Below are 144179 nucleotides of genomic sequence, written 5' to 3'. Positions count from 1 at the left end.
CAAAAGAAATAACACCTGTAGAATCTGATTAGGTAAATATCAGAATTTTATATCCACTTTCTATGCTGGCATGGGTTAGATCATTATGGACTAAGTTAGTTTCATTGGTTGGTTTGGTTTCATCAGCTGGATGTTGGATGCTGTTCCAATTGCCAACCATTTTACAGAGAGTACTAGGTGCCACCTTTTCATGGTACCAACATTAGAGGGATTGAATAAGAGAACCCTATACATTCTCTGCCCATTTGCCAACCACTTTATAATGTTGTACTGGGCACATTTGTATGGTACCAGCATTGGAGAGATTTTCTCCCTCATCATTCACACTCAAGACAGTATAGTTTGATGGCTTTCTATTGCGACTCCAGTACAAAATTTCTTTTGTGATTGAGTGCCTTGTACGTGGAAAATGTAGAGGGTACTTAGAGAGCTATGACAGGTGGACCAAGAAGAAACAGAAAGGAAAATCAAACATATTCCATATTGGTCAATAGATATGATAAATAAGAATGAAGACTTGAAAGGTAGACCAGCAAGATGTGAACCAAGATTCAGAAAATATGTTCAAATCATGTTATACAAAAGCAAACAATTGTATACCACTAAATAGTCATCAAAATATGGGTGTAATTATTTGATTCATAACATTTATTTAGTTTTCCAGGTGTAACCATTCTGTCCATGGTAAACACCTTACCAAAGTGGAATCTGGTCAATTACAGTTTTGGTAGTGTTAAGTGCTAAACAAGTGTAAATTGGTCTTAGCAACCACTTCACCCTTTAACATTTAAACCAGCTATATTTGACCCAAATATCCTACTTGTTTTATCCTCAAACCAGCCAGATCTAGCCTCACACACCTACTCTACAATGACATCTTAAAAATAAACATTCACATCACTGAAATTTCAGAGCTACATGATGATGCATGTTTAATTTTTTTAAATGTGGGAGTAATCTATAAACTAAAGAGTTCATTACTAAACTACTCAGTAATGACAAATTTTTAGTTGTATATTTTAATGTCAACAATTATCTTTGTTAAATTGTTTTCTCAAAGTTTAATAAAAGTGCATTATTAATTAACTGATGCTTAAAGCTGTTTAGTGAAAAACACTAACATAATATTTATCAATATGGGACACAAATCCAAAAATATTTATCATGATAGCAAGAATTTGTTTCAGATAAAACTTGGATTTTATATTAGTATCAAATATGAACTGAGTTCATAGTTAACCTTTTAGCACTTAAACCGGCCCAAATATTCTACAAACTGTGTGAACCTGGCCTGTTACAACTATCCTATAATGTCGTTTTAAAAATATATAATCACATAATTGTAAAATCAAAGTTACAAGGTAATCCCTGATTAATTCAAAACAATGTGAATAAATAAGCATCACATTTGACAGAGTAATCTGTATGCTGAAGGGTTAATATTAATATAAAAAAAAGAGGAGTGAGGTGACAAGCTGGCTGAAACATTAGCATGTTGGGCAAAATGTTTAACGACATTTCATCTGTCTTTAGGTTCTGAGTTCAAATTTTGCCAAGATTGACTATACCTTTCATCCTTTCAGGATCGAAAAATTAAATACCATTTGAGTACTGGGGTCAATGTAATCAACTTACACCAGCCCCTGAAACTGCTAGCTTTGTTACAAAATTTGAAAGCAATATAAAAAAAGAGGAGTGACATTGGGAACCTACAATGGAATTTAAGATTAGACTTTTTTTATTTGCAGTTATAAATATTCATTTAGGGTTTATAACAATTTTAATTGATTCAGTAATTCATCAAGAGTTATTTGTACAAGAAACTATCACCATATTCTATACCAGAGAGATGATGACAAATATGGAGTCCTCCTTACTGTTGTATCTGGTCAATTTATAACATTAGCAGCAGTATCTATGCACAAATGTTACTGATGTTACTGCAGTACAGACAGCAATCATGCATAGATCATTTTACACTTGTTAGACTATATACAAAAGGACAATCACATAGCTATTTTAATACTAATGAAAGAGGGTGGGGTGGTTCTGCAGCACAGAAGAAATACGTGAGGGCTGTCACAAACCAAATGGATTAATAAAAGCAAGGATTGACAACAATCTAAGGCAGAGCAACTTCATACCTGGTGGTGGAGGAGGTGGACCTCGAGGCATATTGTTAAACGGTGGTGCCATTGGGGGTGGAATACGGGGAGGTACACCTTGTGGTGGTGGTGGAGGTACCAGTGGTGGTGGCTGGCCAAGATTAAAATAGTTGTTGGTCAGTTCTTCAGGTGGCAATGGTAATGCTGGAAAGATATAAAATGACATTTAGAACATTTAGAATATTGCACAGAGTCATGGTAACTACATCTAACCACAAACACACAAATATACATCATTCACAGTACAATACAAATACAGTTTAAATTCACTCAAGTAAGTTATAGATTTAAGATGGCACCAAATTTGTTAAGCTATATGACAGAATAATGTCAGTAAGAAACAATAGATATTAAATCTGTAATAACAACAATAAAGGTTAATTCCTTTAAATTAGCAGTAGTACTACTATTACTAGTTTTGTTTTATAACATGATTTAATCAGAGTGGGGAAGATTAGTGCCAAGACATTTTATCAGGGTTTCCAAGATTGGTAGGTGACAGAGAAAGTCATCCTCACACCAGAAATATAGCTCAAATGCTTGAAATAGAGAAGGTTCTGCTAAAGACATCAGAACAGCTATTGTAACAGAAGATATTTATATAACCATGATCATCATTATCAGCAAGTGATAAATCATTAAACAGTTCCCAGTTATTTTTAACATTGAAGTAATGTAATCAGGACTTAAAAAGGTTAATTATAATTGATCTCAGGAAAACTTAAAACAATTTACAGATTTTTCACACAATATATTCTGTAGTCCAAAAATGCTCAGCCACTATTCTAGTGATAATTATTTCGTACATTATCAGATTTTTTTAATAAAACATATATGGTTAAATGGTTGTCAAGTTAAGGTAGTTAACCATCTACTACATGGTTATAAGTCCAGATCTTATGGATCTTTTCGGTTTGAACGGCAGTTTTTAAAAATAATTTCCACGTAACTAAACACTTAAAATTTCGTATACTAGTAGAATATGTTTATAAAACATCTTTTTCTCTTGGCTTTATTGAGAAAATTCTATAGTTTGTAAGATATTTGTTGTTTTTTTTCTTCAATTTCTGCAATTTCAACCAATCAATGACTTCTATTGGGGTGAAAACATTCTGTGCCGTATGAATATGTCCCTCGTTTAAGAAACAGATTGGGTTTATTTACATTTCTGAAGAAAAAAAGATACCCTTCCCCCTAACCCTAACCCTAAAATGCAATAGATCGATACTAGGGTTATAATTATGGGTGACAATTTCATATGACACCGCTAGAAAAAACTGCCCTTCAAACCGAAAAGATCCGATCTTACTGCTAAAACTTACACCATAGCTTTCGAAATGACAACCTGTAATATGATAAGGGAGATAACTCTGCAAGTTAGCGTCAACTTCCCCAAAGGTAAAACTACTGAGACTGACATGAATATAGAATGAAAACGACATTATCTTAGATGTGAGATGACTGTCACAACTTCTACTTCTTCAATTTATAACACTATGAATTAAAGTAATCAAGTATTCTATACCACAACAAAAATGCAGCAAAATTATAAACTCACCCCAGGTAAACCGGGTACAGGTTCCAGAAGATTCTCATTTTCTATATCTTCCTTCTTCATTAAAGTCTGTTGAGCCTGAGATCTTCCCCATTTAATGTTCAAACGTCGGCCAAGGATGATGAGTTTATTGAATGAACGTTCTGCAGCCAATTCTGCAGCAGAACGGCTTGTAAACTGAACAAATGCACAGTGTTGCTTACTGACCACGTTGATAGAACGGATTTCTCCAAACTGATAGAAATGGTCCCTGGATAAGGAAAACATAAAACAATCAAGGATAGGCTGAAAAACCAACCAAAATAGAGATTTATAATATAGACGTGTACATATTTAGAATATATATATATTGATGTAGAGAATCGATTGGTTTTACACCTGTTATTCCATGCTGACATAGTTTAGATGTAAATTGTCTAGAGCCAAACACTCCTCCTGTCGCCATTCGACAAGGTGTCACATAGCAGGACTGAACCTGGAAATACATGGGTGCAAAGCAAAATCTGTAGGAACACAGCCATAGATGCACCAATATTTCATAACTGCACAGCTACTCCTGCATCTGTAATGCGTATGTATATACTCAGATATAGAAGCATATACATGTGTAGATGAGGGATTAATGTAGTTGGTGTTTAGTAGGAATATCTTTGGGTTGACGTCTGTAGGGAAACTGTTGGTCATTAGGAAGTGAAGGTTTAAGTGTATTTCGTGGGCATCAGACAGGTTACATGTGAGTAGGACTAGGTGGAAAAATCTCTGGGTCTGATACAATTGTATAACTTCATCATACACAGAACGTCTATTACAGTATGCCTGTCTGTCTGCAGATACTAGCACCAGTAACTCATGCACTTTATGAAAAACCTTACAAAAATTGTGTCAAACAATAGGAAAATGAAGATAAGATTTAACGGCTTGACTTGATTGCCTTGACTGGCTTCCATGCTGGTGGCACATAAAAAGCACCAACCGATTGCGGCCGTTGCCAGCCAGCTCTGGCCCCTGTGCCAGTGGTACGTAAAAAGCACCCACTACACTCTTGGAGTGGTTGGCGTAAGAAAGAGCATCCAGCTGTAGAAACACTGCCAGATCAGACTGGAGCCTGGTGCAGCCTCCTGGCTTCCCAGATCCCAGTCAAACCGCCCAACCCATGCTAACATGGAAAACGGACGTTAAACAACGATGACAATGACGATGATGATGAAAAGAGACTTACCTCAGTTCTTTTTCTGCAATACGGACACCAAGGTTTCCAACATATAATGTTGTGATAGTTTTATCTTCAGGTGGCTCCAGTTTGGGCATGGTTGCATACCTCTTGATCAGCTTATCAGCTACAGGATCATTAAGGCCATAGTATCTGTCTTTAATGTTTTGATCAGCCAGTGGATCATTGGGATCAGTGGGCTTTTCATGTCTACAAATGGATAGAAGAAAACAAATTATTCAACCAATTTCAATACATAATGTTGTGATCAGCTGAAGAACCATTGAACTTTTATTGATTGAGGACTTGTATACACAGGTGAGTGATGTAATGCACAGACAGGAGTATAAAATATAATGTATCCACAACTGTTGTGTAGTGTATAGCATACACCCAGGTGTGTTGCATGCAGGGTATAGTGTATACACAGGTGTATCCCTTGTATGGTGTATAAACAGGTGTGTTGTGTACAGGTATTACATGATGGTATAGTGTATATGCAAATGTGTTATGTACCTGATATAGTGGACATATAAATGTTGCATGTAGAATATAGCATATAGATGGGTGTGTTGTGTGCAGAGTATCATTTATATATAAGTGTATTGTGTGTTGAATATAGTATATACATAAATGAGCTGTGTGTATAATATATTGTATATAGAGGTGTGTTATGAGTAGAATATAAATACACATAGGTAGTGATGTGCAGGTGGTGTATACAAAGATGAGTTGCATGTAAGACAGTGTATAGCATATAGTCAACACAGATGTGTGTGAGTGTAGGATACAGTGTATATATAGATGCATTGTATGTAGACTATAGTATGTTGTGTGTAGAATATAGGGATGCATTATGTGATGCTGCATAATAGTGAATGCAGAGCGTTTTATGAAAACTAGGGAAAAATGTAGCAAGCTTCTTCCTCTGAATGTGTTATGTGAATGCATGTGAATAGCAGTGGACAAACTGAGAGAAAAACTGAATATGAGAAATCAGACGTAATATGTAAGGGAGAAGACTGCACTGGTGTGGACACATGCTGCTTACTGAGGATGGCAACTGTATGAAAAAGTGTCACTATCTCAAAGGGAACGAAACTTGTGACAGAGGAAAACCAAGAAGGATTTTGGATGAAGTGATGAAGGACAGTGACAACTGGCAACATGTTGAGCTGAAGAAGACCTGACCACTTATGCAAGCATGGTGAAAGGCGTTTGCCCATTTTGTACCAGCTAAGTTTCCACTTGCTATCCCTTTCACTTCTTGGATACTCTTTTATCTTTTGACCCCTCACCTGTTCACAACACTATGCTACCAGAGTAATGATGGAGAACTGCAGATTTGTTCGCATACAATCTCCATCACCATTATCTGTACCTCTGCCGCTCTGAGCAACAAGGGATTACATAATGCCCGTTACCATCCAGTACCTTCCCTAATTGACATTACTCTTTTATCATGACTATCCTGTCACTTGTACTCACCCTCATCAGCAAACATCAACCCTCTACTTTCCAGCCTCCCTCTCCCTTAATTCACAATTGACATCCATCATACCTTTAAATCTCAACCATTTTCATCACTATATCTCTCTCTCTGTCTTAGTCTCTCATTACTCTCTGCTATCATTCCATTTTCTTCAATACTACCACAGTTTTTCTCCTTTACACTCATGCACCTTTCTCCATTTCACTCTAGTTCATTTCGTTTTCTCTTCCTTACTATCATTGCAACCACTTTGTTTACCTCTTCATTTTCAGGCCCCTTTCTTCCATGTTACTCTAACTTATATTCAGCAATCATCTATTCTACCTATTCTATTGATCACATTGCCTAGAACAAATGATGATGACATTAAACAAAGCAAATCATTTTTTGTCTTGCATAGTACAAAGCAACCCCGCTAATTCTGGTACTACAACATAATGCACCCAATAAACTCTCTAAAGTAGCTGCAGAACAAATGGAGAAAACGTAGTGTCGAGAAGACCCTTTAGTGTTGTCCAATGACAATACAGAGATATTGCAAGTGAGAGGCATCAATTGACCAACTAGAAGAATAATAATAGAGATATAGTTACCTGTAAGGACACTCTTCTCCACGTTTACACTCTCCTTTAACCCAGAAAGAACATATGTGTGGCCTGTTGCGTTTATAATAAGGCGCTGTCCTTGCCAATTTCAGTAACATGTCACTTGGAGCTGTAGCTTTGGCTAAAGCACCTGCTGCTGTGGTGCCATCGCTGTTATTGATCTGCAAAATATTACATACAACACAAAATATCATCATCATCATTATCATCAACATTGGCAGTATATTACATGTTAGTGTGTGTAGGAAAAAAATTTGAGATGATTGAGAAGCAGAAATAGCCATGGTTCTTGGCATTAGCATAAACTGTGAAGAGTTTGAAGCAGATGTTTTACTTAGTATAATAATTAATATTTAACCCTGCTTAAAAGTGGATACTGTGTTAGAACACATAATATTGTGACAGTTACAATGAGAGAAACTCATACTGGCTTTTGGTGCATATAAGCACTCTTGTTTATACTGCTAGAGGGGGGATAAATTACCTTCCCTGTTAGTGATGTAAACAGGAACTGAATACCAATATGAGAATTTTTCTCATGGCAACTATTGCAGTATTATATGTGGAGATAAAACAGCTTTTGTAGCCCCATGTACAAGAGATTCCTTTTTCAGTAACACTTCTTGTTTCAATCACAGTGCAAGGTACACTGGGTAAGTATTTTCTCTCCTACAATAGCATCAGATCATTGCAAGTCTCATGAGTAAAATTGGGTGTGTGGAAGTGGATACACTGAAGAAACATGTCAGATTGATTTTACCTGTTCATGAGGTAAACTTAATCCTTCTCAAGGTTCGCTGCTGCTGCCATCAACATCACCAAACTGACTCTTTGAAACTTTAAGCAGAATCCACTGTTGTAGAGATTCAATGATAAACTTCATCCCTCTCTTGGTTCAACACCACAAGTTGATCCTAGACAACTTTAACAGAGCCTATTCTTTTGTAAACATCTTAACCAAGTTCCTAGTCTGAGAATAAGCCTAATGTCATTTCTTCCTCCTTTTACCTCACAAGGCTCAGAGGGCCACAGGTACAGGTCCCCTCTCCAAATTGAAACCTTTTTAATTTATAGACACCACTGCCTTTCTTCTGCTGACTAAACCACAAAAAAAAAACTTAAACTAACTTTATCATCAGTAATGATGATGATTTTTAGCATAGGAACAAGGGGATAAATTTCAAGAAAATGGATAGATAAGGTTTAAGTGTGTCCCACTAAGAGAGGATTAAACAAAAAGTCAATCCCCTGATAGAATTTGAACACAGAATATAGGAAACATAACTAAATACTACAAAGTATTGTAGTCTAGCACATCTTTTATGCCACCAACCTTACTACAATACCAATAATGAATGACTTACCTCTCTTTCAATATTCTGAGTATAGTATTCTTTATTGACATCTGACTTAGGAATGTTATCTTGTAGTTTAAGAGCAGCATCTCGGACTTGCACAGGGAGACCTACAAACACATAAAACATAGTATGTGTCACAATAGTGAATTTTGGTTTTATTGAATACAGATGTCATACCACATATACACACACATATATACCATATTAACATTTGCACACATTGACATATGCATCATCAAAATAAAGTACTTTGGTTTTATTTATTTACTATATATTTACTAACTCTACAGATGCCATACAACATATAAACATGTATCATATTATATATTCACATCCCAAAACTGCATTTTATGTTTGGTTATGAAATTAAAACTGATCTTACTACAAACATTGTGTTGTGTCCCTGAGAAGGCACTGAACCCTGCTTTTTCCAGGTTGTCTTCATCACATATACACACATGCCTTTGTCAAGTCTTCTATGGGGCGCAGCATCATCTGATCTGACCTCACCACTACTTCTAAAGTCTCCCTCAACTAACAGCGCATCATCCAGTCACATCACATCCATACCAATGCAGTTATCATTTCTGAATACATCAACTAATACAATTGACATTTTGCTTGACTTTCATGTAGGTTAACAGGACATGGAAAGAAACCCAGGAGACACAGCAAAATGACAAGTGTAGCCACAGAGCTGGCTTTGTTGCTGGTGAAGATAAGTTACAGTAAGTCTATGAAGGAAACATCTGTAGTGGCCAGCAACAGAGGGGTGAAGTCAATGTAGAATGATGTTGGAGTGGTGCAATAGTAGAAAGCCAAAAATTGGACCAAAATATAAATATATAAAATCTTTCCTAGTATTTATGACATGAACTATCCCAAGGACAATAAAGTTGGCTTTTTTACTCTACAATATTTGTATTCAAGGCAGTTTTTCTTCATATCTGCTGAATAACATTTGATGGAACTGTAAATGCTTTACTATAGAAAGCTTTCTTTACATTCATCCCAAATCTCAGTCACTCTCACACACGCAAAGAAAAAAATAATGTACAGGTGAAAACAAAACCAACCGTAATCCAAATCCAAGAGACATGTCTGGCAAATATTCTTCAACTTGGAACAAGTCTGACACACTTCAGTTTTCTTGAACCTCATTCGGGCACCAGGACACCATCGAAACACGGTAAAAGGTCGTGCACATATCTTGCATTCCTTGCCATATTTTTCTTTCATCTGAATAAGAGGAAAATAAGGAGAACAGACATTTAGAACAACAAACCTGATTCTTTGGGACAAACTATTCAAAGCTATATTATATGAACCAACAAAGGAGTTTCCAAAGCAGCCAAAATTTCCCAAGGTAGAACCTATTGGATAATACAGTCCTAGATACACCATATCTAAATTCAAAGAAGACTCCATACTTGGAACATCTTTGGTCCTAGATCTGTTGGATCAGAACTAATCTGAAGCTACAGTAGAGAAGTACACATTAGATAATATTGTCATAGACACACTGAACCTAAGACAGGAAGGTCAAATGGACACAGTCAAAACACCATTTGATCATAGGTCTATTGGTCCTGAACTTGAACAACATAATCTACAGTAAACAACAAGGGATCTTTTCGGTTTGAACGGCAGTTTTTAACATAATTTCTAGGTAACTAAAAAATTTTAAATTTCGTATACTGGTAGAATGTGTTTATAAAACATCTTTTTCTCTTGGCTTTATCGAGAAAATTCTATAGTTTGTAAGATATTTGTTGTTTTTTTCTTCAATTTCTGCAATTTCAACCAATCAGTGACGTCTATTGAGTTAAAAAGCATTCTGTGCCATATGAATATGTCCCTCGTTTAAGAAACAGATTGGGTTTATTTAAATTTTTGTGAAGAAAAAAAGATACCCTTCCTCCACCCCTAACCCTAACCCTAAAAGAGATTGAAATGCAATAGATCGATTCTAGGGTCATAATTATGGGTGACAATTTCATATGACAGCGCTAGAAAAAACTGCCGTTCAAACCGAAAAGATCCACAACAAGTGTGCTACAATGTCATATAACAGCATTATGCTATATCATACAAAAAACAATGCATACTGTATATCACACAACAAAGCACCACAGTCATCATCAACATCATCATTTAACATCCATGTTTCATGCAGGAGTGGGTGGGACAGTTTTACAGAATCTGACACTGGAGCACAGAATCATGCTCCAGTGTCTGCTTTGACATGGTTTCTATGGCTGGATACCCTCATTAGGAATATTCTGGGTGTGATTTTGCATGGCACCAGCACTAGAGAGATTGCCATGCAGCTTGCAAGACTAAGATCTCCTTCAACTGAGTGGGGCTACAGTACAGAGGGAGATGTTTTTATGCTCAGAGATGACCATAAAGGGAGAAAGAGCCATAACAGAACAGGTTTCTTGCTGCAGAGGAGCTACATGAATACTCACATTTCAGAAAAGAGGGTGAAAGTGACCAGGGTGGAACTGGAAAGTGATAAAATAGTGGTGATGAAGTTTCAGGATAGATCTTCCAAGGTACAAGGTGAATAGAAATAAATGAAGACAAACAGAGTGTGTGGTGGAAAGAGGCTGTAAGAGTGTATAGGGAAGTGAGAGATGGGGGAATGAGTTCATGGCAAATATAATGAATAACAGGGATTGAGGGGTGTTAAGTATGGAAGGTAGGGAGGAATAAGTGACAACTCTAGAAACTGAGTAGGGTTGAGTGTGGACATAGTGAGTGATGGATAAGGGTTAGGAGTGACCTACAATACATTTGAGTTGGAGAGAGGTGGATTGAGTAGGTAATGACTAACAAGAGTTCCATAGTACACATTTTATGATATTGGTGATGTCTATGTCATAGACTTACGTAAAACAGTCTTATAATTACGTGCAACGGAAATGTACTTGTACAGTTTTGTATGATGACTAACCAACAATGATGTATTGGTATAGTGTAACATGATGAAACAAGAAGTTCACTTGATCTGCTTAATACAGCAGCCAAATATTCCTATTATCTTTAAAAAGAAGATAACATTGACCAAGGTTACTCAATAACAAAACTAACAAAACAAGCTGAAAATTCAGCCTTTGCTTGACTGCTTGATCTCAGAAGTTGCAGCCAAATCTCCTTCAAGTCATACCTTAGTATCTTAAAGAAAGGATATATTGGACAATGCAATCCTTTAAACACAAAGGTGGGAGGATTGTTGTTGGAATGCTGTAGTATATCCACTACCCAACCAGGAAATACACAACAACAGCTGTAAACTGATTCAAACAGAGAAAACACACATAATAAATATACTGACAGATATCAGAAGAAATTTCACTGTTAATAGTCATAAATTAGCTTCCTTACCATTCTTATATAAGGATTGTCTCCAAGACATGTTTGACAGAGAACTGGAAATTCCTGGAAAAAAGAAAAAAGAATATCTTTAGATGAAAATGATCATCATATTCAAAATTTAGTGTCAATAAAAATTTTCATAAATCTACTTGAATTGATGAAAAAAAATTTTTTAAGTCAAATTATATTTGATTACCTGTTTCCAAGCAAGGTAATACCTTCCCATGGCCAGACATGTGTTCATAGAAGATGGGAAGCAAATGACAATGCTTGTACAAAACACATTTACAACTATTGCACAATGCCAAGAAAAGGAAACACAAAGACACACACACATACATATATATATATATATATATATATATATATATATATATATATACACACAGCAGACTTCTTTCATCATCATTACTTAACATTCACTTTCTATGCTGGCATGGGTAGGACGGTTTGACTGACGACTGGCAAGTCAGGAGGCTGCACCAGGCTCCAATCTGATTTGGCAAAGTTTCTACAACTGGATGCCCTTCCTAATGCCAACCACTCCGAGAGTGTAGTGGGTACTTTTTACATACCACCAGCACGGGCCCATATGTGTGTGTGTGTGTGTGTGTATATATATATATATATATATATATATGTATATACAGGCAAACATATACATGATGATGATGAACTCTCCTATTAGAGACAAGGTATGAGCATTCAGCTTTTGCTGAACAACCTGCACAAGCGATTTGTTTATAGTGATGAAATGTCTGTGCCATACATTAGCTCACTCTCTCTATCAAATCAATGTTGTCTGAACAGGTGCACAGTGTACCATGCATCAGGTGTTGATGTGACCGCAGAGCAATATGAGGTGAAGTGTTTTGTTCAAGAACACAAGGCACCACTCGGTCTAGGAATTAAAATCACAATTGCTATATCATTGTTGGTGTAGCACCCTAACCACTAAGCCATGCACCTTCATATGTATATGCTGTGAGCTATTCTATATTGATTTCTAACATAGTATCACAAATTTGGGGATGTTATAGTTGATTAATTCTTAATTAGTACGTTATTGTACTGATCCCTGAAGGACAAATAGCAAAAAGTTAACCTGGCAGGATTTAAACTCAGAACATAAGAGTTTTATTAATTTCTGTAGGATATTTTGATTAACAAGCTATTGTTTCTACTAATCCAATAATAATGGTTTTAAATTTTTGTACAAGGCCAGCAACTTTGAGATGAGGGGCAAGTTGATTAAATCGATCCCAGTATTTGACTGTTTCCTCAACCCCCAAAAGGATGAAAGGCAAAGTCAACCTCGGTAGAATTTGAATTCAAAATATAAAGATCTGGAAGAAATACTACTAAGTATCTTTTTTCCAGCATGCCACTGATTCTACCAGCTCAACAGTAATAGTGGTTTCAAATTTGGCACAAAGCCAACAATTTAAGGGGAGGTGTAAGTTGAGGATATCGACCCCAGTGCTTAACTGGTACTTATTTTATTAACCCCAAAAGGATTAAATGCAAAGTCAACCATGGCAGAATTTGAACTCAGAACATGAAGCTGAATGAAATGTCACTAAGCATTTTGCCCAGCATGCTAATAATACTGCTAGCTTGCCACCAATAACAGTTTCAAATTTTTACACAAATTCAGCAGGTTCAAAGAAGGACTAAGTTGATTAAATCAACCCCAGTGTTTAACTGGTACTTATTTTTTCAAGCCTTCAGCACACCAGTAATAATGCCAGAAAAAAAAAACCTTTAGGTTTAATTTTGCCGATTTGTTAAATATCCATTGTATAGAAATGAGGGAGCTGATGCTTAACTCCAGCTCAATCCCAATGGATTAGATTTATAATCTATAGCATTCCTGTGGTGAACAGCTCATCTCGTTTTCAAACCCTAAAGTATATTGGACTACATTTATCCACAGTCCTTTTTTTAAAAGAGATTTGAGAGAAATCTGGCTGTTACTACAATCCAGTCAGGTTGAGTGACTGAACAATAGTTTGGAAGTTCATTTATTTCATCATCATCATCATCGTTTAGCGTCCGCTTTCCATGCTGGCATGGGTTGGACGGTGCAACTGGGGTCTGGGAAGCCAGAAGGCTGCATTATTTATTTTTATTGTTTTTATCTATAGCACATAACTTATAAATTAGGTACTCTTTTGGTTTAAAATAACAAAGTGAAAGAAAGTCCTAGACTATTTGGCAATCTCCATAAAGTCTCCAACACAATGGTAAACCAGTGTGCATTTTTGCTGATCCCAACTATACATCAAATTCTACAGATGGCACATGAAACAAGAGTCAAAGAAAAATATCAAACACTATATTTCTAATTTATCTACAAGAATTTTGCTGGCATAGAGCCATGAAAACAACACACTCAGGAGTTTTTTGAAATGTATTAGACATTAATTCCCTGCAAATTAAATATGTTCGCTTAGCTGTGCAAGAAACTACGCTTGTCAAACGTCTCTCAGGATTGCAATCGAAATTCAGTTAGAGACATGTGGCCTAAAGTATTCGCTCAGCAACTTTGACAACTTCAAATCCCAATCCAAAACAATATTGGAAATAGAGGATCCCAAAACAATCACTAGTTGAAATGTATACTGTCCAAATAGATTACAGTATTGTCTAGATTTCCTTTCTACCGCATGCAAAAGTGCGGCTGTTGCACATTCAACCACGTGATACCAAGTAAGAGTCTCTATGATTGTTGCATCTCAGATCAAACACTTTCCTTGTTTCCAAAGCAATCATATCATTCCAGCTAATTTGTACTTATCACTGCGATCAAAGCCGACTGGCTCCAGAATTCTGGTAAACTCCCAAGTTTTAACACTGCGTTCTTTGTTATGCTGAAGACCTCAGCGTGTTTTGGTAAAGTGCCACAATTAATCTGTAAGATCAACAGGGATACACATCGTTACCCATAAAAGTACCAGACTTGCAACGTATAGTTACATCTGAGTGGCAAAGCAAATTTGCGGTAGATATATGCAATTCTTCAGGACTCGGCAGATTCCCAATCTCAGCAGATTAAGGGAAAACGGATCCATGTCACATTCGTGCAGATGTAGCTGTGAATATTCGACTCTTATCATACTGATCGGCATCGATCACAAATAAATCGGTCACATCTCTGTAATTAATATCATCCCACAATCTGTTTCTATCTCTACTTAGTAATTAGAGTTGTGAGCCGATCTGTGAGAAAATTTAAAGTTGCGTGGAGTACAGCCCTAACTTTTATACGTTTTTTGTCGACATACTTAACAAAAGAGAAGCAGATTTGTTTCAGATTAATTAAATATTTTCGCAGAAATGCATCATATTTATAAATTAAAAAAATTTACAAAATGTAAATAATCTCACCGAATCTTCCCAGTTTTGTCTGTTGTAAGTGTTGGCACTCTTGGAAGTCGCCATATTGCTGTTCACTCTACACAAACAAAGGTGATTACAAAATGCAATGCAATACGAAACGAAACATTACTATAATTAATAAATAATATAAATATCAAGTATTTATATAAAATTAACAATTTTTTTTCAAATTAAAATATTTTGTTTATAATTATAAAACATTTATTAATATGTAAAATTAAAATTAGATTCAATATCATAACTATGTTATATATTTCAGCGGAAACGTTGTGCTTTTAGAGACAACCTGACCTGTTTCTGTGGTTCTATATCCGGGTGAAGCACTCTAATTGTTGTAGGTCAGTTGATGTTTACTAAACAGAACATGTAGCAGTCTCTAGGACTTTTTCACTAAATATCTACAACTATCTGTGATACCCATGAAGGTAAATACATCTATTTTCTATTGCAGTTTCATCCAAGCCCATCACACTCTCAATACATTCGCAAATGTTTTTATATAGATTTGCTATATTTTTTATAAATGTAGACAAATAGGCGATCTTTCACAAATATGTATATTTATATATAGTTCCTTGTCTACATTGTCTCTGTGTTTGTATACACGTGCGGGTGTGTTCAAATATGCACGCACATACACACACACACACATATATATATACACAAACGCACACACAGAGTAGAGCGTGCGAGAAGGAAAATTATTTTTGTTCTCATAAACAATAGATATAGACTAATTCATTCATCTCTCATATGTACAAACTAGTCGTATATAAATCTGTAGATGCGATTCTTTATTTAAGATACATAATGGTGCAGTGTCATATATGTATGTATAGATAGACAGATAGATAGATAGATAGACAGATAGATAGATAGACAGATAGGTAGATAGATAGATAGATAGATAGATAGATAGATAGATAGATAGATAGATAGATAGACATACAGATAGATAGATAGATAGATAGATAGATAGATAGATAGATAGATAGATAGATAGATAGATAGATAGATAGACAGATAGGTAAATAGATAGATTCTATATAGGTAGATAGACTATATATAGATCGATAGATTATATATATATATATATAGAGAGAGAGAGAGATAGAACAATAGATGTATAGGAATATAGATAGATAGATAGACTGGCTGTATTTATGCATACATATACATACACACATGTTGAAAACCCATACTTTTCACCCTAAATAAGACAAACGTTTGCTAATGAACAAACCCCAGACTGCAGATTAAATCCGTAACAATAAGAAACTGATCAACACAAACGTATTTAGCATGTAGCAGTGATACAGGAATAAAGCACACCAGGTTTATTTCATGAATATTTTAACACCTTCATCTGACTGGTCTATCTATCTATCTATCTATCTATCTATCTATCTATCTATCTATCTATCTATCTATCTATCTATCTATCTATCTATCTATCTATCTATCTATCTATCTATCTATCGATCGATCGATCTATCTATCTATCTGCTTGTCTGTCTATCTATATATCTATCTATCCTATCTGTCTGTGTGTGCGTAGTATTCGGGCGTAGGTTTAAAAGTTTATATGAAGATAGATCGACATTTCCAAGCTTATTTACAATACTTTAGTGTCGATGGGTGAAATGTAGTCGTTCCAAACCTTAATAAACAAAATGAAATCTCACTCACTGAGCATACTTATAAAGACGTTCCAATTGTGACCGTCCTGTCTTTGTCTTCCTATTTTTTAAATTTATTTTTTCAAGACGTATAGTGTATCTAAGGCTATATCTATCTATAGTTGCATATTTCTTCCTGAAAACAAAGATCGCCCATTTATTCACCATATACATTCTGTTCTTAAGACTAGGGTATGGTCTGAAGGAGATTTGACTGTTATTTCCTGCATATTGAGTTACTACGCAGAGGCTCCCTCGTTGGTTCGGAATAGCTACGACGTAGTGACCAGTGGTCAAACTACCTCTACGATTTGCGTAATAATAATAATTGAATCGTTTCAAATTTTGGCACAATAATAAAATAATAATGCTCTCTCACTCCCAACTTTTTTTTTACTTCTGGGGAATAACTGTGCTCATTGCGTATATTTCGCAGTCCCCACTGCTAACACAAATCGAGTACTTTTCGTCTCTCTGATCCAAACGTGTGTACACACGCACACACAGTGTGTGTGTGAGTCACATTCATGCAATCGCATAATTAGGGAATCCATAATCCAAGGAGGAACTCAATACATTTGGATTGTAGAATATACTTAATTTATTAAGAGCAATATCTTAGGGACTTCAGATAGACATGCACAATCACGTGTTAAAGTTTATTTTTTTGTCAACAATCATTTATTTATCCTACGTACCCCATTATGTAACACGTAGTCGTGAACTCGCCTCTCACACACACACACGCGCGCACACAGACTCGTCTGCTGAGTCATTAGCTGTAAATAAACCAGTAAACATGGGAAAGCAAGGGAGCCTCTACGTGATAGCGCTGCCTGCTAGTTGTAGCAACTAAAGCGCCCCCAAATCACATGATACTATCTTCAAAACAATGCACACATTGGATGATATCGTCCTAGACATACCCTAAAGACGGATTGGTCACGGCTGGAATGTCTCTGATTATAGGTCTGCTGGATCGTGTCTGGACTAGGGCTAACTCACATAACCAGTTCTTTGTCTTGTGAATCACATATTATAATTTGCATATTTAATCTAATTTATTTCTTATGTTTTTCCCTTTCTATAATCATCGACAGCTTAACTCCAGACGGAACCAGCTATTTTACGCAATCATCGGAATTAAAATTTCTAGTTAATTAGTATTATTTGTCAGTATTATTATTATAACTACTTAACAAACATTAAATCCTAAATAGAATGACTGCTTATGTAAAAAAAAAAAAAAAATGCGAGAGGACTTGTGTACTTGGTGCAAAGTAGTCTGTAGATTTACCGTTGTAAATACTGTGGGACAAGGAAGTCTGTTATAATAGATGGGTCCTGGATTGAGGACCCGTCTTTGGTGATTTCTAATCAATATGATCGAACCTAGTTTGTTATTGATACTATTTTAGCACGAGTGAATGAGTAGGTCATTCTGTGATCGTTGGATCCATTAGAAACAATATCTTCCTTACTTTACGTCGCTACTAGACTCGCTAGAAATATGAACCAAATCTTCCTTAAGTCATCCTCCCCCCACACTCCTATAGTCTTGGAAACGAAGTATTTGTCTATGTTACCCCACATACATGGTCAGTACTGGACTGCTTTGGTTCATAGACTTGCTTGATCATGACTGACGTAGAGCTACACACTATTTTATTTACCTGTAAAAGATTGAAAAGACAAATCGGAAATGAAGGTGGGAATCAGATGTCGAGTCACAGGATCCACTGTTAAAGTAGAGACAATATTGGTTGATATTTCAGAGATTTTATCGGAGGAGGAAGGGTAGTGACTATTATATTTTAATACCTTCCCACGACGTTGTTTGACCCCAACTTATATTTTGATCCAGCTGTATCTTAGCAATGTATTATCTAATGCTGTGTTCCGTAACATTTTTTTCACTTACGGTACACTTATATTCTTTTCAAAATTCGGCGGCACACCTGAACTAAAAAGATAACTAAAGGTATAGGGAGAGAAAAAATCATATTCAGGTTACACTGTGACACACTTAACATCGTAACGTGACACACCTTTGTGCCGCGGTATACTGGTTGCGGAGCACTGATCAATTGTTATATTTATGATTGCCAGTCTTAGCAGACCGAGCTCCTAATTACTGGCTCCATATAGGTTTCTTTCAAATACACAGTGTAAATATTTATTAATATAGTAAAGAGAGCTATATTGTGCTTTGTGTTATACACAATTAGTTTTTAACCTTTAGGATTGTATCGTTAATGAAAACAATGATTTTTTAAATAAATTATTTAAAAAGAGGGAAAATGTAAAGGGAGACAACTTCGAAGTGTAATTTAAAATTAAATATAATGAAATGGGTTGGATGCGGGGAGTGGATGTAGTATTTAGTTATATGATGACAAATCGGGATACGTTCCGGCCTTATTAGACTTCATCAAGCAAATAGTTTAATCCTAGAATAACTAGAATAGTTTAATCCTAGAATAACAACTATTGTTGGTGTGTGTAAAAAGAATATCTGAAAATTGGCTTATCAACTTCAACGGAGCGTATGCATACACACACAAACACATTTATATTTAGAAGGTTGTTTGTTATGGCTGGTCAGAGAGTGACCATTGGTTTCGTACCTATAAAGCACTTAACTGTATAGGTGACTTATCAAACTAAAGTGGCTGGTGGCACATAGTTTATCATCATCGTTTAACGTCCGTTTTCCATGCTAGCATGGGTTGGACGGTTCGACCTGGGTCTGGGAAGCCAGGAGGCTGCCAATACATATATACATCTTTGTTTTCGGGAAGAAATATGCAACTATAGATAGATATAGCCTTAGATACACTATATGTCTTGAAAAAATAAATTTTAAAAATAGGAAGACAAAGACAGGACGGTCACAACTGGAACGTCTTTTTAAGTATGCGCAGTGAGATTTCATTTTGTTTGTTAAGGTTTGGAATGACTACATTCCTACCATCAACACTAAAATTAGAAGCAAGAGTAGTTTAGACATCACAACTAATTCTTTTCTAGAGCACCTCCATAACAGCGAATTATCCATGTCATTTGTGATCTTTGTGTATATTCAGGGTTGAATGTTTTTGTTAAGTTTTTCAGTAAATGTGACATCTCTATTCAGTGGACCAACCACTGAGGTGGAAGCTACTCTGTTTTGGTTGTAACCTTTTGTTGGATAGAAATATATAATCCTCATTTGGAGACAGTTGTATAATCAATGACCTTTAAATGCCAAACTATTATTGTCTAGGTTCCTGCATGGGTTTGAAAGAAGACAATCATAAGATCTGACAGAACTTTCTTGCATTCCAAAGTTTGGATCAAGATTTTTATGAATTCTTCCATGTATATAATTTTAGCATATTTTTCCAGCAAGATTCGAAAGATGGGAGACATGATGTGTAAATGCACTCCTAGTAGTTAAGAAGCAGCCTCTAACCTTTTACTTTTTTAATCCTTTTTTCAGCCTCTCCAATTGTGTTTCTTGGAAATTATAGTGAATGATAGGGATTTCCATTATCAACATCACTGTCTGGTCCCTTGCATTGAATGTTCTCACTACCCTGTCACTAAACTTTCAAGTTATTGACAGTTTGTGACTATGTTTAAAGAAACCTATATCTTCAGACATAGCTATTTCCCAAGTTATGAACATGCTCAAAGTTTCAAATTATTTCCTTACTTGGGACAAAGCAGAACATTCCATAGGGGATAACTTCCTATAACAGAGGCTATGAAATTGTATGGCACTGAACAACATGATTTTGGCATTCACTCAGTTGTATATGTCTTTGGGATATTTTTGAAGTGCATAGTTGTCATCATTTTATTAGCATTTATATTGATATCAGGCATCCTTTTGGTGTTCTCTGCGTAGCTGCTGAGTGTGGCCAATTGAATATTTTTGTCTGTATCAGGCAATATTATGAAGAACAAAAGAATACCTTAAACAAAAGGTAACCTTATGGTACTCCATTTATTACCACTGTCTTTTCAAATAGGTATCTGTTGATTTAAGCTTGCTTCCCAACCATGTGGTTCCAGGTTCAGTCCCACCGTGTGGCACCTTGGGCAAGTGTTTTCTACTATAGCTTCAAGCTGAGCAAACCCTTATGAGTGGATTTGGTCGATGAAACTGAAAGAAGCCCTTGACTTTGTGTCTGTGTTTGTCCCCCTATCATTGCTTAACAACTAGCATTGGTGTGTTTACATCCCCATAACTTAGTGGTTCAGCAAAAGAGACTGATGAAATAAGTACTATGCTTAAATAAGTCCTGAGGTCGATTTGTTCAATTAAAACCCTTCAAGATGGTGCTCCAGTATGGCTGCAGTCCAATGACTGAAACAAGTAAAAGAATAAATTCATTACAAGAGCCTCACAATTTCCTTATATTTTCTGCTTTGACCAAGGACTCTGCTGTTCAAGATGTTAAAATTCTTTCTTTCTGGTGTACAAACTAATTCCATTTTATGAATTTTATTCACCTGATATTTGCTGGCATACACCATCTCTGGTTTTCTGTTGAGTCTGGCTGTTGTTTGACTCTGTTGAGCGCTAAGTGAATAAGCCAATAAAAGAAGGTACTACAACTGTGACCATCTCATCTTTATTTCAAGAATTGATGTAGATTATATTATTCAGTTGGTCTTTTTTTTTTAAGGTAGTGGGACATGATTTGAAAGCAATTCGGCTGTTATTTCTAGCAAGTTGAGCCACCAGATTAAAGCTCCATTTTATGGCAGGAGCTGTTTGTGTATTCCAGTTTCACCAGATCTGTCCAAGCTAACCCAACAACAATTACATCATATATGGCCTTACAATAGTTAGCACTAGCCTAAACCTTGCTTATTAAATAATTTGTTAATAGTTGATATACTAGTAACCAGTCATTGGTGTTTTCTCCTCATGTTAGCTCTGATCAGTGGTGGCTCATAGATAAAATTTTGTGGGTGCTGCTTCAGAAAATTTTTAACTGTTGTCTTAATATTGTTTAAAAAGAAACAAACATATAAGAGGAATATTTATACATAAACTTGATCGGTTCATATTTTAGCCACTGCCTGGTAGTGTGAACACCACTGCTAATTCCTCCTTATTTTTCAAAAATCCCCCCTAAATCACAAAATAAGGGGGAAATCTGCCCTATTTTTCAAATCCTGGCAGCAACACTGAAGCTGAAAGCAAGATAATAATCTAATTCTACACCTTATCACATTCAAGTTTTTAAGCACAATAGATGCAGAGTCAAAAAGAAACACTAGCTTTCACCAGCTCTGCATGAACCACAGTGCTCTCTCTCCCTAACTTGAAGCTTCCTATCTCAGACATGTGAGCATGTGCACAACAGCCAAACACTGCGTTGCTAGAACTGTGAAGTGCACAGTTCTATTCAAGGATTTTTGTATTTTTTTCATAAACTAGGGAATGGCTACTGACATTAAGCTTAAGGGTTATATAATGTACAAGTATAAAGAAAGAATTAAAGAAAAAAGGACTCGTTATATTGAATGTTGTCAATAATATTGAGTGAAAATAAAGGTGCTGCAGTTCTGCATTACCTATACACGATCTGCCACTGGCTCTGATCAAACTTATCTTCCTTTGATCAAAGCTATTCCAGCCATGACCACCCAATCTTTTATCGTAAATAGAGTACACCAATTTTATTATCCAAAATGCCCTTATTAAAGATAACTGCTATTTCTAGAAGACTGAGATATTATATAAATGCTCCTTGTTAGTTTGGCATAACTAATAATGATGTTGATGTTAGTGATATTATGGTGTCATTATTATTAAAAGGTGAAAGCAGTGAACTGGTAGAGCCATTAGTGCCTAGCAGCATCTTATCTGTCTTTTCATACCGAGTTCAAATTCTGCTGAGGTCAGCTTTGCCTTTCATACTTTCATGATCAATAAGATAAAGTACCAATCAAATGCTATGACTGATCTATTCAACTAAACCCCTCCCCTCAAAAACTACTGCTCCTGCACCAAAATTTAAAACCATGCTTATTGAAAGGTGAGATAGCGAGGGTGCAGTCTGGCCATGTGAAGTTTTCAGTGTTTACAGACTGTCATCATTTACAGCATCCCTATATCTTCTACTATCTCTGTTCTGGACAGAACTGACCATTATTTACAGATTTGGTTGTCAGTATCAGATACAAACAAACACACACACACACACTCTCTCTCTCCCTCTCTCTCTCTCTCTCTCACAGTGACTAAATTCATCTGACATTAGTGTGGAACAGTGGTATAGGAGTACCTACATGGCCTGGTGGCTAATACTTTACCGTTTAAACCAGCCATATCCGGCCCAAATATTCTTCCTGTATTATGTTCGAACTAGCCTACAATGCCATTCCTAAAGTAAAGAGTGCCATCATTGAAATCTCAAAGCTACAAGACAATGCATGAGTAATTCGCAATAATGTAATTATGTAAGCATTACATTTGATAATCTGAATGTAAAGGGTATTGGGCTCATGATCATGTGGTCTTGGGTTTGATTCCTGGAGCAGCAGTGTGATGTGCCCTTGAACAAGGCTCTTATTTCATGTTGCTCTGATCTAATCAGCTGAAATTGAGTACCAACCAGGTGCTGGTGCAGGTTTCTCTCTCTTCAGCTATGATATCCTTGACATTCCACCAAGTGAATGTGAGTGCTGAGAGGATGCCTATATCTTCTCACAGTACACAGGCTGCTAAAACTAGTGAAAATATGGTACATGCTATCAACTCATACTCAGTGATGGCTATGATATGATTTGTACACCATTGTTGTTGTTTCCTTCTGTTAGTCAAATATTGATGGAATCTGTGATTGTTCTAGGAATTTTGTTTTTGTTTCTTTTTCTGTTTTCTGTGTAGTTTATGGATGCATTACATCTAACTTCAAATAATTTTGTCTTCTGTGTATGTTATATGTCTGTGTTGCTTTGTTTTGTTGATTGTTACAGCTGGTTATATTTGATGTTTTCTGGCTTTGCTCGTAGAAGAAATATTGTTATTGTATAAACTCAATCTGCTTTGCTCAAGTAGCCCCCTGGCATGCAAGTAGTTGGCTGAGTAAGTGTAGTCAATAAATCTATTCCAGTTACACATATCTCCACCTAACAGACAACCATAGTTCACATCCCAACATGCACTGAGCTGCAGTGCTACAGTATGGATTTGATATGAATACTGTTGTTTTGGTGACAGGTTTCTCAGTTAGTGAGATAAAGACTAGAGTAATGATGCTGTAGCTGTATCTAGGAAATTATAAGAGCCAGTAAAAGAGGCTCTATAGAGTTGCTTGATTTGCTAGAATTAGCAGACAAATCACTTTGAAACTACTCCCTACCTTACTAACCCTTTGCCTGTGTATCACAGCTGATAACACAGAACATACTTTCTCAGCATCCCTGCATCATATATGATTCACATTCCCATTTTTTTTTTCAATCATTTGGGACTTATGAAAGGAAAGCTTTATATTGCTCAGAATGTATGAAACAAGAGTTAGTTAAAAGTCTGAAAACAAGGATGGATGTTTAGGATAAGCTTACAAAAATGCTTTGGACAGGCAAAGAGTTAATAAAAAAAAAAACAAATACATTGAATAATTCAAAATTGAAATCAGAGTTTTGTGGTTCAGAACAAGGTACTTCACAGCTCTACTTACTTTTGTTTCTTGACTAGCAGAAAAGAGGCTCTAGTCTGCTTTACATTTTTATGGTTGATGGAAATGAAGACGTCGAAGTATCATGGCAAATGCCCCAACAACAAACTGTGCTATGTATGTCATTATGTAGATGTTAAAAAGGCAGCGAGCGGGTAAAATGCATAGCAGTATTTTGCCATCGCTACGTTCTGAATTCAAATTCTGCCTTTCATCTTTTCAGGGTCCATAAATTAAGTACCAGTTGTGTACTGGGGTTGATGTAATCAACTATCTCCCACCCCTGAATTTCAGGCCTTGTGCCTATAGTAGAAAGGATTATGTAGATGTTAAACTGTGAAAAATAAATTCCAAATGACATCATTTTAACTTCACTTTAATGTATCGTGATATCTGCCACTTAACAACTTGTAGGGCTCATTGAATATAGAGCATCATCACTATGTTAGTAAGGATTGTATAACACATCTGTCTTTGAACATATTTACAAAGTCAGAAAACAGCACAGCTCCCATGACTTTCGGAAACACTTTTTCACGCTGAGAGTTGCTAAAGCATGGAACAGGCTGCCGGTATCAGTTGTTGGTTGTCGGAGCACTGCATCCTTCAAAACTTCACTAACACTACACCTGATTTTCTCCCCTCCATACACACACAAGCATGTATCTGATTCATACATTGTTTGCTTTCCAGACATTTGTACATTACTGGATACACTCTATACGCACTTTCTGACAAGTTGAGGTGCACCTGAGCACTGTATACAATAATTTCATTATTATATATTATATAATCTTTCTGCTCTATTGTCTCAGATTCTCAGAACTAATCTTGCAACTTCTTCCCAAATTTAGAAAGGATACCCTCCACCTCCAAGTTAATCCATTTCCATCCAGCATGTTTTCAGTTTGTTTGTTTGTGTGAGTGTCTTTGATGTTTAATTAAAATTATCTCATTATCATTTTCCTTTCAGAATTCATCATTCAATTTTAAAACAGCAGGATGTCTAAACCAGTTATCAATAATTTGAGGTTTAATCAAGACCACGGTAACTATTGTTGTTTTTTGTTTTTCTTTTTAATTAGTTCTTTCTCTTCAGTTTTCTATTGAAGACAAAAAGAAAACTTGTCAGATCCCTTTGTAATCTGTTGATTAATTTTATATCCATAATTACTATATTTACTCGTGTATAAGCTGCTTTTTTTTTTATACTTGATTTTAACTGAAAAATCTGGGATGTAACTTATGGGGCAAAGCTAAAACTGTGAAAGAGGAAATTTTTGTACCGAGATTTCACACTAAATTATGGATGCAACTTATACACATAGTAAATTATTTTGAAGACTAATCTAACATTGATTTTAGAACACATCTGTTTTCGCTCGTGGCTGCTAATCTGAAGGATGTATGAAATAATAGATGTTCTAATCCATATGAGTTTGTATGTGTGTGTGTGTATACATGGTATATATATATATATATATATTGTCATCATCATCATCATTGTTTAACGTCCACTTTCAATGCTAGCATGGGTTCGATGATTTGACTGAGGACTGGCGAACCAGATGGCTGCACCAGGCTTCAGTTTGATATATATATATATATATATATATATATATATATACACACACGCACACACAAGTAAGCACATAAATACAAAACAAGGTGGGCAAAATAGTACTCAAATTACTGAAGGTAGAGTAATAGGCTTTTTTATTAAAGCTACTAAAACCTCACAAAACTGTGGCTTGGAGTCTCATGTTCCCATTCATCGGACAATTGTGATCATGTCTCAATCGCAGCTGTCTGACAAACGGATATACTTTCTTAAAAAAGTATATATATATATATGAGAGAGAGAGATTTAGTATTGATCGCATGAAAAATTCACCTGCTGTAAAGTGGTAGGCATTAGGATGCTGTAGAAACTATGCCAAAGTAGACAGTGGAGCACAATGCAGTCATTGGATCCATTGGATCCTATCAAACCATTCAACACATGCTAGCATGGAATGTGGACATTGAATCATGATTATATATGTACATGTTTGTATGTATTTGTATTTATATATATGTACGTGTATATATATATATGTGTGTGTGTGTATCATCATCAGTGTTTAATGTCCCTTTTCTATGCTGGCATGGGTTGGATGGTTTGACTGGGGACTAGCAAGCCAGGAGGCAGCAGCAGGCTCCAATCTGATCTGGCAGTGTTTCTACAGCTGGATGCCCTTCCTAATGCCAACCACTCAGAGAGTGCAGTGGCTGCTTTTTACGTGCTACCGGCACAGGAACCAGTCGGGCAAGTGGGGTGGAGGCTGGCATCAGCCACATTCGGATGGTGCTTTTTACATCCCACTGACATGGGGATCCAATTAGGCTGCACTGGCAACAACCAATGCATGAATGGTGCTTATTGCATACTACCAGTACGAGAGCCAGTCAGGTAGCGCTGCCATCAGCCACAACTAAAGTTTCCTTGTGTATATTATCACCATCATCTTTAATTAACATCTGTTTTCCATGCTGGCAGCGGTTGGGTGGTTTCACAGAAGATGGAAAGCCCGAGAACTACTCCAGACTCTATTATCTGCTTTGGTATGATTTCTGTTGCTGGATGACTTTTCTAACACCAACCACTTTACAGAGTGTACTGTACCATTAGGGTTGGCAAGTAACTTGCCAGACGAAGACATGGGTTGGACAGTCCTACAGGAACTGATAAGGTGGAAGACTGCTGTATGTATATGTACATATACACACATAGTTCATGCTAGCAGACAAGCTCATATTACAATATTTGTTGTAAGACATGTAAGTCCCACACTGGTCTAAAAATAGCTATGAATCAGACCAGACAAACATCATGCTACTTGAGGTGAGGCATATTTCTTTGTAATGCAGAATTCAAGCAGCTCTCAGAACTCAAAGGCCACTTACATGCTTGTATACAGAAAGAGCAAATCTCACAGGAAGTGGTCGAACTTTGAATAAAAGATTATTATTATATATGTATATGTATGTATATACGTGTGTGTGTGTGTTTATATATATGTGCATGGACAGTGGACATTAAATGATGATGATGTGTGTGTATAAATATATATATATATATTTACGAGCAAAACGCCCCCCACCCGTCCAATGGACAGTGCTGAGTTGTCAAACATTTAAACCAAAGACAACTTGTCCGACCATCCCAAAGGCCTCTCCTTTGAGAAACACTGATTTAACCTGAATTTGAGACACCAGCAAAAGAAGAAATAAAGATAGACTTTTTTCTATTCCAATGAAAAACGATTTTATTCACACAAATATGCAACCGAAGAGTTTAATGTACCAGTAATGATAAGGTTGTTGACTGGGAGAACACAAACATGGTTTAACCCTTTAGTGTTCAGATTACTCTGTTAAATGTAATAATTTTTCACTCAAATTGTTTTGAATTAATCATACATTATCTTATAGCTTTGAGGTTTCAATGATGTGATTGTTTGTTTTTAGAATGTCAATGTAGGTTAGGTGTGAGAGGCTAGATATCGCCCGTTTGAATGTAAAACATGTAGAATATCTGGGCCAGATATGGCCGGTTTAAACACTAAAGGGTTAAACAGTAAGCTTGGCAAGAAAGAAACGTGCCTTTAAGCAGTACAAAAGCAACACAAAATGGAAGGTGCAGTTACGTACAGGTTGACGTAAGAAAAGCAGGACAAAAACGGCTTTATCGATCGCATTCTCACCTGGAATCGATTTTTGTAATTTTTTCAAAACTTATACATGCCCTAATACCGTTGGTATCTACTTATCAATTTTGAGCACAATCGGATGGAAGATGCCCAAGATCCTAGAAGACACACAGACAGACGGAATGGATTTTATATAACAGATATATAATCATTATCCTTTAAAATCTGCCTTCCATGCTGGCATGGGTTGGACAGTTTGACAGGAGCTGGCCAGGTAGCACACGGTTGCGTGTGCAGTGAGAGATAACAATGACCTTCGTGAGGCAGTGTGCTGAGTGACATTGCTGTGTTTACTTCGCAAATTGTGAAATTTGTGTTTTTGTTGTTACATGTATGCTGTAGTCTGTGATTTTGTCATGGACAGGAATTTTTTGATACCACCTCATATATATAATTCTACCTAAGAATGATCTTAATCTTTTTATATCTCTTAACCCATTGCCTGCCATGAGCCACATTTGGAGATCTGCTATAAACAGTCTCACTGCCAGTTGTTTGTTGTATTTAAAGTAAATTGTTTATATACATTGCATTTGCAGAAGTGTGTTTAACAATATTTAGTAGTTAAAGTTCGTCATTATTAGCTCTGGCTAATTCTAGAGGACATTTTATGTCACAAATCAAAATTTTTGAACTACAAAAATATCGACTGTTTTGAAAACTTTTTTTTTTTGCATTTCCCATCTATATCATCCATTGATATTTCATATACATTTGTATTTGATTCTCTAGTTTCAAAAAAACTAACATGTTTATTATTGCAATTGAATAGATAAGGATAATTATGCTTTTTTTTCAGTGATCCCTATTTAGGACTTTTCAAAAAATTTATCGTAATTTCCAAAATAATTCACATATGAATAAAATTTACATACTATATATTATTTCAACTTCTAAGACACCTGGTAAAGCCAAAAAATATGAATAAAAGAAATTTGGCAGTTAATGGGTTAAACGCGTTTCTATTTTCTGCTGTAGACTTTATCTCCAAGTTCAGAAAAATACATGTTAACATTATAGTTAAGTATACTTTGGGTATACTAACTATAAACTATCCCAAAATAGCTGACCTGATATTTCAAAATATAATGTCATCATTAATTTAAGTAAAATTGACTAAAGTTGTTTTGAAATAATTAAAATATTCAAGTGGATTAAAACTACAAGAGTAGTTCTAATCCATTTGTAACCTTTCGCCATGAGTCAGAGGTTATAAGTTCAATCGTGATACAGGCTCAGGTAGAGCACTTAATTCTAGTTGACTCATTTGCTCTAATCACACTGTATCACAGCTTCCTATCATATGCTAATGAAAGTTTTCAGTTCTGTACCAATGTCATAGTTCATTATTTACATTTGACGGATATTTGTCCTCATCTTGTTTGTTGTTAACACAACGTTTCGGCTGATATACCCTCCAGCCTTCTTCAGGTGTCTTGGGGAAATTTCGAACCTGGGTTCTCATTCCTAAGGTATTCTTCGATGTTATTATTATTATTATTGTTCAGGTCACTGCTTGGAATCGAACTCAGAATCTTGAGGTTAGTAGCCCACGCTCTTAACCACTACGCCATATGCCCGTGGGCATATCCGTCAAATGTAAATAATGTACATAATTCCTCATCTCTTAACTATAGAACTGTAATGTCCTAGTTGTTTAACCCTTTAGCATTTAAATTACTTTGTTAAATGTAATATTTATTTAGTCACATTGTTTTGAATTAATCATGCATTAACACATAGCTTTGCAATTTCAATCATGTCGTCATCATCATCATTGTCTGTCTGTTTTCCATGCTGGCATGGGTTGGACTGTTTAACAGGAGCTGGCAAGGCCAGGCACCACACCAAGTTCCATAGTATGTTTTGGCTTGGTTTCTACAGAATAACATTGTAAGATAGATATGAGAGGCCATATCTGGCCAGTCTGAATATAAAAACAAGCAAAATATTTGGGCCAGGCATGGCCAGTTTAAATGCTAAAAGGTTACATCAAGTCACCCTTTCCACCACATCTCAGTGGTTCAGTCTAATAATAAAACATCACTACTTATGCTATTCAGCTGGACTTGGCAGTAACAAATACTTTAGTGAATGTTGATTGTTGAGTAGATGCCAGTGTAATTAATGAAGTAGCCCAAGATGTTTTACTTAATTAAAATTATACCTTCAATGACGAGTGTAAATCATCATCATCATTATCATTTTATTCAACTTTCCAGGTTAGAATAGATTGGACGGATCATTACAGTTGAGTTACCTCTCATTGGGAACCGCAGCTCCTACTGCTACTCAAGCATGTCATTTGGCTTGGTTTTTGTGGTTGGATGCCCTTCGTATTGCCAACCACTTTACAGGGTACATTTTTGCAAGACGATAATACTAGAAAGAATAAATAGTCCTCCGTGAGATAGAACCAGAGGGATCACACAATCCTATACTTTCTCTTGTTCATTAGCCAACGAACTGTAGGTGGGGTACTTTGTACGCAGTAATTATCTAAATGATTAACTCTTGGCAAAAAAGCAGAAGGGCAACCCTGAAATTTTAATTAAAGTTAATTAAATATGGAATGTAGTATATCTGTCCTTAGTAGTCAAATTACAATCCCATGCATGTTTCAGGTTTATTAAAACTCATCAGATTAGCACAGTTTAATCATAACTGAGAAATCTTGGGCTGAACTGTAAAAATTGGGTGATTTGATAACTTACATGAATGACTATAGGTAAGGTTTTAATTAATTAAAATTTCTTAGCCTGTTACATAAAGTTTTCAAACTGCTCGCATCTCTAGGTATTTTCTTTTTGTCATTTTTGTAGAACCCTTACAATGACATGATTGTTAGTCTAACCCAGTTTATTTACTTCCATATATTTTACCATTGTTTCAGGATGTTTCAGCTGTGCTTCAGATACTGGCTTACGTCTCTTCAACATAGAACCACTCACAGAAAAGTTAAATGTCGGTAAGTAGCATGGTTCCTTCATTCTATTGACTTCAATTAACTATCATACTCCCCACCTCTCTAAGTTTTAGTCTCTCTTTTTCTATTTGCATTCAGATTACTCTGTAGAATGTAATGGTTATTCATTCACACTGTTTTGAATTAATTAGCGATTATCTTCTAGCTTCAAGATTTCAATGATATGATTGTTGAGTAGGTGTTAGAGGCCAAAATCAGGTAGACAATTTGGGCCAGGTGTGGCCAGTTTCATTTCTAATGGGTTAAACACCAACTGGCTTTATCAACTATAGATACATGTGTACATACAAATACAAGACATACACATGCATGTAGATACATATATACATGTGAACATAGATTCATGTGTACTCACAAACATAGATACATATGTACACATAAGCTTAGAAACACATGCACACATGAACAAGGATACATGTGGATTTACAGACATGGATATGTATGCACATACAAAGTACAGGTATGGCTGTGTAGTAAAAAGCTTGCTTCCCAACCACATGGTTCTGGTTTCAGTCCCACTGTATAGCACCTTGGGCAAGTATCTTCTACTGTAGCCCCATGTCAACCAAAGCCTTGTGAGTGGATTTGGTAACCAAAACTAATAATTATTGTTTCTAACAGGGGTATTATAATAATAGCATGAGCATCAAGGTCTCAGATTTGGAGAAAGGGGCTTTGTTGATTCTATTGTTCCCAGTCTGGTAATTTATTTTACTGACCCCAGACGGATGAAAGTAAAGCTGATTGTTGCATGATTTGAACTCATAATGTAGAGACATTAAATACTGCTAAAACATTTTTCCAGTTCACCACTTTTGCTGATGATGATGGTTTCAAATTTTGGCACAAGGCCAAAAATGTTAGGGAGACTGGATATGTTGATGACATAAACTCCAGTGCTTGCCTGATTCTTATTTTATTGATCCCCAAAAGGATAAATGGCAAAATTGACCTTGATAGTATTTGAACATAAGAACAATTGGAGTAAGATATTTTGTCTAGCACCCTGATGGTTTTACTGAGCACCATTCTTAGTAACAGTAATATTTACCAGGCAGTGGCTTTCATGGTTTTTGATCTTAACTGATTGGAAGTGTTATCATGTACATGTTCAGTCTTGGTATAAAAGATAGACTGCAGCAAATATTCTGCTCAATACCACAGATTTACTTGTCAGTTGCTTGACCTTAACCAGTTGAGCATGTCCCTTAGTGGCTGGTGATATGTGCATCTTTGATCATAAGCAGTAGTTGGGGAGCATCATAGCCATGTGTTGAGAGGAATTCTTTGGGGTTAGAATAATTGACCTCTGGAAAAAAGTGTGATTTGTTCATCATGCGGAATGGACCTCAAGACAATTCTAACTGGGCCCCACCTGCAAGGTCACGCACTGTTTGTCTTGATATGAGATCACCATGTTGCGCACACATGGTTGTGATGCATGTGCCTGGTGTACCCTTATCAGGCAAGTACTCGTGATGCGTATTTGTACCCCAGTGTCACTTTGATGGCATTCACTGCTCTCTCTCTCAGTAATAATGATGATGATGGTCCAATATTTCTAATACTTTGTCAAATTTCTTTTGTATTTCAGGAAAAGAAAATATTGGTAGCATTTCCCATGCTGAAATGTTGTTCCGTACCAACCTTATTGGAATTGTGGGAGGTGGAAGTTGTCCAAAGTTTGCTGACAATACTGGTAATAAATGCTTTCTTAGAAGTTCTGTTTGTATAACTGTATAATATAATAATAATAATAATAATAATTGTGTACAGTGCTCAGGTGCACTACAACTCATCTAAAGTGTATATATAATCAGGTGTAGTTTCGACGGATTTCGGGAAGCATGAGGGCCTTAAAGGATGCAGTGTCATGGCAGTCAACAACTGATGCAGGCAGTTTATTCCACGCTTCAGCAACCCTGAGCGTGAAAAAATGTTTCCGAAAGTCATGGGAGCTGTGCTGTTTTCTGACTTTGTAGGCATGTCCACGTGTGTTAGACACATGGAGATCAAAAAGGTGTTCAGTGTTGTTGTGTATTTGTATTCTTTTATTCTTTTACTTGTTTCAGTCATATGACTGTGGTCATGCTGGAGCACTGCCTTAAGGTAGACTAATCGACCCCAGGACTTATTCTTTGTAAGCCTAGTACTTATTCTATCGATCTCTTTTGTCGAATTGTTAGGTTATGTAAACACACCAACATCGGTTGTCAAGCGATGGTGGGGAACTAACGCAGACACACAAACATATACATTATATATATATAACAAGCTTCTTTCAGTTTCCATCTACGACATCCACTCACAAGGCTTTGGTTAGCCCAAGGCTATAGCAGAAGACACTTGCCCAAGTTGTCACACAGTAGGACTGAACCTGGAACCATGTGGTTGGGAAGCAAGTTTCTTACCACACAGCTGAGAAAAATATTTCATTTCATTTTGCTCTGCAATTTGATGTGTGACATGTCATGCACCTGTACAGGCAATGTAGATTTGATGGAGGGAGTGAGCTTTTGTGCAACACAAACATTTGAACACTGAATAAATCATCTGTGTAAGTTGTTCAACAAGAATTTGTAGAACACCCTTGTCTGTCATTTATGACAGAAGAGTCCACCATGTGTGTGTGTGTGTGTGGTAAATTTGTTGCTGTATTGTTTGTTGTTGTTGTAACCTCAGTGTGCCCTACATGAACTGACTTACAACACACATAGGCTGCATTCTCACTCTAGATATCTGATGTCTTTATCTTGTTTACACCTCTGCAAAACCTGTTGATCTGCAAGGTCAATGTTTAATTAAAAAAATTTTTTTTGTGATAAGGTGTCACTTTCATCAATTGTATAAATTTACTGACCTATTCAACCCACATTAGTTTATACAAAGACCAAAACAAATATGAAATTATTACGAAAATATAATCAAACTCAAGCCTTGCTCACAATATGTCGTAGAGAGATACTATTGGCAGGGTTCGATCTCAGTTCCTTTGTTACACAAGATGTATGTTTGCTGTAAGTATTTTTTGTAAGTTTATCCTTTGTCTTCTGTTTCACTTTTCTTCAGTGTTGATCCGGGATGAGAGTCAAAAGTCGGAAAGGAAGTTTGCCCTTGAATATATTTTCTCACAGCCTGTCATGAATATACGCATGAAGAGAAACAAGTGAGGCCTTTTACTTTCTTCTCATTCTTCTAAAATTTGATGATGTTGAGGTTTTTATCTCTCTCTCCTAAACTTTTTCCTTTTTGCATGACTTAGTCAGTAGGGATCAGGACAACACTCATAACCCCTTTTTAGGCTCTTCAAGACAAGTGAAAGAAAAGTTATTTTCAAATTGGGGACCTGGCCTGAATAATTGCAACGTGGTGGATTTCATTAAATACACTGAACAGTTAAGTCGTTGTATTAAACTAGGAGATAGACTTAGTCTGCCACTCATCATCATCATCATTGTTTAATGTCCATTTTCCATTTGGGCCCGGGTTGAACAGTTTGATAGGAGCTGGCCAGTTGGAGAGCTGCTGAGGCTCCAATTGTCTGTTTTGACATGGCTTCTACAGTTGAATGCCATCCCTAATGCTACCCACTTTACAGAGCGTGCTACCAGCACATGTGCTTTTAAGTGTCACTAGCATGAGTGCATTTTACATTGCACCAGCACCTGCAAGGTAAAGACCTTTCAGCTAGGAGAGGGAATAGGACATGGCCCCAATGGACTTTGATATAGTTTCCATTTAACAAACTTCACTCTCTGGGCTTTAGTCAACTTAAGTCTGTGGCAGAATCCACTTGTCCAAGGGGTAGAATTAAAACTGGTGTTATGTAGTTGGAAGGTTCATGGGTCAGTGGTTAGAGCATTGGGCTCACAATCATGAGTTAGTGAGTTTGATTCCCAGGCTAGGCTGGTCATAAGTGGGACACTTTTGGTCACTGGTCAACTGGATTACGCTGACCTTGGGCTAAGCAACAACAATCACAATATGTTATAATTTCTCTCCTAACATGACATGCCATTTCCAGTTTGTAATTGTTTGACTGAACACAATGATTCTGTATTTGTATGAAGATGAAATAAGGAATTTGTGACATTCATACCTTGCCTAAATGCATTAACATTGTAAATAAAATGAAGTGAAGCCAAACTTTATAATGATTGTCAAAACAAACTCAAGTATCTGTGTGAGTGTGATCATTATTTAATGCCTATTGTCCATGCTGGTATGTGTTGGACAGTTTGACCAGAGCTGCACCAAACTCCAGTCTGATTTGGCATAGTTTCTATAGCTGGATGCACTTCCTAATGCCAACCACTTTACAGAGTATGCTGGGTGCTTTTACATGATGCTTCACAGGCACTTTTACAGAATTATGGTGGTGGTGGTGGGGGGGGGGTCGTTTACTTGACCATTGGAAATTAACACTTGTTGTGTTCAAAGAAAGGGAAGATCAAGAGTTGTGACATTCATGCCTTTCTCAGATACAATAGCAGTGAAATGAAATTCCTCCAGCAACGGATTAAAACAGAGTTGTGGAGTCTTGTTAGTGAGAGCATATAGTCAGTCCACTGCTCAAACACCCCTCTCTAGTTACCTATTTCACCCATAGTCAAATCCTACCAGAACTGACTTTGTTGTTGCTATGTGGTTGACCCTAAAAGACTTTCAGTGCTGCAGTTCAAGTTGAATTGCCAGAATTTCTTTGGTTCCTCTTGAGATTTGAAGCTTCTGCGAAGAACTTGGCCATGATGACTTAGCCTTAGTAAAGCAATTTACATTCCATTACATTGAAAATGCTGTTCCCTAACTGATTATGTCTTTCATCCCATTGGAGAGGCAATACATACCATTGCCATACTGGAGTCCATTCATTTATAACCACTTCTGTACATCATCACCATCAGTATTACTTTTTCTATCTTTTCCAGACTGTTCTGTGTGCTGCGAAATGAAATCCATGTGTTTTCTTTCCCCAATAACTCCACACATTTGTACTCATTCCGAACACGAGATAACTTTAAAGGTAACATATTCTTATATCACCTCTTACATGTTGCCCATTGATAGATCACACTTCTGTATTGATGTGATAGATCAATGGTTAAGTACCTCAGTTACTATGCAACCAGCATTTTGTTAAACTGTTAGGCACATTACACAACTCAAATCAATTTTGGTATTCTACTTGACAACTGACTAATTTATATTTAGAAATGTAAATCAACTTTGATACATCCATTACAACTGTTCTTTAAAACATATGGATTTGTAGAGTTATTCAACCCCTATTTGTGTGAAGACAGAGCTTTTATCAAGCTGTAAAACAGAGTATTGGATACTACTGCACCATCACTATTTCTGTGTAACTTAATAGCTTACTCATGCAGGGACTTGTGTAGAGTTATATCAAACCATCACTGGTTAGGTATCACATAATAAACTATTTAACAGTCTGCTATGTATTGTTGTAGTCAGGGTTACTACAATTTCTCTCATAGGTCTTCCTTCTAAAAACTATAAATCTCCACTTATTCTCCCCTATATACAAATGTTTAAGGTCTAATTATCCAGATGTCTAATTAAGAACCATTATTTGCTTTTAGCAGACAAGTTATCGCAGGCAACATTGCACTTTCTCGTTAAAGGGTTCAAATGTTACTGTTGTTGAATTTTTCTTTCATTCTTCCAAAATTGATTGAGAAAATATCAGTTATACACTGGAGTTTCAATCCCTTCCATTTCAAATACATGGAGACAAATACCTTCATTTCACTGGAATTTTCAACATGTGAATACTAAAAGTGATGTCTATGATCTATATATTCAGGAAGAAGATATCTTCCTGATTTAAATTGTTAGTCCTAAATACATCATGAAAGATTATGAAATCCTTCTGTTTGCTTTATTACACTCTTAAAAATCATTACCAGTAACATTATATTATTGATGCAATATACTCCGTACTTCTTTACTGTCATAATAAAAGATCTTATATCTAGGAAAAGAAAAATTTTGGAATGGATTGAAATAAATTTTGATTTTAATAAGTAAACCTTTGGATGTTTATAATAAATTAATCTTTCCTCTTTTTCTTTGTGCAGGCTTATGTGAAATAAGTACACTTCGAGAAGTGGTTGTGTTTCCTGGTCACAAGTGTGGAAGTGTCGAAGTAGTGGTCAGTATTTTACTTGTGTTATTCAGTTCTAGCTTATAATACGAGGGGCGTTGAATAAGTAATGCCTCTGACCCACTTGCAGTTGTTTGATCTAGCTGAAAGTTTGCATGTGCAATTATTTATATTTCTATAGATTAAGTGGAAAATTACAGCTCTGAACTAATTGTGGTTTCTGATTTACAGGTGTTTGAACTGAGTCAAGTGTGAAATGGAGCCTGTTGAGTGTCGAGCAGTGATCCGGTTTTTGTATTTGAAAGGACGCACACCACGGGAGACTTTTGATGAAATGAAAGTAACTTATGGTGATGATGCCCCATCATATGACCTTGTAAAACACTGGCATCGTGAATTCAAACATGGTCGGAACTCTGTGGAAACAGCTCCCAGATCTGGTCGTCCCCCTTCTGCCATTGATGAGGCATCTGTCCGTCAAGTTGAGGCTGCCATTTTGGAAGATCGACGCATAACTATTCGCCAAATAGCCCATGAGGTCAAGAATTAGTACCGGGTCTGTGGAAACTATCATTCATGACCATTTGCATATGCAAAAGGTGTCTGCCAGATGGATTCCAGGTTGCTCACACCTTTCCAGAAGCAAGAACGCGTCGAGTGCTCGAGGATGAATTTGGAGAGTGTGCCAAGAAGAGATGAGTCAAAATTTTTCAAAAGACTGATTACACAGGATGTAACCTGGGTCCATCACTATGATCCAGAGACCAAAGCCCAGTCAATGCAGTGGAAGCACCGTGACTCACCTCCTCCAAAGAAGGCAAGGGTGCAACCCTCCGCTGGCAAGGTCATGCTCACAGTCTTCTGGGATCAGGACGGAGTAGTGATGACAGATTTCCTGGCAAAGGGTACCACAATTACAGGAGCCTATTATGCTTCACTTTTGAGGAAATTAAGAGAAGCTATCAAAATCAAGAGGCGGGGCAAGATCAGCAAAGGCATCCTCCTCTTGCAGGACAACGTTCCGGTCCACAACTCGCGTGTCGCCAGATCAGAAGCACAGGCATGCGGCTATGAACTCCTCCCCCATCCCCCCTACTCTCCTGACCTTGCACCCTCTGATTTTCACCTCTTCCCAGCCATGAAGTTGTTTTTGAAAGGAAAGCGTTTCCCAGATGATGCAGCCTTGATTTCTGAAGTCACGTCGTGGTTGGAGGACCAAGCTGGGGTCTTCTACAAAAAAGGTCTCCAGAGCTGCATCAAACGATGGGAGAAATGCATAACTCTGAGTGGTTCCTATGTAGAAAAAGACTAATAACTGTGCCAAGTTTCGTTGCTCTACTGCTATGGGAAGTGGGTCAGGGGCATTACTTATTGAACGCCCCTCGTATTACTAGTTTGGAGAACTGATAAAGTCTTCGTTATAACGATGTCATGAGTTTGATGAGTCTGCAGTTCAATATGTCACCACTTCTCTTGACCTCGTCATTTTAACAGTAAAGCTCAACATCTCAAGAGTTAAACTCAACACTTTTTTCTCCATAGTACTTTTTCACCTAGAGCCCAATGACTATTTACATTACATATTGATACCAGTGTGGTTGTGATTCCAATGTACATTAATTTATGCCATTATGTAAACCTTCTCTAACCGCATTTAGAATCTTTCATACAAATCACTATTACACGTTTAGTAAAGGTGGCAAGCTAGCAGAATCATTAGCGCATCAAGCAACATGCTTAGTGGTATTTCATCTGTTTTTACGTTCTGCATTCAAATTCCGCTGAGGTCAACTTTGCCTTTCATTCTTTTGGAGTCGATAAAATAAGTACCAGTTGACTACTGGGGACAATGTAATCAACTTACCCACATCCCCTGAACTTGCTGGGCTTGTGTTTAAATTTGAAACCAATATTACACATCTAGTAAACTATGCTCAGTTTATTTCTTTCCCAGTCTCCACAGCTCTTACAATACTCATCACATGTGTCTTATTACCATGTAGCATCCGCTTCTCTTACACGCATCATATAGTCTGCAAAGAAATCCATTGCTGTCAACTGAACAGCTCCCATCACTTTCTTCTCTCTCTTACTTTCACTGCAATTATCTCTCAGCACTAATTATGCCACCTTTCTACCAGAACTTTTCTACTTCTTACAAGTTATCTAAGCAGTTCATTGAATTAAATGTGGTGCTGAATGCTAACAAAATTCTCTCTGTGTCTTGGCAGATATAAACTGCTTATATTTTATGTATTCACCTCTTTTGTTTTATGCTTGTACTTCAAAATACCACCGTCAGTGGCAGTTGTTCCAACAGCTGCTTATCCTCCCTCACAGTAAATACTTTGTTGTGAACTAGCCCTGGCACGTACTTAAAAGCTGTTGTAACATTTGAGCATATAACCACATAGCCAATTGTCCAACATCTTAACGTCAAGGCTATTGTGATGCTATGAAAATACATAAATTTCCAAAACAAAGTGTCATATTGTTGGTAAAATATGAAAGTGTTTGTAAACTTTCAGAACACCAAGACAATTTTGTAGAGGACTTGGTATTTTTTGTAAAGAGAAAGAAGGGGATGTGGTTATCACTTAATGTTTGAGATTTCCAGTCATTCATTAATTTTTCTTTTTTTTTTTTGTTTCTGTCTTTCTTTAGGACTTGGAGAAAGTTCAGCCAGGGCAGTCAGTATGTCCGGTGATGATCAGTGCTCACCAGAATGAGCTGGCTTCTTTGGCTTTGAACCAGAGTGGCTCTATTTTGGCCACAGCCTCACGCAAGGTAAATATGATTTGGTTATGATTTTTTTTTCTTTTGGATACACCAAAATACCAATATTTGTTCTTGACAATATTTTTGATTTCTGTAAATTAATAAGTGACACAGAATTTCAAGCCTTTCAAAGACCAGGTTCTTGAATCAGTAAAGATGTAAAGAAGTGCGACCAGAAAGTTTTACCATCAGGAATAGTTTTAATCTTGCTGGATACCTTGTAGCATTAAAACTTAAAATGAATGAACAAAGTGCCAGGGTTTAATTAAACAAATTTTAACTGACCAAGAAGCTATTAGTCTGCTTTGAGTGATTCAGTACTTGTTATATAATGGTCATGTAGCACTGACTCCAGCTCTATCAGGAGATATGTGACACACGGTTGTTGACTAATCATGTAGAAATTCACCACCGGTTTGTCACTTCAAGTATCTTGATGTATTGTTCACCAAGCAGAATGTACATCAGGTTCTTAGTTCCATCCCTTTCTGCTGCAGTTTGGGCAGGTGTCTTCTCCCATAATTTTGAGTCAACCCAACACTTGTGAACTCTCTCTCTTTGCTATGCCTACAGGAGTCAGCAATCATAGACTTCTATGTTGTAGTCTCAAGCTACATGGCCTTTCTTAACAAAAATACAACACTGGTGTTTCCCATTTCCATCTGCTAGATTATTTACAGCTTGGTCTGCTAATCTCCTATGCTTCCAAGCTTTACAAGGCCTATTAAATCCTTAGATAGAGAGGCTGGCTCTAATGACACACTGGTGGGCCTGTGTAATACATGTCTGGAGTGGGGGGGGGGCAACCCTTCTTTGAGTGCTGTATATCTTAGCCATAGGACCATCTTCTGTTATTTAATCCATAACATATGCTTTAATGAGGAAATAATCCTGTTGATCAAACAACTATAACATTTTTAAATCAACAAGAGAGTTCATATTTATTTGTTCTTACACCTTGATATCATGCAGTGATTGGATGGTTGTCCCAATCAATGTATGTTGAATTTCTTTTTGATACCCGTCCTGTTTCAGCATATTTCAACACTCCGGTACATTTAGGTGGCCTAATTTTATATTTCAGTGGTGATGGTCACCACTCTGAGGACTGATATCTATTGTTGTTGTTTAGCCAAAGAGAATAAGCTGTATCTTTGGACAAAGTGCATGAAATTATTGCTGCTTCAGCCTCAGGCCAGCCCTGATCCAGGAGATTTATGATCACAAATGTTCCAGCTATGATCCTTATCTTTTTCAACCATAGTGTATCTAAGACTACATTATCTACTGTGTCCTTTCATTTTTAAAACTGATGGGAAGAATTTGAGATGAGATTTAGCTATTATTTCCAGTAGTTTGTGTAACCACAAAACCATTCTGTCATTGTATAGAATTGATGCTTTTAACTAAAAGGATGGAATTGGAGTGGCATCAGTTTTGTAGAATTTATGTAATCAAAGAAACATTAATTTGTGTATTTTTTTCAGGGTACACTGATACGGGTGTTCAATGTTTATAACAAACAGCTGCTGGTTGAGCTTCGCAGAGGTTCTGATACTGCAACTTTATACTGGTATGTACCTCACACAACTTATGTACTCTGTCCTTCCCTGAAATGCACCAAACTACTTAGTGTACTTGACACTGGATAGTTATACTGTTATATAGTCTACATATGTAATTGTGTGTATGATGGACTCTCCTATAAAAAGATGATGTATTAGCATTCAGCTACTACCGAATACCTGCACAAATGATTTGTTTATAGGAATCAAATGTTTCTGTCACACATTGGCTCACACTCTCCATCAAATTGACATTGTCCGAACATGTGCACTGTGTACCGCATGTCAGGTGTCGAAGTGATTGTTCAAGAACACAACACACCACCCAGTCTAGGAATTGAAACCATGATCTCGCGATCATGAGTGCAACACTCTAACCAATAGGCCATACATCCTCTCACACACACACACACACACACACACACACATATATATCATCACATATCTATATATTTGTATCATAATCATCAACATCATTATTATCACCATTTCACATCCATGTTCCATTCTATCATAGATTGGGTGATTTGACTAGTAACTGCATCACGCTCCACTGTTTTCTTTGTTATGATCCCTTTGATTGGATACCTATTTCTTTATTACCCACAAGGGGCTAAACATAGAGGGGACAAACAAGGACAGACATAGGTATTAAGTCGATTACATCGACCCCAGTGTGGAACTGGTACTTAATTTATCGACCCCGAAAGGATGAAAGGCAAAGTCAACCTCGGCGGAATTTGAACTCGCAACGTAACGACAGACGAAATACTGCTAAGCATTTCATCCGGCGTGCTAACGTTTCTGCCAGCTCGCCGCCTTCAATTGGATACCAACCACTTTACAGGACTAGTGAGGTTGCTGTCCAGCTTATAAGAATAGATCCCCTGCCCAATTTGTACTAGTATGAAAAGCAAACAAAATGATGATGGTGATGGTAACACACACACATACACAAGCATATTTTGGTTACAGTCAGGATGCTACTGCACCTATTCTGACCCTATTCCCATAATTCCTTTATACATATCTGTATATATCTTTCCATGCATGCATGCATCTACCCATACATACATATCTGCATATCCATCTACCCACCCCTGAGGACAAAGAAATAAGAACCCATAGTGTGGTGGAAGTCAAAGCTACTCATAATAAAAAGGAATACTGGTGGAATGTCCCAGTGAAAACCTCAATAAAATATAAACATAATAGACCTGACATAATGATTTGGGATAGAGAAGAGAAAATGTGTACAGTTGTGGAAATCAGCTGCCCAGCAGGTGTTAACATAAAGCTGAAGATCAGTGAAAAAGAGAATACCTACACTGAACTATTGAAAAATCTGCAATTACTCAGTCCAGATTACAAGTTCAGGTTTATACCTGTAACTATTGTGGCATTGGGATATGTAACACATTGCTTAAATGCCAATCTTGAGAAATAAGGCTTCTCAAAACCAGAAAGGAGACAGCTGATTCGAAGACTACAGATCCAGACCATCATTGCAACTGTAAAAATCTGTAAAACCTCCCAGAAGTTTATCATTTAAGTATATCTGAGCATGTCTAGATATGCAACTATACGCATGAGAATACATACATAAAACGAACATACAAATCTGCATGTATACATACATATAAAAATACCCTGTTGATGTTGTTGAAATCCCAATGACGGAATCTTGGATCTAGGTTAGAAACTAACTCTCTCTATTGGCAAGAAATATTGAAATATAACTGAATAATGACATGCATACATACACACATGTATATACACGCATATAAATACATATACATATTTCCCTCATAACCATGAACCATGCTTGTATTTATCATATTCTTATTTGTAATTCTCTATTTTCTATTTCTTACCAGTATATCTTTTAGTCATGATTCTGCCTTCTTGTGTGCCTCCAGTGACAAAGGGACAGTCCATATATTTGCTATCGAGGACACAACACTTAATAAAAGATCTACGTGAGTTCAGTTTCTAATAGTGTGTTATAATTGCTTGGTCTGGAGTATCATTATTACTTTGTCTGTTAAATCACTACATGTATGCTAGAGTAAGGGTTTGATGGGTCTTTAAATTTTAATATGGAGCATGTGTAGTTACCATCCAGACAGCTATAGCAATGCTCCACAAACTTTTTTCACTTTTTTCCCTTATATTCTTTTAGAAATTTGGTAGCACACCTGAACTAAGAATATAACTAAAGGTATAGGGGAAAAGGTTATATTTAGGTTACACTGCAACACACCTAGCATTGTCTTGTGCTCAACTGTGTGCCATGGCATACCTGTTGCAGAGCACTGAGCTATGGTATCTATTCTTGGATGACTTAGTGTTGTATAATGGCTGTGATAGGGTTTGAATCTAATTTGTTACAAAGTAAAATGGATTCTCATTAGTTTCAACAGGGTGTATTCCAGTAGTTTGATCACCTGCACTCCTTATTCATTGAATTAGCGTATAAGTGGCTGAGTATTCTACATGTGCATGTACCCTTAATGTAATGCTCAGACAGGATTATCAAGATGCAGTGTGTAGTAAAGCTGGGCCTTTACTACACACTGTGTAGTAGAACTTAGGCAAATAGGTTATTTTTTATTAAGCATAACTAGTGCTGGAACTTTTTGATACCACCTCATAGCAAACCAGAGGGTTGTGCTAAGCTCCACTGCCTGTTTTTGCATGGCTTCTATGGCTTGGTGGCCTTCCTAACATTAACTGATACATGTTAATTTAAAAATAAGGATAAAAATAACTTTTTATACATTATAATTTATAAATTAATTTTGTCTTGTTATTCACTTGATATGTTGATTCAGCAAGACTAAGGATATATGTATGTAAGAAAAGTGAGTACCACCAGTCTAAGACAAGTAAGTGGAACAAGTAGAACAAATTACAATTCAGTTAGTGTTAATGAGAATATAATACCTCCTTAGAAATAATTAGCTAATGTGCAAAATACAGCATTAGCTCAATTATAATATTTCTTTAATCATTTGGATAACTTGTTCATGTTAGATACTAAAAATTTTTTGCTCTCATACTTCTGTTGAAATACATTGGCTTTGTTTCAAATAATTTTGAAAATAATGAAGAATTTATCAAAAGAACTTTCATTAAGCTGACATCCAGGAACATAAATTAGCATGGCATTTTGATGGAAACTATTAGTTTAAATCACTTTAAAATGAAATGTTTGTATTGTAGAGCCAGAGGTAGTCTTACACAGATTAGTATGAAAAGGGTTAATGTGCACTACATTAAATATCTCGACCCTAATTTAACTATTATTTTTCATGCAGAAGGCATGTCTGGGTAAATAACTTCTGTGACTTTTTTAAAATATGGTAGGCTTTCATGCCTAATTGTATTCCACATCATTTTAGTGGACAACCAATGTTGGTGTGCTTACATCCCCATAACGTAGCAGTTTAGCAAAAGAGACTGATAGAATAAGTACAAGGCTTACAAAGGATAAGTCCTGGAGTCGATTCGTTCATCTAAAGGTGGTGCTCCGGCATGGCCGCAGTCAAATGACTGAAACAAGTAAAAGAATATTTCACTAAAGTTGTCTTTTCCTCACCACATAATTCTTTCTAGTTTGATAATTAATGCTCATTAAATTAAAATGTTAACACTCATTTAACTATTGCTATTCATACAGATAGCATCTCTGAGTAATTAAGCATTATTTTTGTTTTTTGTTTTCACGTAGCTGCAGTTTTGCATTTTATATTATCAAAGTTTAAAGCAAAAGACTATTTTCAGCATTCCATAATGACTGGAAGCTAAGTTTCAATTGTAGAAGTTCAGTTAGTAACCAGTAAAAGGACGACTTGCTTGAACACACACACACAAAAGGAAAGTATTTCATTTATTGATAATGATTGTGCTGTTTGTTTTTATTCCAGTTTCAAAAAAATGGGCTTTCTTGGTCAGTATGGTGAGTCGCAATGGGGCCTTGCCAACTTCACTGTTCCAGCAGAATGTGCTTGCATTTGTGCTTTTGGCTCAGGAAATTCTGTTGTTGGTAAGAATTGTATTTTATAGTTAACTGGACATAGAAGATTTTTTTTGTTTTTTTCTTCCTTTTTGTATTTTGTTTTGCCTCTCATTTTATCTATGGGTTTAGTTTTGTCTGCAAATTGTTGAAAATAGCACTGACACATTGCTTTGGTTATTCATTCTTGCATAGTTCAGTAGTTAAACCATAGTCTTATGATCATGAGCCCAACATCCTAACCACTAAGCCATGCATCTCACACACACACACACACACACACACACACACACACACATATATATCTTGCTGTTGAAAATGTCCACTCTACAGAGTGGTTGGTGTTATGAAGAGCATCCTGCCGAAACAGACAGTAGCCTGGGGTAGTCTTCTACTTGGCTGGCTCCTGTCAACCATGCATAAATATTTATATTCTTTTTATATCAGCTACTTCTCACTTGCTACCTGTTTAGTATAAGATTCTGAATTTCTGTTGTTTTCTGTTATTTCATCTTTTGTCCTTTTCCATTCCAGCCGTGTGTGTCGATGGGACATTTCACAAATACAGTTTCACAACCAGTGGTAGTTGTAACCGGGAAGCCTATAACATCTTTCTGGACATTGGTGACGATATGTACTAATGCTGCAACTCTATAGACATTGAGGATTATGAGCAGCAAGATTGGAACTTTATGGATATTAGGAACTTTCTGAACATCAGGAATTCCGTATATTAAGACTTGAGACTTCTGACAAGTGCAGAAATTCTGCTTTCTTTGTAGCAATGTTTATCTAATCTTGCTATTGAAAATGTTTATTTTTTTGTTTGTTTTTTTAGACAACTCTCTCCCTCCTTCCCTCCTCCTCCTCCTCTCTCTCTGCTATATATATATATATATATATGTATGTATGTATGTATAACTTCTACAGAGAGCTACATTTTTCTCCCATCTGTTTTTTAAATAACTCCCATCCAAGCCTTGTTGAATAATAAAACCTCCCTTTCCTTCTGTGTATGCATGAATGTACACACATATAATTACATGTGCTGTGCACACAAACATATGCATGAGACATGTACACATCTGCATAATACATGTGCATCGACACGCATTTCACTTAGCTGTACATATGTTTAGGTGTATATCTATTTAGATGTGTATGCCTGTGTGAGTGATAGATAAATATATACATATATTTATTTATTTATGTGAGTTTTATATATATATATATGTTTGTGTGTGTGTATCTACATATGTGTGTGTAGAAAATTAATGTAGACAGCAGTTTGCAATGTTTCACTAAAAAAGAAAACTATAATTAATTATCATTAAATGTGACTAGGGTGTTAGAAACACCTATATTGCTAGAAACAGTATTTTCGGACAATTACAATCCCTGTTATTATATATGTATAAAATTGTGTGCTTTGACTGCAGCATTAGAGCATTTTAGCTCTTATTTCTAGCAATGTAGGTGTTTCCAACACCTTAGTCACATTTTGTGACAATTATATAAATATATATATACACACTTGTATGTATACATTTCTATATGTGTATCACCTAATGATTGCTATGGTGTGAAAGGTATGCAGTGAGAAAGGTATTTTGATTTTAATAAAGTGTGTGTTTGTTTGTGTGTGTGTTTAAATGTATATTAACTGTAAACAAACCCATTCTATGGCTGAAGAAGGCATCTTCCAAAAGACAATGTTTGATATCTTCTTAAAAAAGAAATACTCATTCTTCTTCATCTGTCCATATGTAAAGAAACCAATCACAGATGTTTGTATTAAATGTTGGAGATGAATCAGCTACAAGCTACAGACACATAGATTGTAAGTTTATATCCTACTGCCATATTCTTTGTTTCGGTTGACTGTTTCAGGCAGAGTTACTGTTTTAGAATAGTGTCCTATACAATGGAAACACTTTTCACACGTCCACTTCAGCTGTACACCTTAGCCATAGCTCGGCACTAACTCTGCCAGCTTCTGTGGATTGGCAAAAGATCCAAATCTTTTGTATTATGTTATCTTGGTTTTGTTGTTAAATTTTAAATTTTTATATAAGTGTTCGGTAGACAGTTCATTGTCTTCTTCCTTCCTAACCTGACTATATCACCATTATTTTTATTTCTCTGAGTGTATAATTTCATGTGTGTATAAATATATATATTGATAGATATATTTACATACACATAATACACACCATGTGCATATGCATGTGTGTATTTATGTGTCTCTCCCCATAATTTGTTTGTGTGCTTAAATATATATGTATTTTCATTGATGAATACTTGTGTGTGTGTGAGTGAGCACAGTTGGTAGAGTTGCAATATTAAGTAAATATATATTTTGATATCTGTTGTGAATGGTATATTTTTGCAGTAGAAACCTTCTAAAGACTCTTCATGATATAGATAACTGGCACCAACCTATGTCCTATTAAAGTTGCAACCATTTCTATTGCTCATTCATATTTGGATCTCTGACATGATACTCACATGTTTTGACCATTATCTGTGACATTCTTATGTCTTTAAATTTTGCCAAATGCTCTGATATCTGCAAGATGTTACTCTTGAACATCATTAGAGAAACATATTTAATCTGGTGTATGATAATGAATTGTTTGTAGTATACATTTGGATGTGTCTACTTGATAACAGTTTATTATCAAGTATTCGAGATAGCCAGCAGATTGCAGATCTGTAGAGCATTGGCATTATGCCATGTTGAATATTTGAATATTTGCATGCTAAAAAATAGAAAGGTGTATGATAGAAATTTAGATGTGAAATACTATGAACTATTAGTGATAATTGTATCACATGTAAGAGATGTTTGAGATATGACTGATGTACCTTGGTACCATAACAATCTGTTAGGGGTAGAAATATTTAGAGACTTCGTACTAAGAACTTTTTATGTTGCAGTGTGCATGCTTTCAAATGGCCAGTTTAATTTTTAAAGATCAAACACAAAAATAGAGGATCCAGTATATTATTGCATAACATGTATGGAAATAAGAAAACTCCATACTGCAGACTTATCCAACTCTGCTAATATGGAAAACTGGATATTAATTAGCAATCATGATAAATGCTTAGATGAAACAGGGTGGATGAAGGATCCATTACTGTAGGCTCTGAAATCACTAGACTTCTTGTTATTTTTTGCCATTTTTCGTCTCCGTCCCCCAATAATGGCTACAGAGTGTCACTTGTTGCAAGCATTTCCTATTTGAGTTTCCAGTGATTTGTAAAGACATTTCAATAGTTTATCTTGTAGTTGTTGCTGTTGTTATTATTGTTGCTGTTGTCCATAATTGTTTTGTCTTCACATCTCTGCCATTCCTGTTGTTAATTATGTTTTATATTCATCCTTGCTGTTACTGATATATTGTTAATCCATTTCTAACTAGAGGACTTTCCTTAAACATAACTCCATGTAGCTTGTACACACTCAGTTTGTTATGTATGTATATGTATCTTTTCAGGTACACACATTTGCATGTATGAATATGCGTCCTCACACAAACACACACGCATACAAGGACACAAGTGCATGCATGTGCATGCACACACATATGCATGCACCCACACACACACATACACAAATACAAGTATAGTGATTTGTTTCCTTCCTGCTTCATATCTGTTTTTCAGAATTGTTATGGTTTGAGCAAGTCTGCAAGTTTTGACTTCTAGTAGAGAAATTTGGGGAAAATGACTCTGAGCATATTTATCATAATAGCATCTACATAAAAAGTGGTGTCTCATTAAGCTGAGAGCCATTACTGCATTTTCCAAGCTCAGACGTTCATATACATGTTACAAATTGTGTATCTGTCCACAACCAAGATCACTGCTCTCCATATCATCATCATACATATCTCATATGTATATATGTATATCTTATATCAGTTGACAATTTTTAGTTTGTGTAGACCTCAGGTACAAACTGCTACACATACACACATTTATAGATACTCTCAATGTATTCTTACAAAATTATTTGGTACATGAGGAGGGTTGCCATACCAACTAAATCTCTTTGAATTCACATCTTTTAAAAAGAACATAATGGATAAGGTGCATGACTTAGTGGTTAAGGTATTCAGCTAATGGTCATAAGGTCATGAGTTTGATTCTTGGCCTTGCATTGTGTCCTTGAACAAGACACTTTATTTAATGTTCCAGTCCAGTCAGCTGGTAAAAACAAGTAGTACTTGTATTTCAAAGGGCCAGCCTCATCACATTCTGTGTAATGCTGAATCTCCCTGAAAAGGGCATACATATCTGTGGAGTGCTCAGTCACTTATACATTGATTTCATGAGCAGGCTGTTCCTTTGATCAGATCAACTGGAACTCTTATCATCATAATTGACACAGTGCCAGTTTGTAATGGATAATGAAGTTTACGATAGCTTATATATTTAAAAAAAAAAAAAAAAGATGGTTATCACTAGAATATTTTTCAACATGGTCTGCTAGATCAAAGCTAACCTGAGGTTAACTAAAATCACATCTCTGCCAGTTAATTATATTCTCTTATATGTTATCAAAAATTACCTGCCTTGATCCTGTAGTTTGTAAATTTGATGTGGTGTTCATTATGGTCTAATGGTGATTGCAATCCTTAACAGCATCAAAAATTAGTTTACAGTTGATTTCTTCATCTACACTCACACACACTCACACACATACATTTTGCTCTACTTATGTACACACACCATTTCAATGTGTATTTTATGTGAAAGAGACAACATAACTCAAAAATGGTTGGTTATTAATTATCTGCTATTAAACTGCTATACTGTAATTAAAATCAAATTTTAATTAAAACATTTTGAATTATATTTACTATTTATAATTTCCAGTTTCTTTTTTAAATTATATTTTCTATTTATGTATGGTTAAGAAATTTGCTCCCCAACCATATGGTTTCAGGTTGAGTCCAACTGTGTGATACCATGGGCACATATTTTCTGCTTTAGCCCCAGGCTGAACCAGACCTTGTAAGTGAATTTCATAGATTTTCAAAAATGAAAATCACTTTCATTTTTTCTAGAAATATAAAAAAAAAATTACAAACATTTAGTCAATGAAAGTTAATGATTGCCAGTCATATCAGATTGGAAGTCATGACTTTTTGTTTCCATGGGAATAACACCCAAGAGACCTTTATGTGGTCTCGCGTGAAATAGCAGCTAAATCTTCCTTAAACTACACCATAACATCTACAAAGACAAAAAGGACAATACATTTTGCTACAACACTGTTTATTTCCTTGCTTGATGCAGGCCAAGAGCTTTCCACTTGTTGAGTGTTATCAATATCAAGTGGAAAGCTCTTGGGCTTGCCTCAAACAAGGAAAGAAACTGCTGTAACACAATGTGCTATTTTTTTTATTTAGATGTTATGGTGTAGTTTAAGGAAGATTTGGCTGCTAATTCTATCACTTCAAGAAATCACATAATGGTTTCATATATTCTATTCCCATGGGGACAGTCATGACTTCCAGTATGTCTGGCAATCTAGGCTTTGATTGGCTAAGATTACATAATTTTAAATGCTTGTCATTTTATTATTAATTTCTAGGAAAAAAAAAATGAATGTTATTTTCATCATCAGCTTGAAAAACTACATATTTTAAAAGCTTCAAGTGGTTGGAAGAAATTTAAAAAGAACTGTCTTATAACACTGTGTGACAGTGTGCTAAATTGGCTGGCTGAAATCAAGAAAGGAATGTCTACCATCAGTGAAGCCATTAGTGGTACTTCAGTATTGGTTTCAAATTTTGGCACAAGACCAGTATGTTCAAGGGAGAAAGCAAGTCTATTACATTGACCCCAGAGCTCAACTGATACTTATTTTATCAACCCTGAAAGGATAAAAGGCAAAGTCGACCTTAGCAGAATTTGAACTCAGAATGTAAAGAGAGGTGAAATGCTGCTAAGCATTTTGCCCAGCATGCACAGTTTACTAGCTTGCCACCTTATTGGGAGTTCAATATTGAAATTGTATATTATGACCCACTGCCTTTCAAAAGTGACAGAGTAATCATCCTTGAATTGTTTAGAAAGGAAACTAATGACTCATTTGACCATCAAAGGAGGCTGATAACCAATTCAAACAGAAAGCCGTATATCTGTCTTGTGAAACAAAGTATGATGAACCAACTTAGCTGAGCAGCCAATAACAAATAAACCACCTCCAAAACCTGGAATGAATATAACCAAAAGTGATCGTGTTATCAACAAACCAGTGAGATACAGAATGAATGTCATAAGAACATAAAGATACATTATGTGATTATTCATGTGTTAAATAAATCCTGTCTTGAATCTAAAAATATGAGATATAATGTATTGCTTTACTTCCCTTCAATCGTTTTATTCAACCAGTCATATTTTAATAGAATATTCAAAAGCCAGTATTCCAGCGATAGCTGCCTGATTATTAAATCACATGTAAAATCTTTTATCTAGTTACCTATGTTATTGTTGTTTGTTGTTTGTTCCTTCTTGAGCCATGCCTGGCTCATAAGGTCTGGTTTCTCGGCATATAGGTTCCTCACCTGGACAGGACGCTGGTCCATCGCAGGTGAGCTGCAAGATGCAGGAGGAAAGAATGAGAGAAAGTTGTGGCGAAAGAGTCAGCAGAAGTTTCGCCATTACCTTCTGCCGGAGCCGCGGGGGGCTTAGATGTTTTGCTCATAAGCACACACATCGTTCGGCTTGAGATTCGAACCTGCGATCCCTTGACCACGAATCTACTGCTCTTACCACTAGGCCATGTGCCTCCATACCTATGTTATAAAACAATGTAGCACCTCTCCCCCCCCCCCCCCAAAAGAAAACACTCTAGACTGTATCACTGCTACTGATAGCATGGTTGAGGAACTGGAGCATCCTAGCACTCACCCAAGCATCATCTGATACTTCAGCAGTCTAACACCCACAAACACAACAGGTTAGGAAGTGTTTTAATAGTAAATTTTTACTTTTACACTCATCTCATGAGATAGATGTAATCTCTATCAGTGGATTTCTCCCCCACCAATTCTTTACCTTTTTCCGATGAATTTTTACTATTACACTCATCTCACGAGACAGATATAATATTGCAAGCATTCAAAACCTTATCAGTTCTGCAATGGACGGAGATCACAACTTAATGTACATTTCAGTCAATAATTGTTCTGGCACATTTATGTGGGTGTTAAGAGTAATGGAAAATTCCATACAGTTTCATGTCAAATGATGATTATAACTTAACACGCTCAGGAAATACAAGCCAAAGAAGGGGGAGAGGACTTATAGATGATGGCGGAGGACAATAGAGGTTTTCTTGGTCAATAGGCAGTCATGTCACTCTGATTTCATGTTAAAAGAACCCTTCTTGCTGTGCAAATATTTTTTTCCTGTCAGTAAGCACAAACACAAAATGAGTGACAATCATAGATGCTAAATACAGGTGAACCATAGTAAAAGGTTTTGCTCTGGCAACAGGAAGGGCATCCAGCTATATAAAATATGTCTGATCCATGCAACATGGAAAAGTAGATGTTTCATACATATATCAACTACATAATTGTGTATGTGTATACATATCCACACATATATCATCATTATCATCATTTAACATTTGTTGTCAATGCTGGCATGGGTTGCATGACATCAGTATCTGCTATAACTGCGATTTTGCCCGGCTTGATGGGTCTTCTTTTCAAGCACAACATAGTGCCAAAGGTTTTGGTGGTTCCTCCATAAGTCCCAACACTTGAAAGGGACTTGGCCCCTTTGCCTCCATGAAGCCCAATGCTCGAAATGAACTCAGCCACCTTGCCTCTGTGAGGCTGAACTTGGGAGGAACTCAGCCACTTTGCCTCTGTGAGGCCCAACATTCAAAAGATGTTCTTTACATGTCACCAGTACGGGTGCAGTTGGCTTTACAGGTCCTCTCAAGCACAGTACATTGCCAAAGGTCTCGGTCACTAGACATTGCCTCTGTGAGGCTCAAAGTTCGAAGATCATGCTTCACCACCTCGTCCCTTATCTTCTTGGGTATACCTCTATCACAGGTTCCCTCCTCAGATCTACACTTCTTTACACAGCTGTCTTCATCTATGTGCATCCCATGACCATACCAGTGCAGTCATCTCTATTGCACACCAGATCTGATTCCTCTTATGCCTAATTTTTGTCTCAAGATGCTTACACACTGTCGAACATGCACACTGACATTGCACATCCAGCGAAGTATACTGGCTTCATTTCTTTCAAGCCTCGCATGTCCTCAGCTGTCATAACCCATGTTTCACTGCCATGCAGCACAGCTGTTCGCACACAGGCATCAGATAATCTGCCTTTCACTCTGAGAGAGAGGCTCTTTGTTGCCAGCAGGGGTAGGAACTCTCTGAACTTTGCCCAGCCTAATCTTATTCTCACAGCTATGCTCTCAAAGCATCCACCTCCACTACTAACTTGGTCACCTAGATAAAGGAAGCTATCTATTACCTCTACCTGCTCGGGAATTGAAAAAGTCTTTAACGTTTCGAGCCTATGCTCTTCCACAGAAAGAAGCAAGGAGAGATAAAATGTTTGTTTTGGCTAGTAATCTATCATGCTGAATGATATATATATATTTACATATATATATATATATATATATATAGAGAGAGAGAGAGAGAGAGATGTATGTATGTGTGTGTGTGTGTGTGTGTGTGTCTCCTCATCATCACTTGGCAGCCAATGCTGGTATGTTTATGAACCCGTAGCTTAGTGGTTTGACAAAAGAGATCAATAGAATAAGTACAAAGGTCAATTTCTTTGACTAACACCCTTTAAGGCAAGTGACTGAAACAAGTAAAAGAATGTGTGTATATATATATATATATATATACGCACATACATACACACAGACATACACACATACACAAACATACACACACACATACATACACACACACACACACACACGCACGTACACATACATACATACACACACATACATACACACACATATACACACGCCCACACACCTACATACACACACGCACGCATACACACGCATACACACGCATACACACGCATACACACGCATACACACGCATACACACGCATACACACGCATACACACGCATACACACATACATTACACACGTACACACACACCTACATACACATGCATACACACACACACACATACATACACACACGCACGCATACACACGCATACACACGCATACACACGCATACACACATACATTACACACGTACACACACACCTACATACACACACGCACGCATACACACGCATACACACGCATACACACGCATACACACGCATACACACGCATACACACGCATACACACGCATACACACGCATACACACATACATTACACACGTACACACACACCTACATACACATGCATACACACACACACACATACGCACATACATATATACCCACACACATGCACACACACACACACATACGCACATGCATGCATGCACACGCGCACACCTACACGCATACACACACACACACGCACGTACACATACATACATACACACACGCATACATACACCCATACACATACATGCATCCTACACACACATACATACACACTCACACATACATACACACACACACACTCACTCACACACCTGTATGTACGCGCACACACATGCACATACACACACTTCCCCACACCCACACGTACATACACACTCACACACATACACACACACACACGGACATACATCTATGCACACACATACATACACACATACTCACATACATTCATCGGACACACTGCCACCCGGACATACACACAGACACACTCACACATCCACACACATACATACTTACGCACATACTCGCAGGCGCGCGCACGCACGCGCTTGCGCCGGTTCGCGCACGCATACGCACCGCAGGCACCTCGCTCTTGGACCCGACAAGACCTCCCGCCCGTTCCTGGGACCGTCGCGTGTCGTTGGGTTTTCCCACGCCCGTCTCCGCGGGACCACTCTTCCATCTTCCCCTCAGCTGGAGTCCTTTTTCCTTAACCCCCCCCTTTTTCGTTACACACACGCGCACACATATACACACATTGCTTAAATATATACATTACTCTTACACACATTCAATCTACTCGCCATTAATACCACCACGACACTGGACACACACACACACTACTACTCAACACACGCTGGCACGCTACATACGCCCCCACCCCTTACCCTCCCTCCCTTCCTCCTTCCTTCTTTTTCTTACTACTGACCTTGTCTGCTAAGCTGACCACTAGTCTCGCCCTACCTCACACGCCTACACACAGACGCACACACTAACACACACATATATATTTTTGTGTTTTTCATCTCGCCTCACACACACACACATACACACACGCACACGCACACACTCACACATACACACACATCTGTTGCGTTACCAACCTTATCTCCACTCTTTTGCCTTTAAAACCCACTTTGCTCTGTTTTCGTAAACATCCGCCTTTCACCATGTGCAACTCGTAAACACCAGTCGTCTTTTTTCTCTTTCCCTGTTGCCCGCTCTGGGATCTTTCTTTCCTCTCTCTTCCTTCTTTATGTTTCCGACGAAGAGCTCCGCTCGAAACGTCATACCTCCCTGCTTCCATTTCCTGAGCGCCTATTAATAATAATACTGTAATTGTTCCATTGTTGTTGTTTTTTTGTTTCCCGTTTGGATTAAAATTATATATATATATATATATTATCAGTAAATACAAATCCAGAAAAAAAGCACACTCTAAGTTATAGAGCAGCAGAGTATATAAAGATAGATATGGCCAGTCTATGGGGTAACCCTGGGTTTCACATCCATAAAGCACTTAGTTTTACAGCATTTCTTCAAACCCTAGGCCCACGGTCTCTCTAAAGGTCTGAAGAGATGCTGTAAAGCTAAGTGCTTTATGAACGTGAAACCCAGGGTTACCCCATAAACCGACCATATCCGTCTTTATCTATCTATCTATCTTATAAACCGAAAGAACCATGACCAATAGTTGGAGAGTTGCTTCTGTTACTGCTGCTAACCCAAATGCCAAGCAGTTTAAAATAATGAAATCTATGTAAATATACATTTCTTTGATTGCTTACTTCTGAAGATAAGCCTTTGCACCCGAAATATAAAGGGTTCTCGTTTGTTTTGTGAAACTTTCTGCATTGTTAGAAGCATTCTTTATTTCCCTTTTCTTTCACTTTCTACTTCTGTATTACAATGTTTCAAACAAACTAGAATGCTCACCCCTGCATGATCGCAGCTTTAGGGCTAAAACATATAAGAGAATATATACACACACGCACATTATGTGGGCGCTATTTTCAACTGAGACATTACAACAGTAACTGATTCTTCGGGTACTTCAATTCTGAGTATATACATGTATTTGCTGACATTTAGCAATGGTTTCTCTCTTTGTTTAGAGATGCCATTTTTAGCATTGATAAAACAGTCAGCATCTTTGACGTCACGGATATACTAGTAGTAAAATAAAACATTTTTTTTCACTTCGTTGCTGCCTTGTCTCATTGAAATATCAAATTATAGATACTGTGGTAATAGCGTGCATGTTTAGAGGTGTTTCAAAAACTTAGAGGAAAACACCAGTTTCTCCTGATATGATGTTATAATTGGGACAATGAGGACAACTTTATTTTGATTATTTACTGATGTATTTTTATTTTATTTTCTCTTCATTTTCTCACTGTATACTTGGGAAAATTTCAACTTTTTATTATTTTGCGACATAAAATTAAAGAGGTCTGAATTAGGATTTACTGATGTATGCAAATGACGACTCAATCCGGTCAATAGAACAGGTAAGAAGGGCTAAAATAATGGTGTGTTGGTTGATTAGAAATGGTTATGTAAACTAAAATAATTCACCCGACCTAACTTTCTTTGATATACACTATTGCATCTAAAAATTAATGAGCTGGGATCCTTTTGGTTTGAACGGCAGTTTTTTAAAATAATTTCCACGTAACTAAACACTTCTAAACTTCGTATACTGGTAGAATGTGTTTATAAAACATCTTTGTCTCTTGGCTTTATTGAGAAAATTCTATGGTTTGTAAGATATTTGTTGCTTTTTTTCCTTCAATTTCTGCAATTTCAACCAATCAGTGACGTCTATTGAGTTAAAAAGCATTCTGTGCCATATGAATATGTCCCTCGTTTAAGAAACAGATTGGGTTTATTTAAATTTTTGTGAAGAAAAAAAGATACCCTTCCTCCACCCCTAACCCTAACCCTAAAAGAGATTGAAATGCAATAGATCGATTCTAGGGTTATAATTATAGGTGACAATTTCATATGACACCGCTAGAAAAAAACTGCCGTTCAAACCGAAAAGATCCGTGAGCTGTCTTGCCGTTTCGTAAAATACAATAGAAGACAGACTTGCAATCAACAGTTACTGTAATAGGATTGTATATTTTTGTGAACACTTTCGCCCGGTTACGATGAGTTTGTTATTACTTCTGTCCGGTTTCGTTGATTAGCGGAAGTATAGTGTAGTCGTCACGTGACATACTGGTTTCTATCATTGTATTTGCAATGTCTACATCGAGTTAAGTGAAAGGTAATAACAACAATAATCATTCATCTCTTCTACTTCATTGTTGTTTATAATTTTATCTTTTCTTCGCCATCAGTATTTTAATGTTGTACAGCGACGAAACTGTTATATAATCACCTTTTTATAGTTCAACAATCGCATTCTTCTGCCTCCCCACCATCACATATGGTTGTATTTGTTGTTTAAATCCCCGCCAAGGTCGACTTTATTATCTTTTATTTTCCTGGAAGCGATAAAACGAAATACCAGCGAAGTACCGATAGGAGGCCAATTTAATTCACTTTCACACCTCCCCCCCCTTGATCGGTAACCTTGTACCTATGTTCCAGTATGTTAAGTTTATTATTATTATTATTGACCTTAAATAATAGTAGGGAAAAAAATAGAATGGTGTTGTTAACAGAACTGATAACTTTGAGATTAGGTAGACAACATTTGGTTTGGTCAGCCTAAACGGAGTAATTGTAGCAGGATGTGTTTTACTCTTTTGTCAATTTGGTTTCTCATAACAGGAATTTTTTTTTAATGTCTACTGACACCTCATCAACTTCTTCCGTTTCGACTTGGAGTGGAAGTCGAAGGAGGCAGGTATTGCCTTCCAGTAAATTTGCTAAAAAAAGTGTGTGGTATGTACAGTTAGAAGAAATGGACTAATTCTCAGAATATGAGGGTTATCTGGGACCTGTAACTGTTCCGGGTTGGCCTCAGTTTCATTTTTATCTCTTTTTAAGCAGTTGTTGTTTATCATGTCGTTTCATTTTACTCGATCCGATTTAAACCTCCACCGTTTTTATTTAATCTACTACTATGATGATGTGATTGCTATCGAAGAACATTTTAGATAGATTTTGTCAACTGCTCAAAATGCCAATATTGGACATATAGACATATTAGTAAGAATCAGTTAGATTTGGGTATGGAATCAGATTTGGTTTGGAAATTAAATACGTAAAGTGGAGCAGGATTCACATGAATTATTGAAGAACGTTTAATAAATCTTATATAACGCATGTCACTATACACTGCGTTTATTTTTTGTGTTATGTATACACACATATATATATATCGCCAGTGGATCACATTTACTTCATGTAAATATATATGACCAGACATTAACTTTATTATATGTATGTGTGCGTGTGTTAGAACTCAGTATAGACATGTTTCAGCCGTAAGTTAACGAAGTACATAAATGTTTATTTCCTTCGCCATTCCAATTTCTTATATATACACACACACACAGAGACACGTAGTCGTGTCCTTGTTTACCTGATCGTGCTACTGTTTACCAACAAACACCATAGACACAGATATGGTTGTGTGTACATATGTACACACATACATAATAGCACAGAAAATGGATTCATTGGGTAATTTGCATAAAATTTGCAAATACCATCATTTTTGAAGATCGAACTGTAAAACCTTGTGAATCCCAATGTGAGTGTCTGACACTAATAATTGGAATATTTTTAATAGTGTCTGTCAGACTGTCAACACGACGACATTGTGTTATTTAAGTCGTAAACATCTGAGATAGATTGTCCTGCCTTATAACTTTCAGAACACATCATTAGATGTTACGGTAATGAGCGAAATCTTCCCCGCAGAATATCTGTACACTGGTTCACCCTCATCTACTACTACTACTACATTATCATCATTGATGAGTATGGTTTCTTGTGTGAAAAGTGGCTTAGCTCTGTCACTCAGTAGTGTTTTCCCACATTTGAGTACTATACAAAAGCAATGGTGTTGCCCTTGATATGAACAAAGCCCTTAACTGTGTCTGGTGTGAGACCTCTTAGCTAAGTTTCACACACCTATTGTCTCTGTCTTCTCCCACATCTTGTCAAACCACTTCAGTGCAGCATATATTAATCTCTCTCTCACCCCCTCCCCTTTACTCAGTTAACTCTGGTGTACCTAAAGGTTCAGTTTTGTCACCACACTGCTCCCTAAATAAATTGACTATTTATTCAGTTTTAACAAACCACTCTTACGTAGATGATACTGCCCATCACTTATCATCCTCCATATTCAATTTACATGTTCTACACCTGGTCTGCCCCTTCCATGTACAGTTACCCTGCCCCATTCTATCAAAGCATGGGAATGTGACAATCTGGTTTCTTTTAATAGCTCGAAGACACATTACACATCAAAGAAACAGACTTGCACACCAGTTTTACACATGAACTGCACATAGCTAAAATGCTTATAATTTGTGAAAGTCACATCACATTTATTTTGCATTGTCAGAACTATTTCTCCAAAGTTAGGCTTTGTTTTATGGATCAAAATATACATCAGCTCTTTACAGTTGCTAAACGTTAACTAAGATCCACCATGAACATTTAGTTGTTCACATGTGGGATGTTGTTTGCAACACACAAGTGTCCTAGACCAAGTTGAAATAAAACAGCATTTCAACTGATTGACAAAGATTCATTCACCAATACACTATAAACAACTGGCTGATTGGCGTAAAGTAACTCAGAGATACACTCTGGTACACTTTTTCCACCATGACTATAATGGCCTCTGCACCAAGAAGCTGGCTGGGCTCGTACCGGTTCCATTCAAACATTCCCATCCTACTCATCTTGTCTCCTCTCATCATCTTTGTTCTATCCAGCCTCACCATCCCTATCCGTCTACATAAATATTATAATCTATGCATACATACATATATATGAAAAGTGTGTATTTTTGTTGTTTCTTTGCATGTGTTTTATGTTTCTGCGTATGTACAAAAATTCAGACAGCTCACTTCAGAAAAACAACTTAAGAGACTTCTTTAGGACTTCAGATGGAGTTTGTCATGGCTGTATCCCCTCCTAAATGTTTTTCTACATCTTCCTGGTAAACATCATACATGGAGTGCAATGTGACTTTGAAACCTCCATTTCTACTTAAGAATGGCCTCATTGTAACTTGCATTTTGTTGTTGATATTGTCTTAATGAGGTGCAATGTAGCAGAACTCCAGGTACCTGCCATAAGGCTGTAATTCATGGAATGGAGATCACTTGAGAAAAGGGCAAGATTCTGATCAATAGCTACCTCTAGAACACATCATCCAACATCATATTGAATAAACAAAACCTTGAAGAAATGGACAGCTTTAACTTTTTAGCATTTAAACCGACTGAATCTGACCCAAGGAGGAATTACAACTGTGTTTCATGGTCTGCTACCACAGCAGCTCCTTTATAGGATCCAGTTAGCTCAAGACATCATCAGGAGGAACCACGGCCGGTTTCGGCCCCTACTCCTCTACCGTTTTGACGTGGCGGGGCCCATCCTTTTGGAGGTGTCTTCAGTTCTGGTGTTGAGTGCATGTCTTCCTTCTTCTGTTCCCTGGCCTCTTTGATGTATCATCAGCCGGTGACTGACTGACTTGTCAAATTTTTCCCTTTAAAGTATTCTACCTGTTTTATGTTCAAAGTAGCCAAATCTGGTCCCTCAGATCTACCCTACAATGTCATTCTAAAAATAAACTACCATATCATCAGAATCTTGAAGCTACAAGATAATTCATGATTAATCTGAAACAGTGTGAATAAATAAGCATTACATGTAACTGAATAATCTGAACGCTAAAGAGTTAAATATCTTGCATTCACTTAGAGCAAAGACAACAGCATGATAAAGTGGACAAACACAAAACTTGGTTTAGTTTCATGTACCATGATGATACTGAATGTCATGTGGAAAATCAAGCTTGTCAGTTTTTCTATGAAACTCAGCGTCCAAGTCCCTGGTCACTCCTTGCTTTCTATAAGAATGCAAAAGCTAGACTCTTACAACTGACAAGGAATGAAGAATCCAGGCATTTAAGCACAAATACTTTGAAATGCTACTATGTATATTGTATACAGAGCACAAATAGCTTTGTTAGGCAGCAGTCTTGGAATATGTTGGCAGGCAGGAACCACTCTCTGCTGTAGAAATTTTACCACTACGGACATGTATCCCGTCTCAATTTCTGCCCCAAACCATTCTTCATGGCACAATTGAAGGAAGGCAATGAAGCAGAAGAAATCCTAGTTTGACAATATCAATGACTGAACACATTTTAATATCATGATCCTTCTGGCTGTCAGGGACCCTTCTGACAGCTAGAGCATCTAGAGTGGCACCTCAATAACTGGTTTTGCCAATCATGGGTAGATGATAATGTCTGTGTCTGGAAGTGTCGATCTGGTTGAATTCATGTGTGTGTGTGTACATGTATGACTTTGTATAATTATATAATCATCACTTATTGTGTGTATATGTTGTTTTTGATATTGTATATTGAGAGAAAAATATATAGTGATGGAACTGATGACACAATCACATAACCTTCAGCAGACTTTTGCTGTAGGTTTACAGGTGATATGATATATGTATTTCACTTTTCATTGCTAGAAGTTTATATTAGTGAAAAGCACCCACTACACTCTTGGAGTGTTTGGCATTAGGAAGGGCATCCAGCTGTACAAACCATACCAAATCAGACTGGAACCTTGTGCAGCTTACCAGGTTTCAGTCAAACTGTCCAACTCATGCCAGCATGGAAAATGGACGTTAGATGATGATGAATATATCCATGTGTTCCAGCTTTTAATTTCCATTCCTAGATATTCACAGATATGGTACAATTTACTTGTATCCCACCTTCTGCTGCTAATGAGGGCTTCTACATGATCTCTTGATCTGTTAAAGATACCAACCAAATTCCAGATTACATCCTATCATCTTACGGAGCATTGTGATATAGGTTTCAGTGAACTGTGCCTGGGGAGTGGATGGTCATGGCTGGAATACCTTTTGATCATAAGTGTGTTCTTTCAAAGCTGACTTAGTGCTAAACAACATGTTTACATGCATACAATATATCACGGAACTGTCTTTGATGTTGTCAGTGGTAAAATGAAACTGATACTTGCTTAGCTGTAAGTAGTTACAAGAACAGGTATATCTATAGTGTATATCTATGTGTTTGTGTGTGTGACATGCAGTTAGACCTTGTTGGAGTCAAACTAGAGTTTTAGCTATATGAATAAGGCATTGTAAATATGAGTGTCAACTTCCTCTCCAAATTAACTATAAATACATCTGGTTCACCTAAAACATTATTGGTTGTGAAGTGAGTGTTATGGAGTCAGAGTTGGAAGCAGTCATTAGGTTATTGGAGCTGAACTCAGTAGAAATGTACAAAGTATGACTAAAAATAAACAGTCGTATAAGGCATTAAAATTTCCAATTTTATAGTTATTAATTTAACTGATCTCACAGATACTAATTTGAGGATAATAAATCAAATTTAAGAGTTTCAGTGAAGGTTGATCTGGTGGAAGCAATTTTGTTTTTAAGAAAAAGATAGTAAATTTTATTTTATTCATTGCAATCTTTTATATAACATTGACTTAAATTTTATATTGAAATTGAAAGGATGATTTATATATCTAATTGAGTTTATTTCATTTAAAATGGTTGTTTGTTAAGATGCAATGCTCAGTCTTTTAGTTTTAACTTTGAAGTACTTAAGAGTTTTGAAATAGTAAACAATAATGTTGCTAATCTTCTTTATAGTATTTTTGTACTTTATTTTTATATTCTTTTACTTTTTCTTTTGGGTGTATACATATATGTGTATATATATATGTGTGTATATATATATATATATACTATATATATATATATATTATATATATATACATATATATATATATACGATATATATATATATATATATATATATACGCATATATATATATATATATATATATATATATACGCATATATTATATATACATATATATATATACGCATATATATATATTACATATATATATATATATATATAATACATATATATATATATACATAATATATATATATATATATATATATATATATATATATAATATATATATATATATAATATATATATATATTATATATATATATATATATATATATGTGGAGGCGCAATGGCCTAGTGGTTAGGGCAGCGAACTTGCGGTCGGAGGATCACGGTTTCGATTCCCAGACCGGGCGTGGTGTGTGTTTATTGAGCGAAAACACCTAAAAGTACAGCATGGCCGCAGTCAAATGACTGAACAAGTAAAAGAGAATATATATAATGTTGATTCGTTAGCTACTGCACGCATTTTTTTTCTCTCCTTCTTTCTGTGTTTTTCTCTCTCTGTGTATCTTTCTGTTGAAGAGCGTAGGCTCGAAACGTTAAAGACTTGTTTTATTTATATTTCCTGAGCGCCATACTAATACAATTGTTCGTTTGTCTTCCACCTGCCTTCGTCTTTTGTTTATTTTCATAAAGCTTCCCGTTATATATATATATATATATATACATATATGTATACACCCAAAAGAAAAAGTAAAAGAATATAAAAATAAAGTACAAAATACTATATATTATATATATATATATATAATATATATATATATATATATATATATACATATGTGTATATATATATATATATAGGGAGAGTTCATGAAAAAAACAAAAGACGAAGACAGGTGGTGTAGAAAACAAACAGGTGTATTAGTATAACGATCAGGAATTGAAAAAAATCTTTTACATTTCGAGCCTACGCTCTTCTACAGAAAGGGACACAGAAAAAAACAAGGATACAGACAAGGTCTGATCAATAAGTATCCGCACTGTTGCCATAGTAATGAAGCTAAAGTATACAGTTTGAAGCCACTTGGCACAGATTGACCTTGAACTCTGCTTTACATGCTCACTAAGTTTTAACGTTCTAGCTCACTTCCACTGTTTACAGCAGTGCTTGGAAGGAAGGTGTGTAGTGTGTGATCATTGCATTGACCATAACAGAGAAAGTTGTCATGGCGATAACTGCTCAGAAGCCCACATAAAGTTGCAGAAAGTGTATGGAGAGGAGTGTATGAGTTGTTCAGACGGTTCCAAGATGGTCAAAAATGTGTCAGTATTAATGAACATTCTGGGAGGCCTGCAACCAGCAGAACTGAGAAAAACTTCGCAGATGTGTGTGCAGCTGTGAGGGGAAATCATTGAATCACCATCCATGAATTATAAGAGGATGTGCAGATTAGTTACAGTTCAGTTCATTATCCCTGAAGATTTGTGTATGAGACATGTGCCTGCCAAGTTTGTGCCAAAACTGCTTTCAGCTGACCAAAATGACACTCAGGTTTCAGTTGCACAAGATCTCGATTGTGTCGTGAATGATGAAAACTTTTTGCAAACTTTGCTTAGGCCTCTGAGCAGGTATTGCCAAGCTTTTGGCAAAATTTGATGCAGATTCTCTGCTCAACATTTCTCTGTCATGGTCAATGCAACAATCACATGCTACACACCTTCCTTCCAAGCACTGCTGTAAACAGCGGAAGTGAGCTAGAATGTTAAAACTTAGTGCACATGCATAGCAGAGATGCAGGTCAATCTGTGCCAAGTGGCTTCACTTTGCGTGCTTTAGCTTCATTACTATAGCAGCAATCTGGATACTTATTGATCAGACCATGTATATATATATATATATATATATATATATATACACCGTAAATCTTCAAGTATAATCTACATTTTTTCCCAAAATTTAAAGGTCAAAATCCATAGTGCGTACTATATACGAGGTTAAAAATGAAAAATATTTTCTAAGCAATGTCCGAGTCTCTATTTGCTATAACCCTTTATTTTTCTTTACTAGGGGGTGGTCATCAGGCTTATGTTTTAAAAAATTTTTTGATAAATAATATTAAAAAGCCATAGTAGCATATCTTTTTACCTTTAAGCCTAAACTTTAAAACATTAGGCTAGTGAATCACATTGACCATGTATGTTGTGTGCCTTTAATCAATATCATCATCATCATGTTCGCTTTCCATGCTAGCATGGGTTGGACATGTGACTGAGGGCTGGCAAACCAGATGGCTGCACCAGGCTTCAATCTTGATCTGACGTAATTTCTACAGCTGGATCCCCTTCCTAATGCCAACCACTCCGAGAGTGTAGTGGGTGCTTTTACATGCCACCGGCATGGGGCCAGTCAGGCGACACTGGCAACGACCTCGGTCGAATCTTTTACATATGCCACTGGCGTGGGTGCCAGTAAAGCAATGAGTTTTGGCACAAGGCCAGCAATTTTAGGGGGAGGGGTGAATCAATTACATCAACACCAGTACACAACTGGTACTTATTTTATTGAGCCTGAAAGGATGAAAGCCAAAATTAACTGTAGTGGAATTTGAACACAGAACAGAATGTGAAGATAGACAAAATTGTGCTTACGATTTTGCTTGTTTGCCACCTTTATGGAATATATTATTAGTCTAATTATGAAAGAAAGGGGAGTTAGTGGTACCAGAAATTGTGGAGTTGAAGTTGATAATATCATACCAGGATTTGAGGGGCTGGAGTTGGAGATTTTGTTTATTGACTCTACAACCCTACCTAAAGATCAGTTTCCTTGTCAGTATAATAGACATGTTTAATATAGTTAAGTTAATTTTTTGGCTCAAAATGCAAAAAGCAAGGCCATATAGGGGAACATGGAGTTATGTACAGGGAGGGTGTTCATGCTAAGAGTTCAGGCCGTTTCTGGTCAAGAGAGACTTTGAACCGAGCGGTTGTCGGCATCTTCACTATCTTGTCTGGCAGCTTATTCCACGGATCCGCAACCTGGACGGAGAAAGCCCCTCTCCTTCGATTGAGATGAAATCGTCGCAGATAGAGCTTTTCGGAGTGACCCCGCAGCTGATGCTCTGGAGCAGGAGTGAAGAACAGCTCTTTCGAGAGGTTACACTTTCCGCTTATGCTGTTGTGAGAAACTGATAGACATAGTCAGTTAATATGTTGTTATCTGAAAGTTGTTTTGATATTTTGTAGTTTTGTGTTGGTAATGATGATGATATCTGACATTTGCTTCTTTTCAGACACTAAATAGTCAAAATGCCAATGATTGAAGGCTTCGGAGATGAGGTGACATACGCCATGATGATAATGTTTGCTGTCATCCTCATAACGGCGTGTTGGTTGTCAACTCAGTTACGCTTTATCCCTTTTGTTAATGTGTTTGTCCTTGAGTCGATGCAAGACTTAATTTTCACCAACGTCCAACCCAGCCATGCTGCAGTACATGTCACTGCGGAACCACCGCTTCAACCAAGCGAACCGCTCGAAGAAGTTTCTCCAACACCTGTCTTGGTGCGGAGTGCTGAAACTACCAGTGCAGAGACGGCAAAGGACGACACGACAGAGAACTCTTCAGAAAGTAATTTATTGGAAGATGCTGACAAAGATTCAGAAAATCTTGCTTCGAATGAAGATGAGGAAGATCAAAGTGAATCTGCATCAGCTCAAGTAAATGAGAGTTCGGTGAGCAGTGAGCAGAATTCTTCTGAGACTGTGGCAGAAGAAGAAAAAGAAGAAAGGAAAGAGAAACAAGTAAAAATAAAGCTGATGTATTTGAACAATACTCAGCGCATTGTTGATGCATATTTATCTGATACAATTGGAGCATTTCGACAGTAAGTAACTGATTTTTCTCTATACACATTCGAAACTGGGACATGTGGTTTGTAATAAGTCAAGGTCATAATGTAATTAGATGATCAGCACCACATGAGATTTTATAACGAATCTCTCTTGTATTTTATAAAATTTCTCTTCAATTGCTTACCAGGTTTATCACAAATATCTTAAAATTTTTTTTAAAAATTAACTTTTCTGTTCAATTAAGATTGTAATTTTTCAGATTATTAACCTCATCTCTACAGTGAATTTTTATGTTTATGATGCCATGTAAAAGCATCCATGTCAGTACCATATAAAGACTCTGGTGATGGTGCCATGTTAAAAAAAAACATGCTGAGGCCATGTAAGAGCACCCATGCAGGTGCCATGTTCAAAGCGCTGAGCACACTCTAAAATGATTGGCATTAGGAAAGGCATCCAGCTATAGAAACCATGCCAAAATAGTCAAATGGAACCAGGGCAGCTCTCCAGCTGGCCAACTCCTGTTGAACCACCCAACCTATGCCAGCATGGAGAATGGATGTTAAATGATGATGATGATATAGTTTAAATTTTAATGAAAAATGTATCAAAATGTTTTAAGACAAACAATGAACTATAATTTGTTTTATTATAACCTCAGGCCAACCAAGGCCTTGTGAGAGGATTTGGTAGCTGGAAACTGAAAGAAGCCCATCGTATATATATATATTTGTGTGTGTATGTGTGTGCATAGGCACACACACACACTGGCCCTCACACATGCGCACAAACAAAAACGAAAAGGAATGCAGTGTGAGCAACGGACAGAGTCAAGACTATTGAAAAGGTTGCGAGATGCAACGAAAATTTTAGGAAAATACAAATAAGAAATAAGTGGAAATCTTACTGGTGAGTGTGTTACATTATAAGGCACAGAAAGAAAATGACTCTCCCCAGACAACAGTATGAACTATAAACTTTGAATCTCAGCACTGAAACAATGTAAATTATGCAAAACTTTTACTTGTAGCTAATCAGTTGATATTGTAGAAAATCCATAGTATTTTATGTATATAAATTTATATGGGTTTATTTAAATAACTACTGTATTCTTTTTTAATATGTGTGTTACTTTTTTAATATGTGTGTTTCCTTAATTGGATTCATTTAAATAACTGTTTTACATATTTCCAAAATTTCCATTTATTGTGATTGTATAGCAAATGGAAATTTTGAAAAGATGTACAGCAGTTATGAGTCCATGAATCCTTTTAAATATTATATACATACACGCATATACATGAATATGTATAGTTTTAATATCCACTTTTTCATGTTTGACTGGAAGACTTGAAATGAATGACAACACGTGTATGATTGGTAACATGTGCTTGCTGCTATCGTGATATTAAGGCAAAAAGACAACACACATACACACGACAGGTTTCTTTCAGTTTCTGTTTACCAAATGTGTGTGTTATGTATATACATATACATATATCATCATCATCATTTGGCGTCCGCTTTCCATGCTAGCATGGGTTGAATGGTTCAACTGGGGTCTGTGAAGCCGGGAGGCTGCATCAGGCCCAGTCTGATCTGGCAGTGTTTCTACGGCTGGATGCCCTTCCTATATAAGTGAAGGCGCAATGGCCCAGTGGTTAGAGCGGCGGACTTGCGGTCGTAGGATCATATGGTAGAGCAACACCTTAAAGGTTTTTTTAGCCAAAGAAATTGACCCTTGGACTTATTCTTTGTAAGTCTAGTACTTATTCTATCGGTCTCTTTTGCTGAACTGCTAAGTTATGGGGATGTAAAGATACCGACATCGGTTGTCAAGCGATGGTGGTGGGGACAAACATGGACATACACATGCACAAATATATTCATATATACGATGGGCTTCTTTCAGTTTCCAGTTACCAAATCCTCTCGCAAGGCTTTGGTTGGCCCAAGGTTATAATAGAAGACACTTGCTCAAGTTACCATACTGTGGGACTGAACCCGGAACCATGTGGTTGGGACGCAAGCTTCTTACCACACAGCCACACTTGCACCTATCTTTAACATGTAATATCAGTTTCAAATTTTGACACAAGGTCAGCAGTTTTTAGGAGAGGGGCCAAATCAATTAAACTAACCCCAGTGCTCAGCTGGTGCTTATTTTATTGACCCCGAAAGGATGAAAGATAAAGTCAACCTTAATGGAATTTGAACTCATAATGTAGACAGACAAAATGCTGCTAAGCATTTTGGCTAGCGTGCTAATGATTCTGCCAGCTCACCACCTTGTTACATGTAATTAATGTTATATTTTTAAACAAACATTTTGCCTTTGATCTGAAGGTTGTCTTTTTTTTTTTGTCTTACAGGTCACATTTTAGAAAAGAACTTTCAGATAACAAAATGGTACGCTTCATCTTCAACGGGAAAGCTCTTGGTAATGATACTTCCACGCTGAGTTCATGTAACGTGAAGGGAAATTCCATTATCCATTGTTTGATTACACCTTCCCTTGCTCGTCGAAATGAGGAATCGACATCAAATCAAGCCGGTGCTGCGTTTGTACCTCCCCCAATAAATGAGGGGAGACAAGAGACATTTATAGAGAGGGTCGTTTATCCATTCCTTATTATTCTCTTTGCTATTATTTGGTATCAACAATTTGCATTTGAAGACTCATTCATTTATAGTAGCATCATGCCTCTTCTTGGTGTTGTTCTCTTCCTGCTCGCCATGTCTTTGGCATTTTTTCGTGCCATTCGCTTCCGGGCAATTCAACAGATATAAAGAATAAAAAAAAAAATTATATACACACATTTAAGTGAGTGTGTATCACACACACATACATACATATATGTAAATGTACTTGCATACACACACATACATACACACATAAATGTAATGGTTTAGAATTTAAAAGTATTTGTATGTGTATATACCAATTATATACTAAAAATGTACATAGAGATGAAGAAAAGGAAACAATAGAATATATATATTTGTGTGTAAGTATGTTTATGTGTGTCTGCATATTCATATGAGTTTATATATGTATGTGTGTCTACGTTTACATGCATATGTATTGATATGCGTGTATGTGTATGTATTTCTACATATGTAGGTATATGTATTCTGCATATGTATCTCTGTTATGTTATCAGAGACATACTTCTTTTGAGCACTAAGTACTCCTCGTCACTCACATATATATACAAACAGCTATTAGAGACTTAGAGATATTTAGAAGAATGTCTGCTCTTCTTTCACCTTGTTAAATTGTGTCACTAATTAGATCTGTCGAAATGTAATTAGTCATCACATTGTTGACTTTGTACTGATTTTCTTGTGTTCTTGCAGAATCAGCAACATTTGTGTGTGTGTGTGTGTGAGTGTATATGTATGAACCTGTCACATCCATGGATCCGTTTCGCGACCGTTGCCAGCACCGCCCCGTTTCGTGTCCGTTGCCAGCCTCGCCTGGCCCTCGTGCCGGTGGCACATAAAAAGCACCATCCGTTCGTGGCCGTTTGCCAGCTCTGTCTGGCACCAGTGCGGGTGGCACGTAAAAAGCACCCACTACACTCACGGAGTGGTTGGCGTTAGGAAGGGCATCCAGCCGTAGAAACACTGCCAGATTTGACTGGGCCTGATGAAGCCTTCTGGCTTCACAGACCCCAGTAGAACCGTCCAACCCATGCTAGCATGGAAAACGGACGCTAAATGATGATGATGATATATATACACACACACATACATATACATAGAGAGAGAGAGAGACACTAACATTTTACTCTGTGTACTAAATGCATGTTTGGCTGTCTCACATTGTAATATACCATCATTGCTTTGCTTTATTGTCTGGATTTCTATGCAAGCATGGGTGAACTGGAAATCATTGTGATAGATTCTCTATGGCCAGATGTCTGTCCTGTCACCAGCCCTCACCCGGTTATATTACCCATGACCAGAATTATTTTCATGGATGGTTAGAAATGAACAGCACTACTTGTGTAGTGGTGACACTTGTTTACAGCTATGAAGCACTGTCAAGACAAGGACACACACACACACACACACAACACACACACACACACACACACACATGTACTACTGGTTTCTTTCTGTTTCTGTCTACTATATCTATTCACAAGGCTTTCATTGGCTTAAGGCTGTATTTGAAGACTCTTTTCCAAGGTGCTATGTGGTGGAACTGAACTCAAAGCCATATAGATGGAAAGCAAACTTCTTGATCACATGCCATGCCTAAGCCAAGTGAGTTGAAAAAAATTTCACTTAACTTTGATTATCTTTGCAATTAGGAGACAAAAACTCTATCTGAAGGTGTTTAAAATTTAAAAGCAAAGAAGTCACCAGTAATTTTAGCTACATGAAGTGTTTATTTTTTTTTTGTCTTTTAGTTACAAATTATTGTAAGTGCTGGTGCACCCAGTACAGTAAATTCTATAAAGTGGTTGGTGTTAGTGAGGGCATCCAGCCTTAGAAACCATGCCATAGCAGACACTGGAACTTGATGCAGTCCTGTTGAATTGTCCAGCCCATACCTCAGTAGAAGAAGGAGGTTAAGTGGTGAAAGTGGTGAAGACAAAGGAAGAGCTATGTCAGAGGGATTGAGTGACAGGACCCATTGGTAGGGTTGGTCGGTCTCCCTACCATGCCAGCAAGGGTTGGATAGCTCATCATGATCCAAGACAGTTGTTATTGGAGTTTCTCAGGTCTTCTTATTGAGAGAGGTGGTGGAGAGCTTAATATATATTGTGAAAGTGCATGGTTCAGTGGTTAAAGCATTGGGCTCACAATCATGAGGTAATGAGTTTGATTCAGGAACCAGGCTCTGTATTGTGTTCTCGAGCAAGACATTTTATTTCAAGTTGTTCTAGTTCACTCAGCTGTAGAAGTGAGTTGCAGCATCACTGGTGCCAAACTGTATCAGCCTTTGCCTTTCCTTTGGATAACATCAGTGACATGGAAAGGGAGGTTGATATGCATGGGTAACTGCTGGTCTTCCATAAACAACCTAACCCAGACTTGTGTCTCTGAGGGGAACTTTCTAGGTACATCCTATGGTCATTTGGGGTCTTTACAGTTTTTTGTTTTTTTTACAGGTGGTAAGAGAGCATTTTAGGGAAGGGGTAATAGGAGTAAAAGTGAAAAGTAGTTTCGGGGCTTAGTGAGAGAGAATGTCTTTTAGGCTATACTTCATTTTATTATTCATAACTTATATGCAGAGGTGGTATGTATTCAGTTTTGATTATTTACTTATTCACATTTTGAAGTCTATTGATATTATTGTTGATGCAATTGTGATTAACAAGCAGTTTATTAAATATTATGTTTAAATATATTTTAAAAGTTAATATTTAAATTGTAAACAAAACAAAAAAAAAACTGTACAAATACATCTACATCAACAATAACCCTGCCTGCCACCTTTCTTCCCAGTGTTCATTTAAAATTTTTCGTTGCCCTTCTTCCCTAGGGGCAGTACAGCCCATTTTGAAAAAAGCCGTTAGACCTTCTCAAAGAAGCATATTCAGCTCAGTTAGTAAGACTAAGAGATAATCTCCAATCTGTGAAGTGATACAATGATAGTACCATGTCAAAGCAGATATTCAGTGCAGCCCTCTGGTTTGCAAGTTTCTGTTGAATTATCTAACCCATGCCAGCATGGAAAAATGGCTGTTAAATGGTAATGATGATGATATATAAAACAAAAGCGGTGATGCTGGTTATGATTATCAACAATAGGGAAGGCAGGGAAATACCCCAGGAGACTGTGTTACTTATGTGAGACTCTACCATATGAATATTTAGTATGTACATTGCCATATATGTGTGTGTGTGTATAAATATGTATATATCTATGAACTAGCAGCTTTATCAAGCATTGTCTTCATCTATAGACAGGATCTGACATAATGACCCTCTCCTTGAAAAGATGCAATCCTATGCAAAACTTTAGCTACCCAAATGCAAAACTGCCGTCTACAACTTAAAATGCATATACATATATTTGCTTTTATGTAAGTATGTATATGAATATCTGTGAAAGTATATATTTATGTGTTAAGATACAATCATCTATGATAATATATGTGTGTGTGCATACACATATAGATACGCACACACATTAATAATGTGTTGTGCATGTTGCTATATATATGTATATGCTCAGGTCTGTTATTCCCCAAAACAATAACTCCTCTATTTCCTTCATTTTAATAATTCTATCCACTGTTATTTCCCCCTGTAACATGGGCACTGATTTCCTTGTCACTATGTCCTATGTTTTAATTAACATGTTCTCTTACTTAAAATGTTAATTAACCACACATTACTCATCTATTCTCCGCTTTCTCCTACAGTTAAACAGCCACATGGATGTATTTTTTCTTTGATTTCATTATTTCTTATTGTTATTGTCATTTCCTCGCCATTCTGAACTATTTCTTTAACTATTTATTGATTGTATTTATTGATTTGATTTTAATGAGTTGAAAGAAAAAAAAAACATTGTAATTTATCTGTTAACCTAAGAAGACAATTATGATAATAAAATATTCTATTGTCTTTTTTTCTTCTTTTTTCTTTTCTATCCTGTGTAGATGTGTTTGAAGTAATATTTTATTGTTCACCTTCTCATCTTTGTTCATCACCTAACACTGCTGGTTTCTCAGTCTTTCTGCACCTTCCTCATGCTTGCTACCCCCAGAATGTTACTGAGACATTCATGTTACCATAGTTATTGTGTTTCAGCATATTGTGTGCATCGGAGGCACAATGGCCCAGTGGTTAGGGCAGCAGACTCGCGGTAAGAGGATTGCAGTTTCGATTCCCAGACCGGGCGTTGTGTGTTAATTGAGTGAAAACACCTAAAGTTCCACAAGGCTCTGACAGGGGGTGGTGGCGACCCTTGTTGTACTCTTTTGCCCCAACTTTCTCTCACTCTTTCTTCCTGTTTCTTGGGTAAAGCTGCAATGGACTGGCGCCTGTCCAGCTGGGGGGAACACATACGCCATAGAAACCGGGAAACTGTGCCCATGAGCCTGGCTAGGCTTGAAAAGGGTACATAAATAAAAAAAATATTGTGTGCATCATGGCAATATTTCTTGCTATGAATCTTTGCCCCCCCTCCTCTCAACATCATCATCAATAATAATATTTTCTACTATAGGCACAAGGCCCAAAATTTTGGGGGAGGAGGAAAGTCGATCACATTGATCCCAGTACTTGACTGGTACTTAATTTATTGACCCCAAAAGGATGAAAGGCAAAGTTGACCTCAGTGGAATTTGAACATGGAACATAAAGACAGGTGAAATACCACTAATCATTTTGCCCGGTGTGCTAACAATTCTGCCATCTCACTGCCTATCAATAATAATAATAATAATAAATAAAGTGATGTAGACTGCAGTGTTTATGAGAGGGAATTTAATTAGAACTAGATGTTGTTAAATCCTGAGTTGCCAGCTCTCCTTAAGCACACTTATGATCAAAACTGTTCTACCTCATCATATTTGTGGTAATAGAGTACTCTAGACTATATTATAATGTACTTTTAAAACTATAGGGTGTAGTTTGTGAGGGATTTGCCTACTACTATGTTGAGGAAAAAGTTCATGTGCAGCGAGTCACCATTGAACATGGCATGAATTGAATGGACACACACACCATAAAAATTTATAAAAAAAGCATTATTTTAACAAGGTGCTTGAACTTTTTCCTCTTCCAATTATTTCCAACAGATTCAACTAACAAGCATAAACAGTCTTGTTGAAGTGTTGTGGGTCACTAAATCTGCTGAAGAAAATTTGAGAAACATGTAAAAGGTTATAATTGAAATTGAATTTATTATGGAACTTAGAAGTCTCTGGTAGTCAGTGTCACTCGCCTTGTTAGGAATTTCAGCCATGTCTCCATATAACACACTATTCCAAAAAGGAAAGACATTTGATAATTTTGGGAAAAAAATGATGGGAAGGACACTGCAAAAATACTTTTGGATGAGGACTGACCTGGTGCTGCTACAGCAACAATAAATGTAGAAGTGACTGTTTAATATAGATTAAGTTGGTAGACTAGTTATAATAGTGGTAGAAGAGGAGTGTTAAATGTAGGATAGGGTGTAGGCAGCTATAGTGGTAGAAGGGACAGTGTTTAATACACAGGGTGTCCCTAAAGTCTGGACACAGGCAGAATGTATATTTTCAAGAAAGACATGTAAAACTTTCAGCCACATTTTATTCAGAATATTAACAAATAATGTCTTCAATATGATTTCCACTGTTCATTTTCTTAGGGGACTTTGGCTAGCATTGGGTTGAACCTAGCACTTATTAGCCTCCACACAGCAAGCAATAAAACCAGAAGCAGATTATAATTGACATATCCTTGTATGTGTGTGTGACAGTGTATGTATGTATGCTTCTGTGTAAGTATGAGTGGATAGAAAAAGAAATAGAAAGAAGTTCAAATTTGTGTTTTCAATGCATGACTGAGCAATGACCCTGGAGTTAAAGGCACTCACACACACATACATGAAAAGGTTTCTCTCATGGTTTTTAAGTGCATAGTGCCAAACAAATAGTAGGCAAATCCCTCACAAACAAATTGGCCAATATCAGTGAACAAAATATCATGAATTTTCTAAAAATTTTTCATAAAGTGTTCCCCACCAACACATTACCTCGAAGGCCTGCATGAAAAATAAAACTGGAAAAATCCCTGTCAAAATGGAGAAAATTAAAGTTATGTGGGCTTCCTGATCCAAAACTCTACCTCAATAATTTCTTCTTAACTGCATGATGCATAAATATGTTGATTTTCATTTCTCACCTACAAATTCAGACATCAAAAGCATATAGATCAGAAATAATGCAGACACAAAAGGGTTAAAATATTTAGTTTTAAGAAATATTAATGGCAGTGCCCCAGCATGGCCACAGCTCATAAGCTGAAACTAGAATCAATCAATCAATTGTCAAACCACTTCTTGAAGAAAAAAAAATCTAAGGAGATAATGTTCCAGATTTCTTTTTCATCTCCTACATGAAAAATGATAATATGAGGTTGTGAGGGTGAATAATACTATTTATCTGGTTTTAAGTTATATCAACCATTCAACCAACATGCTTAAACTAACTAAAATATTTTAAAAATATATAATCCAAGTATATTTATCCTAGTAATCCTAATAATGTATTAGTATTTATGTGTAGAAAATAATATATGTTCCTTTTTTCCAATGTGAGGTATTTTTAATTAAGTTTTGAATTTTAATATCAGGAATATTACCCCTAACAGCATGGAAAAAGAAAAAGCATAAATCTGGATCAGTGAAATGCAAAGAGCGACAAGAAGCAGAAAGGCAGGAATCAGCCAAGTGGTACAAGTCTGTTACAGATTTTATAACACCTCAACCACCATCCACACAAATGTTCAGCTCTGCAACAAATAATTAAGATGCAAGAAACAATACTCATGGTGATGATGCAGCGACATGTGAGTTGCAAGAACTGGGAAGAATTACTTTGAATGTAGAGAGAAATACGAGTGCATCCTTTGCAAGTCAACCCAGTCCCAGTACTATTTCTAGCTTCATTGATCCAGTATCTGTACTGCTTGTAGTTGCAACATCTGAGTACTTAGCTTCAACAAGTGAGTGACAGGGAATCAGATATTAATTCAGGCATAAATGACTTGGTTTCTGAAGCACATCCTGTAACTGAACCTACACAAGAAAATGAAAGGTCAACTACTGGAATTTTCCAATATCCATCACAAACAAATCTGAGTTTTTTTGCCGAACATCCATTTCAGCCACTTGGTGATCTGCCATTTGATGCTTGTCTGTATGAGAGGAAAATTATGAATGGCTCAGTCCCAAGAAAATGGCTAACATATAACAAAGAAAATACGTACTTATACTGTTCGTATTACATAGCCTTTGAGTCTCCCAACATTTGTAATCTATCACTCTTTGTATGTGGTTTTAGTGACTACAGGTGTGTTAGCCAGAGCTTGACTTTACACAAATCACAACATCCATCAGAAATGCTCAGCAATATATCAGTGTGGTTAATGATGGCATTATAGAAAATCTTTTGGCAGCATCACTAATTAAAAGGAAAGAAGTATTGAATTGAAGCAGAAGAGTATTGTCATGAGAATTATAGACATCAAAAAGATGTTAAGCAAGTATTTCTTTTTTGAGGTCACAGAAATGAATTGGCTTACATTCTGGATAATGAGGTTCTGAATCCTGGCAATTTTTTTAGCTACAGTGAAGTTGATGGCAAAATATAACACCATTATGGCAGCTCATGTTTCTACAGTGCAAAACAAGTCTGGACAAAGACTCAAACAATTGGAACAAGGAAAGGCTTGAAGTAAAGGCCATGGTGGACTTGTTACATAAAACAACTATTAATATGTTAATCCAAATTATGAAGAATACAAGAAAGTATTAGTCATGAAGTTTCCCAAGCAATGTATTACTCTATTCAGGTTGATTTAACTAAAGATAATTCATCCATTGATCAGTTTAGCATTATTATTCAGTATGTGCTTAAAAGTGTTATCTGTGAGCGACTACTTTAAGTTGTGCCAAGTAATGATGGTACAGGACAGGGACTTTTTGACCTATTGACTGAAATATGGCATCTTAGAATTGATCCCCCAAAATGTTTATCTGATACCACAGATGGTGCTGCTAGCTACCATGGGTAGCATAATAGTTTAAAAAGTAAAATTGCTGCTGTGGCAAATCAACATGTTCATATATTGTGCTATGCCCATATCGAATTTGATGATAACTGAAACAACAAAATGTTGTGTACCTGCAGTTTGCTTTTTCAATTTGCTTTGGTTTGGTTGACAGCAGGGACAATGTAATTGAGTTAAAATATATTTGCATATATGTGTAACAGTCACCCCATCTTATAATAATTCTGCTTGTCATTATGTTAACTAGCCCATTGGTACTGCTTTCACATGATTAGAGGAAAAGAGGGAGAAAGAGAGAAGCAGGGAATGTAATTGTAATGCTATCAAGTGATTAGTTGAAGGGAAAGAGAGGAGAGAAAAAGAGGATAAGGCAAAGAGTGAGACAAAAAGAGGGAGAAAAAGAGCATCCATGATGTGTGGTAGGGTGAATGTAGTATTTATTATGTGGTTAAAAAGTTAGTTGAAGGTAGTGATATAGAGAGAGTTAGAAATATAATTTTTGCAGAGGGGTGATGTTCTGATGGTATGATTAAAGAAAAGCATAGAGAGAATGAGGAGGGAGAAGGAGAGAGATATGATGGAGGTGGTGATTATGGTTGGGTAGTGAAAAGTGTATTTTTTAAAAATTGGACTATGTTTTTTATATCACTTATCATTTAATGCATGTGCATAAGTGCAATTCCATGAAATATTCATGCTTGTTTACATGGAAGATATATGCAATTTAACTAAAGGTCGTATCATATGTACAGGATATTTTGTTTTTGTTTATGGAAAAAATAAGAGTGAATATTTATTTTATGAGTGCTGTGTATTAAGTCTATAAAATTGTGCATAAACTAATCATCGTATTCCAGTTTCTTTCACTTTTTTCAATGAGTAGCAGATGAGTGACTATCTTTCCATACAGACACACAATGCAGGCTATACCTTCAGGTTTTTTGGATAAGATTTTCAGAAATAACCCAACAGGTTTACCATTAATTCTGTGAAATATTCACAGTTTCCACTAGTTCTATATTATCAGTCTAGAATGTATGTGGAATATATGTATCAGTCTAGAATGTATGTAGAACAGTTGCCTGTGGGAGACTTAATGGTTTTGTGAACCTTTGCTAAGTTAATGTATTGCCAGCATTTACCAGGTTTATGGTCCAAGAATAATTTCTTTCTTTATGACCACAAATCCTGGGGACTTTGCAAAAACAGTTATAGCTGCCTACATTACTCTTTTGATTATCGTATTTATTTATGTGGACATAGCATAGCTGGATGGTCAAGAAATTAATTTCCCAATCACATGGCTTCAGGTTTGATCCCATTATGTGCCATCTTGGGCAAGTGTCTTTTAGTACAGTTTCAGGTGATCAAAGTCTTATATATGAAAATGGGTTGAAAGACACTGTCTGAAAACTTTTGAGATGGATTGTACCAGTAATTCAAACGGTCCAATCTTGTCACACTATGTCTGAATTAAACAGAAAAGGAGGTGAGAACTTTATAGTCAATTACTAACAACCACTTGGAACTAAATTATTTGTAAATAATCTGGTGAAAATTTGAAAATCTTCAACAGGCTGGAAGAAATTTGACAGTCCTAGTCAAGTATAATGAAAGTTCAGATGGAATATACGATTTTTTGGTGCCAAAAAGTGGTAAATAATAATAATAATAATTGTGTACAGTGCTCAGGTGTAGCTTTATACTCGAGTAAAGTTATAAAAAAAAAAACAAAGGAAGTTCTGGAATGTGTGCCATCGTTGAACTGGTTTAGGGTCAGGAAACGATTAGAACTATAAAAAAAAATCTATAATCTAGTTTCAGAATGTCCTAAACATAGAGACAATATATTTGGTCAATGAATTAATGTAATACGTCCGATTAATGTAGACTTCCACGCTGAAAACTAGTCAAAAGCAATTCTACATTTTCCAGTGATCTATGCTGTCACTTTTATGGATAATATCGATGGAAATAAATATATTAAACAAAACCATATGAAAAGGGTCACGTTTAACCCTTTCCATGGCGTTGAATATAACAATATATGTTTAGAGTTATCTCCCTTGAAGTGGAGTTATATCTCTTGTATCGCTTCCGGTTGATTAACGCGGGAATCGTAAAAGTTATTTTTCTTCCGAAACCCGTTCATTCTGTGATTCTTGGTAAGTCAGATATTTTTGGGGCTACATCATGTTGTGCAGCGTCGTGATGTTTAATGGTAGCAACAGTAATAATAGTAGACTGCTCATGTCTAATATAAAGTATCATTGTTTAATCCAACTCGCTTATGATAGACGCTCTAGCCGTGACTATGCCGTCGTAAATTGAGATAGTATAATTAGGTTTACGTTATCTCGTGTGTCCCTGTTCTGTCAATACTTTAGGTTGTATGACATTCCTACAGATGTGAGCGAAGGTAAAAAAATACGCACACCCAGTGTTTAGTGTAAGGTTTACAGTTACGCCGATAACGTGCACTGTGCGTATTTACATCCGCCCAGATGTGAACCACACCAACTTTGTTTCCAGATAACTATCAGAAAAATGGATATTTTTTAATGAAATTTTCTACAAATATGCTTCAGATTATGTAGATACTCATTATATCGGAATTTATTGTGAAAAAAAAGTTTCCGAGGGTCAGGTGAGGTGTTTAGGGAAATTTACTCGAGACGGCTTTGTTTACATATAACTTTCAGAAAATTACCTAATTTTCTATAAATACCTTTCAGAGTGTATAGATTACAATTATATAGGAATTTAATATGAAAAAACAAAACAAAACATTTGGCGGGCTCGTATACATTCATACTGATTCACGTCACATATTTCTAGAAAATGAAACTTGAAATTTCGAAGAAAATTGTGATGCGCGTCAGTATGTATGCGTGTGTGTTCACTGTTTTACTTTTCACATGAAATTCCGATATAATCGTAATTTACACACCCTGAAAAGTATTTCTAGAAAATTTCATAAAGAATTACCCATTTTTCTGAAAGTTAGGAAATAAAGCTGTCTCATGTGAATTTTTAGAAACTCCTCACCTCACCCTTGGAAACATTTTTCACAATAAATTCCAATATAATGAGACTCTACACCATCTGAAGCATATTTAAGCATATTTGTAGAAAATTTTATTTTAAAATATCCATTTTTCTGGAAGTTATGAGGAAACGAAGTCTGTGGGGTACACATCTGTAGGAATGCCGGCTGTATTTTGAGGGTAGTTTGGCAGCTGTACCTAACAGCTCAGGTGGCAATATTGAGAATGCAGTTCTCTTGCAGACGCCCCAACCAAATCAATGTTATTAATGTCGGTACTGAAAGTTTTAGTATTGATATCTCTCTCACCCTCTCTCACGCAATGTTTTCATTAGAAATAACGACTGTCTCCATACTTATGGATGTATAAATAAATGTTGTCTGCCACTGATATGACATTTACATACAACTCGACCCAGGGACTTATTCTTTTGTAAGCCCAGTACTTATTCTATCGGTCTCTTTTGCCGAACCGCTAAGTAACGGGAACATAAACACACCAGCATCAGCTGTCAAGCAATGCTAGGGGGGACAAACACAGACACACAAACACATACACACACATACATATATATATACATATATACGACAGGCTTCTTTCAGTTTCCGTCTCCCAAATCCACTCACAAGGCTTTGGTCGGCCCGAGGCTATAGTAGAAGACACTTGCCCAAGGTGCCATGCAGTGGGACTGAACCCGGAACCATGTGGTTGGTAAACAAGCTACTTACCACACAGCCACTCCTGCGCCTATAATACGATTATGCAAAAAAAAAAAAAAAAAAAATTTCTTAAAGCCCCTCCCCCTTAATTCCCAAACTTTCCACTTTCTCTGTTTTTTTTTTTTAACTCTTGGTTTTAATATACAGACAGCCTGATTCTGCCAGTCGTTTCTCTTTATAATTTCCTAATAATTTTTTTAAATACTTCGAAATCAAAATTGAAGAAGTTTTATACAATCGTATATGTGCGCATAAGAGAGAATCATTTACTAACAGAAAATTGTTATTTAAATGAATTATCTGTAATATACCCTTAACTTATTGTGGATAAATTCCCACTATGTGTTTTACAAATGTATTGTTATTCTCCCAGGCATTGTCACATTTCATGCCATAATGATCCATGTAGATGGCCTCATCAACATGTGACCAGTGCATATCTCCACTAGAACCATGTATGTACTTCAGTTTCTGTTTAATTTGTGCTCAGTATGATTCCATGTTGTTTGTACACAAACAAGACACAGGATCTACAAAATGAGACAAGTGCTTCACTGTTCCATGTGTATATCCTAGTCTGGATAAATTTTTAAAGCTGGACCACATATCCGTAAAAATAGTGGGACCTGCTTCAATATTTCCAATAATGACCACTTCTAGCGTCTCTGCTTTTTAGTCAGGAACAAGTTGCAGATAACCCTTTTTTCCTGTGTTATCATGTATTCCAAGAATCCAAAGCTTCTTCACTACTCTTCCATTTTTCCTGGTAAAATGAAAGCTTTTGTCTACTTGGACTATATGATTCAGGCCCCCTAATTTCTTGTCTTTCAATAATTTTTGGGTACATATCCCTGCAGTATTTGTACTACTGGACAGCTGTCTGTCTGCTAATATTGTTCATGGACATGCAGCTTGTCATTGGCATTTCACACATGAAGTCCAGGATTATGCAAAAAAGTGAGAAGACCGTCAGTTGACTTTTTCCATAGATGAAAGCCTTTTTAAGAGGAAAAGTGAAGTTGGAAGAGTGGTGAAGAAGTTTAGGATATGTGAAATATATGATAACATGGTAAAGAAGGGTTACCTGCAACTTGTTCCTGATTGAAAAGCAGAGACACTAGGAGCGGTCATTATTGAGAATGTTGAAGGAGGTTCCACTATTTTTACAGATATGTGACCCAGCTTTAAAAGTTTATCCAGTCCGGGATATACCCATGGAACAGTGAACCACTTGTCTCATTTAGTATATCCCATGTTAAGTATATGTACAAACAACGTGGAATCATACTAGGCACGAATTAAATGGAAACTGAAGTATATATATGGATCCAGTGGAGATATATGTGCTTGTCGATGTACAAGGATTATTATGGTATGAATTGTGACAATTCCTGGGAAAATTACAATACATTTATAAAGCACATAGTGGAAATTTATCTGCAATAATTAAAAGGTATGTTTACAGATAATTTATTTTAATAACATAATTTTTTATCAGTAAATAATTTTCTCTTACTTGCGCATGCATGATTGTTTAAGACTTTTCAATTTTGATTTTGATGTATTTAAAAAATTATTTGGAAATTATAAAGAGAAATGAATGGCAGAATCAGATTGGCACCTGTAATATTTCACCATGGCCAGATGCATTTCCATGAAAAGTAAAAATGAATGACTGCTTGTGACACTCATTACAATCATGTAATGTCAATATAAGGAGGCACAAGAACTCACACACACAAAATCATCATCATCATCATTATTGTTTAGTAGTCTGCTTTCCATGCTAGCATGGGTTAGATGGTTTGACTGAAACTGGCAAGCTGGAGAGCTACACCAGGTTCCAATCTGATGTGGCATGGTTTCTATGGCTGGCTGTCTTCCATGCTGGCATGAGTTGGACAGTTCGACAGGTGATTTTCTATGGTTGGATGCCCTTCTTAATGCCAACCACTCCGAGAGTGTGGTGGGTGCTTTTTACATGCCACTAGCACACACACACATATTACTCACACGACCGCAAACAAAAAACATCTCATCTCAAATCTGGTCTTTCTGTCGCTTAATTCTCTAACCCATCTTTCCCAACTTCCACTCACAGAAACTTATGCACACGACTGCAAACCTTTCCATCTCAAATCTTGTCTTTCTTTCTGCCGCCTAAATCTCGTCTTCTCCCAGTGCCCGGTGTCGTTTTTGCCCCTCTGTTATCACCATGTCTCTCTCCCTCCCTCTCTCTCTCTCTCTCTCTCTCTTTCTCTGCGGTGTCGTTTTCTCCCTCTGTTATCGCTGTCTCTCTCTCTCTATATATTTCACTTTCACTCGCTGCCACAGGCTTCTACCCACACCTCCTCCCCCCTCCCCTATAAAACCCTACGCACGAGGCTTGACCGCCCTTATTATTGCTTTCCTCTTGGCTATAACACACGAACTACGAACCGCAGGATGATGAATAATATCAGCTAAGTCATATTTAAGTTCACGACCTGTCCCTCTTTCATTGTTTTTGCAAGTATTATTATCACCATCAAGCCTTATTATTGTGTCCCCCATATATTATCGTTATCCTTCGTCTCAAATGCTAGCTGAAGCATATAAACTTTCGCTCACAAAAACTTACTCACACGACCGCAAAAAAACATCTCGTCTCAAATCTGGTCTTTCTGTCGCTTAATTCTCTAACCCATCTTTCCCAACTTCCACTCACAGAAACTTATGCACACGACCGCAAACCTTTCCATCTCAAATCTTGTCTTTCTTTCTGCCGCCTAAATCTCGTCTTCTCCCAGTGCGCAGTGCGCCCGCCCTCCCGCCCCCACCACCAGTACCGGAAGTCCTTATCTCACCTTGCCTTCCTTTGCTTTTCTTCCATGAACACCTAAAGGCCTTAAACCAATACCACCCCTTCTATATGGTGGGGTGACCATACGGCGCAAAAACATGTTAGTGCAGTGTAACAGGTTGAACTTAAGTTCATTGCTTTGCTTATGAATTCTGCCAAATGCGAGTTTTCTTCTTCTTTTCAGGTACATGACGGCACTGCTCCCCGTCCCTGGCCTCTCGGGTCAATACCTTCCACCCCCTCAGGGTGGGACCCTCACGCTGGCACACTGAAAGGTAGGTCTGGCGAGATAGTCGAGATGCTGAACGGAGACGTGTTGACGTATGTTGTATGCAAGAAATAAGGTGGAGAGGAGGATCTGCTGGTTCCTCACAGGCAAGGAACACAGGTACAAGATTTTCTGGGCAGGGAACACTGACGGGGTGGTGGCGTGGGTTATACTTATCGCTGAGAAATGGATAGATAGAGTAATTGAGGTAATCAGAGTAAGTGACAGAATACTTAAGATTAGAATAGTGCTTCATAATAGATTAGCAACCATTATATCGGCCTATGCCCTCAGCAGCCAGGGCTACCCGATGGACAGAAAGACAGTTTCTATGACACCCTACTGCAGACCACCTCATTGACGAACGACAGGGACCTTCTCTTTGTGGCTGGTGATTTCAATGGGCATGTTGGACGACATGCTGGGGGCTTCCATGGCGTGCATGGAGGCTACGGTTATGGTTCCCGCAACGAGGGGGGAACCAGGCTGCTGGAGTTCTGCGATGCGAATAGTCTTATGATCTGCAACACTAACTTCAGGAAACCAACAAGCCACCTGGTCACCTACCGATCGGGCTGGCATACTAGCCAAATCGACTACATCCTCGCCAGAAAAAGGGAAAGATGGCTGCTTATAAATGCCAAAACCTTCCCAGGCGAAGAATGCACCCCAAACATAGACTGGTAGTTAGTGACTTTAGGATCAGGACTAAGAGGGCGACTAGAAGACGACCAACATGGAGAAGAAGGGTCTGGAAGCTTAAAGACCCTGCGAATGGACAGAGATTTAGAGATATGTTACTTGAAGCCTTTGACGAAGTGGAAGGGGGGTTATAGCTACACATGGGGTAGAAGACAACTGGACGTTTCTGAGGGACAACCTGCTGAAAGCCGCTGACCAGATCTGTGGCGGGTGCAAAGTCCCCTTAAGACCCAAAATAACATGGTGGTGGAACAATATTGTTGATAGGGCTATTAGACAAAGAAACAGGCTTGGAAGGCCTGGAAGAACGGTGGTAGCAGGGAAGTGTATCAGACTGCCAGAAGGGAAGCCAGGAGACAGGTCTATCTAGCCAGAGGGGAAGCAGATAAAAGAAAATTTGCCAATGTCCTGCGCCGTGAGGATGAAAGACTTGAGGTATTTCGTGTTGCAAGACAGTGTGTGAGAGAGAATCGAGATGTGGTAGGAGAGAAATGTGTTCGCATGGAGGATGGTTCACTTGCGCTAAATGAGGATGCAAAGAGAGAAGCTTGGAGACGCAAGTATGAAAGGTTGCTGAATGAGGAAAATGAATGGGATAAAGAGAGTCTGCCGAATGTTGACCCAACAGAGGGACCAGCTATCCGAGTTGATAGTTCCGTGGTAGCTAAGGCAATTAGAAGCATGAAGACAGGGAAAGCCCCAGGCCCATCAGGAATTACTGCAGAGATGCTCAAAATATCTGGTAGTGTCGGTATAGCATAGTCACCCGTATAGTTAACCAGGTGATACACGAAGGAGTCATACCCAATGACTGGTGTAGCAGCATAATAGTCAACTGCTACAAAGGTAAAGGCGATGCCCTAGATACAAATAACTACAGGGCATCAAGCTGTTGGATCAGGTAATGAAGGTTACGGAGAGGGTTATAGCCCAGTTAATTAGAGAGAGAGTTAGCTTAGATGATATGCAGTTTGGGTTCGTGCCAGGAAAAGTACTACTGATGCTATATCCTGGTAAGACAGCTGCAGGAGAAATACCTAGCCAAAGGTAAGCCCTTGTACCTGGCTTTTGTTGACTTAGAGAAAGCCTTTGACAGGGTCCCCCGATCCCTTATCTGGTGGTGGTCAATGAGGAAACTAGGGATAGATGAATGGTTAGTGAGAGCTGTGCGAGCCATGTACAGAGACGCAGCTAGTAAGGTGAGGGTTGGCAACGAGTACAGTGAAGAATTCCGGGTAGAGGTTGGGGTCCACCAAGGTTCAGTCCTCAGCCCCCTCCTATTTATCATAGTCCTCCAGGCAATAACGGAAGAATTTAAGACAGGATGCCCCTGGGAGCTCCTATATGCTGATGACCTTGCTCTAATTGCTGAGTCACTATCAGAACTGGAGGAGAAGTTTCAGGTGTGGAAACAAGGATTAGAATCGAAGGGCCTTAGAATCAACCTAGCCAAAACCAAAGTCCTAATAAGTAGGAAGGTGGACCAACCACAAACGACTTCAGGTAGATGGCCCTGCTCGATCTGTAAAAAAGGTGTGTAGGTAGAAACTCTATAAGGTGCACCAAGTGTAAGCTATGGACACATACGAGGTGCAGCAATGTCAAAGAAGGCTAACTAAGAAAATAGTTTTTGTCTGTGGCAGATGCTCAAGAGAAATAAACACTGGAAATGTGCAGAGAGAGACCAACTTCTACCACGTTCCAGGGAGACAAACTAGAAGTAGTTGATAGCTTCCGCTACCTAGGAGACCAAGTCAGTAGGGGGTGGGTGTGCTGAAAGTGTAACTGCTAGAGTAAGAATAGCCTGGGCAAAGTTTAGAGAGCTCTTACCCCTGCTGGTGACAAAAGGCCTCCGCTAAGAGTAAAAGGCAGACTATATGATGCGTGTGTACGTACAGCCATGCTACATGGTAGTGAAACATGGGCCGTGACAGCTGAGGATATGCGTAAGCTTGCAAGAAATGAAGCCAGTATGCTCCGATGGATGTGTAATGTCAGTGTTCATAATCGTCAGAGTGTAAGTACTTTGAGAGAAAAGTTGAACCTAAGAAGTGTCAGTTGTGGTGTGCAAGAGAGACGGCTGCGCTGGTATGGTCATGTGACGAGAATGGCTGAAGATAGTTGTGTGCAAAAGTGCTACACCCTAGCAGTTGAGGAAACTGTGGAAGAGGTAGACCCAGGAAAACCTGGGACGAGTGGTGGTGAAGCACGACCTTCGAACTTTAGGTCTCACCAAGGAAATGACTGAAGACCGAGTCCTATGGAAGTGTGCTGTGCATGAGAGGACCCGGCAGGACTAGTCAGGCCATATCCGTGGCCCCTACCTGGGACGTAGTCGATCCACCTGTGCATACCTCCCTTCTTGTGACACTTGTGAAGACCTGCTGAGGCAAGTGAAAATCAATCAAAATAGATGAACATCAATGGAATTTGTATCTTTGTGGTACCAGTGCCTGTGGCACACAAGAAAACCATCCGAACGTGGCCGTAGCCAGTACCGCATCGACTCGCCTCCGTGCTATGGGAACATGGTGGCACATAAAAACACTATCCGAAGACCCGGCAAGACTAGTCAGGTCATAACCCGTGGGCCCTACCTGGGACATAGTCAGTCCACCTGTACATACCTTCCTTCTTGCGACACTTGTGAAGACCTGTTGAGGCAAGTGAAAATCAAAACAAATCAAAATAGATGAACATCAATGGAATTTGTATCTTTGTGGTGCCAGTGCCGGTGGCACGTGGCACACAAGGGGGCTGTCCGAACGTGGCCGTAGCCGGTGCCGCATCGACTGGCCTCCGTGCTGTGGGCACGTAGCAAGCACCATCCGATCGTGGCCGTTTGCCAGCCTCATCTGGCACCTGTGTCGGTGGCACATAAAAACACCATCCGAGCGTGGCCGTCTGCCAGCCTCGTCTGGCACCTGTGTCGGTGGCACATAAAAAACACCATCCGAGCGTGGCCGTTTGCCAGCCTCGTCTGGCACCTGTGTCGGTGGCACATAAAATCACCCACTACACTCTCGGAGTGGTTGGCGTTAGGAAGGGCATCCAGCTGTAGAAACACTGCCAGATCTGACTGGACTGGTGCAGCTTTCGGGCTCCCCAGACCCCAGTTGAACCGTCCAACCCATGCTAGCATGGAAAACGGACGTTAAATGATGATGATGATGATGATGATGATGATATATATATATATATATACATACACACATATATATATATGTGTGGCCGCTGCCAGCCTCCCCTGGCACCTGTGCCTGTGGCACGTAAAAAGCACCCACTACACTCACGGAGTGGTTAGTGTTAGGAAGGGCATCCAGCTGTAGAAACACTGCCAGATCAGACTGGGCCTGGCACAGCCTCCTGGCTTCCCAGACCCCTGTCGAACCATCCAACCCGTGCTAGCATGGAAAATGGACGTTAAATGATGATGATGATATATTGATATATATATATATATATATATATAGGTGCAGGTGGGGCTTTAATTTTGTGCAGTTATGAGGCTAACTCAGTTTTATGTTTGTTGATTGATTTTTGATGAGAATAATAAGTATCTAATGTTATTGCTGTTGGTTTCAGATTGCGAGTGACAGCTAGAGAATATTATGGCTCCATTTGTGGATCCTATTGAAATGGCAGACCAAGTGCAAACAGCATTACGAGAAAGGCTTGGACAGTGTTGGGTCCCAGAGGCACCAATTGGTTTCAAAGAAGAAAAACAGTAAATATTTCTGATTGCAATTTCATTTGTTTAACTCCTTTGAGATCATATGTTGAATGAAATATTCTTTCTGTGTTTTAATCAATTTTGATTAATTAATGATTACTATTTCATTTATTTAACTGTTTTGTGACTGTATATCTGATAAAATATAGAGACTATGTCTGTATATACCGTAAATCCTCGAGTATAGTCTGCCCTTGAGTATAATATGCAGGGGATTTTTAGCAGGCTGTATCTCTGAAAAACCTAAACTTTGTGTATAATATGCACCCCTTCTCTAATTTAAGTCAAGGAGATCTATATAACGTCCTTGGTTTGTAAAAATGTATACTTTATTATTATTGTATATATAACATAATGCAAACGTGTAGTCTTTTTTGTGCATTTTGTTTGCAGAAAATAAAGAAATAATAGTAATAACAGTAATAACGTTTAATAAATGTTGCTTACTGCAAGTTATGGATTATTCTTTTATGACTTCATTGCTTTCTGGCTTAGCTTAAGGTATTTTCGTGCCCGACATCACAAAATGCGTCTGAATAAACATTGCCAGACAGCAAATAGAGACTTGAACATTGCTTAGAAAATAATTTTCATTTTTAATCTCATATATAGTATGCACTAGGGATTTTTACCTTTAAATTTTGGGAAAAAAATGCTCGAGGATTTACGGTAGTTGAGTTCTTGACTATTTTCTCAAACATGCATTAGTTTATAAAATCTTGTAATGATTTATATTCTCTCCAGCATCCGTTTTTTTTCTTTCTCTATACTGTTGCTTCTGTTAGCAGACATAGTAGACACAAGCAAGGAAATTGGTCATAGTCACACTTAATGTTTGTCTGTACTTATCATTATTCTAGGTACGACTTTAAACTGTATTTGGGAGTGTCAGGTTTTTGAAGAATGTGGAACCACCTTTTAGCCCCCATTGTTCTCATGTTTACCCTGACCTGGAATAGTAGCAACTGACAGGGTTCCAGCTATGGGTTAAATAGCATGTAATCATCTGAGCTAGGGTTTGTTAAAATCATGGGATGCAACATGGTGGGTGTGCACTATTTCAATATATGAACTTATGGAGTCAATGACGAATGTCACTAGATACTGAGTGAATGATCAGACAGCGGTCAGTTGAGTCGGTGAACTACTACTATCTTCTACAGTTCGGGGCATGCACAGATGAGATATTTCAGCTAGCGTAAACCCAATGTGACGTTTATGCCTTTTGCCTACACGTGGCTGTTGCCAGCGCCACCCCAACGGGCCTCCGTGCTGGTGGCACGTAAAAAGCACCATCCGATTGTGGCTGTTGCCAGCCTCGCCTGGCCCCCGTGCCGGTGGCACGTAAAAAGCACCATCTGACCGTGGCTGTTTGCCAGCCCCGTCTGGCACCTGTGCCGGTGGCATGTAAAAAGCACTCACTACACTCACGGTGTGGTTGGCGTTAGGAAAGGCATCCAGCCGTAGAAACATTGCCAGATCAGACTGGGCCTGGTGCAGCCTTCTGGTTTCCCAGACCCCAGTTGAACCATCCAACCCATGCTAGCATGGAAAGCGGACGCTAAATGATGATGATGATGATTGCTTGATCGAGATGTCTGGTGTGGAAGAGTTACATTCATTCAGGTATGTTGTCCAACCAGGTGAGCGTTTTAGTTCCCAGCACAGTGTTTAAGGCTAATTATAATATTGATATTGTAGCTATTGCTGTGTATGTTTCTATGTAGTTGGATTGAGTAGACATAAAAAATAATTTTTGAATAGTAAAGGGGTCTTTTATGTGGTTTTGGTCAGAAAGGGAGGGATAGTATTGTAACTTTATCAAGTATCCCATTTTTTTTTCAGACATAGTGTGTCTAGAACCATATTCTTAATCTGGCTGCCATTCTTTCTATCTTTCCCTTTGAAGGTAGTGTGTAGTCTCAGCATAGGCTGTTCCACTTTAAAGAAGTGATTGTAGTATTTTCTTTTCTGGCAAACTGTATCCCACACTTAAGTTTGTATCCAGTATATTCATCTATTTTTGGAACTGTAGAATTTTTTAGCTACTATTTCTAGTAAGTTTGAGTGGCTGTGTAGATGCACATCTTCATAAATGTTGTATAATCTGTTGTTTGAATCTATAGCGTGGGATGTTGGTCAGTTGTGATATTTAACCAAGTATTTTACAACTAACATCTTGTTTGAGACTAATAACTGATGTTTAATATTTATGCATTCAGACAGATTACCGACTTAGTGAAACGGACTATCAACTTTGGTGAAAGTAACTCAGTTCTTTTAATTGGAGCCCGTGGTATTGGTAAAACGATGGTAAGTCATGCCATTGTATTATCACTTTTAGTTCTTTATTGTTTTCTTCATCATTATCACCACTATTGCCATCATCATTGTCATCATCATAATTGTTATCACCCTCATCACTGCCTCCAATACCATCATTGTTATCACTATCATCATTGTATTTATCACTCTATTGTCATCATCAATACCATTATCGTTGTCATCACTCTTGTTATTATCACCATCATCATTGTCATCATCACCCTCATTGTTATCTTGTTTCAGTTTCAGAGTTATAGCTCTTGATGTTCTTAATTGAAATCCAACTTTGATCAACTTTACTTTTCATCCTTCTGGGATCTATAAAATGTATGCCGTTTGAATAATGGGGTTGTTTTAATAAGCATTGGTGTGGAGGCTGGTTCCACGTAAAAAGCACCCAGTACATTCTGGAGTGGTTGGCATTAGGAAAGGGATAGATACCAAACCAAAACAGACTATGGAATCTGGTGTGGTCCCTGGCCTTACCAATTCCTGTCAAGCTGTCCAACCTATACCAGCATGGAAAACGTGTGTTAAATGTTGGTGATGTTGATGATGACTTTTCCGTGCTTCCATGGGTCAGGTGGAGTTTATTGAAGCAGATTTACTTTCACTAGATGCTCTTTCTCTTCACTAACCCTCACCTGTTTTCAAGTAAGGTAAAATTTTCCCATGGCTAGAATTGTTATCTCAAAATACCGATAATGAATGACACTGCTTGTATAACAGTGACAATCATTTACAACTATTACACAATGTCAAGACAATGAGACACACACACACACACGTACATGCACATATGATAAGCTTTTCACTTTTCGTCTACCAAATCCACTTACAAGGCTGTGGTTGGTCCAGGAGTATAACAGAAGACACTTGCGGTGAGCTGGCAGAAACATTAGTATGCTGGGCGAAATGCTTAGTGGTATTTTGTCTGCCATTACATTCTGAGTTCAAATTCCGCCGAGGTCAACTTTATCTTTCATCCTTTCGGGGTCGATAAATTAAATACCAGTTACACATTGGGGTCAATATAATCGACTTAATCCCTTTGTCTGTCCTTGTTTGTCCATTCTATGTTTAGCCCTTTGTGGGCCATAAAGAAATAAGACACTCTCCCAAGGTGCCATGCAGTGGGACTGAACCCAGAACCATGTGGCTGAAAAGCAAACTTCTAATCACTCACCCACTACCTTCTCAAACTTTGTGATCTTAGACCAATGTTAAATTAAATGTTGTTCTCTCTTCCTAACAGTTATTGAAGAATGCCTTGAAGGAAGTGAAGAAAGACAAAAATGTTCACCAGAATCTAATGGAAGTCTACCTCAGTGGTAAGGAGCACATGTTTCACTTACAAATGGTTATTTTATCTACCACTGCTTTTCTCCCACCCTTCTGTACCAGATTGTTACAAAAGTTCCATTATCTTTACATCCCTTCAACTATACTTGTCATAGTTGATACCTAACAACTCTCTCTCTCTCTCTTTCTTTCTCTGTTATTGAAGCCTTATGTTAACGTCACCAGAATTATGCGTGGAAGGTAAATTGTAAATTAGATGCTATTTACATAATACAATGAGTACCATTTTGAAACCTCTTTTATCAAACTAAAGTAGATATAGGCACAATCCCAGTAAATGGAAACTGAAAATAGGTAATAGATTGGGTAGGGAGGGTTAATCAGTCTTACCTTTAGTTGTCAGGGGTGATAGCTTTTGGCAAATTTTGATCTTATTCGTCCTCCTCAGCAGAGCATAGAGATTGCTAGATCAATAAAGTTAGAAAACTGGTAATCCATATAGGTGCAAGCAGGGCAATGCCAAGATAAAGATGACTTGGTCAATGCTTGAATACTATTAACTCTTCAGTGTTTGGACTGGCCAAAACTGGCTGAAAATTATTCTTTATTTGTTTGAACTGGCCAAACCAGCCATATCTGATTCTTCTACAAAATTGCTAAAAAAAAATAAACAGATCACATTATTGAATTCTTGTTGCTTTGAGATAAATCCTTTCCTGCCTTTATTCAAGTAAAAGTATAGTAAAATTTTTGAGACTTCTTGGTTTTTTTCAGTGTTTGTTGAGAAGTGTATCATCATCATCATCGTTTAACATCCGTTCTCCATGCTAGCATGGGTTGGACGGTTCGACCGGGGATCTGGGAAGCCAGAAGGCTGCACCAGGCTCCGGTCTTATCTGGCAATGTTTCTACAGCTGGATGCCCTTCCTAACGCCAACCACTCTGTGAGTGTAGTGGGTGCTTTTTACATGCCACCTGCACTGGTGCCAGGCGAGGCTGGCATCAGCCACGGTCGGATTGGTGCATTTTACGTGCCACCTGCACGGAAGCCAGTCGAGGCGGCACTGGCTTCGGCCACGATTCAGATGGTACTTTTTACGTGCCACCGACACGGAAGCCAGTCGAGGCGGCGCTGGCATTGGCCACGATTCGGATAGTGCTTTTTACGTATCTCCAGTCCAGGGGTCCTGGCATCTGCCGGGTGCCAGTCATAAGATTGGTTCAATTTCGATTCCGATTTCACTTGCCCCAACAGGTCTTCGCAAGCAAAGGGGGGTTGGCATAGGTGCCTGTCGTCGGATGAGGTTCGATATCGACTTCGCTTGCCTCCACAGGTCTTTGTGTGTCCAAGGGAGGAAAGGCATGCATAAGTGGGCTGGACTCACTTGTCCTGCCTGGTCTTTTCACGCACAGCATATTTCCAAAGGTCTCGGTCACTGGTCATTTCCTCAGTGAGACCTAAAGTTCGAAGGTCGTGCTTCACCACCTTGTCCCAAGTTCCAGTTCACTCAGCTGTAGAAATGAGTTGCACCATCACTGGTGCCAAGCTGTATCACAAGTGATGCTTATTTTCCATGGGTTCCCTCCACTGCTAGGGATTGGCACTTTTTCACACACCTATCTTCATCCATTCTCGCCACATGACCATATCTTAGTTTTTAATGATATGGCATCAGCAAGTAGTGATTCCAACTTCGAAGGTTTTACTCTTGATATATGCAAAATATAAACATAAACAACAGTGATTTGTCTTTGAACAAATCATATTGACATTTATGAATCTTCGTCGGATGAGGAAAATTTTGATAATGAAAGTGATGAAAATGGTATTGAAAACATTACGGCAACATGGTTGAAGATTACTACATCAACCACAATACCTGTTTTCACAGAAAAGACTAGTACACAATACAGTCTACCTCTTGATGCTCAACTGTTGGACTATTTATTTTTACTTTTACCAAAAAGTATTTTTGAAACTTGCGGAAGAAACAAATACGCTCAACGCATAATTTCTATTCGTGGAAGACATGATCCATTATGGCAGCCAACTGATACTGTAGAAATGCAAGCTTTTTTACTATAAACATTATGTTTTGGTATCCAGCAGCTTCCTAAACTGTGGAAATACTGGAGTCCTGATATAAGGTATTGTGATCCATATCTCTCCAGCGTTATGTCCAGCTATAGTTAATTCATATATTGTTTATGTAAAAGCCACAAGATACCTCCACCACCAAAGGATTATGACTATTTGAAATTTTGGGTTGACATTGCATCTCAATTACGTGAGGACTTTTCTTCTAGAAAGCACCGAACTGGGAAAGCTTGCAGACTGTGTTTGCTGCAAAAAAGAAAAACTGCAAAAAGATATCAGGTCGAGATTTCATGTGTTCGTCTTGCAAAGTGCCCTTGTGTAAAGGGTACCTTGGACAGTTTCATGATAAAAATATGGCATAACTATATTTTGTTGTTTGATAGTAATACTGTCATATATTCCTTTCATTTTATTACAAATAATAAGTAAAAGTGAGAAATTCATATTATTCTCAGTATGTTACACACCTGTATTTACCTTTGCCTCATCTGTTAAAGGGTTTTTTCAATTAGATACATTCAGTTATGTAAATGTATTCAATGACTAGCAAAAGAGTTTTGTACTTTATTTTCAATGAAAATGTTTGAATGAAATATAGAGAAAGAATAAAATCTTGTACCAATTATACTTGTATTTTGATAAATTCAAATTAATATACATCATTTTGAAAAGTGGTAAAATAGTAGTTGATATCTGGGATAATTTTAGTATCAAACCAAAGAGGTAAGATCCATTAAGAATTTCAATTTTAGTGTTTATCCATAATGTTATTGTTTTTACACTTGTTAATTAAATTTACCTGCCCATAAAAAGTCAAATTTAATCAGCAAGATCAGCTAAAATTACATAACTATAATTCACTGGTATATAAGCACCCACTGACAAAATTTCAAATCTGTATGTAAAAAATTAACAAAGTTAAGCAAATATTGTGGACACCCCTCTTGAACCTGAATAATTCAAAATAACGTGAACAAATAAGCATTATATTTGATAGATTAATCTGAACACCATGGGTTAATCATAAATCTGCTTGACCAGGGCTGATCTAGAGTTAACTAATAGCAAAGTTAAATATAAATAATAGCTCTCTCTCTCCTTCAGCTGTTGTCTTGAAGAATTAATAATGGTTCCAGATTTTGGTACAAGACCAGCAATTTTGGAGGTGGGGGCTAAGTCGATTACATCGACCCCAGTGCTCAATTGTTACTTATTTTATTGACTCTGAAAGGATGAGAGGCAAAGTCGACACCGGAAGAATTGAAATCAGAACATAAAGATGAACAAAATGCCACTGGGCATTTTACCTGGCACAGTAACATTTTTGTCAGCTTGCTTCTTGAGGAATTAATAGTGATAATAGTTTATTTGATACTGCCATTCAGTTAATTCTTTTGTATTTAAACCCAAATATTCTGTTTTATGTTCAAACAGGCCAGATCTGATGATTCACACCTTCCCTACAAAGTCATTCTGAAAATAAATAATCACATCATTGAAATCTCAAAGCTACAAAATAATGCACAATTAATTCAAACACTGAATAAATAAGCATTAAGGTGCATGGCTCTGTGGTTAGAAGGTCAGGGTAACAATCATGAGGCTTTGAGTTCATTTCCTGGATGAGGCTGCATGTTGTGTTCTTGAGCAAGACACTTTATTTCACATTGCTCCAGTTCACTCAGCTGTAGAAATGAGTTGCACCATCACTGGTGCCAAGCTGTATCGGCCTTCTTTGCTTTCCCTTGGACAACATTAATGATGTGGAGAGGGGAGACTGGTATGCATGAGTGACTGCTGGTTTTCCACAAAATAACCTTGCTTGGACATGTGCCTCGGAAGGGAACTTTAGGTGCAATCCCATGTTCATTCATAACCAAAGAGTCTTCAGCCTTTACCTTTAAATTTGTCTGAGTGCCTTTGAATGCTAAGGAATTAAAGTATTTATTGTAACTACTGGCCTTTCTTTAGAAGGAGACAATCTACTTTGGCCCTGCCCCCTCCTTCTTTAAAGTGACACAGCCTGTATTACTCATTGCAGAAGATGACCCACAGAACAGTCACTATTAACCTTTTAGCATTTACATTATTCTGTCAAAAGTGATGCTTATTTTTCACATTGATTTTTATGTAGCTTTGACATTTTAATGAGAAGACTGTTAAGTTGTAACATGATATTGTACAGTTGCTGTGAAAGGGTTAAATTATTTAATGTCAGGTACCACTATCCCATCTGATTCATCTTAGTAAGCACTAACCTGTATAAGTTTTCTTTAGATAATTTCTTATCAGTTATCTAGGTCACACTTTATGTACCAATTGTTTGAACATTTCTGGCTCACTTGTGATATTCCAGTTTTACTTGATGATCATTAAACCAATTTTATATAATTAACCTTGTAGACATGATTTCAATTAAGTGTTATTCATACCATTTTAATGTTCTCAACATACAAAGGTACCATGTGTGGTTAAGAAGCTTATTTCTTATACATGTGGTCTTGGGTTTAGTTCACTATGCAGTACCTTGGACAAGTGCATTCTACTATAGCCCTGAGCCTACCAAAGTGTTATAAATGAATTTGGTAGAATGAAACTGTATGGACGCCTATGGTATATATATATATATATATATATATATATATATATATATATATACTAGCTGATGTACTCAGTAATTCCCAGGAAAGCAGGGCTTATCCCTTGCTTCTGTTCTCATAATTGTTTCGCTAATCCAGTAACAACAATGGAAAATATGTAGACCGTAATATGGTTTTTGTGCATTTACAGAGAATATTGAACTGTCTTAAACAGAGTCTTGTTTTTGGGAATTTCCAATAAGTTATGAATACCCAAATTGTGAAGTCAGTTATGTAATAACATGAAATTAGTTACTCGATAGTAAGAATTCAAATAAAGTAGCCCTGAGAAGGGCTTTAACGCATTCTCAGATTTTATAGAGTTTAGGAGGAAATACTAATAAGGTATGTATACTAAAATTGTGAAGTGTATTAAGTAATAACAGGTTAATCAGATGTGAGATAATAACAATTGAAAGTAAATAACTCTGAAAAGGGATTTTGTGCATTCTCAGAGAATATTACCCTCAATGGCGCTAGTGTTAGTATATTTGTGAATAAGTCACTAACCGAAATAAGTGGATCTATTGTTTAGGAAAATACTATTTACTTGTTTAAGGGTTGTACTGGATAATTGTGAAGATAACTCTAACAGTTCAAATATTAAGAAATAAGCATACTCGATTTGATTCATACCCAATAATTTAGGAGAATGAATGGGTTATTTCTCTTGGCTATCTATAAGGATCCCTTCCAGGGGCCCTATTATCGATTTGGCTACTGTCCAATGACTGAAACATGTGATGTATTAACTTTTAGCAGTTGAAATATATGACAAACGTATTTTGACTTACCTAATTCTGCTTATATTTACGCACTGCTTAGCACTGATGCTTCGTTTTACACACACACACACACTTTCTTGCCATAAAATAATACCATTAATTTTACAGAGATTACTGTAAAGCAGATTTTCATGTCTCTTAACTCAATATTTACTACTGTAGTCTAACTATTTCTTTCTAAATCTAATTGAACAAGGATAATTGTGGAAGTGGTGATGGAGTGGGGTGGGGGTTCATCTGTTACAGTCTGTATCCCATAGTCATACTTCACATACCATGTACATTACATTCACTGTTCATGTTTCACTATGGTACATCATCACTTGTCTTACACCTCATATAGTCCTCTATACACAGTGCCATACACCATCACACATCTTATATACACTGCATATTGTCTTCTATACATACTACCATACAGGTCGCACATCTTACACCTTACATAATCTTCTGTATACACTACCATACATGTCACACATCTTGCAATCACTATTTATAGTCCTCTCTGTAAATTACCATATATTATCAAACATCTTATACAATATATAGTATTCTGTATATGCTACCATACATTGTCGCACATCTTATACACACCTTATGTAGTCCTCTACATCCACTGTCCATGTTTCACCACTATTACACCATCACATGTCCATGCCACATATAGTGTAACACCTCTCCTAGTGTTTAAAACTGTAATATATTAATAGTGAGATATATTGATTTTTGGATTTGGTTTGCAAGATTCTTTATTTGAGTTCGTGTGTTGCAGCATATTCTGTTGTGTCTGGGGAGAGTCATTTTCTTTTTGTGCCTTATAATGTAACACACTCACTGGTAAAATTTCCACTTATTTCTTATTTTTATTTTCTTAAAATTTTCGTTGCGTCTTACAACCTTTTCAATGGTTTAGTATAATGGACAGAGTCAAGACTATTGAAAAGGTTGCAAGATGCAACGAAAATTTTAGGAAAATAAAAATAAGAAATAAGTGGAAATTTTACTGGTGAGTGTGTTACATTATAAGGCACAAAAAGAAAATGACTCTCCCCAGACACAACGAGATATATTGAGTTTTGTTCCAATGGTTTCTAGAATCTTATTGTTAGTGGCCAACATCTCTTCCTGATGGTTTTTCAGGTTTGCTACAGACAAATGATAAAATAGCACTGAAAGAAATTGCTCGACAACTTCACCTTGACAACACTGTTGGAGACAAAGTATTTGTAAGTGATATTTTTTTTCTTTACTTTATAGGCTTCCATCAACACTGCCAATCCCACCTCCAACTCTGTACCACTACCACCACCATTATCACCGCTACCACCATCACTCCTCCATCCATACTGTTACAACAGTAATTACGGCAAGGATTCACGCTTTTACTTATGTTACCCTCTGATGTTCGATGTTGTGTGATGTCTTGTGTTGTGGTTGTGTGATATTGAGTTAGTATAGAAGATATGTGACTGGTTGTATGGTATCTGTATGTTGTGTTAGTATGAATCTGTCAGTACACATGTTTGTAATTGTGTGGGGTCTGTTGGTTTAGTATGGAATTAGTATTACAGGGATTGATACTATTAGTACCTTAGATATATTTATTGTTGCATGGTGGCTATGTTGTGCTTGAGTGTTGTTAGTATTGCAGATATATTCATTGTGAGATGTTTACATAGTTTGTTATTTCTTTACTGCCCACAAGGGGCTATACACAGAGGGGACAAACAACATACAAACGGATTAAGTTGATTATATTGACCCCAGTGCGTAATTGGTACTTATTTAATCGACCCCGAAAGGATGAAAGGCAAAGTCGACCTCGGCGGAATTTGAACTCAGAACGTAGTGGGAAATGAATTACCTACTTCTTTCCTACCCACAAGGGGCTAAACACAGAGAGGACAAACAAGGACAGACAGACGGATCAAGTCGATTATATCGACCCCAGTGCGTAACTGGTACTTATTTAATCGACCCCGAAAGGATGAAAGGCAAAGTTGACCTCGGCGGAATTTGAACTCACAACATATCAACGGATGAAATGCCGCTAAGCATTTCGCCTGGCGTGCTAACACTTTTGCCAGCTCGCCGCCTTCCTTAGATGCTTACGTAGTGTTAGTATCATGTTACTTGCATTACAGATATATTTGTTGTTGTGTGATATCTATGTTACTTCCAGATTGGCAGATATATTGTTCAGCAAAGTCTAGGTTACTCTTTTTACTTGTTTCAGTCATTTGACTGCGGCCATGCTGGAGCACCGCCTTTAATCGAGCAACTCGACCCCGGAACTTATTCTTTTGTAAGCCCAGTACTTATTCTATCGGTCTCTTTAGCTGAACCACTAAGTGACGGTGACATAAACACACCAGCATCAGTTGTCAAGCAATGCTATGGGGACAAACACAGACACACAAACACACACACATATATATATATATATATATATACGGCGGGCTTCTTTCAGTTTCCGTCTACCAAATCCACTCACAAGGCTTTGGTCGGCCCGAGGCTGTAGTAGAAGACACTTGCCCAAGGTGCCACGCAGTGGGACTGAACCCGGAACCATGTGGTTGGTAGACAGGCTACTTACCACACAGCCACTCCTGTGTTGTTGATGTTGCTTTTGTTCTTTGCATAAGTTTTAACAATATATCTAAGTTTAACATTTTGCAGGGATCATTTGCTGAGAACTTACAGTTTTTATTGGAATCTTTGAAAAGTGGTAGGTTAAATTTTGTATTGACCAATTGCAAATTTTCAATATTCTGTTGCTTTGATACTCTTACTCTCTTTTTACTCTTTTACTTGTTTCAGTCATTTTGACTGCAGCCATGCTGGAGCACCGCCTTTAATTGAGCAAATCGAATCCAGGACTTATTCTTTGTTAGCCTAGTTACTTATTCTATCGGTCTCTTTTGCTGAACTGCTAAGTTACAGGGACGTAAACACACCAGGATCAGTTGTCAAGCGATGTTGGGCACACACACACACACACGATGGACTTCTTTCAGTTTCCGTCTACCAAATCCACTCATAAGGCTTTGGTCGGCCCAAGGCTATAGTAGAAGACACTTGCCCAGGGTGCCACACAGTGGGACTGAACCCAGAATCATGTGGTTGGTAAGCAAGCTACTTACCACACAGCCACTTCCGGTCCGTTTATTGCTTCTCCTTATACCAACATATTTTCATAGCTTTAGTGTTGTGTGATGAATTGACAAAGCCTGCAGAAATTTAACTAATAAATGTGTGAAGGTGCAATAAACTGACAATGTGGCCATAATTGTTGGTTGATTTAGTCAAGGTAGTAGACAGAAGGCAGGATGTTTAATTAAGCTAGTTTAGATATAAGTATAGTTAAGTGTTATGGAGCAAAAAAAAAATTTGTTTTGAAGATCAATTATTTATTAATTTATTGAAGATGATGGCCTCACACATTTTCTACAAATGTACTCTTTAAGCTTTCCGATGCAAACCCATCCTAGACCATGTCTGGTTTTGTAATGCAAACTTTTTTGTTTTATGGAATACTGGAAATGAACAACATAGCTTGTATGATGGTGATACTTGTTTGCGACTATCACATGATGATGTCAGGACAAGGGTAAACATACTCACATGCATGCACACACACACACGCTCACAGACATCCACTTACATATATGCACACACTTGCATATACACACATGCACCATCTGCCAAATCCACTCATAAGAATTTAGTTGACTTCAGGTTATATTAGAAAACTCTGACTCAAGGTGCTGTACAGTGGGATTGAACCTGAAGCTACATTGTTGGGAAGAAACTTTCTTAACCATACAGAATATATAATTGCTAATATTACATATCTAACAGACATATAATTGGTTAACATTATACTAGTACTGTATCCGGCGTTGCCAGGTCATAGTGCTAGTACATGCATATACAGCTGTGTGCATGTGCACATACATGCGAGTACTGTCCAAATCTCCAACCAATCACATACAGCTAGCTGGCATTCAATCTGCGTATCAAGTTTCGGGCATTTTGATTGGGTTTTGGATAGAATATTCACAAAAAAGTGCCTTCTATTGATTTTTTAATGGCTTTGCGGGGTGACTGGGGAAATGTAAAGATGTGCACAATCACCCTTGGACGGTTTTGAATGACCATAGAAAGTGCGAGCCCTCTAACTGAAAAATTGTGGATTTGTATAAAGGACACGCACACAGACAGACATTTTGCCATTTATATATAGAGATATTCAGCAAATTGTAGTCACTAGCAAAGCCCGTGGTAAGAAAATTATGAGGCCAAATCTCAGAATGTTAATCTCATCCAAACAAGAATGCCAATGTGTCTTGATATTAGGTTTGGCAAACTTATACAACCCATGTTAACTTGAAGGAGCAGTATCTTAAAGCAGTAATAATGATTTGTGAAAACGGTAGTTAATTAGAAAGCTAATGAATATGAATGAACATGGTGAGCTTGTTGAATAACTACAATTTTAATTATTCATTGAAGTTGTTTTATTAATGCATTCATGCTATTTGATATTTCTGTTATCTTGCTTCATTTACACAGTTCTGTAAATAGGGTTAAAAAGGGTGAGCTTGTAGAGAGAAAAGTGCAAGAGACTGCTAACTGTGTTAATAACAAAGGGGTTTTATTTCTTCAAAAAATATATTATATAATTGATGTGCGAGCTGGTATCAAAAAGTTCTTGGACTAGTGTTTAATAAAAAATTACTTGTTTACCTAAGTTTTAACCCCATCTCCTTCGATATAGTCACCTTGTGCGGCAATATACACCAGTTCCAGTGTTCCTGCTACTTTTGGAATCCAGCCTGGAAGTTGTTTTCTGCAAGTGAGTTGAGAACCTTCTGCGATTTACTCTGGGTCTCAACAACAGTGTTGAAATGGCGACCTTTGTGCTGCATTTTCATCTTGGGGAAGAAATGGAAGTCTGCAGGTGCTAAGTCTGGTGAATAGGGCAGGTGCAGAAGCGAGAAACTCACAAGTTAGGAGAGCTTGGTGAGAGGGTGCATTGTTGTTGTGAAGGATCCAATTCTTCACGTACCACAGGTCCTGTTGCTTTCGCTGAATGTTCTCGTTCAGCTGCTTCAAAATGTTACAGTAGAATTATTGATTAACAGTCTGGCCCTCGGGGTGGGGGTGGTGGGAATTTTTGGTGCACAATACCACTTGAAAATTATGGGAAAGATTCACACTTTTATTTATGTTACCCTCTGATGTTGCCAGGTCATAGTGCTAGTACATGCATATACAGCTGCGTGCTTGTACAGTTACATGCGAGTACTGTCCAAATCTCCAACCAATCACATACAGCTAGCTAGCATTCAATTCGCGTATCAAGTTTCGGGAACTTTGATTGGGTTTTGGATAGAAAATTAAAAAAAAGTCACTTCTATTGATATGTTGAAATAAACAATGAGTATGTTGTCGATTGAGCTGTGGCTCTGTTGTGCCCCTGTGCCATTTGAAACATTGCATACGATCCATTGCCTTGTGGCTGTAAGCTTGCTGAAGCATGCTTCATGTCTCTGTGGCTGACTTCCCAAGTTTAATTCAAAATTCACATTGGCTCTTTGTTCCAACTTCCTGTCTTTGACAGTAATTGCAAACTACTGCATACATGTGATCACAAAAACACAAATTTCACAATTTGCAAAGTAAACACAGCTATGTCACTCAGCACACTGGCTCATGAAGGTCACTGCTAGCTTTCACTGCACACGCAACCATGTGCTGCCATCTGTTGGTGTGCTACAGAACTAGTCTGGGAACTTTTTGATACCCCCTCGTATGTGTTTAGATAGCTATTTGACAGTAATAGCAGTGACATTTTAGGGAATAGAGTGAGGGCTCATTAGCTGATGTGATAAGCTATTTGAGAAGTTCATATACTCTCTTTTACTTGTTTCAGTCATTTGACTGTGGCCATACTGGAGCACCGCCTTTAGTCAAGCAAATCGACCCCAGGACTTATTCTTTGTAAGCCTAGTACTTATTCTATCGGATACTTTTGCTGAAGCGCTAAGTTACGGGAACGTAAACACACCAGCATCGGTTGTCAAGCGATGTTGGGGGTACAAACACAGACACACAAACATAAACACACGCATATATATATATATATACTTTATTTAAAAGCAGCAGAAATTTAACAAAAGCTGTTACTCAGAGTTTCGCGTTCCCATTTGTCGGACAGTTTTAACAAAATGAAATAAAGCATATTACTCTACCTCTGGTATTTGAGTACTCTTTTTTCCACCTTGTTTCACATTTATGTGTTTACTCCAGTATATACACACATATATACGACGGGCTTCTTTCAGTTTCCGTCTACCAAATCTACTCACAAGGCTTTGGTCGGCCTGAAGCTATAGTAGAAGACACATTGCCCAAGGTGCCACACAGTGGGACTGAGCCTGGAACCATGTGGTTCTTAAGCAAGCTACTTTCCACACAGCCACTCTTACGCCTATAAAAATTTGCTTACAGCATCTAGGTTTCCCAAGCGGTCACCTATCTAAGTAGTAACTAGGCTTGACATTGCTTAACTTCAGCGATCGGACGAGAACCAGTGCTTTCAACATGATATGGCCGTAAGATAAATATGGTTAATATTTCCTTTGAACTCATAAATATAATTGCCATAAACTGAACACCCATGAATTGACCACTTGCCCGTTGATTGAACTACAAAATCAAACTACCATAGACTGAAGTCTTGTTAAAATGTTTTGAGTTGGTAGTAGTGGTAACATGAGGTGTGAAAGAGATTTAGAGGTTGATAGTCATAGGTGAGATAATGTTATGAAATGGGGTTCTCAATTTAATGCCAGTATGGAAGAGCATAAATTATGTTAATGTGGCTGATAAAATCATGACCTTTGTGGATATGAACTAATTTGAAATTTAATAGCTTTGTTGGACCTTTTCAATGAATGGAGATGTAAGTAATTAACACAAATTTAGTGAGTGATGATATATGTTCATGATATTTGTTTCAGTAATATCATTGTTGTATGTATATTGATATAGCAATGTAATTGCTCTGTATATACGTATATATATGTGTGTGTGTCACTATTGACCTGGCTATTGGATGTTGTTATACCCTGCTTGTAACACTGCACTTCCTTGCATTGTCGTTGCTCTTTTGACTGATGCCACCCACACCATCTGGCTTGGTGGGCAAGTCAACATTTTCCCCTAAACAGAACAGAAGTCTGACACAGGGGTACCCATTTACAGATTGGTGACCTGGAGCAATGTGAAATAAAGTGTTTGCTCAAGAATACAATACACTTTTAAGTGGCCTCACATAGACGCTTTCATGTGGCAATGCCATGAGTGCTTTGCACCACCAGAGGCACCGGACTTAACATTTCTGCTGCAGAATATGTGTCTTCTTGAGTACAGCAAGGCGCCAGGCACCTTGATCCTTTGTCATCTCACCTGAAATGTTCAGTGTCCTGAGGTTGTTCTTCTGTACTTCTTCCCATATTTTCCTGGGGCTTCCACTTCCATGTATTCCATCTACTTTGAAAGATCAGCACTTTTTTATGGAGCTATCAACATCCATCCGCATCATATGACTAAACCAGTGTACACATCTCTTGTGAAAGGTAGGAGAGTCCAGTTTGCTGGACATTGTTGTAGAGCTGAAAACGAGGCAATTTCTACTCTTCTCGTCTGGAAGCCATCTACTCGCAATACCAGAGGGTGCACACTCTCCTACCCTGATGTAATCTCCAGGGATACAGGCATCCAGCAACAGGACCTCCGTAATGCCATGATGGACCGTGAAGTCTAGCGTAGCATGGTAAATTCCATTGTCTTGATCACGGTTGAACAATGATGAATGATGATGATGAGTGCACACAGCAACTAATTCCTTTTATGCCTAACTTCTTTCTCAAAACACTAGCACTCTGTTGAACATGTACTCTTACATTACAGATCCGGCAGAGCATACTAGCCTCATTCCTTTTTAACCTCTACATGCCCTCTGCATTCAAGGCCCATATCTCACTACCATATAGAATTGTTGCCTGTATAGATCCATCATATATTCTTCCTTTCACTCAGAGAAAAATTTTGTGGCTAACAGAGGTAACATCTCTGAATTTCCTCCATCGTATTCTTATTCTAGCTATCACACTCTCTGTGCATTTTCCCCAACTACTAATTTGATCCTCTAGGTGGCAGAGGTTATCTACTACCTCTGATGAGCCGCCAGGATATTTGTGAGACTCAATTTCCCATGTCTCTAAAGTTTTTATGGATCCTGTGCATCTTCCACATATGAAAACCATCTTCTCCGATAACCTTCCTATTAATCCACTGCACTTATTGTGTGAGCATAGCTTACACTTGGTACACCATATGGAATTTCTGCCTACACTTTTTCTACAAATTGAACAGGGCTACCTACCTGAGTCGGGTTGGGTCCTGCCAATTTTCTCACTTATTAGGGAACACACACACACACACACATATATATTGAGGGCTTTGGGCCTAAGGTGTTAGGGTTAGGGTGTTGCATTGATGGATGTAAGATTGTGGTTTCAGTTCCTAGACCGGGTGGTGCATTGTGTTCTTCAGCAAAGCACTTCATCTCGCGTTGTTCTGTAATCATTTCAACACCTAACATATTGTACACCGTGCACCTGTGCAAGCAATATTGATTTAAATGAGCTGGTGTATAACGCATACATTTGATCACTATAAACAAATCATTTGTGCAGGTCATTGAATGCTTGTACGTTGCCCTCAACAGGAGAGTCCATGTATGCGTGTGTGTGTTTGTGTATGTGTGTGTGTATATGTGTTTGTGTATATATATATATGTATATGTGTGTGTATATATGTAACCACTATAAGCTGTGGTTCAGAATATGTATATATCATGTATATATATTGTAATAGTGTTACAGTAATATCATTGTTGCTATATGTATTAATGATGTTACAGTAATAGAAAAGATGTCTATCCATAAAAAAAAATTGTTGTGGAAGGACTCCGACCACCCCACCAAGTGACTAAAGGTGGACTGTCTCATTATGGACTGTGAGTGATTTGTTGTTCATCATCATCATCATCGTTTAACGTCCGTTTTCCGCGCTAGCACGGGTTGGACGGTTTGACCGGGGTCTGGGAAGCTAGAGGCCGCTCCAGGCTCCAGTCTGATCTGGCAGAGTTTCTACGGCTGGATGCCCTTCCTAACGCCAATCACTCCGCGAGTGGAGTGGGTGCTTTTTACGTGCCACCTGCACAGGGGCCGGGGGGTCCGGCATCGGTCACGATCGGTTCGAGCTTTTTTTTTTTAGAGTTGAGTTGGGGGGGGGGGTCTAGCTGAGAAAGGTTCCACCAGTGGAAAGAGAGGGAGAGATAGTGGGGGGGGTTGCAGGTAATATAGGGAAGCACCAGTGGGGAAGGTTGGGTAAGGAGGAACGATGACAAGGAAGGGTTGGTGCAGAAGAAATAAAAACGTAGGATATCACGAGACGGGGAGGGGACTGGAAGGAGATAGTTGGATTGAGGCAGTGACAGATTCTAAACAGGATTCTAAACAAGATCAGTGGGGCAGTTAATGAGCTGCGGTGCTAGCAGCTTGTCTTGGTGGGGGGAAGGGGTAGTACATAGTGAAAGCATGTGAGAAGGAGGGGTAGGAGGGAGAGACACACGCAATGGTGGTGGGGGAGGAGGAGAGAGGAGGGCATATCCGGTGTAGATGGTGAGAAGTGTTCACCGGTATTGGTGGTGAGAAGTGTTCACTGGTATTGGTGGTGGGGGTGAGAAGTGTTCACCGGTATTGGTGGTGGGGGTGAGAAGTGTTCACCGATATTGGTGGTGGGGGTGAGAAGTGTTCACCGGTATTGGTGGTGGGGGTGAGAAGTGTTCACCGGTATTGGTGGTGGGGGTGAGAAGTGTTCACCGGTATTGGTGGTGGGGGTGAGAAGTGTTCACGGTATTGGTGGTGGGGGTGAGAAGTGTTCACCGGTATTGGTGGTGGGGGTGAGAAGTGTTCACCGGTATTGGTGGTGGGGGTGAGAAGTGTTCACCGGTATTGGTGGTGGGGGTGGGAGGGCGGTGGCACCGCCGAATGGTGGAAAGATGGAATTAAGGATTGAACGTTAAAGAGGGTTAAATTTCGTAGAGAGAAAGATAGATAAGCAAGTTACTCTATGAGTACAGACGTTGGTAGCAATTCCCTGTGAGCCTTTGATATAGAGTGAGTCTCATGTACTAATAGTAGTGCGTCATGTATATACTTCCTTCCCCACTGCTTTGTTGCATTATATACCCAAATAAAAATGGAAAAGCACATAGATCAGACACTGGAGGTGAAAGTGTCAAAGCTGTCGTACATATTATTTATGCAGGATACCAGCACAGGCTGGGTTAGGCACAGGTGTGATTGTGTGGTAAGAAGTGGAGGTGCGTGACCTAGTGGTTAGGGTGTTGAACTCATGATCGTAAGGTTACGGTTTTGATTCCTGGACCAAGCAATGCGCTGTGTTCTTGAGCAAAATACTTCATTTCATGTTGCTCCAAAAAAGCTTCTTGTGGGTAATAAAGAAATAAGAAGTTTGCTTCCTAGCCACATAGTTCTGTGTTCAATCCTACTCTATGGCAATTTGAGCATATATCTTCCGCTCCAAAGTGCTGTGGGTGGATTTGGCAAATGGAAACTAAAAGAAGCCTGTTGTATCTGTGTGTGTTATTGCTTCTTTGCCCTGATATCAAGTGATAGTCATAAATGAGTGTCTTTGTGGTGCAGTGTAAGAGGTGTTCCTCATTCCCAATCTTCTGTGAAATCATGTCTGGCCATGGCAAAAATATTTCCTCACTTGGAAATAGGCAAGGGTTGGCAATAGGAAGGGTATCCGGCTGTAGAAAATCCACCTCAACAAAATTCTGTCAGACCTATTTAACCCTTTCGTTACTGTATTTATTTTAAGATGCTCTGTGTTTCTTTCAATTATTTAAAATATAACAAAGAATTTAGTAAAATAACCTAGTTATCATTAAGCTAGTGTTAGTAATATAAATTGCGACTAAGGTTTGGTGGTATATTTTGATGCAAAACTTATGAAAACAAGACATTTGTACTACAGAGCCAGAGCCGGTTTTGGCCGGGTTGGTAACGAAAGGGTTAAGCATAGAAAAGTTGACATTTGAAACAATGATGATAATGACTTACCTAGTGTGTCTGTGTGAAGATCTGTGGAAACACAAAGACATACACACCTGATTAGCTTCCATACAGTTTCTCTATCTCTCGCCCATTTCAAGCCTAGCCAGGCTCATGGGCCTGGTTTCCCAGTTTCTGTGGCGTATGTGTTCCCCCCAGCTGGACAGGATTCCGGGTCCATAGCAGTGTCACTCAAGAAACAGGAAGAGAGAGTAAGAGAAAGTTGGGGGCGAAAGAGTACAACAGGGGTTGCCACTCCCCCCTGCCGGAGCCTCATGGAGTTTTAGGTGTTTTCGCTCAATAAACTCACACGCCTGGTCTGGGAATCGAAACCACAATCCTCCGACTGAGTCTGCTGCCCTAACCACTGGGCCATTGCGCCTCCACTCCATACAGTTTCCATTGACCCTATTTCATCAAAAAGTATTGGTTGGCTTGAGGTTATAATAGAAAACATTTGCTCAAAGTGCCACACAATGGGATTGAACCTAAACCCCATGTGGTTATGAAGTGAACTTCTTAACTACACAGTCAAATATGTGTGTTTGTGTATTTTGATGTGTGTGAAGTAAAATAATGTTTATGTGACCCTATTTATGTTCTTGCTACTCATCTCATTTTTCCATTCTTAGGTGGTCAACACAGTAAACCAATTCTGTTCATTCTTGATGAATTTGATCTTTTTGCCCAGCATCGGAACCAAACCTTACTCTACAACCTCTTTGATATAGCTCAGTCTGCTCAGGCCCCAATCACTATCATTGGTGTAACTTGTCGCTTTGTAAGTCATATCTACTTTACTCCTTCTGATACTTCATTTGATACTACTGCTCCTGTGTCTACTACTACTACTTTTTATAATAATAATAATAATAATGATTTCAGATTTTGGTACAAGGCCAGCAAGTTCAGGGGTAGAGTAAGTCAATTAGAATTATCCCAATGCCTAACTGGTACTTATTTTAAAAATCCCTGAAAGGATGAAAGGCAAAGCTGACCTTGGCAGAATTTGAACTCAGAATGTAAGGACGGACAAAATACCACTCAGTATTTTACCTGGCGTGCTAACGATTCTACCAACTCACTGCCTTAATAATGATAATAATAAAAGATGGGCTACAAAGAAGATTGGCTACAGCAAATATTCTGCTCCGTACCACAGGTTTGCTTGTCAGTTGTTTGACCTTAACCAGTTGAGCATGTCCCTTAGTGGCTGAAGATATGTGCATCTCTGATCACGAGTAGAAGTAGTGGGGGAGCATTATAGCCATGTGTTGAGAGGAATTCTTTGGAGTTGAATAATTCACCTTTAGAAACATGAGTGTTTTGTTCAACATCCTTAAGCAACCCTTATTCAGGGACCTTTTAAACAGGATAGGCTACTCAACCTGAAGAAAATTCTAACTGGGCCCCATCTGCCAGGCCATGTGCTGTTAATCTTGATATGAGATCACAATGTTACGCACATATGGTTGTGAGGCCTTGTGTACCCTTATCAGACCTAGAGCTCTGAGAAGTAAAATGATAATAATAATGATAATAATAACAATACCCTGTGAGACCTGTCTGCTATCACCGAATTAACTGGAGCAATTAAAATTGAGAGCTCTGAGAAGTAAAATAATGATGGCATTAATATACAAACATAGACACAAGGTCAGAAATGTCAAGGCAAAGGTATAATTTATTTAATTAACCTTATTACATGAGTGGTACTTATTTTATCAACCTTGGAAAGCTGAGAGGCAAAGTCTACCACTCAGAATGTAAAGGACATATTTAACCTTTAGCATGCTGCATTTTCTCTAGAATTGTTTCCCCTATCACTGCCCTGTTACTACAGGGGAGAAAATTCATATGGTGACATGATGCACCTACAGTGTGCTAAAGGTTAAATACTGCAAGATATGTTGTTGGCCCTTACGCTGATTTGGCCACTTACCACCTCAATAGTCATTATTATCGCACCTGCAGTTAATACTGAGTTGGAATTCCAACCAGTCTGCATTGGATTTGATCCAGGATGCCTGTGTGAATAGCAGCAGCATTACTTCAGATACGGGAGTATTATTCCATGTTGGCATCACTTGAGTCTTGTAGAGTGTCAGCTGTTGTTGGGGAGTGGAATATCTTCTGCCCCTAAAGAGAAGGGCTTCTCTTTGCGATGCAGTGCTAGCTATGCTAGGATATGCTTTTGCCAGGAAATATTCCTGGTGATTGTGAGAACTTGTATATGGATCAAGCATGAGGATTTCAGCTGAGTGATGCTCATGCTTAGGAGTGTGATTCTTGATATGAGTAGTGTTTGCTCTTTGTGGGTGGGGGATGAAACGTGCTTGGAGGGAGAAGGTCGATGGCGCAGAGCATTACCAAAGTGGTTTTAGGATACCGTTTTTGCTGTGGTGGGTAGGTTTTCTTGAGTACAGTAAGACACCAGATATCTTGGTTCTTCTGTATGTTTGTGTGTGCCTGTCCAGATGAATAGACAGATTGTCAGCAATACAAACTGTCCAATACAAATAAGTTATATATTTCATATTAAAAACTTGGTATTAGACATTGATAGTGAAAAACATCTGATAGCTTTGAGTGGTTAGTTAAAATAGTTAAGATAACAGAAAAATTACACTTTTGATAAATAATTTAAGAAAATGTAATGGCAGCGAATTTGTAGTATATTTTGGTATTGTAGTTAGCTGGCAAGCAATGCTCTTTGATCTCAGATTGGTGCTTATAATCTCTCATACCACTGTGCTATGATTTTGGTTGTTTCAGGATGTGATGGAACTGTTAGAAAAACGTGTTAAATCTCGTTTTTCTCATCGCCAAATCCTTTTGTTCAACAAACTCTCCTTCAAAGAATATACAGAAGTCTTTAAAAAATACCTCAAATTACCAAAAACGTTTCCTGATTCCAAGTTTGTTTCAAAGTGGAATGATTCCATTGAGGTGAGTCTTTTTTGGTGAAATATTGATTTAAAGTAAAAAGAAAATAGATTCTTGAGGTACTTTTTATAGATTGTTATCTTTTCATTTAAACATGTTTTCGTACTTTTTTTAGTCCAAAAAGGAACACTGAACGAATTTGTTGATATATTAGACCGATGTAGTGTATATGGAGAAAATAAGGAAAAGGAGGGATAGTATGAGAAATCCAGATCTAAGAGAGAAAGAAGTAGACAAAGTGGTTAGTCTGGGTGTCTCTTACACCTTCAGATTTACACTTGAAATCTAATTGATGTCAATCTTGTTTGCTTCATGGATTGTTCCGTATTTCCTACAAGTGTCACAGTTGAACAGTGCAATAGAATGTGGTCTGTGTTTTGTGGGACATTAGACTGGAATATAGCGAATTCACAATATCCACATTGATGTAGGTTAGATGTTGTTCTACTGGGGACTGACTGCAGCCTGTTTGCATACGTCCACTGATTTCTGGTTTTATGATAGAAGCTATGAGGCTGGTTCCTCAGTCTCTCCTGGTTTTCTTAATGTTGAATGAGATGACAGGCCATGCTGGGGCATCATTTTGAAGTTTTTAGTGGAACGAGTTATCAGTCATCATCACGGTTGATTAGATGGCCCTTATCACTCTGACAGATAAACATGATGTCAATAGATGGTAAGCAGGAGTTAGCCTTTATTGTTTGAAGTATATGTCTATATAGGATCTTTATATCTTTGCTAGAAACTGTGTCAGGATGGTACCATTCAAGATGTTCTGAAACGTCAGTACAGCATTGATAAAGACATTCGAAGACTTCAGACATTTATGGTAAGTTTTGTTATAATACTGCTCTTTTCTGTTCTCTCTGTAGTTCTTTATTAATGTTGTAGTAAACAGTGCATGCTCAATCACTCTCTCTCTGTCCCTCTCTCTTTCACACACACACGCTCTCTCTCGCACAATGTCCCACTTTTCCATTCTTGTATGAGTCAGATGGAATTACCAGCTCGCATTTCCAAACAAGTTAATATTTTCCCGTTGCTAAAAAGACTGGAGATGAACGACACAGGTCTGTTCACTGGTGCGTGCACGGTCGGGCCGCACAGAGCTCTGTGGCCGACCTCACACCCACCGGCGGATAGGGCCGGGAGTGCGAACAGATGACTGAAGTGGATGTGTGCAAGGCTCAATGTCGCCGTTGCCCTGACATACTGTGGCACGTTTTTGAGACCAGAATTCCAACTACGAGCTTTTCAAATGCAACAATTTTAATACATATATGTACATATACATCTATATATATACATATAAATATATATATATATATATATATATGGAAATCATAGTTGTCATCCCTGTGCCAATGGCACATAAAAAGCACCATCTAAACGTGGCCAATGCCAGCACTGCCTTGACTGGTTTCCGTGCCGGTGGCACGTAAAAAGCACCAGCCGATCGTGGTCGTTGCCAGCCTCGCTTGGCACCTGTGCCAGCGGCACGTAAAAAGCACCCACTACACTCATGGAGTGGTTGGCGTTAGGAAGGGTATCAAGCTGTAGAAACACTGCCAGATCAGACTGGGCCTGGTGCAGCCTTCTGTCTTCCCAGAACCCGGTCGAACCGTCCAACCCATGCTAGCATGGAAAACGGACGTTAAATGATGATGATGACATCTATAAATATACATCTCTCTCTCTCTCTCTCTCTCTCTCTCTCTATATATATATATATATATATATATATATATATATATATATATGTATGTGTATATATATATATCATCATCATCATCATCATCATCGTTAAATGATGATGATGATGATATATATATATATACACATACATATATATGTACACAAAATTCTTCTAGGTGGTGCCCCAGCATGGACATAGCCTGATGACTGAAATGAGTAAAAGATAAAAGAGAAAATACTTGTAGCTTCAACATAATCCTCAAGCACTCTTATCATGTCATAGGTGTGTTCAAAGCATTCAAAGATTTACACAGCAAAGATGTAACCGACCTAACAGGTTCTTGTTCAAAGACCGATGACCAAAAGCAAAAAAAAAGAGATAAAAAATAGAAAGCGCCTCAGTAAAATTACTCTTTATGATTACACTGACACACAAAAGTTGCTAATCGTTCCCATAATTAATCACTCTTTAATTCTGTATAAGAAAAATGTGATTAAAATGTTGGAAAATATCTTTTTTTTTTTAAATAGGGCATACTCTCTTTTACTTGTTTCAGTCATTTGACTGTGGCGATGCTGGAGCACCGCCTTTTTAGTCGAGCAAATCGACCCCAGGACTTATTCTTTGTAAGCCTAGTACTTATTCCATCGGTCTGTATTGCCGAACCGCTAAGTTAAAGGGATGTAAACACACCAGCATTGTCAAGCGATGTTGGGGGGACAAACACAGACACAAACATATACACACACACACATACATACATACATATATATATATATACATATATACGACAGGCTTCTTTCAGTTTCCATCTGCCAAATCCACTCACAAGGCTTTGGTCGGCCCGAGGTGCCGCGCAGTGGGACTGAACCCGGAACCATGTGGTTGGTAAGCAAGCTACTTACCACACAGCCACTTTTACGCATGGGTAAGAATGACATGTAAATTTGTGAAGTGTTCCATATTTTTTTTTTTCATACGTACAGACATGACTAGTGTGGTTAAGAAAGTTTCTTTGCAACCATGTGATTTCAGGTTCTGACCCACTGCGTGGCACCTTGAGCAAGTGTCTTCTGCTGAGTATTTGTTAGAAGACCTTTGCACCAGATACCATGCTGTGGTATTGAACCTGGAATCACATGGTTGAAAAACAAACTCCTAAACCAAAAATGGCTCTGCTTATATCAAGTGTGTAATATCTTTTACATTTTGCTTGTTTCAGTCATTTCTCAGTGGCCATGCTGGAGCAACACCTTGAAGAGTTGAATGAATTAACCCCAGTACTTATTTTTTGTTAAGTCTGGTACTTATTCTATCGGACTCATTTGCCAAACTGCTAAGTTACAGGGACATAAACACACCAACACCGGTTGACAAGCACACTGAGATACACACACACACATACACACACATATATATTCACACACACACACACATATATATATACATATATACACATATATACACACATATGTATATACATATACATGCACACACACACACATATATATATACCTAATACACACACATATATATATATATGTACATACACACACACACAGTTATACACACATGCGCAAACACACACACATACACATGTATATTTTTTTGCAAATATATTAATGAAATATATAAATAGATATTTTAACTGATAAGGCATAGTTTTAAGAAGACTTGGCTGTTATTTGTAGTAGATCAACCAGCCATGTAGAAGCTTGCACATTGTTACTTAGCCTTGGTTGAGCAGGTCTAACATCAAAAGCAGCCCAGTTGTGCCCACTACATTTTTGTTCTGTTGTTTAATGAATAGCATGCCTAGGACTGCATTCTTGAATGTCTCCTGGCCTTTTAAGGCCTTTCTAAGGCAAAAAAAATGTGACTTGGAGGAGATTTGGCTGATATTTAAATCAGGCCATGTAACTATACAAAAAGTTTCCTGTGTTGGCTCACTCACCCTATCTTTAGTTATATGTTAACGAGAACAGAGACAGGTTTCATAAAAACACCCACCGAGGTGAAATGGAAAACATTATGTCCCAGTCTTCTCGTTTTTAAGGCAAAACAATGTGATTTCAAGGAGATTTGGCTGCTATTCAAGTCATGCCAAATGACTACATAAGAAAGCGCCCACATTAGCGATCATTAGTTATATGGTAAAGGCGGTGAGCTGGCAGAAACATTAGCACGCCGGCTGAAATGCATGGCCGTATTTCGTCTGCTGTTATGTTCTGAGTTCAAGTTCTGCCGAGGTCGACTTCGCCTTTCATCCTTTCGGGGTCGATAAATTAAGTACCAGTTGCGCACTGGGGTCAATGTAAACAACTTAATCTGTTTGTCTGTCCTTGTTTGTCCCCTCTGTGTTTAGCCCCTTGTGGGTAGTAAAGAAATATATATATGGTAAAGGGAGCCAACACAGGTTTAATAAAAACATCAAGGTGAAATAGGGAGCAATGTCCCCTTGCCTTCTGTTTTTTCTAAGGTAAAATAAATGTGATTTGAGTTTCTGTGCTGGCTCACTTACCCTATCTTTAGTTGTATGGCAATGAGAATCAATACAGGTTTAATAAACCTGTCTGGCCCCGTGTCGGTGGCACGTAAAAGCACCATCCGTTCGTGTTTGTTGTCAGCCTCGGCTGGCCCCCGTGCTGGTGACACGTAAAAGCACCGTCCGTTCGTGGCCGTTTGCCAGCTCTGTCTGGCCCCGTGTCGGTGGCACGTAAAAGCACCATCCGTTCGTGTCCGTTGCCAGCATCGCCTGGCCCCGTGCCGGTGACACGTAAAAGCACCATCCGTTCGTGGCCGTTCGCCAGCTCTGTCTGGCACCTGTGCAGGTGGCACGTAAAAAACACCCACTACACTCGCGGAGTGGTTGGTGTTAGGAAGGGCATCCAGCCGTAGAAACACTGCCAGATCTGACTGGGCCTGACGAAGCCTTCCAGCTTCACAGACCCCAGTTGACCCGTCCAACCCATGCTATCATGGAAAGCGGACGCTAAATGATGATGATGATGATGATGATGATATATATATACATACTTATATAAGTATGCATATATATATATATAAATATATATATATATATATATATATATATACACACACATATATACATATATACATGCATACATCATCATCATCCATCATTGTTTAATGTCTGCTTTCCATACTGGCATGGTTTGAACGATTTGACTAAGGAATGGCGAACAACTATCTTCAGTTGGATGCCCTTCCTAATGCCTACCACTCCGTGAGTGTAGTGCGTGCTTTTACATGCCACCGGCATGAGGGCCAGTCAGGTGGTACTGGCAATGCCCACACTCAAATGGTGTTTTTTTTACATGCCACTTGCACAGGAGCCAGTCCAGCGGCACTGGCAATGACCTTGCTCAAATATGTTTTCACGTGCCACCGGCACAAGTGCCAGTAAGGTGACACTGGTGAACGATCACGCTCGAATGCTGCTTTTTATGTGCCACCGGCATGGAAGCCAGTCAGCTGCTCTGGCAAAGATCATACTCGGATGGTGCTCTTAGCACTCCACTAGCACGGATGCCAGTCATCGAATTTGATATCGATTTCGATTTCACTTGCCTCAACAAGTTTTCGTAAGCAGAGTTTAGTGCCCAATGAAGGAAAGGTACGCATAAAAAGAAGCAACCCAGACTAGTGAATAGAAATGACCCAGTTTTTCTCCACGACAATGCACGTCCTCACACTCCTTAAGCTACTGTCCAAAAGTTGCAAAGCCGGAATTATGAGATTTTGCAACATTTTTCCTATTCCCCTGATATCTCTCCTACTGATCATCACTTATTTAAGCATTTTGAGCTTAACATAAGCAATAAAACATTCTTAAATAGAGAAGAGGTAATTGAAGAATTTGGACAGTTTATCACAGCAAAAGATGAATTTTTTTTATAGCTGAAATATATGACATAGAGAAATGTTGGGTAAACGTCATAAATGAACATTGATCATACTTTGATTTAAATAAATCAGTTCTCTAACACCTCAGAAATATTTTATTGTTACCTTTCAAATATGACATTTCATGTGAAACAACCTAATATATATGTTTGCATGTATATATATATAATGTGTGATAATAGTTCCACTTTTAATAGTTTCACTATGTATATATTATATATATGGTGAAAGGATTAATAGTGAAACTATCAAAACTGAAACTATTATCTCACATTACAAGAGAGATGCTATTGTTTCACTTTTGACACATAATACCGAAATAGTCTAAGCGATTGCTCGAGGCTTGCATTAGGCAAGAAGTTGAAATTTTTTTGGCCCATAACTCTCCATGGACCCTAAGTAGTGTATGTGTAAAATTTGAATGAAAGCGGTTTGGTAGTTCTCGAATTTTAGTGATGCACACATACAGACAGACACACACATTCTCAGTTTTATATATATAGATATATAGGATGCAGTGAATAAACTGTCATCTAAATTTTTCAAAATTAAAAGTAACACTGACATCTCATTTTAACAGATATATTTACCAAAATTACATAAAAATATCTTGAAATACTAAAGAGTAAATTTATTCAATAAAATCGCCATTTGGCTTCAACCACAGACTCCAGATGACTTCAGAATCTCCTGCAACTCTTCTAGACGATTTCCTTGTTTGATGAATACTGCCATAATCCTTGCCTTCAGTTCATATTTGGTGTTACAAGGAGTTTGGTTGGTCACTTGCTCAACTGCACCCCACACATGATAATCAAAAGGGTTGCAGTTTGGGGAGTTAGGTGGCCAGATGTTAGGGGTGATGTGGTTGCAGAAATTGTCTGACAGCCATGACTGGGTTCTCCTACTTGTGTGTCATGGTGCAGAGTCCTGTTGCCAGACATAGGGTTTTCTAGCAGCCACCCTCTTCTCCCAGAACAACACCACCTCCTCCAGGCAGTTGATGTAGGCCTCTGTGTTGAGTCTGGGGCTGTGTGGGAAAATGAATGGAGGCATAACGTCGCCATCACTAGTGATCACTCCAGACACCATGATGTTAATTGGTTGTTTGATTTTTATCACTCTTGGTACATGTCCTCAGATTGCACTGTCCTCAAATTGACACCCAAACACTGAAATCTTTGTAGTGGAGCTTCCAGCACGAATGCCAAACAGTACAGTATGTCGTTTCCAAATTTCTGGCTGAGTGAATTGTGTCCATAGTGCTGTTTTTCTCACATACAGTGCCCAACTGACCCTACCATACTGTGTAGTCGACAAAATCAAAAACAAACAATGCGCATGCATGAAATTAAAATTATAAAATGGCAACAATTATACCCATTGCACCCTGTATATATGTGTGTGATGGCCTTCTTTGAGTTTCTGCCTACCAAATACATTCACAAGGCTTTTGTTGGCCCTGGTGTCATAGTAGAAGATACTTGCTCAAGGTGCTCTGCAGTGGGACTGAACCTAAGACCACATGGTTGGGAAGCAAGCTTTTAAACCACATACCTGCACCTCACAGACATTTATACACTGATACATCTTACATACACTCACAGATATATTCATACATTTGCATGGCAGGACATTAAGCTGTCGTCCTATCAAACCTGCTCTCTACTCATTGTTGCTTCTAACACTCTATCAATTGACTCTATGTAACAAGTTCATTCTTGTGAAACAGAAAACTATGTCTTTTTTGGGTCACCTGTATTGTAATAGCTCCTGTTGTAACACCTAACTGCTTGTCAGTTCATATTCAACTGTTTTGTGTGTCTGTGTGCATGTTAGTGCAACTGATGAAAGAGTAAGAAAATGCCAATATTCTGTGACACAAGCCATGTCGGTATGGAAAAGTGGATATAAAATGGTCATAATGGTGATGAGGCTATTATGAACAGAATCATAACAAAATATCCCTCACATTAGTTATGTAAATAGACTTGTGCCCCACCTAGTGATTAGTCACAAGTACTTGTATGCCATTCCTAGATGGGGTGGTGCATTGTGCTGTCAAGCAAGGCACCTTGTTTCATAGCACTCCCCAGTCTACGCAATTGAAATTAATCTCCACCAAGTATTGTTGCATCCACTTTTCCAGGTATTCTGCTTGGTCAAAGTTGTGCAGACAGCTAAGTGGATGTCTGTCTATTCACTGCAACATAGGTGGGACCTAAATCAATTAACACAAAAACATGATATATGTTACCAACTCACACTCAGTCTTGATTGATGGCCACAATAAATTTACCTACATGTGTACCTTCCTATCTACACATCTATGTATCTGTCTGTCTACCTATCTATATATTTATCTTATTAGCTTTCTATATGTCTATCTGCATATCTATTTATTTATCTCTGTTTGTATGTATGTCTTAGTAAGACACTTACCTACCTACTGCCAATCTAATTATTATTGCAATTTCTACTATCACTTCTACTACTATTCCCAGCAGTAGTATTGGTAGTAGTAGAAGTAATATTAATTGTAGTAAAATTAATTACAGTAATATTAATTGCAGTAATATTCATTATAGTGGTATTAATGACAATAAATATTAACTATACTAGCCAACACTAATATAGTGCCATATTTCAGATGGGACCAATCTGTAACCTCAGTTCCACTCAACCATTCTTGCAAGTCTCAGATTTTATTGATTCCTTCAAAAGGATGAGTACAGACAGCAAATCCTCCATATTACATGGTAAGACACACCTTCGCTCTCTCTTTCTCTCTCTCTCTCTCTCCTTTTTATTGTTGTTCTATGTGTGGTTGAACTCAACATAACGGTAGATGAAATACCGCTAAGCATTTCGCCCGGCGTGCTAACGTTTCTGCCAGCTTGCTGCCTTCTGTAATGACACTTCTGTAGTGTCATTGGGGTTGATAGCTACATCAATTGTTGCTTAGCCCCAGCTTGGCTCTCTTTTGTCAGAAGTTTTCTAACCATAACCATCATGTCTTATCTTTATATATCATTCATCTAATACTACAGTAATCTAACATTATCTTAACTATCATCTTTTTTAGTTGGTGGAGTGGTGCCTCCACCACTTTCAACATTGCCACTGCCATTGTCAGTACTTTCGCCTCTACCTCTCATTACCAGTCTGTATCACCACCACTACCCCTTCCAATGTCTCTAGCACCTCTGCCATTGTAACCACTACCATTATCATCTTTACTATTAGGGTGGTGAGCTGACAAAATTTTTAGCAGCATTTCAAGTTCATGATCCAAGGTTGACTTTGCTCTTCATCTTCTTTGGGTTGATAAAATAAATACCAGTTAAGTACTGGGGTTGATGAAATCAACTAACACCCTTCTCTAACATTTCAGGTCAGGTGCCTTATAGTAAAAAGGATTTATTATCATTACTATTATTTTGATCATAAAAAACACCATCCGAGCATGGCCGTCTGCCAGCTTCGTCTGGCACCTGTGTCGGTGGCACATAAAAAACACCATCCGAGCGTGGCCGTCTGCCAGCCTTGTCTGGCACCTGTGTCGGTGGCACATAAAATCACCCACTACACTCTCGGAGTGGTTGGCGTTAGGAAGGGCATCCAGCTGTAGAAACACTGCCAGATCTGACTGGCCTGGTGCAGCCTTCGGGCTTGCCAGACCCCAGTTGAACCGTCCAACCCATGCTAGCATGGAAAGCGGATGTTAAACGATGATGATGATGATGATTTTGATCGGTAAAAACTCAGCGTGAGATATTTGATAAGTATATGATCTAAGAATGTTTTACTCTTTCTAATGTAGGTTTGTCTATCCTTGAACTTTCTCTTGTGATTGCTATGAAACACCTGACAGAACTTTATGACGGTGAACCTTTCAACTTTGAAATTGTCTATAATGGTAAGTTTGTGTTTCTGTTTCTATGAATCTTTCTGTTCTACACCTGAATTGTAGATTGGTGACAAGAAGGGCATTTGGACATAGAAATTCTCATTGTTGCCGACAATAGTGATAATTAATCAAGAGTTCTTTTGGATGTTTAGAGTGTTCATAAGCGTGTGTAGCAGCACTGTTCCATAGATGTGAGCAGTTATTTAATATTGGTTCTATTTTATATTTATAGATAGTGAGAGCTGAATTATTTCTTCACTGTAGTGATATTATTAGAAATATTTAAGTATAATAAAAAACTATAATAATAACATTGAAAACTACCTTAGGAATTAGAACCCAGGTTCGAAATTTCCCCAAGACACCTGATGAAGGCTGGAGGGTATATCAGCCGAGATGTTGTGTTAACAACAAACAAGATGAGAACAAACATCCGTCAAATGTAAATAATGTACATAATTCTTCATCTCTTAAATATAGAACTGTATAATAAAATACTTGTTATATATATTTCTTACTACATCTAATTTTCCTTCCCTCTTTCTATCCCGTTTCTGAGCAAGTCCATCAAGCAATGAGCAGCTCAATCAGTGGACTTGTATGGCTCAGTGGTGAGAACATCAGGCTCGCAATCATGAGGTAGTGGGTTCAGTTCCTGGACAGAGCTGTGTGTTGTGTTCTTGAGCAAGACACTTTATTTCATGTTGCTGCAGTGCACTCAATTGTAGAAATGAGTTGCGATATCACTGGTGCTAAGCTGTATCGGCCTTTCCCTTGGATAACATCAGTGGCTTGGAGAGAGGTAGCTGGTATGGAGGGTAACTTTTTAGGTGCAAGCCCATGGTCATTCATGACCAAAGGGGTGTCTTTTACATTCCTACACCCCTACCTACCTACCCACCCACCTACCTAATCCCACTTGCCTATATATAGGTGCAGGCATGACTGTGTGGTAAGAAGCTTGCTTCCCAACCACATGGTTTCGGGGTTCAGTCCCACTGTGTGTTACTTCAGGCAAGTGCCTTCTATTATAGGCTTGGGCTGACTGAAATCATGTGAGTGGATTTGATAGACAGAAACTGAAAGAAGCCCTTCATATATATATATATATATATATATATTGTGTGTGTGTGTGTATGTGTCTCTGTATTTGTCCCCCTATCACTTCTTGACAACTCGTGCTGGTGTGCTTACATTTCCCTTAACTTAGCGGTCTGGCATAAGAGACTGATAGAATAAGTATTAGGTGTAAAAAATAAGTCTTGGGGTTGATTTGTTTGACTAAAATCCTTCAAGGCAGTGCTCCAGCATGGCTGCAGTCAAATGGCTGAAACGAATAAAAGAATATAAATATATGTATATATGTGTGTGTGTATGTATTTCTCACCATAAATCTGTATATTTCATGTTGTAAATTTTTATATCTTTTGTCTTTATTTTTCATAAAGAATATTTGAGGTTTTCCCAACAAAAATCTTCTCTGCAGATCTTTGAAAAATCTGTTGTCTTGAAAGTGAGTATGCTGTATTGGTACTTATATTTTATCTTATTTGTTTACTGGTCAGTTGAAATTGTTTAACCATTCACTTCTGGTGTCTGTATATACTTTCTTGAAAGAAAACTATTACAGAAAGCTCTGGATACAAATTAAGAGGTTATTGCCAGAAAAATGGTACAGGTAAATCCAAACACCAAAAGTCTATTCTTCAGTGAGACATTTGTATTGATAATAATTATAATTCCTTATATTAATACAAGGCTTGAAATTTTGGTTGCAGGTGCTGGTGCCACTTAAAAGTGCCCAGTATATTCTGCAAAGTGGTTAGCGCTAGGAAGGGCATCTAGCTGTTGAAATCATGCTAATGCAGAAAATAGAGCTTGGTGCAATTCGCTGGCTTGCCAGCTCCTGTGAAACCATCCAACCTATGCCAGCATGGCAAACTGTGGGATGAAAGGTGAAGTTGTATTTAGTGGGATTTGAACTCAGAATGTAAAGAGCTGGAGTCTAATGATTTTGCCAACTCAATAATTGTTGTAATACAACTTCTGTTTGTTAAGATGAGGTCATTATTGAAGTAGATGTTCTTGTGGTGGATGTTCTGTTTTTTATATTATTGATCTTGTTTGGGATGGGTCAGTGTTGTTTTCAAAATGATTTGGAAAGGCATGGTATAAATGACTTTGTCAGTCACCTTGCTGCATCTGTTATATATGCTAACAACTTCATTTTGAATGTTCTGCTTGATATTGTTGGGGAGGGCTAAACCTTCATGCAGGAAAATTTGAATAAAGCAATTCTCAAAATACCTTATCTTCTGACTAACCTTACCTTAAAGTTCAGCTCTGTTTTGGCTGGAAAAATTCTTTCCTGACGTACTTCTGTTGTTTTTTATTACCAGGCATTTGAACATTTGCAAAATGTGGAGTTGATCAAACCATTGGATGGCAGCTGCACTCGTGTACAGAAGGAGTACCGACCCATGACACTTCTTGTACATCCCATGCAACTGAAAGAAGTCTTACAGAAATTTCCATCATGTCCCATTGAAGTAAAACATTGGGCTACCACCTCTGTTATTTAGCCACTTATACTGGTTCGAGCCTGATGGTTGTGGCCATACAGGAGTACCACCATAAACAGACTATAAGAGACAAAACGCAGGTTGCCACATTAGTCAGCCTGCTGTGAACCCATTTTCTATGTTGCTGAGAAAACTCACCAAACATCAGATGTTTGAAGAAGACACCTCTGTTATTTCTGTTGTTCATTTTACAGATTATCTCACTGTTTCCATGAAAAATTCAACTCATTCAAAGACAATAAAGAAAACAATTATTATTTTAATAATTTCTTGTTAAATAACAATAAAAATATTTGTATTTATTTAATTAATGTGTTCTGTTCACAAAGTAAAATAAGGGTAAAGACCCCTTCAGTCATGAATGCCTCTGAGGTACAAGCCCAAGCAAGGTTGTTTACGGAAGACCAGCAGTTGCCCATGCATACTAGCCTCTCCTCTCCACACCACCAATGTTATCTTAATTTACAAGCCAAGAAAATTATGGAGAAATATAGGTTAGAGGAAAAAAAAATCCAACCATTCCAGCCTAGAATTAATTTCAAAGACCACAAGCTGAACTTCAGTACTAACCCTTCTATAAGACTTATATGCCCCTCGAAATCTGACTTGGGTAGGATAAGCAAACACATTATTGATAAATACATGAAAAATCTACACTTAAGAACATTACAAAAGCTAGATCTTTGGTCAAGTTCATATGAAGTAATTGACTGGTTTAACAAAATCACATCGAAGAAATAAACAAAATTCATACAACTAGATATATCCAACTACTATGCCTCCGTTATCCCAATCCTCAACAAAGCACTTATATTCGCAATGAAAAACTCTGAGCTAACTAGGGAAGAAGTTGATATAGTATTAGCTGCTAGAAAAATCAATTATTAAATTTGAGGGAAAATACTGGGTAAGAAAAGATAGGCCGGATTATGTTAGACATAACAATGGAATCGACTGACTCCACCCAGGTAACTGATGTAGTCGGAATTTATATCTTATTCTGCCTAAACAAAGAATTTCCAAAAATAGGAGGTCTATACAGGGAAGACGCACTATCCACATTGCTTAACCCAGCGTAGAGATAGAAAAATATAGGAAAATTTCTTCAAAAACAGAGGTTTCCATTTTAATAGAGGAGGAGCACAACATAGTCCACTTCTTAGATGTTACACTAGACCGAAGTCCTGGAATATATAGATCATACCATAAACCCAATGAAAACCTTAAGCACTTTCACAAAAATAGTAATCACCCCAGGTGCATAACCCAATCCATAGTCGCAAACATTTCAACCCGCACATCGAATCTATCAACCGACGAAGTAATCAAATTAAACGAGGATTACTATAACATAGCACTTGAGAAGGCTGGATATAAAGAGAGATTACTATATAACCCAAAATATAGCCATAAAACCCCCACTATACCCCCATATGAAGGTAAAGAAACCAGTAAAGATAAAGACGCATGAGATCATAAGGCATAACCAAACAGTGAACAGCTCTGGAGAGAAGAGAAAGGCTTCGAACGAGAATGAAATCCATACAGAAGTAAACAACCTAAACAACAGCAGAAGCCCCTTAATATGCCGTACATTAGAAATTAAGAAGACCATCATGCACACACACACAGAACACAACTGAGAGATGCAATAGTAAGCGACTCGCACACCAGAGCAGACACCACGGAAACAAGTCACGCTAGCACTAAAAATCGCACAATACCTATAAACACCAAAACTAATAATAATTCTAGGACCACATTGTAGTATACTGCTCTGTTCGTGAAACAGATAATTTCCAGCATCCCTAGACTGTTTTATACAGCGATAGAAAACCATAAAATATTTAATACACACAATGTACGCCACGCCTTCTCCACTAGCCGCAACCTGGCACAAATAATTGTGGCACATAATGCAAGTAGACTATACCACTTTCAAGGGCGATTAATTACAATACACTACACAAAGATAGGGAACGTATCAACGGAGATTCTAGTAATCCGAATCTGGATCATAAAGAAAAAATAACTAACAGAAGTGACCAAGGCACTGAGACCATAATAGTATGCAATGGAGGAAGGGGGAATGGTAACAGAAGAACCAACAGTCAAAAGGAAACAACCCTAACAAATTCTTTTACAGATATAGAATTAGAAGGACGAACCGCGAGAAATAACAGCAATAAAACTTATATGCATAAAGAATTCTGAGATAATACTGAACCGAGGGAAGAGAGAATAGGAGAGACTTCTAGTAGAGTCAATAACACAGTAGATAATAGAAATAGGGAAACAGGTCTATGCAACTGTGCTAGAGATAAAATATGCCCGTTGGACTCAAGATGTCTAATTAAGAACCTGGTCTATAGATGCAAAATTACTTTTACATAGGGGCCAGCTCTCTTTTTTTCAAAAGGAGACAAGCCAATCATTTAAATTCTTTTAAAGGTAGGAAAAAATAATACAAGCCTAAGCAAACTAATTCGGTCAATTAGAGACAAAAACAATAGCTATTCTATTGAATAGGAATTAATTAGTACAGTTAAGCCTTATCGATTAGGGGGAAACAGATGCGACTTATACCAAATATTTACATCAAAACACACATTAATTAATACAAAACACGAACAAGCCCCAAGATGTTTACACAAACACGGTAGGACATTCAAAAGATATGATAATTCTAGATAGCCAACGTCCCAACAACAATTGAGCTTGATACAACATGGAATAACATAACCTAAACATATAAAAATATTCAATAAAAAAAACTAAACAAAAACAAATGCTACCCTATGTATAGCGCAAATTGTGAGCAGCTCAACTTCCAAACATGAATATATAAACAAATATGAATTCTTCACCACAAGCACTACACTTGAAATCAAAAATAAAGCACACACAACCATTAAAATGAACAAAAAACCCTTACAAAAACAATAATCTCAACCTTGTCCTATTTTATACCCAGCCCTAACTTCGGACAGCGACTGGTGTGAATTTGAAGTCACCAACACATACCGATAGATAACACCTCACCTCCCCCAGAACACCAACTAACAAAAATTTACTTCAATCAGTTCATTCCGAGGATGACCAAATGGATGGATTTTGGTGAAGCTGCACCGACAACAATGCACGGTTTTGCTGCAACGAAACATGTGTAGGTCATCATAATATGCTATATATTCTTTTATTCTTTTATTTGTTTCAGTCATTTTACTTTCAGGATTTTAGTTGAAGTAATCAACCCCTAAACTTATTCTTTGTAAGCCTAGTACGTAGTCTATCGTTCCCTTTTACCGAACCGTTAAGTTACGAGGACGTAAACACACCCACAACGGATATCAAGTATAGTGGGGGTGGGTGGGGGACAAACACAGATACGAAGACACGTACACATAAATACATACATATTATTTTATTATTCTATTATATGCTTCAGCCCTAAGGCTTGTAGCCATGCTGGGGCCCTGCTAGTGTAATCACTTTTTAATTGGCCAATTCTATTTGATTGGCATTTGGCAAAGGAGGGAGTTCGACACTGCTGCCTTGATATTGGTTCATCTGGGATCTTCGATAGCAAGAAGTCAAGTTGTTTCTTGAAAACATCTACCCCCACTCCATGGAGATCCCTAAGATGTTTTGGCTAGGCGTCAAATAGCTGTATCAAAAGATTCAGTAATTTTTCGGCTGCCAAATAAATGTGATTTTCATCAATATATTTTCTACGTTATCTCGACAACCAGCTTTAGTTATTTGAAAGCCACTGCTCTACAGCAACCAGGTTTCATTAGAAAGTGAAAATAGTTTCACACTTTCAATTTGAAACAAAATTACAAAACGTTACATTATAAGGACCATATATGACTGGATAATTTGGTCGTTTTCCTTTTATCCCAGTGCCTGAAGCTCAAAGGGTGATTGTTGAACCTGGTCTTGAAATTACCCTCTGTAAGGCCCACGTATTTCGTCGTCGAAACCGTGTCCTTAGTGAATATAGAGTCCACGGTGCCTTCATAAATGTATGTATGTATGTATGTATGTATGTATGTGTGTGTGTGTGTGTATATGTATGTATGTATGTATGTATGTATGTATGTATGTATGTATGTATGTATGCATGTATGTATGTATGTATGTATGTATCTATCTATTTATATATATATATATATATATATATATATAATAATAAATATTAGGGAATAAATCCAAATTTACAGGGAAAAAATCAGATTTAGGATTAAATCCAATTTTATAGTAAAATATTATAAAATATTATTAGAGACAAAACCACTATTTTGCAAAACAAACAAGGAAAGACTTAATCAATACATAAAATTTTAATAAATAGTCAAAAAAACCGCCACTACAATTGTTTCTTGTATTGATCGACAATCTTCAGGTGGACTTCCAATCTAAAATATCAATATTTTAAAATATAAAAATAATAATTTTAAAATAATTAAAGTATGAATGAATAAATATAAATATATAATCCATATATAACCTATATATAATCCATATATAATCAATATATAAACAATATATAAACTAAAATAAACCTATCAACAATTAAATATAAAATATAAAATATAAAATATAAAATATAAAACAAAACAAAAAAATAATAATAATATAATAATAAACTATATATATACCCATACACATATACCTAATTATATATAACCATATCTAACTACATACACTAAATCACACCCCTATATATATATCCCTATACATACACATAAAAACGTCTAGGCAACTATAAATAAATAAAATAGCTAAATACTTCAACACAATACTTATTCATACTCCCACACACACACACATACAACCCACATTCACGCTCTAGAAAACGGACATCACTTAAAATTATGAACGGAGAAATAGAATAAATGGAATTAAAAATTATATTCACTTGGTAAAACTAACACTACTTAAAAATTATGAATGAAACAATGCAATAAAACAACAGACATCGCAAATAGACACAAATTACTACGAATTCCTTAACAAACCTACCATGATAAACCAAAACTCATAAAAACATATAATGATAAAATCTCCTTTACTAAACTCTATAACATACCTATATAGCAATCCCCCTAACCTAAACATTCACACACAAATACACACACGTAAACCACACACCCACGACATATACAAATACCCACACCACTTACACATACCTATACATACATATAAACCTCAACATACACTACCAAAACCCACTCAACCCCACACAGACAAATAAACACAAAAATTATGAATAGATTCTTTTATAAAACTACCATGATAAGCTAAAACTCACAAAACATAAATGATAAAACCTCCCTTTACTAAACACTATAACATACTTATATAGCAATCCCTTTAACCTATACATTCACACACAAATACACACACGTAAACCACACACCCATAACAAATACAAACACCCACCCCACTCACACACACCCACAAGTACATATAAGCCTCAACATATACACCAAACAAAATTACTTTACCAAGGAACTTAACATATGTATAAAAAGTATAACCGCTCTGGAAACGAACATCTTTTAAAATAATGAATGGAGAAATGGAATAAATGGAATTAAAAATAATATTCACGTCGCAAAACGAACACCACTCAAAAATTATGAATGAAACAATGTAATAAAACAACCAACAACGAAAATAGACAAATTACCACGAATTCCCTAAAAAAACCATGATAAACCAAAACTCTTAAAAACATATAACGATAAAATCTCCCTTTGCTAAACTCTATAACAAACCTATATAGCAATCCCCCTAACCTAAACATTCACACACAAAAAACACACACGTAAACCACAGACCCACGACTTATACACATACCTATACTAACTTATAAACCTCAATATATACCAAAAACCCACTCCCTCCCCACACAGACAAATTAACACATACATCCCAAAACCTAAATAACAAACCCATATACACATTCACACACAAACACACACACACGCAAAACACACACACACAACAGATACTTATACTCCCTCACATATACGCATATACATACTCACTAAACTCGATATATACAACAATATTACACACCCACACTCATACAGATAAATAAATTATACAACTAAAAACTCACACACAATCTCATATACATAAACACTCCAATAAAAAACAACATTAAATACATCGTAATTAACCAGAATATCAAAAATAACAATATGACATAAGGAGAAATAAAATACATACTTACAAGTCAGTTTCAAATTATGAAGTGAAATTAAATTCTTAGCCGTTAAAAAAAACCAAACCAAAATTACGTTACCATAGAAATATAACTTATGTAAAAAAAGAATACGCGCCATGGAAAGTAAACGTCATTTAAAATTATGAATGGAGAAATAGAATAAATGGAACTAAAAACTATATCCACGTGGCAAACCAACACTACTTAAAAAAAATTTATTATGAATGGATTCTTTAATAAAACTACCATAATAAATTATTATATACAATTATGAGCTTTAGCTCATCTTAGCAGCTCTAACAAACAACTTGCAGTAACCCAAATCTATTCTCGATACCTGCCTTACTACTACACTATTCCATTCCCAATTCCAAGCAACGCTAGCCCACCACCCGGTTACAATTCCCAACTCCACCCATTCATTCACAATTTCAACGACGTTCAACTCCACAGCGCTACATATAAGCTCAACATATACACGGAGATTCGCTTTCAATCCGTGCGGATGGGTGAGAGTATACATTGAGTGTAGTGATGGGGCTCCCATTACTATACACATTTGTACCTGTGTGGTAGTCTCCATGTGTATATTCACGCACGGGTATAAATGCAGGGGGTACACGCGCACGGCATGTACGTATACCCCCTCACATGTACATATGCATGCTAGTTGGGCTCGATATGTGCAACAATGTAATCGCGCCCGCATACATGCATATGGGCGAGTTGCACAATCAAAATACGCACACGTGTGTGTGTGCGTTCCCTGGTTGTGCAATTCACTCGCTGTTTTGGGATTCATCTTTGAAATATATTCCTATTCCTTCTAGAAAGGAATTTATCTTGAAACTTGTTAATAATGTTAAAGATTTTATTTCTAGAATTAAATGGAAAGCTTTTTACTATAATTTTTATTTATTTAATGATATTGATAGTAGGAATGATAATTTTACCTCTAAATTTAAATCTAGAAAGGAACCTCCATTTAATAAAGAATTACAATTACTTGAAGATAGTATATGGAAGGTGGTAAAAAATATTGAATTCCATAAATACCCAAATAGAAATAATGAATATTTAAGGAATTTAGCAATTAAAATTAAAGATATGAGAAATATGGATGGTATTATAGTACAATCTGATAAAACAAGGAACCTATATAAATTAGATGTTAAATTATATGATAAACTATTAGGAAAAGAAATAATTAAAAAATATAAAATTGTTCCAGATGATATTCTTTATAATATAATAAGGCCTCTAAAGTATTAATGTTAAAATATGAGTTGGATAATAAAACTGAACCTTATGTACCTTTGCACCCCAGAATTACTCTTAAAGACCATAAAGATAATTTTATTCAGACCCTAAAGTTAGATTAATTGCCCATGTAAATCGGACCTAGGTAAATTAAGTAAATTTATTTTAGATAATATATTGATAAGTTAAATAAACTTAATTATTTGAAATTATGGTTTAGTAATAAATACATTGAAATGGTTTAATAATATTAAAGATAAAAATCGTTATAAATTTATTCAAATAGATATAGATAATTATTATTCTTCTATTAATGAAATTGTGTTTAATAAAGCGCTTATTTTCGCAATGAATAAAGTGGGTATGTCACGGGAAGAAGTTAATGTAATTAAAATGGCTAGGAAATCGCTAATTAAATATAAAAATAAATTATGGGCTAGGAATGATACTAGAGATTGTTTCGATATACCTATGGGAGCACCAGATTCTGCACAGGCTACTGATTTAGTAGGTATTTTCCTTTTATCTGAACTCCAATTAGAAAATCTTAAGATAGAGGGTGGTTTATATAGAGACGATCTTCTACTAGTTACAAAGAATTGTACTAATAGGAATCTAGAAGTATATAAGAAAAAACTATATAGTTTCTTTAAAAGATATGGTTTAAGTATTACTATATATAAGGAGAATTATAATGTTAATTATTTAGATGTTAATTTTAATCTTATTACAGGTAAAACACAACCATATCATAAACTTAATGAGAACCTTAGATATATAAATGTTAATAGTAATCACCCATTTTCTATTAAAAAATCGTTGATTAATAATATAAGTAAACGTATTTCATTACTCTCTTATGATATAGAGATTTAATAAACATGCTAATTATTATAATGAGGCCCTTAGAGGGGCAGGTTATAATAGGAATATTAATTTTATAATATTAGTGATAAAGATTTAATTGATAATTTTCGAGATACTTCTAATAATAATTATAATTTTGTTAGGTTTAGTGGTAAAAATAATAGATATTATAAAAAAAATAATAAAAATGATAAAAATATAAATAATAATAATAATAATAATAAATATAATAATAATAATAATATAAATAAGAATAATAAAAATAAAAATAAATTTAATAATTATTATAATAATTATATTGATAAAATTAATAATATTAATAATTCCTTAAATGCTGTACATAGCTATAATTTTGATAATAATTTTAATAAAATAAAGAATTATAAATATATTTATAATAATGATAATAATAATAAGGTTATTAAGAATAAAATATGGTTAATAGTTCCTTATGGAGATCAAGTAAAAACGAATATTATTAAAGAGATTTTAGATGTTATAGAACTATTTATTAGAGATAATCGTAAATATAGAAACATTTTCTCTTTTAATAATTTTGGAGTTGGTTATTCTACCACTATAATGTTGGTAACATTATTTCTTCATTTAATAAATATAAACTGAATAATTTTTATAAAAAGAAATTATTTGATAATAATATTAATAATGATAAGACTTATATTAATTGTACATGTAGAGATAAATCTAATTGTATATTAAATAATAATTGTGATATTAACGATGTAGTGTATAAATGTATAGTTACATTACATGATAATAACTTTAAGAATAATAATTACCAAAAGCGTTTTTATATAGGTTCTACTTCCTCAAAATAAAAAACTAAGAATCGCACAACATATGAATTCTTTTAAAAATAAAAACTTAATCAACTCAACCGGACTTAGTAAGTACATTGGAGTCTTAAATCACTAAATATTAATTATAGTTTAATTTGGGAAATAATTTGTAAAACTAAATCATATACTATAGGAGCTAATTGTTGTTATTTATGCTCTAATGAGTTTAAAGAAATTTTATTTTATAAGTATGATAATTTACTTAATACTGGTGAAGAGCGCAAAATAAAATGCAGACATAAGTTATTTTACCTATATAATAAGTTTCATGATAAATAGCAATAATAGTTCCCTATTAGGTTACTTTAGTTTAGTTTAAATTAGTTTAGATAATATATTTTTTGGTTATGTAGTCTAGGCTTTAATTATAGTTAGTCTTTATTGATATTCTTTGTTTTAATTAGTTCATTTTTAATGTATATTAATATAACAGTTTATGGTATGTTAAAACTTTAATAATTTATATTAGATGTTTTTATTTTCTTGCAACCCCCATAACCACTTGGCTATTCACTTTCACACTTGTAATATGATAATGTGTAAAGGCCGATGACCGTTTTCTGTGTTTTTATGAAATTTGAGAATTATAAAAATCGATACAATTTAAATGCTATGAATTCGTCTTTGTTTACTAAGTATTTTCATATTACTGAACGTAGCTCAATGTTGTTACATCATCTTTTTCTGTATATATGCCCTATATATACGAGATATAGTATTTTTTCTACTTAGTTTCTTATAAGATTTGAGTGTGAATCAATTCAGACAAGTTTTATGTGATCTCTATCAAATGTAACATCCTATTTTTAATATATTTATATATATATATATATAATATATATATATATATATATAAAGTTAATCCAAACAAGAAAACACAGAAAAAAAGAGAAAAAAGGGGAAAAAACACAGCAACGCAGGACGTGGAACAATTAAAGTATTATTGACGCTCAGGAAAGAAGGGAAGGAAGGTTTAACGTTTCGAGCGGAGCTCTTCGTCGGAAACAAAGAGAAGGAAAGATCCCAAGGAGGGAAGACAGAGGAGAAATTATTTGAGCTGGTGGTGCTTATAAAAAATTATATCTATTACAGGAATACTGCCAAGATATTTTTGGCAGGTGGGCCGTATTGGATATCTTTTGTTGACTAATGGGCTAATACAGATTAAAAAAAATGAAACCATCTACCCTGAATATCGAAAAGAGTAGATGTTTCTTGTCATAACATCATTTAATTACGTTGATTACTCTTTTACTCTTTTACTTGTTTCACTCATTTGACTGCGGCCATGCTGAAGCACCGCCTTTAGTCGAGGAAATCGACCCCAGGACTTATTCTTTGTAAGCCTAGTACTTATTCTATCGGTCTCTTTTGTCGAAGCGCTAAGTTACGGGGCCGTAAACACACCAGCATCGGTTGTCAAGCGATGTTGGAGGGGGTAAAAATAAAGACACACAAACACATACATGTATATATATATATATATATTCATACATACGACAGGCTTCTTTCAGTTTCCGTCTACCGAATCCACCCACAAGGCTTTGATCGGCCCGAGGCTATAGTAGAAGATACTTGCCCAAAGTGCCATGCAGTGGGACTGAACCCGGAAGCTACTTACCACACTTAACAAGCTACTTACCACACAGCCACTCAAAATATTTGTTTTGCAAAGTCTCAACCTGTCCAAAACTTCAACAGAAAATATGAACGAATTAGAGCAGAGAATATAACAAAATACTAGAATCATAAGGAAATCAAGAGAACAGAATAACTACTAACAACCACAATTAGTGTTAAGGTGGGGATTGTTAAGGAATGATGGAAGAAACCTAAGGGGTCCACTCTTTGTCCTTGGACTAGAGGCAAATGCTTTGTATGAAACACCACATTAGTGATTCAACTGCTTCACCAAACGTCCTTAAAGCTGCAGAGATGAATGTTACTCCATCCAAAGCTGAACAAAGGATCTCGCATGGCTAATAACGCAGTATTCGGTGTCTAAACAAGTAATCCACGTTGAGCGGCTATAAAGATTACCTTTTGATATTGATACGACTTCCGTCGCTAATAATTAATTATTAATAAGCCTGTCGGCTATTTGCGGCATCAGTGTCTGAAAAGGTGTTAATATTTTATACATTGTAGCAGCGAGGTTTGATTGGCATGCGATGTCCGGATGCCTTCCACTGATTCTCGTCTGCTATGATCTATGTTTGTGCTTTTTTGCACCATGCGCCTATATGAGAGGTTCACTCAAGGCCAATAACGCAGTATTCGGTATTTTAAGAAGGTATCCATGTTAAGTTGCAAATAAAGATTACGTTTTAGTATCAATATTGCTTCCGTCACTAATAATTAAAACAATTATTATTTTAATAATTTCTTGTTAAACAATCTGACAAAATAATAAAAAAAATTTGTATTTATTGATTAATGTGCTCTGTACATGAAGTAGATGTAATTAAAATAACGATCTGAGATAAAGATTTTATCCCATTCAAAATAGGTTAAAGATTCAAAGTTCTGCTGCCATTATGAATATGGGAAAACATCACTTTCTTAAAAAGGAGCAGTTTGCATCAAGTTTTCCGGGAGCAACTAAATCAACTTAATAAATATATTCTTTACATTAATAAATTTACTAGTTTGATCAGGATCATTGCTCTTGGCGATGAACAAAATTAAAGGATCAGAAGAGTTTGGTGACAAACATTTTTTCAAAAGAAATGTGATATCATGAAAATCCCCACGTTTTTTATTGAGATGTTATTGCTATATTTTGCAACTTAAGAGCAAACTTCGTTTTTCAAAGGATTGCTATGCTTATAGTTTCAAGCTACTAACAAGTAAAAGGAATCTCAGTATCTACTGTTGTAAATATTCTTTGTTTTTGTTCGTAGTTCATTAGAAGTATATGAGAGAGGGAGAAAGAAGAGAAATAAAGGTAAACCTAGTTTCAAATTTACATTATGTATGCTCATGGTGAACTCTTTATCAGAACAATTCGATTTATGTTTCACTTGCGAATATATCAAATGCAGTACCTCTTCTTATTTGCAATAAGAACTGCAGTTGTATTATTGGCTTTCTTCAGATTTTGAAATGCGTTTAATTCTTGCAGTTTCCAGTGATTGTACACTTTCTCCTGTATACCGTTTTGAGTTACAGATCTACTAATCCGTGACATCGCCCGATTTTCAGTTTGTTTATGTGCATTCATGTATATATAAGCTGGGTGCTGGAAGGAGAAAGTGTGTGGTATGTACCGCTTTTGAAATGACAATCCTACATATATCAAAGATTGTGGAACAATCTACAACCAGTGGCGTCACAATAGTTAGTGCTACCCAATACAGTAAGGCATGGTGCCGCGTCTCTCATGGACCTCATCTCTCTAGATCTTACGGAATTCTTTGTAGGGTAATTTTTTTGTATTAATGTTAGTTGTAAATCAACATTGCCCGGTTGATCATCATGTATGAACATTTATCTTGCTCAAACTCCATTCCTCTATCTTGTGAGAATGTTGAAACTAGTTCTAATTGTCTCTTGATGTTGATCATATTACCAGGTGATCAAAAAAAAAATGTGTGGGTAACATTGATTTTACTTTTTTTCTGCATGTCTCAGCATGTAGCTAAAGCTGACAAGGGGTTCGCTACCAGTACAAACAACATTACAGATTAACTACAACTCTGGAATATGCCTGTTGAAAACTTAATTCTGCTTGTAACAATAGTTGCTGCTTTAGTAGTTGTTAGTGATAACTATGTTGATTATGTTGTGGCCAGTCTTTCAGAAACATTCACTATAGAAGCTGGTACTTTGGCGAGGTGTCGGGTTTCTCATCCATGAGTGAGGCACAGCGTCGAGCGCCTTCTTGTAGTCCACCCATATTGTTAAGGGATTACAGCAATGCTGCTTGGTTTCCTTAAAGACAGCTTTTTTGAGGAGGAGCTGTTCAGCACAGCCCCTGACTTCTTTCTTTCTTCCTATCTGTTCATTAGTTATCACATCATTTGTTTGACAGTGGTCTCGGAGAAGCATATTCAGACAACCGAATGGAACCATGATCATACGTGGATAATAGGTTTTAAGTTTAAAATAAGTGATACGGAATATCGAAAAGGGTAGATGTTTCTTGTCATGACATCATTTAATTACGTTGATTAAAATATTTGTTTTGCAAAGTCTCAACCTATCCAAAACTTCAGTAGAGAATATGAACGAATTAGAGCAGAGAAAATAAAATACTAGAATCATAAGGAAATCTAGGGAACAGAATAATTACTAACAACCACAATTGGTATTACAATGGGTAGTGTTCGGGAATGATGGCAAGAAAACTGAGAGACTCACTCTTTGTCCTTGGGCTTCATAGAAGCAGATGCTTTGCATGAGACGCGACCTTAGTGATACATCAGAATCATCAAACGTCTTTAAAAGCTGCAGCGGAGGGGAAGGTTACTCCATCCATAGCCGAACAAAATGTGACATTGAAATATAATTACTTTGTTGGTATTTTGTTGAAAGCTACATTTTCAACGTGTGGCTTTTGAGACGTTTGTCGGGCACTAGACCGCTGACAAAGATGTTTTTTGTCATTCCTAACGTTCTACCTCACTGAAACACCAGATGATGCCCTGGAGAGAATCCGACTGTTCCAGTGCCCCAGCCTCGCAGTCACCCACCGTGAATGTTTTAGATTCTGTATTGTTATAATTTATGGAGTGGAAATAACCCATAATTTTATTTATTTATTATTTTTTTTTCAGTTTAACTCTGTTTTCCAAAATCAGTTTTTATTGTTAATTTTATAAACAGATGGCGGTGCCCCAGCATGGCCACAGCTCGTGAGCTGAAACTAGATAAAATAAAAAAATAATAAAATAAAATAAAATGTAACCATAAGCAACAAGCATAGCTTTATGGTAGGAAGTTTGTTTTCCAACCACATGGAAACGGGTTCATCTTTTCCAATCGCATGGATCCAGGTTCGTGATTTCCAGCCACATGGATTTATGTGATGCCTTGCGAAAGTGTCTCCTGCTAGAGCTCTGGGCCAACCAAAGCTTTGTAAATGGATTTGGTAGACGAAAACTGAAAAGAAGCCCCTCGTGTACACATTATCTATCTATCTATCTATCTATCTATCTATCTATCTATCTATCTATCTATCTATCTATCTATCTATCTATCTATCTATCTATCTATCTATCTATCTATCTATCTATCTGTCTGTCTGTCTGTCTGTCTGTCTGTCTGTCTGTCTATCTATCTATCTATCTATCTATCTATCTATCTATCTATTTATCTACCTATCTATCTGTCTGTCTGTCTGTACGTCTTTCTGTCTGTCTGGCTGCCTGTCTGTCTCTCTGCCTGCCTGACTGACTGTTTGTCTGTCTGTCTACGAGTGCGTGTTTCTTTTTGTTTGTTCACCACAGGTTGACAACTGCTGTTGGTTTGTTTAAGTCTCCAAAACATAGCGGTTCGGCGTAAGAGATTGATTAAATAAGTACCAGGCTTGAAAAAAAAAAAGGTACTATGGTCGATTCGTTCAATCAAAACCCTTGAAGGTGGTGCCCCAGTAATCCATTGACGGTCACAAGTAAAAGAAATTGCACAATGACTTTGATTTTAAATTTCATAATAATCAGATATTCAGAAATAAGCAGTGTGTGTATATGTATGTGTATGTGCGTATGTGTGCGAGAGAGAGGAGAGAGAGAGAGAGAGAGAGAGAGAGAGAGAGAGAGACGGGGGGAGGGAGAAGAGAGAGAGAGAGAGAGACGGGGGGAGGGAGAAAGAGAGAGAGAAAGAAAGTGGCAAAAGGAGAGCGATAGTAAAAGACAAGTCGTGTGCCTCATCACAGGAAATCGTGAAAAGGAAAGAAAAAGAGAAAGAGTATGCTACAAGGTTATCTATTATATAAAATCCGTTCTGTGTGTGTGTGTGTGTGTGTGTGTGTGTGTCTTCTAGGATCTCGGGCATCCTCCATCAGATTGCGCTCAAATTTGATATGTAGATACCGACGGTATCAGGGCGTGTATAAGTCTTGAAAATTTACAAAAATCGATTCCCGGTGAGAATGCAATCGATAAAGCCGTTTTTGTCCCTATTTTCTTCGGTCAACCCGTACATAACTGCACCTTCCATTTTTTGTTGTTTTTTTACTGCTTAAAGGCACGTTTCTTTCCTGCCAAGCTTACTGTTTAATCCATGTTTGTGTTCTCCCAGTCAACAGCCTTATCATTACTGGTACTTTAAACTCTTCGGTTGCATATTTGTCTGAATAAAATCGTTTTTCTTTGGAATAGAAAAAAAGTCTATCTTTATGTCTCAAATTTAGGTTAAATCAGTGTTTCTCAAAGGGGAGGCCTATGGGACGGACGGACAATTTGTTTTGGGAAAATTTGGGTTAAATGTTTGACAACTCAGCACCAACCATTTTGCTCTATTTCGTATATAAACGCTTGACTGACTGTAAAGCGGTGGTGGAGTACAAACACCGATATAAAGACACATGCACGCGCGCGCACGCACACGCACGCGCACGCACACGCACGCGCACACACACACACACACACACACACACACACACACACACATAGTGGACTTCTTTCAGTTTCCGCCTACCAAATCCACTCAAAAGGCGTTGGTCAGCCCAAAGCTATAGAAGACATTTGGCCAAGGTGCCACGCAGCAGAAGTGAACCGGGAACCCATGAAAATATTTTCTTCCTTTAAATAGCTAGTGCCAACCGAAGCAAATAATTTTGAAGAAATATATCCTTCATCTGGGAGACATTTATAAAAGTCCATCTGGTCAGTCAGGCGCAGGCATGATTCTGAAGTTCAAAAGCTCACTTTGATTTCGGGTTTAGTCCCACTGCACGGCGCCTTTGGCAGGTGTCTTGTAGTATAGCCACGGACCGACTAATGCCTTGTGAGTGAATTTGGTAGACGGAAATTGTGTGAAAGCCTGTCATATATGTGTGTCTTTGTGTTTGGTACCTCCCCACATCGCTTGACAGCTGGAGTTGGTTTGTTTAGTGCCTCTGACTGTCACTTGCTACGACTCCGTCTGTTGTTTTAGTTTCCCTCTACCAGCGTGACCGGAGTGTGAAACACTTGGCATTTTATTGTAAGATTACACCAATTAATTTCCATGTTTGAAATACTGTGTGGTTTGTGTGAAATGTGTTTACTATTTTCTTGTGATTCTTAAATGAGATCGAATGCATGTAAGAAACTGTAAATGAAATGCTTTTGTTCTTTAGTCCTAAATCAGCTCTAGTCAAGCAGAGTTACAATCAAAGTAGTTTACCGCCATGAAGGAGCTCTCATGTTTATATTAGGGACTACAATGGAAATTACCGTAAAATTCTGTGCATGATATACAATTTTACTCCCGCAAAATCATGATAGATGGATAGATGCATAGATAAAGAGATAGAAAGCTAGCTAGCTAGATAGATTCATATATATCCACGTGTTTACACCTTCATTGTTTTCTCTTCTCGATGTAGTGGTTGCTGTTATTTCGCTCCGAATCAGCTCTGATTCAAAAAACCTAATGAATGTCATTTCAATCCTCATCAGTTTATCGTTTACTCAGACCTGACATACGACTACGTTATTTAATGTGCTTTCAGCCAGTTGAGTCTGATTTGAATTGAATTAATCTATTATTTATTAATAATGATAATTAATAATTCTTTGTCATTTTGGAACAAGGCAAGCAATTTAGAAGAGTCGAATCGATTATACCGATCCTAGATATCGGCTGGTATTTCTTCTATCAACTTTGAAAGTATGAAGGGCAGAGTCAACATCGGCGGCATTTTAACTCAGAAGGCAAGGAACCGGCAGAAATGCTACTGCTTTATTAGATATAACTTGCAGTAAGCAGGTTATGTATAATAAAACATTGTATTAGGCTGCAAGTTTTTACCATCCTCATATATCAAGGCAAATATAACCAGCAATAAACCTTTATTATTTTCCATTATATATAAATTCACCGTTCTTTATATGCCCCTCTTTCTCACTCTTCCTCCTTTACTCTCTCGTTGCTCCCACGTGGTCATCGGCCATCTTTCTTTTCCTGACTTGAGCTTCTTTCCTTTTGATCCACCACACAGATCACACGCATTCTTGTTTTTGGCGCATGGGATCAGAACTATAAAATTCTTTATGCTTTTTTTCTATCATTGAAGCTAAGATAAATATATTTTGCTCTTAAAATAAAAGAAGTTATTTAGATCTAAAATTTGCTGGTGGTGTTACTTACTCTTCTATAATGTTGCTACAAATTTTGATGTAAATGTTTTTTCTACTGGATTAAATCTCATTTTTTTTAATGCTAAAATGTAGCTTGGGACCATTCAATTAATTTTGTTTCCGTCTTCATAATGCTTGTATTCAGGAAACGAGTCTCTCGGTTCCAGTTAATGACTATAAAAAACAAACGTAGAAATTGTTAGCAAGCGTATAAACATAAACGCATATATTCTTTTCTACTCTAGGCACAATGCCCAAAATTTTGGGGGAGAAGGACAGTCGATTAGATCGATCCCAGTACGCACCTGGTGCTTAATTTATCGACCCCGAAAGAACGATAGGCAAAGTCGACCTCGGCGGAATTTCATAAAGGCATATATTGTTGGTCAATCTGTATGAGTCTTGTTATACGAAAATCTTTGGACAGACGGTACCTTAGGGACAAGTGGACAACAGGTAGCTCTGAAAGCCGTATTGGGTAACCTTGGCCCAGGTCATAGAAACAATAAGAATTATAAAATATAGCATGCACAACAGAACGAGAACAAGGATCAATATCTGTCATTGATAGATTGTTCAAAGAAACCTGGTATCGAATAAAAAGCAGCTTTTATCTGTACACTCATTGGATAAAGTAGTCTTAGTTGCATTTAGTAAGGTTAGACTTGGATTTAATTTCTTGAAGTGCTGGGAATAACGACGTGTGACTAACTTTTCATTTCTTCTCCGAAACAAAACTGTGACGTGTTAAATTCTCAGAAACATTTTATTTGTTGTAGTTTAGCTTCCTGTTTTAACGCTGTTTTTGTATATCAGAAACTGTAATTTTGCTAAGTCCTTCTTCTTTGATGGTACGGTGTCATTTGCTATTTGTACAAGGTGAAGTGACAAAGTACATGCTCCCTTATTTGGTTTATCTTTGAGTAATTTTTAGAAATGATCCTGCATTGACCATCAAGTTAAACATGCAGCATTTGTCTTGTTATAATTTGATAGTATTAAAGAAAAAAAAAAGCCTATAAAAATAGCAGAATATTAAATCCGTAAAATGTCAGAAAGTATAAGATTTATTAAAAAAAATAATTGAATATTACTTCTTCAAAAACAGAAAGTAGGTGTATAGAATGTCAAAAATTATATCAGATTATTAGGTCATATGTAAATGAGTTGATTAACAATGAACTCACCTAAATACCACTATTTGTGACAAATATATTTTTCGCTCCAATCATAGGTGACGGTTTGTGGTCTGTACAGCACTAAATATACTCTTTGTCC

General features: G+C 37.2%; 4 protein-coding genes, 1 long non-coding RNA gene and 1 pseudogene across 7 annotated transcripts in view; 4 read left to right on the top strand and 2 right to left on the bottom strand.

The window, feature by feature from the left end:
* LOC115213012 (pre-mRNA-splicing factor RBM22) overlaps positions 1 to 15238 on the bottom strand; it is a 15627-nt gene extending 389 nt beyond the window's left edge. The window contains exons 1-8 of the mRNA XM_029781909.2: positions 15157 to 15238; positions 11776 to 11829; positions 9462 to 9624; positions 8392 to 8492; positions 7016 to 7188; positions 4940 to 5140; positions 3720 to 3970; positions 2145 to 2309 (exon numbers count right to left, since the gene is read on the bottom strand). Coding sequence (XP_029637769.1) covers positions 2145 to 2309; positions 3720 to 3970; positions 4940 to 5140; positions 7016 to 7188; positions 8392 to 8492; positions 9462 to 9624; positions 11776 to 11829; positions 15157 to 15210 — 1162 coding nt within the window. The 5' untranslated portion in view covers positions 15211 to 15238. The remainder of the gene's footprint in view (positions 1 to 2144; positions 2310 to 3719; positions 3971 to 4939; positions 5141 to 7015; positions 7189 to 8391; positions 8493 to 9461; positions 9625 to 11775; positions 11830 to 15156) is intronic.
* A 201-nt stretch (positions 15239 to 15439) lies between these two features.
* Positions 15440 to 49765, top strand: LOC115212797 (WD repeat domain phosphoinositide-interacting protein 4). Its single transcript, XM_029781498.2, has 12 exons — positions 15440 to 15593; positions 25506 to 25580; positions 31178 to 31252; positions 32865 to 32969; positions 34340 to 34436; positions 36199 to 36293; positions 37372 to 37445; positions 40062 to 40184; positions 41663 to 41748; positions 43618 to 43719; positions 45670 to 45788; positions 46293 to 49765. The coding sequence occupies exons 2-12, from the start codon at positions 25535 to 25537 to the stop codon at positions 46397 to 46399; spliced, it is 1029 nt and encodes a 342-aa protein (XP_029637358.1). The 5' UTR covers positions 15440 to 15593; positions 25506 to 25534; the 3' UTR covers positions 46400 to 49765.
* An 8496-nt stretch (positions 49766 to 58261) lies between these two features.
* LOC115213483 (transmembrane and ubiquitin-like domain-containing protein 1) lies at positions 58262 to 70691 on the top strand. 2 transcript variants are annotated; one of them, XM_029782475.2, is made up of 3 exons: positions 58262 to 58404; positions 67335 to 67928; positions 70269 to 70691. In XM_029782475.2, the coding sequence occupies exons 2-3, from the start codon at positions 67351 to 67353 to the stop codon at positions 70684 to 70686; spliced, it is 996 nt and encodes a 331-aa protein (XP_029638335.1). In that variant the 5' UTR covers positions 58262 to 58404; positions 67335 to 67350; the 3' UTR covers positions 70687 to 70691. The 2 variants fall into 2 exon arrangements, with proteins under 2 accessions (XP_029638335.1, XP_036359709.1); XM_036503816.1 differs by lacking the exon at positions 58262 to 58404 and adding an exon at positions 58590 to 58729.
* A 940-nt stretch (positions 70692 to 71631) lies between these two features.
* LOC118763875 lies at positions 71632 to 74487 on the top strand. The gene is made up of 2 exons (XR_004999631.1): positions 71632 to 72240; positions 72274 to 74487. It is a non-coding gene; the product is annotated as an uncharacterized LOC118763875 (long non-coding RNA).
* A 6220-nt stretch (positions 74488 to 80707) lies between these two features.
* Positions 80708 to 125651, top strand: LOC115213133 (origin recognition complex subunit 4-like). 2 transcript variants are annotated; one of them, XM_029782063.2, is made up of 13 exons: positions 80709 to 80810; positions 89809 to 89950; positions 92179 to 92269; positions 93537 to 93612; positions 100246 to 100331; positions 101785 to 101833; positions 110957 to 111105; positions 113100 to 113273; positions 114013 to 114099; positions 121544 to 121652; positions 122717 to 122812; positions 124252 to 124316; positions 125203 to 125651. In XM_029782063.2, the coding sequence occupies exons 2-13, from the start codon at positions 89835 to 89837 to the stop codon at positions 125383 to 125385; spliced, it is 1281 nt and encodes a 426-aa protein (XP_029637923.1). In that variant the 5' UTR covers positions 80709 to 80810; positions 89809 to 89834; the 3' UTR covers positions 125386 to 125651. The 2 variants fall into 2 exon arrangements, with proteins under 2 accessions (XP_036359708.1, XP_029637923.1); XM_036503815.1 differs by lacking the exons at positions 100246 to 100331; positions 101785 to 101833 and having other exon boundaries at positions 80708 to 80810.
* Positions 105613 to 105731, bottom strand: LOC115213628 (annotated as a pseudogene).
* Positions 125652 to 144179: the final 18528 nt, after the last annotated feature.

This window comes from Octopus sinensis, linkage group LG6 (assembly GCF_006345805.1).
Source record: "Octopus sinensis linkage group LG6, ASM634580v1, whole genome shotgun sequence".
Taxonomy (NCBI): domain Eukaryota; kingdom Metazoa; phylum Mollusca; class Cephalopoda; order Octopoda; family Octopodidae; genus Octopus; species Octopus sinensis.
This window is presented reverse-complemented; position numbering and strand designations above follow the sequence as displayed.

Excerpts from the sequence above, each read along its gene's own strand:
- LOC115213483 (XM_029782475.2), top strand. The coding sequence starts at position 67,351 with ATGCCAATGATTGAAGGCTTCGGAGATGAGGTGACATACGCCATGATG. Across the intron at positions 67,929-70,268 it reads ACAATTGGAGCATTTCGACA|GTCACATTTTAGAAAAGAAC; the intron begins GTAAGTAACTGA and ends TTTGTCTTACAG.
- LOC115213133 (XM_029782063.2), top strand. The coding sequence starts at position 89,835 with ATGGCTCCATTTGTGGATCCTATTGAAATGGCAGACCAAGTGCAAACA. Across the intron at positions 101,834-110,956 it reads ATTGGAATCTTTGAAAAGTG|GTGGTCAACACAGTAAACCA; the intron begins GTAGGTTAAATT and ends TTCCATTCTTAG. Across the intron at positions 121,653-122,716 it reads CAAATCCTCCATATTACATG|GTTTGTCTATCCTTGAACTT; the intron begins GTAAGACACACC and ends TTTCTAATGTAG.
- LOC115212797 (XM_029781498.2), top strand. The coding sequence starts at position 25,535 with ATGTCTAAACCAGTTATCAATAATTTGAGGTTTAATCAAGACCACG. Across the intron at positions 25,581-31,177 it reads GAGGTTTAATCAAGACCACG|GATGTTTCAGCTGTGCTTCA; the intron begins GTAACTATTGTT and ends CCATTGTTTCAG. Across the intron at positions 31,253-32,864 it reads CACAGAAAAGTTAAATGTCG|GAAAAGAAAATATTGGTAGC; the intron begins GTAAGTAGCATG and ends TTTGTATTTCAG.